The 129,175-nt window shown below is 36.8% G+C and overlaps 6 protein-coding genes across 8 annotated transcripts in view; 2 read left to right on the top strand and 4 right to left on the bottom strand.

Moving 5' to 3' along the window:
- LOC129433933 (uncharacterized) overlaps positions 1-4,581 on the bottom strand; it is a 6,213-nt gene extending 1,632 nt beyond the window's left edge. The window contains exons 1-3 of the mRNA XM_055192666.2: positions 4,263-4,581; positions 2,738-2,872; positions 1-2,596 (exon numbers count right to left, since the gene is read on the bottom strand). The exon at positions 1-2,596 is cut by the window's left edge and continues 1,632 nt beyond it. Of these exons, the coding sequence (XP_055048641.2) occupies positions 1,368-2,596; positions 2,738-2,872; positions 4,263-4,488 (1,590 nt within the window). The 5' untranslated portion in view covers positions 4,489-4,581 and the 3' untranslated portion in view covers positions 1-1,367. The remainder of the gene's footprint in view (positions 2,597-2,737; positions 2,873-4,262) is intronic.
- A 2,979-nt stretch (positions 4,582-7,560) lies between these two features.
- Positions 7,561-40,062, bottom strand: LOC129434115 (transcriptional enhancer factor TEF-3). The gene is made up of 11 exons (XM_055192980.2): positions 39,927-40,062; positions 24,940-25,004; positions 22,029-22,091; positions 19,163-19,297; positions 19,016-19,059; positions 18,756-18,817; positions 17,549-17,679; positions 17,303-17,476; positions 11,041-11,181; positions 10,682-10,834; positions 7,561-8,398 (listed from the first exon to the last, which is right to left on the bottom strand). The coding sequence occupies exons 1-11, from the start codon at positions 39,931-39,933 to the stop codon at positions 8,285-8,287; spliced, it is 1,089 nt and encodes a 362-aa protein (XP_055048955.2). The 5' UTR covers positions 39,934-40,062; the 3' UTR covers positions 7,561-8,284.
- Positions 40,063-47,982: 7,920 nt separating this feature from the next.
- Positions 47,983-99,771, bottom strand: LOC129433876 (DENN domain-containing protein 2A). Of its 2 annotated transcripts, none has more exons than XM_073869026.1 (20): positions 99,453-99,771; positions 78,023-78,109; positions 73,283-74,200; positions 72,997-73,124; positions 69,837-69,952; positions 69,141-69,338; positions 65,634-65,727; positions 64,518-64,568; positions 64,217-64,404; positions 64,030-64,139; positions 63,847-63,916; positions 57,443-57,520; positions 57,153-57,293; positions 56,756-56,904; positions 53,435-53,612; positions 52,314-52,355; positions 52,066-52,171; positions 51,692-51,967; positions 51,468-51,554; positions 47,983-49,269 (listed from the first exon to the last, which is right to left on the bottom strand). In XM_073869026.1, exons 2-20 carry the CDS (start codon positions 78,106-78,108, stop codon positions 49,238-49,240), a joined length of 3,048 nt encoding a protein of 1,015 aa, XP_073725127.1. In that variant the 5' UTR covers position 78,109; positions 99,453-99,771; the 3' UTR covers positions 47,983-49,237. The 2 variants fall into 2 exon arrangements, with proteins under 2 accessions (XP_073725127.1, XP_055048562.2); XM_055192587.2 differs by lacking the exon at positions 99,453-99,771 and adding an exon at positions 78,233-78,383.
- A 3,179-nt stretch (positions 99,772-102,950) lies between these two features.
- On the top strand, positions 102,951-106,655 carry adck2 (aarF domain containing kinase 2). Its single transcript, XM_055193171.2, has 8 exons — positions 102,951-104,305; positions 104,522-104,668; positions 104,754-104,882; positions 104,965-105,060; positions 105,148-105,393; positions 105,542-105,670; positions 106,007-106,060; positions 106,234-106,655. Exons 1-8 carry the CDS (start codon positions 103,442-103,444, stop codon positions 106,372-106,374), a joined length of 1,806 nt encoding a protein of 601 aa, XP_055049146.2. The 5' UTR covers positions 102,951-103,441; the 3' UTR covers positions 106,375-106,655.
- Positions 106,656-107,400: 745 nt separating this feature from the next.
- Positions 107,401-120,343, top strand: bbs4 (Bardet-Biedl syndrome 4). The gene is made up of 15 exons (XM_055193058.2): positions 107,401-107,504; positions 107,770-107,821; positions 109,112-109,191; positions 109,343-109,406; positions 109,742-109,853; positions 110,103-110,175; positions 110,374-110,427; positions 110,535-110,662; positions 116,532-116,586; positions 118,794-118,862; positions 118,953-119,105; positions 119,184-119,425; positions 119,499-119,643; positions 119,757-119,964; positions 120,040-120,343. The coding sequence occupies exons 1-15, from the start codon at positions 107,481-107,483 to the stop codon at positions 120,174-120,176; spliced, it is 1,596 nt and encodes a 531-aa protein (XP_055049033.2). The 5' UTR covers positions 107,401-107,480; the 3' UTR covers positions 120,177-120,343.
- Positions 120,344-120,674: 331 nt separating this feature from the next.
- adpgk (ADP-dependent glucokinase) lies at positions 120,675-128,826 on the bottom strand. 2 transcript variants are annotated; one of them, XM_055192723.2, is made up of 8 exons: positions 128,577-128,826; positions 127,640-127,892; positions 127,292-127,517; positions 125,389-125,451; positions 125,164-125,284; positions 124,521-124,717; positions 123,562-123,660; positions 120,675-123,406 (listed from the first exon to the last, which is right to left on the bottom strand). In XM_055192723.2, the coding sequence occupies exons 2-8, from the start codon at positions 127,870-127,872 to the stop codon at positions 122,849-122,851; spliced, it is 1,497 nt and encodes a 498-aa protein (XP_055048698.2). In that variant the 5' UTR covers positions 127,873-127,892; positions 128,577-128,826; the 3' UTR covers positions 120,675-122,848. The 2 variants fall into 2 exon arrangements, with proteins under 2 accessions (XP_055048698.2, XP_055048699.2); XM_055192724.2 differs by having other exon boundaries at positions 120,675-123,403; positions 128,577-128,825.
- Positions 128,827-129,175: the final 349 nt, after the last annotated feature.

The raw sequence follows: 129,175 nt of genomic DNA, 5'->3' as shown, positions 1-129,175 counted from the left end.
ATCATGCAGTTGTTGCTTTCGTGAACCATCCATGTGTTTTAAATTTCAGGCATAGATATATATCTATACATAGATGCCCCATTAACAACTGTTTGGCAGATGCATTTATGGAGCAGTCAAATAACATATGTCTATTGCACGATGCCAGGGTTCAAGGCATGCATTTGTTGCTTTTGTGAACCATTCATGTGTCTTAAATGTCAACAATAGATATATATCTGTGCATAGATGCCCTATTAATGACTGTTTGTCGGGTGCATCTATGGAGCAGTGAAAAACATATATGTCTTATGCATGATGCCAGGGTTTAAGCCATGCATTTGTTGTTTTTGTGAACCATCCATGTGTTTTAAATGTCAACAATAGATATATATCTGTGCATAGATGCCCTATTAATGACTGTTTGGCGGATACATCTATGGAGCAGTCGAATAACATATATGTCTATTGCACAATGCCAGGGTTTAAGCCATGCATTTGTTGTTTTCGTGAACCATCCATGTGTTTTAAATGTCAGCCATAGATATATATCTGTACATAGATGCCCCATTAACAACTGTTTGGTGGATGCATCTATGGAGCAGTCAATAACATATGTCTTTTGCACGATGCCAGGGTTCAAGGCATGCATTTGTTGCTTTCGTGAACCATCCATGTGTTTTAAATTTCAGGCATAGATATACATCTATACATAGATGCCCCATTAACAACTGTTTGGCGGATGCATCTATGGAGCAGTCGAATAATATAATAAACAGTGCTTAAGCCTTTTATGAATATATGTTGGAGACTGACTTTATGAGCACCAAAGTATTCTTGTCGTATCATGAAATGAAGATTGATCGACTGTAGTCACGTGGACTATGTCTTTACTGACATTCGGGGCCTTGAAATTTTATCAAAAATATCTTCATTTGTGTACCGAAGATGATCAAAGCTGTTATGAGTGTGGATCAACATGAGGCTGAGCAATAAATGACAACATTTTCATTCTGGGGTGAACTAGCGCTTTAAAGACTGTCCAAGAAAGAGTTTACTAATACGTCTGTTTTATGCATACATTCATATTCACTTATAAAACAAGATTTTAAAATTTTTTTAAAAATGTCACAAAAAATGATTCATTCTGTTCAAAACCTAAAGAGCAACCTACGTAGGGGACATTATTCACACTCCAATACGGGGGCTGTTCCAAAAAATAAGCAGCATAAATATATTGCTTTATAAGATACCTACTTACCAGGGTATTTTACAGTTTCTTCTTCTAATCCATACATGGCACTGAATTGTATACATAGCAGATAAAGTCTAACCACATAAAACAAGTCACAAGGTAGCAGCATCTAAGAAACACGAGCAGGCACACCTTACGAGCTCTCTCGTACGATGACATACTTGATGAGTTTCATGGATCCTCCTTTGGCCCTCAGGTCGGTGTGGTATCTTCCTTTTCTTCTTCTGCGTCCTCTCCAGCTCAGAGCAACAAACACAGAACAACAACATCCAAATGTTATGGTTGCACAGGTCGCTAAAACCACCAGCACGGTGTTGGCCGCCAAATGCCACACCGTTGTCAAACTTCCATCTGCGTCAGGATGAGGAGCATCATCTGTGGTGATGTTTCGACTGATGTAACCCTTGGTGTCGTTCGGGTACGGCTGACTGTCCACCGTACTGCTAGTAGAGGCAGTAAGAGAAGAACCCGGCGTGCTGGTAGTAGTCGTTGAATCGCTCGTACGGTTGTTGGTGTGGTTTAGGGTCTCGTGTCTTGTGAGGATGGAAGTTGTTTTATCTTCTGGTTGTAAACCATCTTGTGACAAAACTGTAGTGATTTGAGTTATAGTTTGTTTAGGTGCGTTTGTCTGGGTCACAGCTGTCAGGGGCTTCATGGTTGTTAAGGATTTGGAGGGGGACGGTACATTGTGGGTGACAGTTTGTGCTGTCTCCTCTAATTTGGTAGCTGTGGTCTTGAATAGCGTTTGAGGACGGTGGTTAGTTGTGGAGAGCTCAGTGATGGGTTGTGTAGTGCTTTGAGAAGGTGTTGTATTAGTGACAGTGATGCTTTGAGTTGTAGTTTGTAAATCCAAAACCTGTTGGGTATTTAAAGTCCCGGATACGAAGATAGTTTGAGCAGCTTCAGTGATTACGATGGGTTTGTAAGTGGAGCTTGGCTGGGCTGTAGTGGTGGAAAAGAGATAAGAGCAACTGGGAGTACTGGTAAAGGTGTCACTGGTTGTATCGAGCTGATGAGTTGGTTTTGTCGTATGAAGCAGCTGTGTCATAGGTTGAGGCTGTGATGTAGTCAATACAACCCGTTCTGGTGTATTCTCATCAGCCGTCGATGCAGGTTTGGTAGTACAACAGATAAAGTGATTCTGGGATTCGTCTGAAGTGGAAACAGCTTGGATCGTAGGTTTTGTCGTGCTGGTGGATGGGGAGCTGATGGAGCGGACAGGAGGGTTGGGTGGATGGTTGAAATGACGCTTGTCTGATGTCAGAGGTTCTGAAACGTTGAGTCGTGAGGAGGACATGTGAGGAAGAACACGGACGTTGGTGGTGAAGTGTTTGCCGAACACCAGCAGATCAGGATCTACACCTGAATGGCAAACACCAACATTTAGATGATTAAAACCGGATTTCAAATGCCATTCTGTGCAGATGAGATGACATTCAGTTATCTGGTCTGGCTTTATACAACATAAAGTTTATGATCATACACTATAGTTTAGGTTTGTACCTTTAGTCACATTATAAAGAATGACGTTTCTTCTGTGGTGCAGACTGCAGCTGTCAGGATTCAAACATTGAAGGTGAAAGCAGTTCACGCTGTCTTGAGTTGTGTTGTAATGAAACACAGCCAAACTACAGGAGACTGCAGGATTAAATGATGAAATAATAAACATTGTAGAACTAACCATACTTTATTAAATGTTTTTAATCAACATTTTACCAGTTTACACGTACATGAAATCAAAAATAAATTAAAGTGTATATTAATGTATGCATATTTGGTGTGCTATCCATGGAGGGCTCCAAACTTGGAATTATCCTGAACCCAGAGTAACCCCCCCACTGGGAAAAGACTCAGCCGAGAGGATGGTGTGAAACTTGTTGCGGGATAGATGTGAGAGACGGCTTTATATACCGGCTTCCTCTTGCACTGATTGGTTGATTTTACTGAACGTGCACCTCACGAATTTTGTTTAATAAACCTTAATTTGGATTTACATTAATGCATTGGGCAGAAGTTTTATTCAAAGCAACTTAGGCATTGTTTACAGCAGGTATTTTGGTCGATTGGATCACAAGTGGGATCACGTTTACACCTGGTATTTTAAGCTATACCTTTAGTCCACTTTTAACCGCTTCTGTCCTGATAATGTCAAAGGGATGGTTTATGGGCGAGTCATTCAAACGCGAGCGGGAGAAATGCGGTGATTAAATTGACCTGAACTAATTTTATGTCAGAGTACCGCTGCTTCTGTTGAAAGTCAACAAGCTGCACAACGTTTTGTAGATGTATATTTAAGAGCTTTATTTGGTATTTCAGACCAATTGATAACTTTAACACGCTTGCAAAATTTTTAATGCAGGCATTAGAGGTCATTGTGACGACATCAAGCCCCATATATGGTAAAGAGACAGTCGTGTGAGTTTAATGTTCGCTACATCAAAATGTATTTGGCAAATACGTTTTTGTCTCCCATTATTCGCATTTCCTCTTTTTTGCATAAACCACCTCGACCAAGCGTAAAAAAAGGGATTTTTATTCAAAATGTTTATTATTTGGTACTTGAAAAATAGTTCAACTTAAAATTTAAATTAAGGATGCCATTTATATAAAAACAAGCACACTTTTAATTAAATTGTGAAATAATGCTAAATGTATAAATAAATATATATTGTTCAAATTATTTAGACTTTTATTAAATTACACTTATAAATGTCTGAATATTATTAGACAAATTAACAAACATAACTTTTTCTCTAGACTTTTATACAATTTTTATTTTTTAAATAAGTTCCCACGGGTGTCGATCATCATATTTAAACTTTTAAGCTCTGACCTTTAGAACGTGACAAAATACTTGATCTTTGATCACAAACCTTTAAAGAAATGTGATCTGTAAAGTTATAGCTACTTTACGTGGCTTTATTGAATAGTTAACTAATCAATGCAGTTCATTTGAATAGTCAGTACATTTGCAAAGCGTTTGAATTCAATGCAAAACTTTGTCAGATTGTTTCTCGTGTAAACTCACAGTTTTGTGTCGTACAGCAGGATCTGCTGCATTTGATAGCGGATTCCTCCCGATAAACCTTCAGGATCTGAGCTCCTTTGCGCTGAGATTCCTCCACATCCACATAAAGTCCGGGATACCTGCGGATCCAGCAGCTCTTATAGAAAGATGTCGGAGAGCACGTGCAGTCCGAGGAACAGATCAGACCCACAATCCACAGACTCATCAGACTCCATGCGACGATCATTGCGCGATTAATGCGGCGTATCTGACAGCATCAAGTCATTTTTCTAGGAGCACGAGCTCAGGTGTGCGCGCAGGTGAGCTGAACTGTTCTCAAAGGTGCGTAATGAGCGCGCGTGAAGGCGAGTGCGCGCCAGAGCTTGGATCATTTTTTAACTGATACATTAATACATTTTTCTTAGTTTAGGTAAAGACTTCCAAAAGAGATATTTAATATTACTGTTCAAAAACTATTTTATTTTATTTGTTTAACTAGTTTATTTTACTTGTTTATACATATTACTCCTCAATCTCTTTTTTTTAATGACAACATAAGCAAAACACATAACTGCAGCCCAGTTGCTCTCCCTTACGAAAAAACATAATTTTACTACAGTACCACAAAATAACCATGGTTTTGCTAATAATATTCAATACACCAAAAAACATGGTTACTATGGTGTACTTTTTTTTTTAAATTATGGTTATTTTTTGTAAGGGAGAGCAACCTACTCTAACAGCCATACAGAATGATAAATCTTGCAATTATGGAAAATATTAAAATATGTGTGAATTTTGTGTGAATTACACAATAACTTGTAAAGGGAAGATCAGGTACTCTTAAAAATCAATGATCCTAAATGGTCTTTGTATGAAAACAACATCGGCTTTTTATTCCTCGGATGAGAAGTCTTGGATTCATTGTACAGAAATAAGAGAGGATTACTCATTTGTAGGACCCGATACCGTTTTCCCAGTTTCGTGATTCATTTCCAGTATTTGTGTTTAACAGCCCTTTATACTTTGCCAAAAGAGACTTCACAAAGCCAAACAGCTTTCACACTCCATTTTCTAAAATACAGCATATCTATGAACACTGGGATTACTGGCTGGAAAATGCTCAGTACATGCCAGGGTGAAGTTGAAACACTGGGATCAATTTTAAGTTTGCCAGACCAGGTCAGGTATTTAACACTGAAAACACAACAAAATGTCACATTCTGTGATAACTACACAGAGATCAAAGATATATTTAACCGGTTTCAACAAAGGTTTGCAGAATTTATAGGAACAGTATGTACGAAATTTATATCAATTAATCATAAAATGGCCCTGATATGTCACTAGACAAGAAATCATTTTCATTTCTAATGCTTGTATCACTGACAACAGTGGTCTGGTCAGGATATTGTCATTTAAAAAGTGGAGTTGCAGCCCTCAACTGATGTTTATGTTGTCATTTTGTGTAAGGTTTCCACAACCAGTTGTATGATTGCAGTACCAGTTTTGGCCACAATCCTACATACCGTTCCTTTAACACAACTATTGGACCAAAAAATGCAGCATGAAGTTAAAACGCTTTTGCAAGTCAATTTAAGTTTTGGCTTGTGAAATTGACAAGTTAAAATTGTTTAACTTAATTTTTTTAAGTTAACATAAAATGTTGATTTGACAAAAAATTTTCATATTTTTTTCAGTGGGGAAACACAGATTTAATTTATACAGTAAATAAATATAATATAGCAAAATTAATCTATTTTTAAACTGGTAACACTTTACAATAAGGTTGTATTTGTTAACATTAGTCAATGCATTAGCTAACATAAACTAACAATGAACAAATACGTCTACAGCATCACTGTAAAAACTAGCTGCCATTAACTTACTGTAGATTTTACATTTATGTTATTTACTGGCAACAGTTTGTTCAAGTTAAATGAACATAAACAATTTTCAGTCTTTATCTTCTACAGTAAGTTACTGGCAACCAGCTGCATAATTCCAGCAAATTTTTTACAGTGTATGTTATTTTCAGCATTTAGTACATTATTTAAAAAAAAGTTGTAATTGTTAATGTTAGTTAATGCACTATAAACTAAAATGAATAATTGTATTTGCAATAACATTAACAAAGATTCATAAATGCTGAAAAACTAGATTGAACATTTTATTTAATGTTAACTAATGCAACCTTATTGTAAAGTGTTACCATTAAACTGATAAAAGTGAGAAAAATATACTTCTTGTAGCTTTTGTTGTTAACATCCAAACACACTAAATGCAAAATAAAATAGTGCTGGGCAAAGATTAATCGTGATTAATCGCATACAAAAATTTTGATTTTTTTTTTTAATAATATATGAGTGTGTGCTGTGTGTAATTATTATGTATATATAAATACACACATTCATGTATGTATTTAAGAAACATTTACATATGTATATTTATTTATATTTTTATAAATTATTTTAAATTATATATAAATAAAATGAATATATGTATGTGTGTGTGTGGTTAAATATACATAATAATTACACACAGCACACACTCATATATTATGCAAAAATACATTTTTACACTATCACAAATATGCATCATTTTTGTGAAATCAACATATAGTTTTATGCAACTTTAACTTAAAAATGAAGTTAACCAATTTCAACTTGGTTTTATAACTTATGTCAACTTTTCACAAGCCAAAACTTAAAATAGTTAAATTGACTTGCAAAACCAAGTTGTTTTGGTAATGCCACTACTAAAAGTACAATATTCAATGTGTGTGTGTGCTGGTAAATCCCGGTGACAATACATTTTACCAGCAGATGACTCCTGGCCGGATCCAGACCGGATTTGCTGACTTCGGCACAGATCCAGTGCAGATCCTGCCAAGAATAAGATAGTAACTGGCAGGTCATAAGCTGATTTGGTCTTTGCAGCTCATATATAAAGTATTTTTTGTGATCTTTGTATTGGCTGTTGTCTGAATAAACCAGAACAAAATGGTTAGTGGTTAGTTTCAAGCATCACTACCCCATTTGGCAACACCATTAACTGGATCTAATTACAGATTTGCAGACTACCCTAAAAACAACATAATTTGCCTTTGTCTTTAGATGTTAAACAGGGCATTTAACTTTATATCTTTTTAAAATGTTATATTGTAATCACATTGATTATTATTTTGTCATAAAACTGAAGTGATGTGTTCTGTAGCTCCACTGGAAGAGCACAATGTTAGCAACACCAACCTCATGGGTTCATTTTCCAGGGAATGCACATAATTATAAAAACGTATAAAACAACAAAAATAACAAGATTGGATGGATAACACACGCTCTTTATTCCATACGTAACATCAAACTGTTATCTGACACGCGGAGTATGAAGAAACCTTAATGCAACAGAGCCAAATCAAAAGATGGAGTCTGTTGTCAGGTTTGTGTTTTTTAAGCCCTTGTTGAGTTTTTCCAGTATAATCCTTCACCACAGGCTTCCTCTGGTCAGTAATAATCTCTTTACTGGTTAGACTTTTTCAAATCGAATGTTTTTCAACTTTCAAAAATATGGCTGATAAATACATTGTGGTACATCTATAAAATAAAACATCACTACACATTCAGTGCTCGAGTCAAAAGCTCACATTTGTCTCGATACTTCAAGAAATGACCAGAATAAAAGTCTGATTTGTTTGTCTCACTGGGTTCTTCAAAAAAAATTCAAACTAATACAAACACTTTGGGCTAGAATGAATTGAAATGAAAAAAAAAACTTTGCATGCATCGTCCTATAGCTTCCATTATATAAAATTTTTTTTCGACGGTGACATCCCAAACATTGTGATGCTCAGGGTTCAGATACCAGAATGTTCCAGTAGCGCAGACTTTTCTCCTTGTGAACAGTAGTACTACACTAGAAAGTCATGTGCCCTCTGTAGTGGACACTGAAGAACCACAGTCAGTCAGTAGAGGGCGCTGTGTCATTGGTTATAATGGCATCTGTAGTGTTGATCAGGTGTTGACCTCACAGTCTCAATCTGAATCTCAGTCTTTCACTAATCTGTAGATATGATGTTGTGCTCCGTGTTCACTAGTCGAGACTTCAAATACGTAAGCGATGCATAGCAAGGTTTCTAATGTGTCTCTGTTGGTTACCACCTGAAAGAAGAGCGAGAGAGAGATTAAAGTCAACAATCACAATATAATAGATGCTTTCATCTAATGTGACTAAAGTACTTTACTTTTTATAATATATATAAATACAACATATAAAAGAGTCTAGTCTGATTTCATGTTTCCTTTAAGCTTGGAAACAGCATGCTGTGGTTTATGAAGCATATCTAAGGCGGTCACAGTAAGGCACAGGTTTGTTTTAGGTTAATATTTTAATTTTAATGGTTGTTGAACATTTAAAGAACACAACATGTTGGCTTACATTTACATCAGGTGGAGTACTCTGAAAAAAATGCTTCTGACCCCATATAAATGTAACATATTTTAAAATGTAATTCATTACAATATAGTTTTTGGTTTTAATGAAAATATTTAAGTGGTTTCTAGCCTTATCACATGTGTATGAAATCAACCTATGTGAACTTGACTTATTTAAATTGGGACTGCATGAATAATTTGTGTTGTATTAAAGCAATTTAAACTGGGCGTGGATTTCCAGTTCCCAGCATGCTTTGGATGAAACTAAATGACAGGTTATTTTATGCATTTTTAATTACAAAAATGATGTTGTTTTAGTATTTGAAAGGGTTTGTTTTATTGTTGGGTTTTTAAATGGTTACCATTGTGCAGACGAGTTGAGCAGTTTTGTTTTGATCAGAAAGCATTAGATTGTGTTGATTTGAAAGCATTTACATTAAAGTTTATGCCATAATCAACTTTTGTTTTAAATTTATTGTTAGTTATTATGGTTAGCCTGCTAATGTGTGCTGTTGCTGTATAATAACTTTATATTTTGAAATTTAGGTAGAACTAACTTGATTAGATAATAGTACCTGCTCATTTTAACTCAGATCAACTTAATTTAATTGTGCTAAGGTAACTAAAAACACTTGAGTAGGCTAAGTTCAACTAAATACATAAATCTAAATTTAGATCATTTAATTGTGCATCTTAAAAAATTTAGCAAATTGAATGAGTCATTTTTTCACTGTATGGCAAGTTAAAGAGACATGCAAAATAATGTGAAACAACTAAATATTAAAAGCTTTATATACATTTATGCATTTGGCGGACAAGTGACATATGGTGCATAACACGTTATATTTTTTTAATCAATATTGGGAATCAAACCCATGACCTTTGCATTGCTAAAGCACATTTTTACCAGTTGCCCTACAGGAACACAAAGTATACATCTAGGATTCAAAATGCAAAATAAGATAAACAAAAAGCGTTTATAGTTTTTTCTAGTTATTTTTTAATTTTAAGGGAGCATTTCACAATACTTTTTTTAAGTGTCCCCAGAGTACATATGTGAGGTTTAAGCTTAAAATTATTTATTAAAAAATGTTAAAATTGCCACTTTGTAGGTGTGAGCAACAATGTGCCGTTTTTGGGTGTGTCCTTTAAAATGCAAATGAGCTGATGATAATGCAAACACCGATCACCATAATGGTGGTTTGTAAAATTGAAACTCAATTATTTTCTCTCTCTTTCTGCACTAAATGTCAGTGCCGTGGTTGGATAGTGCAAATTAAGGCGCGGTATTATTATAATCAGATCCCCTTCTGACATCACAAGGGGAACCACATTTCAATGACCCAATTTTTCACATGCTTGCAGAGAATTGTTTACCAAAACTAAATTACTAGGTTGATCTTTTTCACATTTTTAGGTTAATAAAAACACTGAGGCACTTAAACATGGAAAAAAGTTTTTATGATATGTCCCCTTTAAGCTTTTACTCAAACTGATTTGTATTGAATTAGAAACACAAATCAGAAATATTTGTATTTAGTGGTATCAAACTTTCTTTCCACTGTGGGTGAAGTATTAAGTGACTTTAGTTTATTTATAGATATTATATTCAGTCTGTTTGTCTATTTGCGTCATTCACAGTCAACACGATCTCAATCGGTCCATTGACAGTCCGGTTCTGTCTTGTATCGGGTGAGAGTGACCATTGTCTCGGGGTCTCGGCACGAGGGCGTCGGCCCACACAGTGGACATTTGTGTTCGGGAACTGTTATCACGGACACACCGTTTCCATGACTACAGCCTCATTTTGACTTGAGTGGTTAACGACTGTGGACTATTACACATTATAGTGAATGAAGTTAGAGTAATTGAGTAAGAGCAGGAATCCATTTACAACCAAATTCTACAACATCAGCAACCATTTCTGCATTATTCTTTCATTTTGTGATGATTTTGTGGTATAACATCATCCGTGGATATCATCTGATGGTCATGTTAACCCAGATTTACCTGCAGAATGGTGAAGTTTTCGAGTACGCTGTTCATCATGTATTTCTCTGGCAGATGTTTGAGTTTATGAATAAAGTTGATCATGTATTCACACAGCGGTGAACGATGAATTCTGAAGACATATCTGCCGTTCTCGAAGCGTGCGTATTCCGTCTGCATGAGAGAGACACGGACGAATCAAATGTGACTGAACACAAAACAATACAATTACGATGACATAATATCATGATTTATTTGCATAGCACATGTAAATGTGCAGGAGACCACAAATTCAGTATGACATTCATGAGACAATCATGTAGGAGAATAAGATGTTTATAATATAAACAAGTTGTGACATTAAACAATGCATGTCATACCTCAACCTTTTCCACCACCTGTTTCCCGAATGAGCAGACTTTAGTCGAGGAGGTAATAATCATATTTTCTGTGCTCTCGTATTGACTCGATACACCGTAGAAGAAACTGCTGTCGTCCTGGAGGTTTATAGAAAGATCTGCCTGCAAAACACAAAACTGAGTCAGGACACCAAATTAAACATTTAGGTTTTCCAGACAGGGTTTAGATTAATCCAGGACTAGGCCTTAGTTATATTAACCCTCGGTTTCACAGACAAGGCTTAAAACGAGCTGTCTCAAACGTGCACGTAAAGATATAAAAATATGCCAGTGCCATTGATTTGTCTTAAGATACACACCAGTAACATATTTTTCTAAGGAATGTTTATGAAAAACTTGTTTTTTATTGAAGTGTCTGGAGGTGAAAACAATTTTGTAGTCAAATGACATATGGTGCATATTTTTTAAATTAATATCTGGGAATCAAACCCATGACCTTTGCATTGCTAAAGCCATTTTTTACCCGTTGAGGTACAGGAACAAAGAGTATACATCTAGGATTCAAAATGCAAACTAAGATAAACAAAAAACATGCTGTTAAATGAAAAAATAAAGAAATATATAGTTTCTTCTAGTTATTTTTTAATTTAAAGGACACAAGCCTTTTTTTAAGATGTCAAATAAATCTTTGGTGTCCCTAGAGTACATATCTAAAGTTTTAGCGAGAGATAATTTATTAAAACATGTTAAAATTGCCACTTCGTAGGTGTGAGCAATGCAAAAACAATGTGCCGTTTTTGGGTGTGTGCTTTAAAATGCAAATGAGCTGATGAAATGCAAACACTGATCACCATAATAGTTGTTTGTTGAAATTGAAACTCAATTGTGCTGTCAATTATAGGTGAAAATAATAATATTTTTTATAGCGATTTACATTTATTGTAATAAATAAAAATAATGCAATAAAGTATATATTGTATACATAAAATGATCACAAAAAATGTTACACTTTTAGTGGCTTTACCAACATCGGCCACTAGGTGTCAATGATTTGCTGCATGCGCTTGTCACAACTTAATAAATTACTGTCACTGCATTTTTATTACAATACTACTAAAAGGTTTTGAAATATGAAAAGTACATTCTTCGACCTTTCCAACAATATATAGTTTGTTGTGATAGGTAAAAATTTACATGCCAAACATTGAAGTAAACTTCCACGAGACAGCGCCAGTTTTAAATGTTTTAACTGAACTAAAGCCCAGTCCTGGCTTTAGCTAAGCCTTGTCAGGGCAACTTGTTTTCATTTAAGACAGCTCAAACATGCATTTTATTCTGGGACTAGACTGCAAAACCAGGACATAATGTTTAATTATATTATGATTATGACAATTTAAGCATCCTTCACATTAAAATCACATAAATTAAATACTGTAAGTGTATAATTTAGTATATACTGTAATAAGTAAAGTATATACTTTAGCAAACTATATAAAATTGTAGTAAAGTTTAGTGTATTAAAGTAATTAATACACTTTGTTAATCTATACTACTGTATTCTGTAGTATTAGTATTGAATTTATAAACTAGAAACCAGACCTGCATAAAAAACACTGTAGTATACTATTGTATTTACTATAGTAAAATAAATTGTAGTATACCATAGTGTATTGTAAGTACTACATTTTGTCAAATCATGCTACGTTTTGTAGTATCAACTATAGTACATTGAAAAGCTGTAGTGTATACCAAAGCATACTTTAATATTTACTATGGTAAAGTTTTACTACAGTTTAATATTAGTAAATAATATAGTATACCACAGTATATTATCATGTGGGGAATACACTGACTACCAATCACTGAGTTTTTAAAGGCAATCTCTCCTATACGGATTTGTAAAAGATGAAACATTTGCTTAAGAATGTATTGACTAAATAATCATGTGACCAAACAGCAGCTTGTGAATGTTTCCTTTATGCGCCCGAGCTGATGAAGGTTTAAGTGCATGAATGCATCCCACAATTCATTGCACGGCCGACGTAAAACCCGTTTGCCTTTTCCCCCATTGCTCTCATTCTCATAAAGCGACACCACGGCCCCGCACCTCACCTTTATCTCCGACCCCTCTTCTTTTTTATTCCCTCGTTTATCTTCATTTCTCCTCTGAATCGACACTCTCTCGCTTTCTCTCTCTCTCTGCGAGGGAATTCATCTAATTACAATCAACTACCCGCGACGCCCTAAATCGCATTACCGCGTCCGGCTGCCTGTGTAACAATTTAGCACGGCCGGCTCAAATCCGATTGCGAGCGCACTTCAAAAGCGCGGGCCAATCCGTCAGGACAGGGCCGCGAGCGCGGTATGAGACGGCGGCCGTGGCCAGGGTGGAAATTTAATCTAGAATGCCATAGCTTTGCAGAACACCCTAGCGGGCCTGTCAACGTCTCCATGACGACCTGCGCCTGAGGTCGATAAAGTCAAGACCTATACTTATGAGAAGAGGAAACAGCAGCCTATTGATGTTCATGTTGTTTTTTATAGCCACGTTCTTAATGGACGTAATATATCTAATCTTTCTCCTGTATGGGCTCCAGACACACCAAACGCTCGGGGCTCTGGATGAACGCTCAGATGTTCTTCTTTGTGGGGTTTGGGATTGTCACCATACCAATGTAAGCTGTAAAATTGGTCAATTCTCGCTTCCAATAATACGCTACTCACCACAATCCTTTCATCAGATTTTTTAACATTTACAGTTAGTTGAATGTTCCCGTAGCTCACTGCACAAAAGGTTGAAGGTTCAATGCATTGTAAGTGGCTTTGGATAAAAGTGTCTGTCAAATGCATAAATGTAAATATGAATGCATAAGCTAAATATTTATATGATGATTGTATTTATGGGCTGGTCATGTTATATTTATACATCTACATGCAGTAGAACAAAAAGTGAATTTAGCAAAAGAACACAGGTGAAGACAGACGACAGCACCTGTCATCAATCATCATATAAATATTTGCGCAAATTTATCCTATGCATTTAAATTTACATGCATGCATTCAGCAGATGCTTTTCTCCAAAGTGACTTTTACAAGATACACATTTTTATCAGTATGTGTGTTTTCTGGGTTCACACCAGTGACCTTTAACGTACTGCTACCACTGAGCTATACAGGAGCATTTTTTGTCTTGTTTATTCGGTATGAATAAGCAAAACATTGCAATAATCCGGCTTACACAAAAAAGGCAACAAACAAGCTCTTGAACAATACTTAAGTGGCTCACTGTAGACCCTATAAATAGATGAATGCGTGAGGGGTGGAACAGCACGAGGGACAGGTGCCAAAGCTCAGATTTCTCCAATGAAAGAGTAGAGCTCGTCATTCCTCCCAATGAGACCACTAACATCCTTCACTCCTTCCTCTGAAACCTTTTATTGAAGGGTCAACGTGACCCCGTGTTCAGCTATATAGATTTACTACTGCCAATAAACATTCAGTGCAAAACAAATAAACAGTTGTTTTGGTCGTACAGCAGTGTTTTAAGCATCGATATAATAACAGAACAACCAATTAAAAAAGTTAAATTGCACAGGTAAACAACTACGGTTACAAAACAATTAAACTAATGTTTATGTTTTTATTTTTTTATTTTACATATGCGACCCTGGACCACAAAACCTTATAAGTTGCATGGATATATTTGTAGCAAAAGCAAAAAAAAATTGGCTTTTAAATATCAGCACTTGTGAGCATTTTCTAGATTAATTTAAACTATAGCTAGCTTTGATTTATCTATATTTTGCCATGGCACAAGACTTTTTTAAGATGTCAAATAAATCTTTGGTGTCCACATATGTGAAGTTTTAGCTCAAAATACCATATAAATAATTTATTAAAACATGTTCAAATTGCCACTTTGTTGGTGTTTGCAAAAATGTGTTTTGGGTGTGTCCTTTAAAATGCAAATGAGCTGAGAAATTCAAACACTGATCACAATGATGGTGGTTTGTTGCAATTAAAACTCAATTGTGCTTTTCTCTGCACTAAATGGCAGTGCTGGTTGGATAGTGCAGATTACGGGATGGTATTATTATAATAAGATCCCCTTCTGACATCACATGGGGAGCCAAATTTCAACGATCTATTTCTTCATGTGCTTGTAGAGAATGGTTTACCAAAACTACCCAGATAGCAAGCACATGTGGGCCACTTCAGGCAAAGATGCGGCACTGCTGGTCTTCTTATGGCCCGAATTAAAGGGATGTGAACCTAAAGTGGCTCACATGTAAAATAGCAAAAATGGGCCACATATATCAAATTACATGTGGGCCTTTTAAGGCAAAGATGCGGTGCCCACGGCAACATGTCACCTGAATATGAACCAAAAGTGGCCCATCTGACAAATAGTGAATATGGCCCAAATATCAAACAACAAATATGGGCCACCTTTGGCAAAAATGCTGCACAACAGACACGGCCTAATCTTGGAATAAACCAAATGTGGCCCTCACATGTTGCAGCAAATGTGGCCCAGCTCTTTACAAACGTGTCTGGGCCAGTTTTGGCAAAGATATGGCACGGTAAGCACCGGCTCATGTGGGTTTGTGTCTAAAGTGGCCCACATATGTTGCAGCAAATGTCCTGTTTTAATGTCCACACAATGTTTAAAACAACAACTTTTTTAAAATTGACTTGTTTGCTTGTTATGTAAATGATAGCGAAACATTGCATTTTATTATATTAATATATATATTTAATATTTTGTTGAAAGCAATTGCAGTTTAACATTGCAAGAGTCAAATGTTAAAGGAATAGTCTACTCATTTTCAATATTAAAATATGTTATTACCTTAACTAAGAATTGTTGATACATAAAACGTAGCGCTTTTCTAAGCGGATTTAAAAGAGGAACTATATTTTATGGCGTAATAGCACTTTTGGGAGTACTTCGACTCGGCGCAGTAACACCCTCCCTCTCCCATTATGAGAGTGAGAAGGGGAGCGGAATTTTCAGGCGAGTCGAAGTACTCCCAAAAGTGCTATTACGCCATAAAATATAGTCCCTCTTTTAAATCCGCTTAGAAAAGCGCTACGTTTTATTTTGTACAACCAAACTTGCTCGTGTAACTACTCGTCTTAAATAGAAAAAACGTTGATGTGTTTGGTCACTTCTAACTTTATCTCTAAATGGTACCATTGAATGAATGGGGCTAAGCTAAATGCTATCGAAGCGTCGCAGCACGCTCCAGCGCTTACGTGCACGCACACAGATGATAGAGGGATGTATCAACAATTCTTAGTTAAGGTAATAACATATTTTAATATTGAAAATGAGTAGACTTTTCCTTTAATAGTTCAACTATGAACATTGCAAAAAAAGTGAAAGTGTAAATAATCAACACATGTATTTTTGTATAGCACTAACTCTTAAACTTCTTTTGTTTATTAGTTTATAAATTGTTACATTTTTAAGTATTCACAACATAAAGTCAGTCTTCTTCTAATGACTAAAATTGCAGTTTATGTTTTCTTTTTTAATATTTTAAAGATATATAAAATCACCTTTCCATTGTACACTACATTCGGATGCGACTGTCGGAGTTCGCCCCCTAGTGGCAGTCGTAATGAAATTTCAGTTTAATTGTAAATCAGTGTCAACATGGGAGAAAAGCTCATTCCAGTGCAAATTTACAAATTTATAGTTCATTATTTACTTATCAGTAATCGCTCATTTCTAAAGCATTCACGTGTAATTGATAAAGTATACAAAAAAGGATTAATAATTTTTACCTTGCACACAGTGTTTTGATTGAAACACACTGAAATACATCACTTCCGGCGTGTCACATGCGGTGTAATCACACAAGTTTTTTATGCAACCAAAGCTCAAATTGGATCTGAAAATTATTCATCGCAGATGGTTGGAACCCCATGCAGCCCCTTTCGACTCTCCTTTCGGTTTATCAGCCATCATTTGTCATGTACAGTCAAAAGGTGGCTTTGAAGTAACCACGCTGATTTTAAATCAGCCAAAGATGACTGGTGGGCCAGATAAAGATGATTGAAGGGATGCATTTGGCCTGCGGGCTGCAGGTTGACTAGCCCTGACATAGGCTGTGTCTAAAATAGCCCCCTATACCCTTAAATAGTGCACAGCATCCATTTTTAGTGGTGTCCGAAATCATTATTGAGTGCAGTCATTCAACCTCTCAATGCACTGCAATAATAAATGCACAACGGATGTCATTACTGGTTTGGCGTGTATTTGTGAGACTCTTACCCAGAATTTCACAAGAAAGAAAGCGTTAACAGGTCCTTTCTCAAACAGCTCCTTCAGTCCGCCTTTCTTCTCTGGAAATTTGTCGTAGATTTGTCGAATGTCCACGGCTTCTAGATACGGGTCACTGTATGTGGGGTTGCACTGACCGATGTGTACAAACAGATGTTTGTTAACCTGCAAAACACAGCGTGAGCATGAAATATGAGCAGGTTTGGTCAAAATATAACCATCAGATCAGTGACGTACAGTCTCTGGATCCTGAGGTTGCTCCAGAAACGCTGAGAACTCCAGCATGCGGAGTTTGGAGCCGGCGATGCTGCGACCCTGCCAGGGCGGTGTGTTCGAGGACATGGACAGACCTGTAGTGCTTTCATAACCTGAACAATACAACAAATCATGCTTTCATTATGTGCATTCACTCCAACATAGTACGTATTGAATATATTTAAATATTTCTCAATGAGGTTGTATTTGTTAACATTAGTTTATGGACATTAACTAACAGTGAGCAAAACTTATACACAGAGTTCCCACACCTTAGTTAACTTCAAGGACCTTTCAAGGACTTTCCAGGTCCAATACCCTCAAATTCAAGGAGTAAATGTGGGGACACATTTTAATGAGAGCAAGGGTACATTGTGTTACCTTTGAAGATACATTGTTACAGTTCCCTTTCGAGGGAACTTGCGCTGCGTCACTGCGGTGACACTTTGGGGACGCCTCCGGGGGTAAGTGCGTCTGAATATGTATATCAAATTCAACCAATGGTGAGGCTTAACGACAAAGACAGGGTGACGCGGGAGTCAGGAAGTATATCGCTATCTGAAATATTGCCAAAGACGGCAAAGACAGGGACGGAGGAAGTATGGCAAGGGTGACGCATCGTCTCGTTCCCTTCTCAGAGAACAACAGTTACATACGTAACCAGAGACGTTTTCGATTATGCAACTATGCAAAAAAGCATTTTGGTATGAATCAACATTTGCATACAGAAGATAAAAGCATTTAAAGCAAACAGTTTAGTATGTGTGCTTAAAAAGTCTAGAATTTTTATGATATTATCCTACACTACACAGGGAATAATATGGATTTTTTTTTCAGAAAACTTCTCGCATAAAATGATTCAAGCACTTTCAATGACCTGTATCTATGTATGTATATTTTCAAAAACTTCCCAGGGCCTTGAACTTTTTTCCCCCAGATTCACAAACTTTCAAGGACCCCTGGGAACCCTGTATACAACATTTATTAAACTTTATAAAATCAAAAGTAACATTAATGTTAGCTAATGCACAATAAACTAACATAAACAATGCTGAAAAACTTTACTGCTCATTGTTAGTTCATGTAAGCTAATGCATTTACTAATGCTAATAAATACAACCTTATTGTAAAGTGTTACCTATATTTTAAACATTTTAATTATTTAAAAATATTTTTTAATGCCGCAAACCTGTAATAGATGGAGGGCCGGAAGCCTGCATGACGAAATTTGGTTGGGAAAATGGCTTGATGCTGTGTGGAACAAAGAATCAGTAACATCAGCAATCATCTGTTTTTTCTCTTTACCAAAGTACAAAAATGATTGACAAACTGAAGAATAATCATGCCTTTTTCATTGTATAAACATTTAGTAATAACCAGTGTTGGACAAAGGTTGTGGATGTTAGATGAATAAAGATGTAAAAACCTCAAGAAGCACCCAAAACTTACTCTTCTGGACCTGTGGGTTGTCCCGCGAGAGCTCCATGCCAAAACTGCAAAAGCAAACACATGAAATAAAGTCAGCAGTTCATAAGTGATCACAGACAGACAGAGCGTCAGACAGACAGACAGACGGATGTAATTGGGTTCACTCACCCCAGCAGCTGTCGGGTAGGCCGGCCGTGAGAGACCCTGCAGGGCCATCTTATTCTGAAACGCCGTAGCTGAGATGATCTGGGCTGAAGACATGCTGGACATACTATGGAGAGCTTTATCTTTGGCTGCTTGATCCTTTCAGAAGAAAAGATTCATGAGAAATCTTTAAGGTCTGTGTAAAGTCAGTAACATTATAAATATTAGAAATGTATCGCGTTACATTGTGGAGTTACACCGTTAAACAGTTTTTACACATTTCTGTGTTCAGGATTATTTGGGCGGGGCTAAACGGTGGCTCGATGACACACTGGAGTTACCAAGCATGGCCCCGCCCCTTACACAATCACGAACATCAATTCGGGTTGCAGCGGTATTTGAAAGTTAAAAGAGACGACAGCTTTCCCGCGTGTGGGCGTGGTTTCAGCGCTGACAGTGGACACGCCCCCAGAGTTTGAAAGGAAAGAATCCTGCCTTATTTACTTGCTGGTTTTTAATCATTCATTTTTGTCTAGGTGGTTATTAACACAAAAAAAAACACAACAATTTTTCTGTGATGTGACAAATTGAGAACACATTTATTATCGGACACTGTACGGTGATTCTCGTGAAATTAGACTTATGAGGTGTAAGAGTATCAAAATAAGAAACATACACTTACAAACATCTCTTCACGTACTATTTTGCACATGATTTCAAATGCAAAAAATGATTTTCAAGAAAAAAAAGTTTTTTTGTCTTTTAAGATGCTTTTTCTTGATGAGCAAAACACCCCAAGAAAAGAAGTCTAGTTTTTATACCAAAATATCAAATTTAAGTGATTTTGTGCATAAAACATGCAAACAAATCTGCCAATGGGGTAAGCAAAAAAATCTTGAACAATTTTCTTAAACACTAAATTCAAGAAAAATTAATTGGCAGATTTTTTGGCTTGTTTTATGCACAAAATCACTTAAATTTGATATTTTTGGTTTTAAAACTAGACTTATTTTCTTGGGTCGTTTTGCTCATCAAGAAAAAGCATCTTCATTTAAGAATTTTTTGATATTGTTTGTTACTGAAAAAAGACAAAAATACTAAGATTTTTTTCTTGAAAATAATTTTTTGCAGTGTACAAACCAATTTTTTCCACATTTAAGGGGAACATTTTCATTACCGCAACGTGTCCATGACTGGATTTGGGTTCTTTGACATGGAAATATTTATAATTAAAAAATCTAAAAAATAAAAAGCTTCAGTGCATGTTATACTATAAACATTTACAGTAAAGAAACGTGGTATTTGGTATCATTGGTAAATGTAGAGACAATAATAAGGAATATAAATGTGTTCAAGAAAATTTTTCTCATCCTCCGCAACAATTTCAAAAAAAAATTTAAGCGGTTCTTATTTTTTCTCTTAAGATAAAAGTTTAAATTTTGTTTGTCATATTACCTAGACAACTTTTTAGTTCTCATTACCGAAACATGAGTTTGTAAATGCATATATTTAATGTAATATCATGTTGCGGTAATGATAATTTTTTATAATGATAATCTAAAAAAATTAAATAATTTTATAGGAAATATGTTTTAAATCCTCTAAAAATAATGGTTATAGTAAGCTCAGAACTTAATCTTGTATGTGCAAAAAAAAATTGGCTTCAAGTTTTTTTTTATGCTGATGATGGACACGGATTTCGTGAGAATCACCCTGTATGGTCAAGCAAAAGCAGCCTTAAGACAATGATGTTTGTGGTGTCTAATGTCTATGAATATTTATATGAGCCTTATTTAAATACAGGATTAGCCAAAGGGAAGTCCTCATTTAGATAATCGAGTAAACGTGTGTGTGTGTGTGTGTGTGTGTGTGTGTGTTGGTAGGGATTTAAATAAGTTTTATAGCTTTGGCAGCGATGGACTGGTGTTGACATGTTTGGCTGCTTCTCCTAGAGGTCAAATGAAGAACGAACGATGCTCTCCTTATGAAACAGGAGTAGCTTTAAAAAACAACAAGTGTGGATCCAGACCTCATCCATCTGCTGTATGTGTTTACCACACTTTAAACTCACAAATGTATCACATGTATCACACTTAAATCCTTACCGACTCAACTAAACCTGCAAAGCTGCATGCAGTGTTGGGGACGCCTCTTTACTGTCAGGTTACACTACAAACTAGCAAAAAGTAGATGTTCAAAAAGTTTTAAATATCACTTGTGTAGCTCAATCAAAAAGATCATGCGTTCAGTCCTAGGAAACACACATTACTGATAAAAAGTGCTGTCAGATGCAATATATTGCAAGAAAAGATGCGTGTAGTTACGGGCAAGCTACTTAAATTGGTAGCATTGGCACTTTCATTGAATGGAAAATTTGTATCATATATACGCTTATGGCGAGGTGACGGCAGGCCAAGCAACTGCTGTGTCCTTGAAGCATGCCCGACCAGTGCATTCTTCAGACCTGAAGCGAAATATGGGCGTGTGTGCGCCCCTCACAGTTTTCAGTTACACACCCGTATTTAAAAGGGCTGTCAGTGTTAACCGTGTGACCTGCGCTCGGACAGCTGGGCCAAGATGGCCGCCGGCCAACGGGTGAACTATCCCGTACGATGAAAGATGGGTGCCCGCAAGGAGAGGGCTTGATATTACAGAGCCCTCGGCTAATCTCTTACACAGCCAGAGGTCACACGCTTTTTGAAAATTAGCAAAGTGCTGAAATTGATTTATAGTATGCCGGGCGATTAAATTCTTATTTTAACTGCTTGAGGCTATATTCACTCCCGGATGAATTAAACAGCGCAGAATGTGAACCTCGCTCTCTCGATGGCGCTTCCGTGTCAATGGTGATAATTTGTTAACAGGTGAGCGGATTTAGCAGAGCGGCTACCTTGAGTTTCACCTGAATTTCCCGAGCCTTTCGACGCGCCAGCACCTGAATGTGACTTGACACCTGCGGAAAACAAGAAGAGATGTTAGCCGAATTCAATTAAATTTATTTACATGCCCTTTTTTACAATGGGAAATTGTATTTTAAATATTAAAGGGGCCATGGCACAAGACTTTTTAAAGATGTCAAATAAATCTTTGGTGTCCCCAGAGCACAAAACGTGAAGTTTTAGCTCAAAATACCATATAAATAATTGATTATAGCATGTTAAAATTGCCACTTTGTAGGTGTGTGCAAAATTGTGCAGTTTTGGGTGTGTCCTTTAAAATGCAAATTAGCTGATGAAATTCAAACACTGATCACAATGATGGTGGTTTGTTGCTATTAAAACTCAATCGTGCTTTTCTCTGCACTAAATGGCAGTGCTGTGGTTGGATAGTGCAGATTAAGGGGCGGTATTGTAACAATAAGAGCTCCTTCTGACATCATAATGAGAGCAAAATTTCAACAACCTTTTTTTTCATGTGCTTGTAGAGAATGGTTTACCAAAACTAAGTTACTGGGTTGATCTTTTTCACATTTTCTAGGTTGATAGAAGCACTGGGGACCTAATCATAGCACTTAAACATGGAAAAAGTCAGATTTTCATCCCATGGCCCCTTTAAATTAAATACTAAACGGAATGGGCAGTAAATGTTTGTTTGGATGCAAAGAATGGCTTATACAGTAGTGACATTTTGGAAAATGTTATAATAAAGTACAGTGGCTCAGTGGGTAGCACTGCTGCCTCACAGCAAAAAGTTTCCCGGTTCAAGCCACAGGCCAAAAATATGCTGGATAGGTGAATTGGAGATGGATTGTGTATGGATTAACTTGCCTGGGTCAACTTGTGTATGGATTAACTCCCTGGGGTCTAAAAATATGGCGCCGCGTTTTATGTGTTTTCTCCTTATCACTGCAGAATCAACTTAAAATGCTCCATCATTAATAATCATACACTTACGTGTTTGACATCATTTGAAACTGTAAAGGGTCTTCTTTAATTTGTGTGCATTCACAATAACAACAAATCTTTGTGTTTTTGTCAAATAAAGAAAATAAACAGGGTGCACATTCAGGCATTTCTGTCTCCGCCAGCTGTCTCTCAAAACACGTTACAAAAAACAATTGAAAGTCAGCGAATACTCGTCACACAAACATGATACACATATCCAAACAAAGCCTTAAATGTCTACTTTTAAATGAACTAATTATAATCGAAAACAAATATTACCTGTTTATGAAATCCGCATTCAAGTAAAGAGAGTACAGTTTTTCCTGGCTAAACTCATTATCTCTAATGTGGTCACGCCCACAAGCGGTACCGGCTGTTGACATGGTAATGAAGAGACGAACAGTTCAAACAATAACAAACAAAACATACAGTTTTACCAGATTTAAAGACTTTAACGCATGTTTGGATTATAAACATTATACAAACACGTGAGGAAGATCTTCAGTTATGTCTGGACAGTGAGGAACAGCAAAGAAGCGGTCATCTTTAACGTCCCATACAGCAAAAAATATATTTCTCTTGGCAAAAATATGTTTTAATTATATGATCTTTGCATATCTTGTTTATCAAAAACTTTGACTTATCAGGTGAGTTTTTTTCTATAGAAGTATTTAAACAGTAACATTTTGCCCTCCTCGTGTCTCTGTGTCTTCTCAACTCTCTCTGAAGGCTTAAGATTCAATATGTGACAAGTACTGAATGGCATCACGCGATATCGAATGGAGAAGGGAATGCTATCAAATTCCAAATCCCCCGACCGTTTGTGATCTGGCCCTGATGGTAAGGGGGCGACCCGAGAGGAAAGCAGTTGTTTATGGGTCTAATGAGCGCGTATGAGAGAGGTGCCGAAGACACACACCGATATCTGATCCACCTGCGACTGCGTGATGCTCCACAGACGATAAATCTCACTGCTGAAGTTCAATGCATCACGGAGGCCCTCAGGGGCCAAACATTTACACTCACTGAAAGTCTGAGTCTCAACAAGACAATTTCATCTCAGTCTCTGTCTGATATTTGTGGCACAGCCTGATGCTGTTCATGTAGGCAGTGTTTCATTTGCTTAGTGTAAGTGCAGGGTTCCCACACCTGGGTTTTTTTCAACCCAGCACTGGGTCAAAAATATTGCTCATTGAAATGTGGCTCCACTTGTGATGTCAGAAGGGGATCTTTTTATAATAATACCACCTCTTAATCTGAATTATCCAAACACGGCACTGCCGTTTAGTGCAAAGAGAGAGAAAAAATAATTGAAAGCACAATTGAGTTACAGTTTCAACAAACCACCATTATGGCGATCAGTGTTTGCATTATCAAATCATTTGCATTTAAAGGACACACCCACAAACGGCACATGTTTGCTCAAACCTACAAAGTGGTCATTTTAACATGTTATAATAAATTATCTGTATGGTATTTTAAGCTAAAATGTCACATATGTACTCTGGGGATGCCAAAGAAAGTCTTGTGAAATGCCATTTTTAAATTAACCCAGAAAATATTTATATTTGACCCGACAATGAGTTAAAACAACCCAGCATAGGTTAAATTACAACCCAACGGCTGTGCTCCGTTGATAATAACCCAGCATTTTTGGGGGATGAATTATTGCATATCAATTTAATTAAAATATCTTTATTATTTTAATAGTTTCATAGGACTGGAGTTTCTAAAATAAAGTAATTCGCAGCTAATTATATATTTAGATATATTTTAAAGTCTATCATAGATGATATTAAAACTTAAATGAATAGTTTTTATTAGTTTTCATGACTTTTAAGGTTTATTCATGGTGATGGAAACCCTGTCGGTACAGGACACAGACTGAAATGAGTGTTGGGATAAAAATTTCTTCACCTGCTTTCTGGTCCGTGTCTTTCCGGTCCGGAGTTTGATGTATCGTGCAATCAGCTCATTCCGTCCTAAAAGATAAAAACAGTAAACACAAAACATAAACCACTTGAAGACCTTTGTACAAAATGTAGATTGAACTTGAATAATACATGTATAAAGTATATGCTAAATTATATGAATGTATATTGTAAACACAAACACATTTCATTTCATCAACAAAAGTGGGTCTGCACTGTATGAAAGAGTTGTGCGTGTGTGAGAGATGTTGATGGTGTGTGTTTGTTGACAGACGGGTCACGATGGACGAGCAGGTGAAAGAAAACTGACACACCATTAGCAGATCCCACATCAGTAAGTGACGGTGTAGCAGCTGCTCTATGCGTCAATGTTTATAAAATAAATCTTTACTTCAACCGTAAATCTCAGGAGCTCATTGATCTAAGATGGCACCATACATTCACCATATAGCTTTACAGAAACACATCCACTGTGTTTAAATGAGGCATGAGAGGAACAGACAAACCAAAATTACAAAAATTGCGTTTTTGCATTTACATAGGTCAACAGATTACAGTTACAAGAATCTGAAAATGTCACAAATGAACAATTAAAGGAAAACACCACAGTTTCTCAGTATTTTACTATGTTTTTACCTCAACTTAGATGAATTAATTAGTGCTGGGCAAAGATTAATCGCGATTAATCGCATACAAAATAAAAGTGATTTTTTGCATAATATATGTACTGTGCCTAATTATTGTGTATATTTAACCACACACACATTCATATATTCATTTCAGAATTGTTTTACTTATATATAATTTTTTTTCATTTATTTTTAATATAGAATATATAAAAATATAAATAAATATATATAAAAATGTAAATGTTTCTTAAATACATACATGAATGTGTGTGTATTTATTTTATACATAATAATTAAACACAGCACATACTTTTATTTTGTATGCGATTAATCGCGATTAATCTTTGCCCAGCACTAGAATTAATACTTTCCTATCATTTTTTGATGCATGCACTTAATCTTTGTACAGCGCGTCGTGAATGTGTTAGCATTTAGCCTAGCCCCATTCATTCCTTAGGATCCAAACAGGGATGAATTTAGTAGCCACCAAACACTTCCATGTTTTCTCTATGTAAAAATTGGTACATGAGTATTCACACGAGTATATGGTGGCACAAAATAAAACATTGTGATTTTTTAAGCAGATAAAAAATGAGAACTATATTGTATGGCGGAAGAGCACGCATTGAAAAAAGATAGGTAGGTATTAATTTGTTTTAAGTTGATGTAAGAACATAGTAAAATTTTAAAAAAGGGTGGTGTTTTCCTTTAAAGTGGCAATGAAATTGAAATGAAAAACTGTAATTTGTTTTGGAATATTGTGGTATTTTTTACAAATGGCTTATCTGTGAGCTTCATTATTTTTAAAAAATTCATGTGCCCTTATAATTTTTAACTAAAACGCAAATCTTCTACCCTCCTTCAAACGATCTCTCTTTCCGGTCATATGGTATGGCAGGTGGGAGCGGTCCAGGAAAAGATGGCAGCGATTAGCAAATAGCAACACAACCCAAATTCAATTATTGATAGAAGAATACAATTCCAGCCCTGCCTTTATTTAAAGGTGCAGTGTGTAAATTTTGGTGGCATGTAGTGGTGAGGATGCGAATTATAACCAACGGCGTAGTCCAATGCTCACCCCTCACTTTTGAAACACATAGAGAAGCTACAGTAGCTGCCACTGGACACACATGTCATCGTCAGAGACAACTTCGTAAAAAAATTGTCCGTTAAGGGCTTCTGTAGGAAAATGGCGGCACAAAATGGCGACTTCCATGTAAGGGGACCCTCTTTGTATGTAGATAGAAATGTCTCGTTCTAAGGTAATAAACACATAACGGTTTATTATAAAAGGTCTTTATACACCCCTGATAATATAGTTTTATATATTATTTTGCATTTCTTAAAAGAGATCCTTCTAAAAATTACACACTGCACCTTTAATATCAGAAACTGTTTCACTCGGATATACGTCATACCACGGGGAAAATAAGACAATCGCTACCTCACTTTCATGGCGACTTTAAATAAGACATTTCTGATGCTGGAGCACAAAACTAGTCATAACCCAGACAGCAGATGACTCCGGGCCGGATCCACACCAGAACCAATACGAATCCAGCCCGAAGTCGTCTGCTATCTGGAAAGGATCATTTTTTATTGAGATCATCTAGAAGCTGAAAACAGGACAAAATTGATAGGACAATATTTGGCCGAGATACAACTATTTAAAAATCTGGAATCTAACCGTTGGTTCACACCAGCCGCTTTTGAGGTGTCAAACTTGCGTCTACAGTGTCTATTTTGCCGCTTAAAATTTTTGAGTTTACTTGCTTCATTTGCGCGTGAAATTTTAGTCATTCGAGACATTCACGAGGAAATTTGCATCATGGGAGGGGCTTCTGCGACTGCTTTCTGTAATCACGTCACTACTAGAGCAAGCTCCTGATTGGTTAACCAGGCGCGTTTTTCCGCTAAAGTTCACATTTTTCGGTAACACTTTAGTATGGGGAACACTTATTAATTATTAATTATGACTTTTGTCTCAGTAAACTCCCAATTTACTGCTAATTAATAGCTAATAAGGTAGTTGTTGTAGACGTTAGGTTTAGGTATTGGATTGGGTTAAGGGATGTAAAATATGGTCATGCAGAACAAGCCATTAATATGTCCTTTATAAGCACTATTAAACAGCTAATATGTAACCTAATAAGACACTAGTTAAAAGTGAGAATTGGTCCCTATACTAAAGTGTTACCAATTTTTCAACTTGCACATTTCCCGCGGCAACGCTCAATTCGTGTCATTCGCGCAACCTAAACGCGCGAATGAGGCGGAATCACGTCTACCGTGCCGCACTAAACGCCTCTTTCGCGCCGCGAGACCTCCAGACGCACGTCGACGCATCCTAACATTGACTTAACATTAAAATGACTCGCGCATTACGCCTCTACCGTGGCTGGTCTGAACGCAACATAAGGATGCAAATTTTATATTTGCATAGATGTATTTGTAATGTATATTTAGGACATGTACAAAATATCTTCATGATCTTTATGATTCTAATGATTTTGGGCATAAAAATTATAATTTTGACCCATACAATGTATTTTTGGCTACTGCTACAGATATACCCATGCGACTTATAGTTTTGTGGTCCAGAGTCACATTTCTTAAAATACAGTAAAAGTACAGTGCTACAAAATGAAATAGTTAAGATAAATTGTGACCCATTCTCTAAAAACTCAGTTTTTTGTAATTTTTTTTCTTAAAATCATACATTTTGTAATACTTTTGGTAACACAAATGTACAGTTTTTGTCATGGCAGTAAAGACACTGCAGCGTACATTCTCTCTCTCTCTTCTTTCTTTTATTCTCAAAGATCGACGTATTTATTTGATTTCTTAATCTGTTTGGATTCATTTAGTATTCCTACCTGTATGTTATCTGATACTGTAGTCATGAAAACAGAGGGGTGGAGGTCACAGTGTCTGATGAGATTGGGAGCGGAGGAGGGAGGGCAACTCCCGAAGGTATATTTGTCAGCCAATAAAAGTGGATGGATTCAGCTGAAAGATGCCAGACGTCCCAATAGCATAGTGTGAGACGCAGTATATGCGCGTACAGACTTTCCACAAATAAATGTTTGATAAATTATGATAATGACAGTGTAACTCACATCCTTTATGCATTATAATCATACTCAAGGTTACCGATCTGAACAATCTCACGCTATTTGTGAGGAGTAAATGTTTTCAATCATACCTTGTATGTTTAATACTTTTCCTGTATTTTTCTGTTCTTCATGTACAATATTACTGCTTTGAAAAATGCAACATTGTAAATAAATAATATATAAGTATTAGCTTAAAAAAGACATTATATGCACTATCAATATTATAATTATTATATACAATTATATAGACCAGGGACAAAGTTATGTGGAGTCTTATAGTTTTTGTAAAAATGTAAATATCTAGTTATTTTAGTAATATTAGTAAATGTAAATAAGTTTCACTTAAAGTGTAAAAGATGAAGATCATTTCATTGTGTGAATTGCATTTTTAATTCATTTACTGCCTGCTGCACCTGCTGTATGCGAGTACTGAATGTTTCCATAATCCTGTAATCCTCACAGAAGTACAAACATTTCTGAATGGATTCTTGTGTTTCCTGCTCTGTGAAAACTGGACTTCAGCTTCACCACAAGTTTGACTGATATATAGTATGTACTGTATGATCACTAAAGAGCATTTAAAAGACAAAAAAGCACAGTTTGTCAATATAGTACAGTAGAATAGAGCGAGAGCGAGAGAGAGTTTTGGACCAGTGTGAGGGGTCATTGTGTTCACAGGGGCGGAGCTACAGATGGGTCATTCATATCAACTTCACATGAGTGAAAACTGAGCAGAACGGACAGCCGTCGTCACCTGAGACCCTTACACACACGCGAAACATACACACACACATAGATGCATTCACACACACACAGACACACACACACACAGAGACACATGCACACACACACATAGATGCATGCACACACAAACACACACATGTTGGCATAATGTGTGTGCGCATGCATTTTATAGTGTACAAACTGTATTCCCTATTCCCCTATCCTACCCCAGTCCTTAACCCCAACCATCATAAAAACCTGTTGGCACTCTTGAATCTATAAAAAAGTACCATTTAGTATGTTTTTAGCTGTTCAATTTACAGTTTTTAGTAAACCATGTTTATAGCATAATAAACATGTCATTTTACACTATTCATGTCCCTGTAAACCACATATATCAACATACAGAGACACACACATACGGATGCATACACACACGAAACATACAAACACATACTGAGGCCGAATCAAACTTGGAGTCATTCAGAAGTACAGCAGCTCTCACGTTGACCTCATAAATCTATAACCTCCCACACAACCTCTCTTTCTCTCTCTCTCTCTCTAACTCTCTCCTTCTCTTTCTCTCTCCTCCTCTTCACATTCCTCTCATTCCTGTAAGCCCTTTAGCATCTGCTCAGCTTAAATAAACACACAAACACACAAACAAGCACATGAGGATGCTTCCTCAGCTATGAGCATTTGATGTCCCAGGGTTGATTTTTTTATTAAACCTTTTTTTTGTTATATGAAGGTCACAAAAGTCTACAGAGCTGATAAAACAACAACAGTACACACAGGGAATCAAACACACACATTCTTCAAACGACTGTAACAATCATTTACCTCTCGCTTCAGATTCCCAAACATGTGCAAGAGAGACAGAGGAAAGACACAAAACAAAAGAGAGATTGAAGAGAGACAGAACAGAGACATAAGATAGACAAAAGCGAGACCGACAAGAAACACAAAAGAGAAAGACAAGAGACACAAGTGAAACAGAACAGAGACATGAGAGACAGAACAGAGACGAAATAGAGACAGAACAGAGACACAAGAGAGACTGACGAGAGATAGACAAGAGACAGCAGAAAGACAAAAGAGAGACAGAACAGAGACACAAGGGAGACAGAACAGAGACACAAGAGAGACTGACGAGAGATAGATGAGAGACAGCAGAAAGACGAAAGAGAGACAGAACAGAGACAAAATAGAGACAGAACAGAGACACAAGAGAGACACAAGAAAGACACAAGCGAGACAGAGAGAGACAGAAGAAAAAAAAAGACAGAACAGAGACACAAGAGATATAGTACAGAGACAGAAAAGAGACGCAAGAGAAACAGAACAGTAACAGACGAGAGACACAAGAGAGACAGACGAGAGACAGAACTGAGAAACAAGAGAGACGAACAAGAGAAAGATGAGAGACAGAAGAAAGACAGAACAGAGACAAAAGAGAGACAGAACAGAGACACAAGAGAGGTGGATGAGAGTTAGACGAAAGACAGAAGAAAGACAGAACAGAGACACAAGAGAGACGGACAAGAGAAAGATGAGAGACAAAAGAAAGACAAAAGAGAGACAGAACAGAGACACAAGAGAGACAGAACAGAGACAAAAGAGAGACAGAACAGAGACACAAGAGAGACACAGGCGAGACAGAAGAGAGAAAGAGGAGAGACACAAGAAAGACAAAAGAGAGACAAAACAGAGACACAAGAGATACAGAATAGAGACACAAGAGAGACAGAACAGAGACAAAAGAGAGACAGAACAGAGACACAAAAGAGACACAGGTGAGACAGAAGAGACACAGAGGAGAGACACAAGAGAGACAAAACAGAGACAAAAGAGGGAAAGAATAGAGAGAAAATGGGGACAGAACAAAGACACAAGAGAGATGGACGAGAGACAGAAAAAAGAGAAAAGAGAGACAGACGAGAGACAGGACAGAGACAAAAGAGACACAGAACAGAGACACAAGAGAGACACAAGAAAGACACAAGCGAGACAGAGGAGAGACACAAGAGAACACAAACACAATCTGTCCATAGAGATGAGCTGACACAGGCAAAACTGTTAAGAGCTCTTGACTCAATTCAGCGAGAGAACTGATAGAAAAGACACACACACAGACACACACAGACACACACACACACACACACACAGACACACACAGACACACACACACAAAGAGAGTGAGAGAGAGAGAGAGCACATCTGGGCAACATATGGCGTCCTTTAAAGTCATGGTAACAAAGAGCACATTTAGAGTCACAGTGAGATTTCCTCACTATGTGTGTGTGCGTGTGTGTGTGTGCGTGCGTGTGTGGGTGCTTGCCTGTTTAGCTACACAACTACTGCTGTGCGTCTCAGTGACTGTACTCACAACAGAATATTATTGTCAATCCTGTTGATACACAATTCAGTTTTTGTTTTAATAGTGACACTGCTTGGAAATTAAGAATTTTGCTACACATGACAGGTAACAATCATCATCTGAATGTTTCTATAAATTCTGACAAAACCACATAGGAAAAGTTTAAGGTAACAAGTGTACTTTAAATTTGCATAATTCTAGGTACTAGACACTAGTGTGCAAAAATGTATTTCAGATGTTTTATGGAATATATGAAGAGTTTGGTTCCAAAACGCAATAAATCCATTTTGACAAATTTTGGTAAAAACGTGTTTTCTATACCAAGAAAGTGACAAGATGAAAACAACTATTTTCTGTTACAAACTTTCACATAGCATCTTTAGGTTATAAAAACATAAAAAATTCAAATCCATAAGTTGATTTTCAAAGATTTATTATAAAAACGGATTATTTTTTCCACAAAATGCAATAAATCTATTGAATCAATAGCCTATATAAATGTGCATTCATCTTTGCCATGTTATATTCATTTAGTTGACTAGTTGTACACACTAATTAAAAATATAAACATTAATGTCATTAATCAAAACACTTACTTTGTCATATTAAGATCACTGTCATTGCGGTTACGTCGTCGCTTAACGTCTTTCACAGCGATCAGCTGTAAAATGTTTTGGTCCTGCTCGATTTTTGTTGACTTTGAGTAAAATTATGTAAAGTTTTTCATAAGATCCTCTGGGGTCAATGTGTTAGCATGAGAAGCTTGCTGTCGGGAGAACAAGCACCCGTCTCCCGAGTGCCTCTCAGGGAAATTATTAGATGTTGATGGCTTACGTTTCTTTCCCATCACAGAAAACCATCACAGGTTTAGCGATGCAATTAAAGTATTATTTTGTTTTGTTTGTTGATCACGAAGTACAAAGTAGATGAGGAAATCTAGGACTCCGTGTACTCAGCGCGTCCGCCATTGTTTGTTTACATTGCGTGAACGGTGGGCTGTAATATCAGAAATGGAGTTATTGCGTTCTGTAAAAAAGGGGGAGTGGCGTTTATCGCATTTTGGGAAAAAAGGGAGAAAAGATGACAGAATAACACGGCGGATATTGGATTTTGCGTAAAATTAAGAATTTACTTTTAACTACTGACCTGATATAATACTGATTTTGGCAGTAACTCATTTTTTTCAAAAATGGCGTTTATCGCGTTTTGGAACCAAACTCTTCATATACATGCGTTTGCAATGAAATACGGCACACAAATCATTGAGAAAGTATTAATTCGAAAATTAAAAATGCAGAAAGATTTGTGTAAGGGTTAGGTTTACGGGTTGGGTTAGGGGATGGGACAAAATATAAACATTATAAAACGGCCAGTTCTGGTTCTTCATTCTGATTGGTTGAAACGCGTTCTAAGCCGTGATAAAATACCCCGGTAACCCCACGGTTCAGACCTACATAAGTATCACTGCGCCACTGTTGCTGCGTACTGATTTATGAAAATAAACACCACAGTCTTTAATCATATTTTTAATTTTTCTACAATTGCACAATTAATGGCAATATCCAGATAAATGTCAATACATATTGTTGAGTCATCTCATCAATAAAGAGAAAACGTTTTCTGAGGAGTTTCTAACTCAAGTTCACTATTATCCGCTCGATCTTACCCAACTTAAACACTGACGCATTCACTCAACACTGAAAACACAGCGTGTAAGTTTTGATGGCTCTGAATCTGATCTCTTACAAAAGTTCTTCACAAAAATGGAATTATCTTTTTTTATAAAAATAAACACCACAGTCTTTAATCATATTTTCATTGTGTCTTTGCTGCGTCTGTGTTTTTTTTTTGAGAATTGCGCTCTGTTGCAGCTACACTTGATTCTGAGGAACTACTTTGTTTGGCGGAATATTTGTACTAATATAATTACAACTTATTTGTGTTTTATTTTATGAAATCCTGCTATGCACATGAAGTAACCGTTTTATAAAAGCAATAAACCCCGCGAAGCAGTGGGGTTACAGTGCATTTTATAACAGCTTTGCGTTGTGCCTAACAACGCCCCTTAGCTGTTATAAAATGCACTGGTAACCTACTGCTTCTTGGGGCTTATTGCTTATTGTACAATATAACAACCATTACATTTATGTAAAGTTCCCACAATGTATAGAAACCAACATGATTGTGTGTGTGCATAAAAAAGAGAGCAAGAGAGACAGAGAGAGACCTTGAACAAACAACAAGCCGCAACAAACATGCCCAAATGCCCAGAAGGAGTGAGCACCGAGGGGTCATGACCTGACTGTGCCCTTAAAGAGATTGAGAGAGAGAGAAAGCGAAAGAGAGATAGAGAGACTCATTATTAGAGGTCTCAGTAATCTCAGACACAAGTAAAACTCTAACATGGTTGTGAAAGTTCAAGCCTATGTGATGGATGGGGTTCATTTTCCATCTCTCTCTCTCTCTCTTTCAGTCTGTGTTTGACATAAGACATCTAATGAAGGACTCAAACTTAACATCAGTCCATCTGAATACAATGACTCACGCATTTCCCATGATGCACTGCAGTTACAAAATGTCATTCAACTAGATGCTCAATGTGACAACATCAAGACAGAGATGTTTTTAAAAGTGTCTTTAATTATAACTTAAAAAGCATAAATGCTGTTAAGAGTAAAAAGTTATAACACAGGATATAAAATAATTGCTACCCGGTTATGCATCCATTTTTGGATATGGAGTAAATAAATTCGAAGTATTCAGTTTTACTCTTAATGCAAAAAATGCATTTCAAAATGCAAAGATTTCTCAGCCTCGTATACCCAGAGGAAAAAAATCCGATTTTTTAGCAGGTTTTCAACAGGTGGAGATCTCTTCCATTATGTAAGTGCTTATCTCACGACAGGATGCTTGGGAATTATTCAACCGTGGCGAATGTATTTCCTTTCAGCGTCTGTGTGTGATTTTACGGGTCGAGAAAGTGCAGCAGGCGAACGCATTACGGCACATTGACAACAAAAGCCAAGCAATGTTTTCTACGGCCAAGCCTGTTGAATTTCAGCCCCCTGCTGCAGAAAGCAAACACTGGCACGGTTTGCTGAATAATAACTCAAAAGTTGAACAAGCCAAAGTAATAACATAATAATAGTTTGCATTAAAAATATATGCCATTGCTACAAATATCTGAAGTGAGAAGATGGGACTTATTATTATTATAAGAATATTACAGGACTTACATGCATTTGCAGTTTATAAGACGTCCGTTTGACCAGGGTCAGCAGTGCATTGTGGGAATTTTAGTCATTCTTGAGGCATTCAGCGCAATAGATTTGCATTATTGTATGAAACTGCTGGCCAAACACATCTGCTATGAATGAAGCTCTATTTACTTTTGCTAAACACTGATGGTTAGTGCTGTACAATAAATTATTAAAGGGGCCGTGGCATGAAAATCAGACTTTTCCATGTTTAAGTGCTATGATTGGGTCCCCAGTGCTTCTATCAACCTAGAAAATGTGAAAAAGATCAACCCAGTAACTTAGTTTTGGTAAACCATTCTCTACAAGCACATGAAAAAATAGGTCGTTGAAATATGGCACTACTTATGATGTCATAAGGAGCTCTTATTATAATAATACCGCCCCTTGATCTGCACTATCCAACCACAGCACTGCCATTTAATTGCAACAAACCACCATCATTAGTCCCTTTCACACATACAGTCTTTACTGGTAATTTACTGGTAAATTGCAGTTAACATCTCATGTGTGAACAGAACCTTTCCGGTAAATCAGTGCTCCCAATTTACCAGTAAGACAGGTTGTAAGATTAACGGTAATTTACCGGTAAGCGCTGTGTGTGAACGAAAAATATAGCATTACCGGCATTTAGAACGGATGACGTCATACCGCGCTGACAGATCGGGCGGGCCAATCAGAAAGTTTTTTATACAGGTGACGCGGTTTCCCCCAGACTGTTTACGGACGTTTCCACACACATGTTGATTAAATGTCGAGCACACCTGAAGTTAACATCCACATTTCTTCACCAAAGTTGTTTAAAACAGCTTACCATCTAATTGCCAAATTGCCGACGTCCTTAGCACACCATCTGTGAAGCCTAATGTGCAAACGCGCAGGTTCCGTTTGACGCCGCCTAACGCAATGTTGTTTGGTCACGAGCAACTTCGCGACCGTTTGCCACAGATCTGAAAACAACAAAATACGGACCGTGGATATTAAGTCATAATCCGCCGTTTAGAAACGACACGGACGGAGCTCGCCGGCCGCGCGCCACAGGCAACTTCCGCTTTCTCTCCGAGTTTACCTGTATTTTGATACTGATGTGTGAATGATGTCTTACTGGTAAAAAGACGGAACGTCACTGCATGTGTGAACAGCACATTTTTGTATTTACTGGTAAATTCATTCTGGTAAATTGATGGTAATTTACCAGAATTACTGTGTGAAAGAGGCTATTGTGATCAGTGTTTGAATTTCTCAGCTCATTTGCATTTTAAATGACACACCCAAAACGGCATATTTTTGCATACACCTACAAAGTGGCGATTTTAACATGCTATAATAAATTATTTATGTGGTATTTTGAGCTAAAACTTCACATAAGTGCACTGGGGACACCAAAGATTTATTTGACATCTTAAAAAAGTCTTGTGCCACGGCCCCTTTAAAATATCACAAATGTGCATATCGCAATAACCGGATAATTTTAATACTTTGAAACGTTATATATACTATAGTCAATGTTTTAGGTTGATGGAGACTGGTGAGATGGAAAGAGTGATGCTTTCATTTCCCCAAAAGAATATGAAACATGTTGGTTATATAATTGTCAGAGATTAAATGTATTTTATTTTATTATATTTTAATTGATTTTACAAACTTTTACAAAAAAGAAATAATAAAGTTTCTGCTCTGATTCAAGAACTTATTGATTCAAGATATTGGTTATAACAAGATTTCCTATTTCTATGTATAGGGGACAATGCAACGGTCAATATGGCCGTTCTGGCAATAAAAGCCCCGCCTTCTAATTAAAAGAACCAATCATCAATAGATAAAGACTGATGCTTTTCTAGGGGCCGATGTCTGTCAGGTGTGGCGCTTGACAACCTGTGCGCATGTGCAGCTAAAACGACATCGAAAAAAAGTATTTTAATGCAATTTGAGGTTAACTCTTTCCCAGCCATTGACGAGTTATCTCGGCAGTTAAGAAAAAAACATTTCGATAAAAAAAAGTGTTTCTGAAGAATCTTTAAGTTACTCTGCAATGACTTATTATCCACTTTACCCAATTTATTAAAAAAACTGAAGCCAAAACGTTATTTACTCATTTTAAACTCTGTCGTTCTGAATCTGATCTCTAGCAAAAGTCCTTCACAAAAATGCAATTATTTCAGCTTTTTGCTAAAAAAATTTTTTTTAAAATAAAAATGCCCATATTTAAGAGTTTATAAGCAGAGAAAAAATATAGGATGACATTTTTTTCTCGTTTCATTTGTTTATTTATTGTATGTTTTATTTGATATATATGTATGTTTAAATTTTTTTAGAAGAAAATTTTCCTGGAAGGCATTTTGTAAAACTTTTGTGAAAATCACAAAAAATGAAAAAATGCTGGCGGGCAACTGTTCAAAAAATGGCTGTCGGGGAATGAGTTAAAGGGGTCATATTATGAGATTTTTTTAAAGATGTAAAATAATTCTTTGGTGTCCCCAGAGTACATATGTGAAGTTTTAGCTCAAAATACCCCACAGATAATTTATTATAGAATGTTAAAATGACCACTTTGTAGGTGTGAGCAAAAATTTGCCGTTTTTGGGTGTGTCCTGTAAAATGCAAATGAGCGGATTAAATGCAAACACTGATCACCATAATTGTGGTTTATTGAAATTGAAAATCAACTGTGCTGTCAATTTTTTTTTCACGTTTTCACGGTTGATAGAAGCACAGGGGACCCAATTATAGCACTTAAACATGGAAAAATCTGAATTTCACTCTATGACCCCTTTAAGAAACAAATGTTGTGGTTCAGTTGATGTCAGGTGTAAGTTTTGGTCAGAAATATGTTGTGTGGTTTTGGAGATATCTGACTTTCCATTTTCAAGTAGATAGGACTTTAGTCTTGCATGACTAAAATAATTGGCGGGAGGCGTTGCAAACATGGCCTCCTAGTGGCGCGACTTCCCTAAATGACAAAAGATCAACTCAGTCATAGTTGTTGACAACTCAACAACTAGTTATTATTAAAACTCTAGGTCTACAAATTTTTCATTACTAGCCTAACTGTTAATTGATGGATATCAGCGATAAGCGATTTTGTCTGAGTTGATAGCAGGTGATAGCTCTCTCTCTCTCTCTCTCCCTCTCTCTCTCTCTCTCTCTCTCTCTCTCATTTGGACTGTTGGAGGTGAGCTGAAAGGCAACACACAGACTGCACTCCAGGGTGGTAAGCGGGGGCCATAGAAACAGGTGCAAACCGCACAACTCCGTCACCCCCCCTTTGTGTTTATTTGTCCCTCTTCATCGCACATGCTCAAAAGGGTAAACGTCCATTCTCGCGTCGGGTTACGGCGGCTTTGCCTTGAACCCTCACGACGTGCCATTCCAGTCGCACTCTGCCTCTCCCGAACCATCACTCACCCCCGTCCTGGCCGATAGACCCGCCCTAAATGCCCCCCTTTTGCCCCTTACGACCCCCCTTCCACCTGCTTTACAGCGATATTGAGACGGGCTTCATGCAGTTTATCACAGCTGATCGAGACGCAGCCGAACGATGACAGACGCAACACATGTGCTCTCATCTTATTCGCCCGCCATCCGCCCAGCCCGTATCAAACTGCACCTGCTGATCATTACATCATCTTATTCTCCTTCCACTGCCATCAACATAGACGGACATTTATACTTTGTGCACATAGTCTATGTACAATAAAAACTGAAACGATATAATAATATAAATGATTTAAAGGTCAGTGTTGTGTTTTGATTAGATGTTATATTAGTGTATAAATCATTGTAATTCTCTAAATTCTAACATTGCATGAGCAAAACCTTTCATCTTTATTTCTTACGAGGCCCATTTTAAACTTTAGAAATGCTTTAAAAAGAAAAATGCAATGGTGTTCCTATAGCTCATTGGTGGATCATTGCAAAAGCAACACAAAAGGTCATGGGTTTGATCCCAGGAACACACATATTGATCAAATATAGAGCTAATGCACTGTGAGTCGCTTTGGATAAATGTAAATGAAATGTTATATTTGCATTTAGAGAGTGTATTTAATCTAAACCGGTGACAAATGATGCCCTCTCTTCTGGAGAAAGATTCAAGAAACCGGCTTTACTTTACCAGGTCAAAACCAGGTCCACCGCCCAGTAGAGTCTAATAACCCACCTACACCAGCTTGGACCAGATAATACCCATAATTTTTCTTCTCTAAACAATGCAATATCATTTCTAATTTTAGTTTTGCATTGGCAATGGTTATTTATCCAAACAAAGGGAACGCCTGGAAAACTGTCTGAATATAATCAGTTTTTGCATTTAATGTATTTAACTCTTTCCCCGCCAGCGTTTAAAAAAAAGTTGCCAGCCAGCGCCATCAATTTTTTTAAGTTGAATGCCTTCCAGAAAATGTTGTTCTGTAAATATATAAACATAAAAAAATCAAATGAAAGAACAGACCATCTACTTTCAAACAAACTAACTAACAAAAACAAAAAGTTTTAATCTATCTTCATTTGTTCTCTTTTTATCACCTCTCAAAAAGCTGAGATAATTGCATTTTTATAAATGACCTTTGTTAGAGATCAGATTCAGAATGATGTTCAAAACATACACCAAGTTTTAACTGTTTTTGAATCAGTTGATGCTTCAGTGTTTTATAAGTTGGGTAAAATCGCCACCTAGTGGATAATAGTGGACAAATAGATTACCGTGAAAACTCGTCAGGGAAGCGATTACTCCTAATTGACGAGATAACTGGCCGGGAAAGAGTTAAATGGCACACATCACTTCTACATCTATCCACCCTGTTGCTTTTTAAACTCACCTGCAGGCTACAAATAAGCGGCAGAGAGGGAATAAAATGGGAGGGGCTTACCGTACATCTTGCCCTCGTCTGAGAGGATAATTTTACGACGGCCGCATGGCGGATAGATGGCCAGCGCTTCCTGAAAGCTCTGCTCGATGTCTGGACTCCACACGCCCTCCGCATCGTTCTCCAGAGGTTTGTCCAATCCTTCGCTCAGCTCCTCACTAGCACCCCCTGGTGAGGGTGCTGATGCCCAATCGGACGACAGGGTGGTGGTCAGAGATCCAAGATGGCCTGTACTGTAGGTATGGGTGAGGGTGTGGGACTGACCAGGGGGGCGACCTGCAGAAAACATCAAGAGTTAGCGCAAAAAATTCATGCTAAAAGGTCACAGGTTAGATTCTGTGTCAAATGCATGAAATGTAATCAGCAGAATATTTTCAGCAGACATTGTGACCTGACTAAGACGAAGAGTCAACCTAGTTACAAAAAACAACAACCCAATATGTGATGTGATTGTCACCCACTATATTGAGTTTTAGCACAATGATGTCGCCCAGCATGCTTCCACACGAGGTAACATCATCATGTGAATGAAACAGCCTTCAGACGAAAGCAAAAGATCATGGGAGCAGTCCCTAGACTTCATAATCCTACTTGGAAAAAGCGTCGTGGTTGTGAAATCACATTAGGGGGGGACACACGACGAAACCTCGTCTGCAAGCGCGTAAACAGAACGAGAGCTGAGCTATTTTAAGATCTGTCTCAAACCAAACCTCGAGGTCCCTCAAAACAATCTCTTATGGTACATTTACTCTTCTGAATCCTGATAGTCTTGCTCAAGGTCACAATGGCAGTGAGTCAGGAGGTTATGTCAGGATCAAACCTACAACATTGAGTTTATACTGACGTAGGTGACTGAATGGCACAATAATGACACACAAGTACATATAGTGGAGTGAAAGTTGATGGGAATTCTGGTGCAAGTGAACGTTCAGAAAGTTAAGAGCTGCTGAGCAACGGTGCGTCACAGTAACGTCTGATTCAATCAAACCGTTTTCCTTTGACTTCACCGACTTCCTGTACCAAACACACACACACACACACACACAGACACACACACACACACACACACAAGAACAAATGTCCTTCTGTTTCTTCAGACGCTGAAATATGTAACTCTTGTTGGTACAAAAGCTTCCCAAAAAGAAACAATATATCACAAACTGTCCAAATATCTCCGAGCTTTCACACATTTTGCGATAAGACACGGTTGTCTGCCAAATAGCTTAAATGTGAACCTAAATGACACACAAACACTAATAAAACAAGCTTCTGTTTTATATACAAACAATTGTTACAAAGTTGCTACTGTTGCTCTATTAAGAAAAGCATTGCCATTAAAGGAACACTCCAACATTTTGGCTATTTAGCTTATTCACTGTATCCCCCAGAGTTAGATAAGTCCATACATACCCTTTTCATTTCTGTGCGTGCTGTAACTCTGTCTGACGCAGCCCCACTAGCTTAGCTTAGCACAAAGACTGGAAGTGAATGGCTCCAGCTAGCATACTGCTCCCAATAAGTGACAAAATAACGCGAACGTTTTCCTATTTATGTGTTGTGATTTCTATACTCACGCTGTGTACAAATAACAAGTTCATATGAGACACAGCCATCTTTTAACAGTATACAAACTGGGAACTATATTCTCAGAAGACGAAGCACTGCTACGTGGGCGGAGTGATTTGCTCGCAGCACCCAAGAAGTGAGGAGCAGAGAGTTCGGTCAGAGTTGTACAAATCACTCCGCCCAAGTTTCTACACAGTGTGACCACACAAATCACAACACACAAATAGGAAAATGTTGGCACCACTTTGTCACTTACTGAGAGCAGCACGCTAGCTGGAGCCATTCACCCCCAGTCCCCGTACCAAGCCAAGCCAGCGGGGGCTGCGTCAGACAGAGCCACAGCACACACGGAGATGAGAAAGGTATGCATGGACTTATCTTACTCTGGGGAATACGGTGAATACTCTAAATTCCCAAAATGTGGGCATGTTCCTTTAAGGTTCGATTCAAAGTCACATACTGATAAAAAAAACGTATAACCTGAATGCACTGTAAATCACAATGGATCAAAGCATATGCCAATAAAAGTGTAAATGTAAATAAATAGACAGCATATTTAATGCAAACAGTTTAGCAAATCAATAAAGTATATTGTAATTAGGGCTGTGCAAAAATATAGATACAGCTAACTATCGCAATAAATTTTTCCACGATAGTGTATCGACGTTTTAATCTCTACTATCGATAATTTAAAACCCATCAAATCCCTCTGTGTGCATCAAACGACCTCCTCCGCCACTGCTGTAGTTGTCGCTGATGTCTCAAAAGTTAGCGGGAGTGAGAAAATGGCAAAAAAAATTATAACACCCGCAGCTTTCAAAGCCGACGTGTGGAAGCACTTTGGCTTAAAAAAAGTTAAAAAAAAAATTTTTTATCAAAAAAAATTTGATAAAAAGGAAAAAGTATTGCAATGTATCGCAGCATGCAAAGCATTGTATCGTATCGTATCGTGATACATTGCATCATGGCACGTACCGTGTTATATATCGTATCACGAGGCCCTCGCCAATACCCAGCCCTAATTGTAATAGTATAAATTCATGTTGAATTTCTCTCGACGTCTCGATGCACACAAGCATGAACATACAGAATGAAAACACAATCCCACAACACACAGATATGCATGTAGACACAAACACAGTTGTGTGACTTCAGGCAAAATCCACATTAATCAGGTTGGGAATGTAAAGCTATAGAGCTACAGGACTGCTGTCATATTACACACACACACACGTTCAGGATATTTGGTAGCTATGGTCTGCATTCATTGAAAGCTCATATTCTTTGAGAGAGCCGGAGGGCCGTGAGCTCTGATAAAGAGTTTGTGACACGCGGCGAGCGTCTCGTCTGGAGCGTCTCTAATCACAACGTGTTAATGTGATAATAGCAGTAAAACAACATCACCCCCTTCAAGGTTATAAACATCACTAACCATGTAAAGATGCACTAACCCTTATACGACATGATGGTTTTAATGAGCCAAATGCAGAACTTGATTTATTAAAAATACTAGAATAAAATAATTGTTTTTAGGTATAAAATGTCATTGTGATGGCATGACATTAAATATTCCACATTTAAAATGCCTTAAGGATATTACAGTAAGTTATACGTCTTATTGAGGTCTTGAGGTTGAGGTATGTTGGTGTGCGTGTGTGTGTTCAGGAAGCAAATTCTCAGATAAATGTTAAACAGTAACAACTTAATACAATATTATCATCGGGAGGTGGTTACAGGATGTGCAATGATGTCATATCGTTTACAAAAGTACAATATATAATCTGAGTTGTTTTTACATTGAACTGTACTTGAAAAAGACTTGCTACTGTATTAGGAGAAACATGCCAATGCTATGCTATGGTACACCCCCCTCCCAAAAAAAAAAAACATGGTAGCACCAAAGTAATTTTTGCAGGGGAAAGTTTCCTACTTTTTGTCATTAGCTTTCACATTATTAAAACTTGTGTGTCTTGTGCACTCGTATATAAAGTTAATCCAGGATTAATCTGAAGAAACTTGCTGTGTGTGTGTGTGTGTGTGTGTGTGTGTGTGTGTGTGTGTGTGTGTGTGTGTGTGTGTGTGTGTGTGTGTGTGTGTGTGTGTGTGTGTGTGTGTGTGTGTGTGTGTGTGTGTGTGTGTGTTTTAAATCCGTCACAACACTGTAAAACATTTGTTGTAGTTATGCAGCTGTTTCCCAGTAACTTACTGTAGATTTAAATGCATGTTATTTAGTTTGCTCTAAGTTAAATTAAAATTAAACATTAACAAATCTTTGTCTTTACAGAATAAAACTATAAAATAACAGCCTCATGCAAAGCATTATGGGAACCAGAAATCCTCATCAACCTTTTCTGTTTTTTTCCTTCAAATTTTTAAGTTATTTTATAGTTTTATTCTGTAAGATAAAAACTTCTTAATGTTTTCATTTAAATAAATTGTTGCCAGTAAATAACATCCATTTAAATCTACAGTAAGTTACTGTACAGACATTTATTACAGTGAACTCTCATTCCGATAACTTTGAGACACGTATTGTCACACATTTACATGAACATAAACACACATCACATCACAAACAGCTGGTCTGTGAGATTCACTTTTGATTTTAGTTTAGCAAGCATGATGTCATTGGAAAAAAACGAATAAATCAGTTACCCAGCATTTGTTTGCATTACTTGAATTACTTGCATTTTACGGTCTTTCCTTCTCCTAAGTTAACTGTGTCACTCAATCATCGAGTTAAAAATATACTAGAAAAACATAACTGACAGCGAGCACGTAAAAGATCCTGAATGTGTTTCTGTGCTTAGTATTTTATTTAACATGGAATAAATTTGTGAAGAATCAGACAGAGATGAACAGGTGCACATCAGATTCATTCCACCTGTTATGCCTATAGCACAAAGTTGTGTCCCAGTTTTTACCCCTGGTAAAAAATCTCAAACTATCTTTAAAACTTTCTTTCTTTTCGATGTCTAAGAAAATCATCTGCTAATAAATGACAACTGGGAAACACCCGTTCATCAATAAAAATAATATCTTAAATGTACCGTGGGACAAACAATGCATTATTTGACAGAAAACTTCATGACATACAACTCAAAAACACAAAGTAAAACATTTTTAGCCTTTTTCAGGAATGCTAAGGGGTTAAAATACTTTTAACTACAATCTCCATCTCCAATCGAAATCTTTTTTACTTACAATATGTTACGATTCATGTAACTTTGTGATACATTTAATTTTGCTGAAATAGGCTTAATATAAGCATGGATATTAATATAATAATATGCTATAAATGTATAATAAAACATATGTTAATTTAAGAAATAATTCGTTGTCTACAACATGGGAAAACACATAGATATACTGTACATGATTTATTTATTATAAAGGGTCAATTGCATTATCTATCTATCTATTTATTATTATTACGTCACTTTATATTCAATAAACAATACAGTAATTACATATATATCAAAATGTAATAACACAATTTGTTGTTATTTGTATATAATGAATATATTTAAACGCGCGTCAGTGACGCAATTAAACTCCTTCAGAAAGTTTCCTGTCGTTACGCGGGAATAAACGATGCCGGAATTCGTGAAAAATTCCAACAATTCCAAATATTCCATTGTTACATCACATTTCGTCATAATGGGTCCTCGTGATCCTTTAAATGCGCACGTTTAAGCTCTTCTATAATCTCACAAAGTAAAGAACAGAAACCTGTAGGAGTTTCTGACTCCATGAACATTTGCTTTGAAAACACTTAAATAATTTGACACAACAGATAACGTGAAGATAAATGAAACTCTTACCTGTTTAAGTGAGCGGTGAGGTAACCGAAGGCTGTTTTGGGGGTAAAATCTTTGCCCGGGTGACTGGAAGCGTGGGGAAAGCTGGAATTTCAGGAATTGGTTGCAGTATAACATGAGGAGGAGTGACACGAGAGAAAAGAGGAGAGGAGAGGGAGGGAGGGAGGTGCGAGGGGAGGTGCCGGGTTTGAAAAGGAAAAAGAAGCATGTTGGTGTGGAGGGAAAAGGAAATAAGCCACATCCACATCCAGAGGGATTCACATGGACAATATCACACACACAGCTGACAAAGTGTTATCCATAAAAACAACGCATACTTCTCTAAACTTAAAGGTTTATGTTGTTATAAAGTAATAGTTCATAAAATAGATAAAGCGTTAATAAAAATAATTGATTTTCACTTACAGTAAAGTAGTATGCTTGGTTTACTAGGCCTATTTACACGTTAAGCTCATTTAAAAATGAAACCATTGTATCTTTCAGATATGACTCAATAAAATTTCCAATCAATTCTAAGAATTTTTCAGAAATTTTTATTTTAAAGTCATAAATAATTTTCTTTTGAAGTTAAATTCAAAGACGTCAGAAAAGTGCAATGAACTTTAATACACTTTGCTTAGCCATCAAGTTTAAGGCATCAATAATGTTAAACTAATTTAAAGAAAATAGATAATTCAACTCATTATATGATTCAAAAAGCATTACTGTTACCATTTAAGAAATAGTTGTAATAGACAATTTTCTGTCAAAACACAGAACCACCAAATCCTTAATCCTAAAATAATCCCATCCACTCGTACTGTCTGTGCATGTACAAATTAAAATTATTCAAAAATAATTTATGTCCAAAAGCCAAATTTCATTTCATGATATCAAACAACAACAGGTTTGTGTGTGTTATTAATGTTCAATACGTCACCATTCAACAGGTTTGTGTGTTCAGAAGGTTTGGTGCCCTCTACAGGACACTAACATAACTGCACGTGAAACATACTGACTGTGTTAAAGGGGCCATGGCATGAAAATCTGACTTTTTTCATGTTTAAGTGCTATTATTGGGTCCCCAGTGCTTCTATCAACCTATAAAATGTGAAAAAGATCAACCCAGTAACTTAGTTTTGGTAAACCATTCTCTGCAAGCATGTAAAAAAAAATTTGAAAGTTGAAATTTGGCTCCCCATTTGATGTTAGAAGGGGATCTTATTATAATTATACCACCCCTTAATCTGCACTATCCAAACACGGCACTGACATTCAGTGCAGAGATCAGCTCATTTGCATTTTAAAGGTCACACCCATTTTTGCTCACACCTACAAATTATCAATTTTAAGTAAGGAATAATTGACGACGGGCCATTGAATTATAAGAAAATAATGCACACGACGCGAATTTCAAATTCAAAGGACGGGAGTCAATTATTCCGCTTATACCACGGTTACCACAAACATTGCTCTGGTGCCTATTTTTAAGACATTTGACCAGTTAGGTGTGCGGTTTACAGAAAAATAATCAACACCCATGGAACATTTCTCAGCCAATCAGAATGCAGCATTAAACAGACCAGTGGTATAACATGTTATAATGAATTATCAACACTGCAATAAGTGATTTTCAAGAAAAAAATCTTAGTATTTTTGTCTTGTTTTCAGTAAAAATATCTAAAAATTCTTAAATTAAGATGCTTTTTCTTGATGAGCAAAACAGCCCAAGAAAATAAGTCTAGTTTTTAGACCAAAAATATAACATTTAAGTGATTTTGTGCATAAAACAATTTGTCAATGGGGTAAGCACATTTTTCTTGAATTTAGTGTTTAAAAAAATGTTCAAGAAAATTTTGCTTACCACATTGGCAGATTTTTTTGCTTGTTTTATGAATTTTTTTTCTTGAAAATCATTTTTGCAGCGTATGGTATTTTGAGCTCTTTAAAAAGTCTTGTGATATGTCCCCTTTAATATGATCTCCGTCAGACCTTAATATTCATTAATATTAAGAATTAAGCTCTTTACACAGTTATGTGATTTGATGACTAGATCCTGCTGCTAATTTGCATAATAATTGTGGTTTATACACGATGACTAAATCCAAATTTGTTATATAGTGTGAACAGATTTAGTAGTAATATTTTTTTGATTATAATGGATCAATATTTGTACCTGTATTTCTGCTGAAGCACAACAGCAGCTTAACACAATGAACATGCGCATTATGTGCAAGATTTATTTTACTACCAGTACCATTAAAACCAACACAAACTAATACTACTGAATATTTTCTTTACAGTATGTAGTGTGTTCCAATACATATTCGATTTAAGACGATTATACGCTCTATTAAAACCAATACATTTCCCATTATAACCAATAAATCTACTAGAAATAGATATTGTTTTAGCTCAGTGGTAGAGCAGCGCAAAAGGTCAGGGTTCGAACCCAGAGAACACACATACTGATAAAAAATGTATAGCTTGTAATGCACTGTAAGTCGCTTTGGATGAAAGCCTCTGCCAAATGAATAATATAAATATAGAAATGTTGTGATGGTTTCTGTTGTTTTTTCTGAAGGAGACCACAGCTGCAACTAAACCCGGTTTCACCCAGCTTTCGATTGCTTAATCCGGATCTGTTCACGGAGTTGTTATTTACAGCAGTGAGAATGCACAACACGGACGAGTTTGATCTTATAGAAAAGTCTTTATTAAGCACTTTTAAAAAAGATCAAGTCCGTTGTAACTTTAGTGGTGTTGCTGAAATGTCATTCGATAGAGAACATCTCCAATCTCCAGATTTGTTTTGGTTTAGCTCAAGAATCTTTTTAAAGGGCACATATTATGCAAAATCCTCGTTTACAAGGTGTTTGGGCATAAATGTGTGCTTCAACCACCCTACAATGAAAAAAATCACACGCTCTTTTCTTTTTAAAATCCCCATCAAAGCAGCCTCAGTAGACATGCAGCTTTGTTTCTCTTATCAATATGATGTCACACTGATAAAGCCCCGCCCACTGCACTGACTGACAGTCCTGCATAACAATAAATTCCGCCCTCAGCGAGTTATATGCTGTCCTTCATATCTCAATAAAGATATATACTATTGTCTCAGACTGTATTCATCAGATCTATTTTTACCGAAAGCGCTCACTGTCTGTTTGTAAGGGAGTGAGGAGCTGTAGCTCATTTGCATTTAAAGGTACACACACTTTTTTGCTATTACCCAAATAGGGTAATTTTGGACATGATATACTAAATGATCTCAGGGGTATTTTGAGCTGAAACATTACAGACACATTCTGGGCACACTTGAGACTTATATTACACCTTGTAAAAATGCACATAATAGGTGCCCTTTAACACTGTAACATTGTCCATTATGATCCGATCCTGGAGTTCAGCGATTCTAGATTTTTCTCTTTTTCTAATCCAAAACAAAACTTCATTCATTCATCAGTAAATCACAGTGGCATGTTTCACGGAAACCCAAAGTGGTCATCAACCTCAAATCTGTCACATGCTACGATAAATAGTCTATATAACAAACTAACAACATTTTGATTTTGCATTGATTTAATTTTAAAAGAAACATATAGTTTTACAGAAGAAATCATAAGATTTTATTATTTCTAGACAGTATATAAATTAATATATAGCCTCCTGCTGCAGAAGAAGTTGTACTTATCTCATACAATGTCTGAAAACAAGAGAAATTACTATACACACAAAGTGAAGACACAACTGTCGGTCTCCTTTGTAGGGTTTTATATGAACAAATGTTTTTTTTCTGGACACTTGTTTCTGTTGTGTTTGGTCCGTGTTTTTCTACTTGGTCCTCATGTACTCTCACGTCTCTGAAGCCCGTCCCGTAAGGCTGTTTTGGGTCATTCATAACAGTGAGAGCGAACATTCACACGCTACACAGCTGGTCTGCGCTTTTCACTTTTTGGACAAGAATTTCATCTTGTGTCCTAAGAGACAAAGAGAAAAGATGTTGCACAAAATTTCACCTACACATGACAAGTCAACTTTATTTCTGGCACAGATATGAACCTAGTGCGATGTTCAAACAGGACATCTGCTTACTGCACAGTACTCTGTGTGCTGCATACTACAGCAGTATGCATGCTACTTCTTAACAACCATGTCAAACAGTATGCATCACTTAAACTTTTCTAATGCTTACCTGAATAAATAAATAAATAATTTAAATAAATAAATAATATACTTTCTATTTTGATGAAAAATGTTTAGGGAATCCAATCGAATTGACATCCCTGCTGAAAAAAAAACAACTAAAACCAGCCAAAAAATGACTTTCTTACTTCGTATTTGTGTCTCACTTTCAGTAAAAATATTAAAAATTCTTAAATTAAGATGCTTTGAAAACTGACCTAGAAAAATAAGTCTAGTTTTTAGACAAAAAATGTACAATTTAAATAAATTTGTGCTTAAAACAAGCAAAAAAAAAAAAAAACTGCTAATGGGGTAAGCAAAAAAATCTTGAAAATTTTTCTTAAACACTAAATTCAACAAAAATTCCAGAAAGATTTGCTTAGCACATTGGCAGATTTTTTTGCTTGTTTTATGCACAAAATCACTTAAATTTGATACTTTTGGTCTAAAAACTAAACTTATTTTCTTGGGTTGTTTTACTCATAAAGAAAAAGCATCTAAATTAAAAAATTTTTAGAGATGTTTACTGAAAACAAGACATAAATACTAAGAATTTTTTTCTTGAAAATCATTTTTTGCAGTGTAAAACCAGCCTTGCACTGCAAAAAATGACTTTCCAGTATTTATTTCTTGTTTTCAGTAAAAATATCTAAAAATTCTTAGGATGCATTTTCGTAATGAGCAAAATTATTAAAAAAAAAAAATTAATTAGTTTTTAGACAAAAAAATATACAATTTAAGTGACTTTGTGCTTAAAACAAGTAACAAAATCTGCCAATGGGGTAAGAATTTTTTTTTCCTTAAACACTTATTTCATAAAATTCAAGAAAATTTTGCTATATATTTTTGTCTAAAAACTAGATTTATTTTGCTCGTTAAGATTTCTTGATTTAGGAATTTTTAGATATTTGTAATGAAAACAAGTCAAGTAAGAAATCATTTTTTGCAGGCTCCCACACTGCAAAAAATTATTTTCAAGAAAAATTTTCTTAGTATTTTTGTCTTGTTTTCAGTAAAAATATAAAAAAATTCTTAGATTAAGATGCTTTTTCTTGATTAGCAAAATGACCCAAGAAAATAAGTCTAGTTTTTGGACCAAAAATATAGAATTTGGGTGATTTTGTGCATAAAACAAGCAAAAAAAATATGCCAATGGGGTAAACAAATTTAGTGTTTAAGAAAAATTTTAAAGATTTTTTGCTTACCCCATTGGCAGATTCCTTTGCCTTTCTATGCACAAAATCACTCAAACTTGACATGTTTGGTCCAAAAACCAGACTTTTTTTTCCTGGGTTGTTTTTTCTCATTAAGAAAAAGCATCTTAATTTAAGAATTTTTTGATATTTTTACTGAAAACAAGACAAAAAGACTAAATTTTTCGCTGGAGTTGAATATTTTCAACTTGGGTGAAGACGCGTTTGAGGCGAATAGCGCGTGTTTTCGCGGCAAACGCGCCGCCTATATCACGTCATTCACATCGCCCCACGCGAGGACGCATCTAATCGTGTCTTTGCATTGACTTTGTATTAGGGCTGTCAAAAGATTAATCGCGATTAATCGCATCCAACATAAAAGTTTGTGTTTACATAGCATATGTGTGTGTACTGTGTATAAATATTATGTATATATAAATACACACACATTCATGTATATATTTAAGAAATATTTGCATTTAAATACTGTATATACATTTCTATAATTTTTATTATATATAAATATAAATATTTTATATATAAATATAACAATTTTTTCTTACATATATACATGATTAGGTGTGTTTTTATATATAAATAATAATTATACACAGTACACACACATATGTTATGTAAACACAAACTTTTATTTTGGATGCGATTAATCGCGATTAATCTTTTGACAGCCCTACTTTGTATATAATCTACTCGTATTGCATACTGCACAATAAACATGTTCACTATGGTCCCAATCTAAATACACACTGAAACTAATGTTAGATTAAGAGATTCAGTGTTACCTAAACCTTTGAGGAACTTGTTGACGCCCCTGTGCTCACTGCCTGGTAGAGAATCCAGATAGTCCTGTGCTCGGATCTCAAATAAACCTGTTTTATAAAAGAGAGAAAGATGATTTACTGCACCAATCTAAACTCACAACACATTAATATTGGTTTCATTACAGCATAAGATCAAAAACAAATGAGTGATGATGCACTAAAGGATGAAAACGCCACGTTCGCACCTTTCAGGCCCTGTCTGCGAAATTCCCTCTCCTGCACAAACCCTGCAAACATCTGCGTTTCCATAAACACCTCCAGGAATCTCCGCAGACTCTTAGAGGACACAGCCTTACGAAAAGCATCGCGCTGGAACGCCAAAGGAGTCGGGGACGAGGAAGACGAGGCGGAGGATTCTTCATCACGGTCGCTGCCGCCCATAAAGAGCGGATAATGGCCGACGATCTCCACGAAGAACCGCACGAATGCCTCCGACACCACGGTGCTCAATGAACAAGGTTCTGTTGAGAACAGCAGAAGACAAACATGATCTGTATCTGGTGTTCATAACCTGAAACCAGCTTAAATATACTAGTCAACTAGTTAAGCAGTAACTCACCATTTGGAACATTTGCTACGTCACAGGCGAGTTCCTTCCTTCGTTCTAGAATCTGTTCTAGAGCCGCCTGGAGTTTACGAGGCAGAATGGAGTCTTCATCATCCATCTGAAACACGGACGTGGAAAAACAGATAAGAAAAGCATGCATTTGTTTATACACATTACTAAAAGTTAACGATAACTAGTCTAAACCTCCTGGCAACCCACCTACAGGCCCCGTCTGATACAACATTAGTGAAGTGTCATACCTGTCTCAGGAAACGACTGTTGCCCAGGTCAACCACCAGGACCTGAAAGAGAACAGAGGACATAATGATGTCATTTCCTCCTGGAGCAAGGATCCCTATTGTGGCTATTGTGCGGAGATCAGAGGTCACGGGCCGCCCATCTGACAGGAAGTGCTCATGGATAAATATTAGAGATGTGGTCGGCCTCTGATCTTTTCTTAAAGAGTTTGATCCTGTTCTTTCAGTATCTGTTTTTTAAACACTTCCTAAACATCATTGCCTCATTTCCTTCCCAGATGAGATATAATGAAGTCTTATATTGACCAAACCACTGAAAACTATTTGAGATGGTTATTATAGTACTTCAGTTGATGCAATATTTTTGTATATGGGACAGGTCTAACCAAAATTATTTATATAAAGATTAGGACTGTCAAAAGATTTATCGCAATTAATCGCATACAAAATAAAAGTAATATATTTGTGTGTGTATTGTGTGTAAAAAATATGTATATATAAATACACATACATTTATACATTTAAGAAACAATTTATTTTTGTTTCTTTTTTGTTATATTTTTGTTATATTTATATATATATATTTTTTAATATAAAATATAAATATATAAAAATATAAATAGTAAATAAATATATAAAAATATAATAAATAAATATATAAAAACTACTAATAAAAAATATATTTAAAAATGTATTTCTTAAAAACATACATGCATGTGTGTGTATTTATGTATAGAAAAAAATTACACACATATATAATGCAAAAACAACCTTTTATTTTGCATGTAATTAATCGCGATTAATCTTTTAACGGCCCTGATAAAGATATTTTTTACAATGCTGCATGGTTTCAAAGCACCTTTACTGTACATAAAATAAGAAGAACCGAAAAATAATATTTTGAGACAACATTTTAGTTTTTTAACTACTAGTTAGGCCTATATTTAATTTATTTTTAATTAAAGGCATGTTTTTAATACATTTTTGTTTTATTTAGCGATAATAACCTTGCCCACTGGAAACAGGGGGTCAAAGTTAATGCATTGCATTCTGGGAAACAGTGCCCAGTATTTTATGGAGCAGACAGATATTTTGTTAAATATGTCAATGTATAAATATGTCACCTCTTCTAAAGGAAGCTCTTTAAGACGGGTCAGAGAGTTTGACAGCAGGCCGACGATGAAGGGGGTCGGCGTACAGACGATGTCCATCATGGAGGGAGGAAGAACTGGAATGTAGGTATGCTGCCAGGTGAACGGGTACAGCAAAGCCACCATCGCATGACAACACTTAGATAGTGTGCTACAGAGAGAGAGAGTCAATGTGTCAATCTGTGTCAATGAAAAAGAAATAGTTTACCAAAAATAAAAAAACATGACCTATCTTGGTTTAGAATCGATAATCGGCTTATCTACCAATATGATGCACGGAGCCCAGGGTTCCCACACCTTAGTTAACTTCAAATTCAAGGACCTTTCAAGGACTTTCCAGGTCCAATACCCTCAAATTCAAGGACTCAATTTGGGGACACATTTCAAGTGAGAGCAAGTTACATCGTGTCACTTTTTAAGATACATTGTTACAGCTCCCTTTCAAGGGAACTCGCCCTGGTCACTGCTGTGACACTTTGGGGACGCCTCCAGGGGTAAGTGCGTCTGAATGTGTATATCAAATTCAACCAATGGTGAGGCTTAACAACAAAGACAGGGTGACGCGGGAGTCAGGAAGTATATCGCTATCTAAAATATTGCCAAAGACGGCGTTACAGGGACACAGGAAGTATGGCAAGGGAGACGCAGCGTCTCGTTCCCTTCTCAGTGAACAACAGTTACTTACGTAACCCGAGACGTTTTCATATGTCAAACACAACTATGCAAAAAAATTTTTGGTTTGAATCAACATTCGCATACAGAGATATAAGTGTGCTTAAAAAGTCTAGAATTTTTATGATATTATCCTACACTACACAGGGAATAATATGGATATTTTCCCCCAGAAAACTTCTTGAATAAAATTCAAGCACTTTCAATGACCTGTATCTATGTATGTATATTTAAAAAAACTTCCCAGGGCCTTGAATCCCCCCCACTGCAAAAAATGATTTTCAATAAAAAAAAATGTCTTCGAATTTTTGTCTTGTTTTCAGCAAAAATATCTAAAAATTCTTAAATTAAGATGCTTTTTCTTGATGAGCAAAACGACCAAAGAAAATAAGTCTAGTGTTTAGACCAAAAATATCAAATTTACCGTAAGTAAATTTGTGCATAAAACAAGCAAAATTATCTGCCTATGGGGTGAAAGAAAAAAAATCTTAAAATAAGTTTTCTTTTTTCTAAATACTTAATTCAAGCAAAATTTTCTCACCCCATTGGCAAATTTACTTAATTTGTATATTTATTGTTAAAAAACTAGACCAATTTTCTTAGGTCATTTTGCTCATCAAGAAAATACATTAATTTAAAATTTTTTAGATATTTGTACCGAAAACAAGACAAAAATACTAAGTAAGAAAGTCATTTTTCTGCAATGGAGCTGCACTGCAAACAATTATTTTCAAGAAAAAAAATTATTTGTATTTTTGTCTTGTTTTCAGTAAAAATATCTAAAAATTCTTAAATTAAGATGCTTTTTCTTGATGAGCAAAACGACCAAAGAAAATAAGTCTAGTGTTTAGACCAAATGGGGGTGAAAGAAAAAAATCTTAAAATAAGTTTTCTTTTTTCTTAAATACTTAATTCCAGCTAAATTTTCTCACCCCATTGGCAAATTTACTTAATTTGTATATTTTTTGTCAAAAAAATAGACCAATTTTCTTAGGTCATTTTGCTCATCAAGAAAATACATTAATTTAAGAATTTTTAGATATTTGTACCGAAAACAAGACAAAAATACTAAGTAAGAAAGTCATTTTTCTGCAATGGAGCTGCACTGCAAAAAATTATTTTCAAGAAAAAAAATTCTTTGTATTTTTGTCTTGTTTTCAGTAAAAATATCTAAAAATTCTTAGATTAAGATGCCAAAAAAAATCTTGAACATTTTTCTTAAACACTAAATTACCACATTGGCAGATTTTTTTGCTTGTTTTATGCACAAAATCACTTAAATTTGATATTTTTGGTCTATAAAGTACTTATTTTCTTGAGTGGTTTTGCTCATCAAGAAAAAGCATCTTAATTTAAGAATTTTTAGATATTTTTACTGAAAACAAGACAAAAATTCTAAGAATTTTTTTTTTCTTGAAAATAATTTTTTGCAGTGTAGATTCACAAACTTTCAAAGATTTCAAGGACCCGTGGGACCCCTGGGAGCCGACGTGCTGGCATTTTTAAATGTGTTTACATGCCAATACGACGCATGAATCGCTAAATACACTCAAAATACAAAATGTTTCTCTCAAAAACAAATTGTTTAGCTTCAGAAAACATATTGATGTATGGATTCTTTTTCTGGTGATGGATGGGCTTCAAACACACGTCCGCAATTTACAAAGCTAGAAAGAGCCAGGATTTTATTTCATGTGTTAAAGATATGAAGTCATATAACTAAGATGTCATTAAGGTGAATAAATTATGGGCTCCATTCATTCTGTATGATAGCAGTTCTGTGCTTACACATTTTCGCCAGACGGTGGCAGTAGAGAAGAATCATTTATTAATGGTGTTTGTAAAGCATAACTATTGATGATACTTTAAGGTTTGGTCATGTGACTAATCTTAAGTGTTAAACATATAACTCGCATGCACCATTTGTGATTGATCCTCAAATTACATGTCTTCTTCATGAAAAATGTGCAGTTACTTTGCACAGCAAGTTTTCTCCATATCATTTTAAAATACATACTTTTGTGTCATATTCAATAGCATTATTGTTTTGCTATGTAATTTTATTGTCTCGACTCTAATCTACTTAAAATATTTCAATTCATAAAAGTGAAACATGATAGATTTAATTTTGGATTTGCAGGATGACACATCATCGGTGATGTCACTTAATGTGCATATATTGACACAGCAGGATTTATTTCGGCAGGTCATATTGCTCAACATGCTCTGTTCAGACTCAGAGATGATGCTATTCTTCATGTGAAGACTCTACAAATGTAAAAAAAAAATGGGTTTGACTTTTCTTTCCATTTTTCCATATCTGTCTTGATCTGTGAAAAACATCCTTGCGCTGAGCTTTTCCTCTCTTGACGTGTCACATATCTTCTGTTCACGCTTCAACACGTGTGCGGTGAGAACGTTTATCTAACGCGGCACTGTCAAACAACTCAAATCATTTACAGTCATCTGGCACAAATGCTTTTCGTCTTCTTGCATGCATGCACACATGAGAACAGATATTTAGGCCACTTTCAGTTGTGATTATAAACCTGATCTGTATATAATAACTGTTTACTTAGGCTTATGTGTTTAGTTTGTGACGTGTAAGCTGTGAGGTCACACCTGAGTTTGTCAGCGGTGAAGATGACCCGTCGCTCCAGCAGAAGGGAAGCAAACACCCGGAGAAGTAAACGCAGACTGAGAGAGGAAAATAAACACTCGAAATCCACGTGCTCCAAACGGGAATCTGAGGGACGACATAATTCAATCACCTGCAGAAAGTACGAGAGAAATTCGATGAGTTGTGTCAATCAAACGTATATTTAGCACTGTAAGAGTTGCAGGTATACGATAAATATCTCTGTATTTTCTACAAAGTAGAATAAATGTTTACATGCAAGTCAAAGTCTCATGTGCGATTTGTCTCATCTCGTATCCCCAATGATAATTTAAAACAGATAAATGTGTCTTTAGTTATGCCATTGGATCCTTTTCTAATTATTCCCGCATGTAATCTCACCTCCGTTCCTGATCCCGGCAGGAAGTTCTTGATGCTGATGGTTCTGCCCGGCGCTGGGAAAGGAGCCTCCATGATTCCTCTCATGAACGGTTGGACCAGCGCTGGGGAGATGGCTCGCCGCTTCTCCACCTCATCCAGGATCTAAATCCACATGCATATCACACATTGATCATGCATTCAAATGGTGAAGGCAATTGTCTGTTTTTTTAACATCTAACATTTGATGTTGTATTGTTTATATCAGGCCTATATAATGATGAGTTATATAATTATGTGCACGCATAGAATACCTTAGAGAAGAGGTCAAAACAGCCCAGTCTGCTCACAATACAGTAGACTTCAGGTAGACGCCTCCCTTTACCACTTGGCTGTTACAACGCACACAAAGACACACACACACGGACGTTTGATTGGTCAAATCTGACTGTGGGATCATAATGCAGTCTGTTACAGTTTTCCCAACACATCTTAAATCTGGTCAACATGAAACATACATACTGTACACAAGAAACATGCATTGCATTCTAACATACTCTAAATATTACTGTTTCTGAAGTATATAGTACACCGTGCATAGTATGCAAACATTTTGTATGTCTGAAGTATACAGTACACCGTACATAGTATGCAAACCTTTTGCATATAGTACACTGTGCATAGTATACAAACATTTTGTAAATAGTAGTACACTGTGCATAGTATGCAAACATTTTGTATATAGTACACCACGCATAGTAAGCAAATATTTTGTATATAGTACACCACGCATAGTGAGCAAACATTTTGTATGTGTACTATATTCTTCTACATATTTTGTATATCTGATGTATATATTTTGTATGTCTGAAGTATATAGTATACTTTCTATAGTATGCAAACATTTTGGTCTGAAGTATTTAGTACACTGTGCATAGTATGCAAACAGTTTGTATGTCTGAAGTATACAGTACAGCGTGCATAGTATGCAAACATTTTGTATATAGTACACTGTCAATACTATGCAAACATTTTGTATATAGTACACCACGCATAGTAAGCAAACATTTTGTATGCGTACTATATACTTCTACATATTTTGTATATCTAAAGTATATATTTTGTATGTCTGAAGTATATAGTATACTGTGCATAGTATGCAAACATTTTGTATATAGTACACCACGCATAGTAAGCAAACATTTTGTATGTGTACTATATACTTCTACATATTTTGTATATCTAAAGTATATATTTTGTATGTCTGAAGTATATAGTATACTGTGCATAGTATGCAAACATTTTGTATATAGTACACCACGCATAGTAAGCAAACATTTTGTATGCGTACTATATACTTCTACATATTTTGTATATCTAAAGTATATATTTTGTATGTCTGAAGTATATAGTATACTGTGCATAGTATGCAAACATTTTGTATATAGTACACCACGCATAGTAAGCAAACATTTTGTATATAGTACACCACGCATAGTAAGCAAACATTTTGTATGCGTACTATATACTTCTACATATTTTGTATATCTAAAGTATATATTTTGTATGTCTGAAGTATATAGTATACTGTGCATAGTATGCAAACATTTTGTATATAGTACACCACGCATAGTAAGCAAACATTTTGTATGCGTACTATATACTTCTACATATTTTGTATATCTAAAGTATATATTTTGTATGTCTGAAGTATATAGTATACTGTGCATAGTATGCAAACATTTTGTATATAGTACACCACGCATAGTAAGCAAACATTTTGTATGTGTACTATATACTTCTACATATTTTGTATATCTAAAGTATATATTTTGTATGTCTGAAGTATATAGTATACTGTGCATAGTATGCAAACATTTTGTATATAGTACACCACGCATAGTAAGCAAACATTTTGTATGCGTACTATATACTTCTACATATTTTGTATATCTAAAGTATATATTTTGTATGTCTGAAGTATATAGTATACTGTGCATAGTATGCAAACATTTTGTATATAGTACACCACGCATAGTAAGCAAACATTTTGTATGCGTACTATATACTTCTACATATTTTGTATATCTAAAGTATATATTTTGTATGTCTGAAGTATATAGTATACTGTGCATAGTATGCAAACATTTTGTATATAGTACACCACGCATAGTAAGCAAACATTTTGTATGTGTACTATATACTTCTACATATTTTGTATATCTAAAGTATATATTTTGTATGTCTGAAGTATACTGTGCATAGTATGCAAACATTTTGTATATAGTACACCATGCATAGTAAGCAAACATTTTGTATGTGTAGTATATTCTTCTACATATTTTGTATATCTGATGTATATATTTTGTATGTCTGAAGTATATAGTATACTGTCTATAGTATGCAAACATTTTGGTCTGAAGTATTTAGTACACTGTGCATAGTATGCAAACATTTTGTATTTCTGAAGTATACAGTACAGCGTGCATAGTATGCAAACATTTTGTATATAGTACACTGTGCATACTATGCAAACATTTTGTACATGGTACACTGTGCATAGTATGCAAACATTTTGTATATAGTACACCACGCATAGTAAGCAAACATTTTGTATGTGTACTATATACTTCTACATATTTTGTATATCTAAAGTATATATTTTGTATGTCTGAAGTATATAGTATACTGTGCATAGTATGCAAACATTTTGTATATAGTACACCACGCATAGTAAGCAAACATTTTGTATGTGTACTATATACTTCTACATATTTTGTATATCTAAAGTATATATTTTGTATGTCTGAAGTATATAGTATACTGTGCATAGTATGCAAACATTTTGTAAATAGTAGTACACTGTGCATAGTATGCAAACATTTTGTATATAGTACACCACGCATAGTAAGCAAACATTTTGTATGTGTACTATATTCTTCTACATATTTTGTATATCTGATGTATATATTTTGTATGTCTGAAGTATATAGTATACTGTCTATAGTATGCAAACATTTTGGTCTGAAGTATTTAGTACACTGTGCATAGTATGCAAACATTTTGTATGTCTGAAGTATACAGTACAGCGTGCATAGTATGCAAACATTTTGTATATAGTACACTGTGCATACTATGCAAACATTTTGTACATGGTACACTGTGCATAGTATGCAAACATTTTGTATATAGTACACCACGCATAGTAAGCAAACATTTTGTATGTGTACTATATACTTCTACATATTTTGTATATCTAAAGTATATATTTTGTATGTCTGAAGTATACTGTGCATAGTATGCAAACATTTTGTATATAGTACACCACGCATAGTAAGCAAACATTTTGTATGTGTACTATATACTTCTACATATTTTGTATATCTAAAGTATATATTTTGTATGTCTGAAGTATACTGTGCATAGTATGCAAACATTTTGTATATAGTACACCACGCATAGTAAGCAAACATTTTGTATGTGTACTATATACTTCTACATATTTTGTATATCTAAAGTATATATTTTGTATGTCTGAAGTATATAGTATACTGTGCATAGTATGCAAACATTTTGTATATAGTACACCACGCATAGTAAGCAAACATTTTGTATGTGTACTATATACTTCTACATATTTTGTATATCTAAAGTATATATTTTGTATGTCTGAAGTATATAGTATACTGTGCATAGTATGCAAACATTTTGTATATAGTACACCACGCATAGTAAGCAAACATTTTGTATGCGCACTATATACTTCTACATATTTTGTATATCTAAAGTATATATTTTGTATGTCTGAAGTATATAGTATACTGTGCATAGTATGCAAACATTTTGTATATAGTACACCACGCATAGTAAGCAAACATTTTGTATGTGTACTATATACTTCTACATATTTTGTATATCTAAAGTATATATTTTGTATGTCTGAAGTATATAGTATACTGTTTAAAGTATGCAAACATTTTGGTATGTCTGAAGTATATAGTACACTGTGCATAGTATGCGAACATTTTGTATGTCTGAAGTATATAGTACACCGTGCATAGTATGCAAACATTTTGTATATAGTACACCACCTATAGTCAGCAAACATTTTGTATGTGTACTATATACTTCTACATATTTGGTATATCTAAAGTATATAGTTTGTATGTCTGAAGTATATAGTATACTGTTTAAAGTATGCAAACATTTTGGTATGTCTGAAGTATATAGTACACTGTGCATAGTATGCAAACATTTTGTATATAGTACACGGCGCATAGTATGCAAACATTTTGTATATAGTACACCACGCATAGTAAGCAAACATTTTGTATGTGTACTATATACTTCTACATATTTTGTATATCTAAAGTATATATTTTGTATGTCTGAAGTATACTGTGCATAGTATGCAAACATTTTGGTATGTTTGAAGTATATAGTACACTGTGCACAGTATGCAAATATTCTGAATGTCTGAAGTATATAGTACACTGTGCATAATATGCAAATATTCTGTATGTCTGAAGTATATAGTAAACTATGCATACTAGTATGCAAACATTTAGTATGTCTAAAGTATATAGTACACCGTGCATAGTATGCAAATATTCTGTATGTCTGTAGTATATAGTACACCGTGCATAGTATGCAAATATTCTGTATGTCTGAAGTATATAGTACAGCGTGCATAGTATACAAATATTCTGTTTGTCTGAAGTATATAGTACACCGTGCATACTAGTATGCAAACATTTTGTATGTCTGAAGTATATAGTAAACTATGCATACTAGTAGGCAAACATTTTGTATGTCTGAAGTATATAGTAAACTGTGCACAGTATGCAAACATTTTGTATGCATGAAGTATACAGTACACTGTGCATAGTATGCAAACCTTTTATATGTCTGAAGTATATAGTACACCTGGGATAGTATGCAAACATTTTGTATATAGTACACCGTGCATAGTATGCATTGCAAACATTTGTATGTCTGAAGTATATAGTACACTGTGCATAGTATGCAAACATTTTGTATGTCTAAAGTATATATTTTGGTATGTCTGAAGTATATTTTACACTGTGCATAGTATGCAAACATTTTGTATATAGTACACTGTGTATAGTATGCAAACATTTTGTATGTCTGAAGTATACAGTACACGGTGCATAGTATGCAAATATTCTGTACGTCTGAAGTATATAGTACACCATGCATCGTATGCAAACATTTTGTATGTCTGAAGAATATAGTACACTGTGCATAGTATGCAAACATTTGTATGTCTGAAGTATATACTGTAGAACACCGACCATAGTATGCAAACATTTTGTATATAGCACATTGCGCATAGTATGCAAACATTTTGTACATCTGAAGTATATAGTACACTGTGCATAGGAGGCAAATATTCTGTATGTCTGTAGTATATAGTACACTGTGCACAGTATGCAAATATTCTGTATGTCTAAAGTATATAGTAAACTATTCACAGTATGCAAATATTTTGTATGTCTGTAGTATATAGTACACCATGTATCGTATGCAAACATTTTGTATGTCCGAAGAATATAGTACACTGTGCATAGTATGCAAACATTTGTATGTCTGAAGTAAATACTGTAGTACACCGACCATAGTATGCAAACTTTTTGTATATAGCACATTGCGCATAGTATGCAAACATTTTGTACATCTGAAGTATATAGTACACTGTGCATAGGAGGCAAATATTCTGTATGTCTGAAGTATATAGTAAACTATTCACAGTATGCAAATATTTTGTATGTCTGTAGTATATAGTACACTGTGCATAGTATGCAAATATTCTGTATGTCTGAAGTATATAGTAAACTATTCACAGTATGCAAATATTTTGTATGTCTGTAGTATATAGTACAGCGTGCATAGTATGCAAATATTCTGTATGTCTGAAGTATATAATAAACTGTGCACAGTATGCAAATATTCTGTATGTCTGTAGTATATAGTACACTGTGCATAGTATGCAAATATTCTGTATGTCTGAAGTATATAGTAAACTATTCACAGTATGCAAATATTTTGTATGTCTGTAGTTTATAGTACACCATGCACAGTATGCAAATATTCTGTATGTCTGAAGTATATAGTAAACTATTCACAGTATGCAAATATTTTGTATGTCTGTAGTTTATAGTACACCATGCACAGTATGCAAATATTCTGTATGTCTGAAGTATATAGTACACCGTGCACAGTATGCAAATATTCTGTATGTCTGAAGTATATAGTACACTGTGCATAGTATGCAAACATTTTGTATGTCTGAAGTATATAGTAAACTATGCATACTAGTATGCAAACATATTGTGTGTCTAAAGTATATATTTTGGTATGTCTAAAGTATATAGTACACTGTGCATAGTATGCAATATTCTGTATATATGGAAAAGCCAGACATACTGTATGAGACAAAAATGTGTTGCGTACATTTTTCCCAAAATGCAATGCATTCGACTTGACCTTGCGGTTTGAGTGTGACATACTATTAACAAAAATAGCCAGTATACAATATTGAGTAAATACCAAATCAGTACTTGAACTGCTTTTAAAAACCCTATAAATATCTCATTCATGTTGATCCTGTTATAAATCCATTCTGTTTATTTTCATAAATACATAAATGCTTTCTGACAAATGACAGTGAAAGTGACACTAATATCAAATATCTCACCAGTAAACGTCGACAGTAGCCGAACCTCCGACTTCCATCTTCTCCGGTTAAGACAAACGAGAAGGTCTCACTAAACAGAAAATATTGACTTGTTTTACTGCTACAACAAATATCCTATCGACACAAATAATTTGTCACATTGCTTTAGCGTTGTGTGTGGTATAAACGCAGCGTATCAGATACCTGGGAAAACTATCCACGGGTGCCCAGTCTTTAGCATCAGGGAAACAGAACTGAGGAATAACCTTCAGCTGGTCTTCAGCCTCACGTATGAACTTAAAACTCCGCTCCAACTAATAATGACAAAAGATGGATATTTACTACATATGCGGATATTTCAGTTATATGATAAAACGGTCATATAACATACCTTGAGAGGAAACTGCTGCGTAACTTCAGGTAGATACGGCACACCTGCTTTGGTCTTGTGAAGAGCCACGACCAAAAAATACTCAAACAACTTCCTCTCCTGAAGCTCCATCAGATCTTTCTCCAATGTCCGATATCGACCGGTTTGCCTTAACATAGACTGGACGGACACTAATCTCTGACTGTGAGCTAAAACAGAGAATTGAGAAATTTGGGGTGACGTACATGTTAACATTACAACCTGAGAAACTAGAATTATTTCAACTTTGTTTTGAAAGTTGTGTGTTTAATTCTGTCCTCACCCTTCAGTTTCTCCTCCGTGTCACTCTCAGATTCACTGTTTTCGTCCGTCACTGTCCAAAGAAAAGCAAAAAGATGAAGATCATTGGAGAATCAGTGTGCAAGTACTCAGAGATATATTTTATACGAGGGTGCACATGTGTATCTTATAAAGTAACATTACTTGGAAAATAGGTCAAACGCAACTGACCCGAACCTGTAAACGTGTCCATAAAGTTAAGTGGACACACATGTGGCCGGGACACGGGACGTCCCACAATGCACTGTTATGAGCACGCTTTATCCTTAAAAAGTAACAATACTGACATCATCATCATCTTATCTGAGTACTCATCCAAATTTACTTCCTCGCCACATTCTTCAGGTATACAAATTGACAGTCCTGCATCCTGATTGGTCAATAAAAATTCACCAAGTTTCGCTGTACAGCATACACACACCTGATGGTTACTTATGTTGCATATAGTAAGAATGTTATGCTTCTCTTTATATTTCAGTCATTGTAACTTTTAATGAAAGAACAGTGTTTATAGGTTCGCTTAAAGGTGCAGTGTGTAAATTTTAGCGGCATCTAGTGGTGAGGTTGCGAATTGCAACCAACGGCTCAGTCCACTGCCCAACCCTCGCTTTTGAAATGCATAAAGAAGCTACGATAGCCACCACTGGACAAACATTTCATCGTCGGAGACAAAAGGTTTGTCCGTTAAGGGCTTCTGTAGAAACATGGTGGCACAAAATGGTGACTTCCATGTAAGGGGACCCTCGGTGTATGTAGAGAAAAACGTCTCATTCTGAGGTTATAAAAACATAATGGTTAATGGTTTAAAAGGTCTTTATACACCACTGATAATATAGTTTTGTATATTATTTTGCATTTCTTTCAAGAGATCCTTTTAAAAATTACACACTGCACCTTTAAACATTAGAGATGTTTCAAACAGCTTGTCATGAGGGTGAATAAATGAAATACTGAGTATTATAACTTTCTGTTTTAAGATAAATGACACAGCCGTGTAAACGTTGCCTTAAAACTGATGAAAACCAGAGAATAAGTTCCCCTTTGTTATGCTATTATGTTTATTAAATCATAAATTTAGGGAAAACGTAAAGTTTGTAACCTCGTCCTGAACTGGACTCGGTGGACTGCGAGACGCGTTTCATTCTCTTCTTCCCTCGACGGGCTTCAAAGACGCCGTTGATCTTCTGCACCATCTTTGGAATAAAAACATCATCGTCATCATCACTCCTGTCTTTATCACACGCCTCCGCTCCTACATCTCCATACAGGAGTTCTGAAGGAAATGACTTTTCCTTTCATTTATCAGATTATTTTTGGGTGTCTCGTTCGTTCGTCTCGTATTTTTCTATTTTTCTTAGCAATGGATTAGAAGCAATAAATCACTGATAAGTTCAGGATTACATCGTCTGAACCGACTTTGACGGTACCAAGGTCAAAATAAATTACCTTTATTTAATACTATTGTTCAATTTTTTTTATAGATATTGAAGCGGAATCAGCTAAGGACACATAAGGGAATTATTTTAATCTATTTTAATTATTGTAAGAGTATTTACTAAACCTTAAAGAAATATTCAGCTTTCTTTAAAATAATTAACTCACCCCCATGTCATCCAAGATGTTTATGTCTTTCTAAGTTCAGTTGAGAAAAAATTATGGGCCTAACAGCTTGCGCCAGCTCAAACCATCATTTTGGCATTAAATAACGTTTGATGTGATTTATTAAAGACGCTTAGTGGATCATAGCGCTGAAATGGTGTGGTGTAGTTATTTTTGTCGACTGACTTTATTGCATATGCATTTCTAGAAGTTTCTCTTTCAGATGCAAAATTTTGGGGAGGAGCTTATTTAAAAAATCATTAAACAATCATTTTGTGCTTGAAATGGTTGCAATTATTGCTATAAAAAAAAACAGGAATTACAGAGATAAGAAATGCGTGATACAATGCAGAGGATTGTTTAAACATGTATAAGTTTATTTGAAATGCCAGAGGAACATATTATTCGAAACTATTGTTTGCCAAGCTATGTAATTTTTTATTTGCTAAACTAAATAAAAGAGAAGTCACACAATACCAGACGTTTTAAAACTTCTTGTAAACCTTGAGTTTTTGTCCTCCAGTTATTTTCAGTGTACTTTGGTTTCATTAGCTGGGATCACACACCCCAAATTTTCATCTGTGATGTCCGTGGTGCTAAACTCAAGCGCATCAGGTGTAAGTAGATCACCCGCACCTCATCGGCTCTGCTTATTTGCGACCCTGGACTAATTTGCGTTGTTCTTAGTAGATTGTGTTGGTCATTATGGAAATATCCTGTGTTATTTAATTAACACTTTAGTAAAAACCCACAGATATTTTGTGTCATCTGCACTTTTTTGGAATTGCGCTCTCATGCTAATTTTCCTCATTTAGTAAATCTGGCCCTAAATTTTTTTAGTTTCAAAGAGCTCTAAACGAGGCATAATGGTCTTAATTAGCACACATCTCACCACAACTTCTCGTCTTGCACTAGTGGTGTGACACGTCAGTGTGACCGTATTACGTAATCACATTGAAAGGTCAGGCATGACGTATGCAAAACTACCGCTCCAGCGCTTAAAGTGTGGAGAAAGAGGAGCGTTGAGATGTTGTTGTATGTGGAATGATACTAATTAATGTCTTTGTGTCAGTTTATCGTTTAAAATGGTCCGCAAGTGTGCATTTCACATATATATGTGTGACCTTTCCACATGATTACATAATTTTTGTCGAAAATGACGATCGTTTTGTTAGATAAGACCCTTATGTCTCGGTTGCGATTGTTTAAAGCCCTTTGAAGCTGCATTAAAACTGTAAACTCCATTATATGGAGAAAAATCCTGGAATGTTTTCCTCAAAAAACTTGATTTCTTCTCGACTGAACAAGGAAAGACATAGACATCTTGGATGACATGGGAGTGAGTCAGTTATAGGGATTTTTTTTATTAAAGTGGAGTAATCCTTTAAGATACATAATCTAAAACAAGTCTGAGAATCGAAGAGTAAATGTATATAATTTTAAACATTTCATATTTACTATACAAAAAAAAAGATCAAAATACTTTGAAAAACATTTATATAAGAAAACAACTATTTGTGTTGTTTAGTAATTTTTAGTTTTTCATTTACTTTGTGTTTCTTGTTTAATTTTACGAAAATGTTTATGGGTCAATGATGTGACGTTAATTATTTTGTGTCTGTATGGTTCAAATTAAATGTAAAAGGGTTCAAATTTCAAAATAAATTTTGAAAGAATATTTGGGGGATAATTGCAAAAATGTCAATGTGGTGTAACTTTGTGCTTGAATTGGTTGTAATTATTGCTAAAAAAACAGGAATTACAGAGATCAGAGATGCGTGATACAATGCAGAGGATTGTTTAAACATGTATAAGTTTATTGGGTATGCCAGAGGAACATATTATTCAAAACTATTGTTTGCCAAGCTATGTTATTTTTTATTTGCAAAAGTGAATAAAAGAGAAGTCACACAATGCCAGACGTTTCAAAACTGCTTGTAAAAAAGAAAGACATAAACATCTTGGATGACATGGGGGTGAGTCAGTTATCGGGATTTTTTTATGAAAGTGGAGTAATCCTTTAAGATACATAATCTAAAACAAGTCTGAGAATCGAAGAGTTAATGTATATAATTTTAAACATTTCATATTTACTATACAAAAAAAAAGATCAAAAGACTTTGAAAAACATTTATATAAGAAAACAACTATCTGTGTTGTTTAGTAATTTTTAGTTTATCATTTACTTTGTGTTTCTCGTTTAATTTTACGAAAATGTTTATGGGTCAATGACGTGACGTTAATTATTTTGTGTCCGTAGGGTTCAAATTTCAAAATAAATTTGAAAGAATATTTGGGGGATAATTGCAAAAATGTCAATGTGGTGTAACTGGTCTGTGTCAATTGGTGTAACTAGTATTTTTTTAATGAAAATATATATAATATAATATAATATATTCATAAAAAATGTGGAATAAAATATAATTATCTAGTTTAGTGTAATAAGATTTTTTTTACATACAATTTTACATCATTTGTCAAAGATTATTTAGAAAACAGAGCTGTTTTCAGCATATGTCAGGACAAATATTACCAAAAAAACGCATTAAAATTTACATTTAGAAATAACTAATAAAATTATATTTATATATAAATAGATAGATAGATAGATAGATAGATAGATAGATAGATAGATAGATAGATAGATAGATAGATAGATAGATAGATAGATAGATAGATAGATAGATAGATAGATAGATAAATAGATAGATAGATAATTACGCTTACATGCCGTCAAGGTGGATAAAATATTTAATATTTCTCATTCTTTGGTGTAATTGGCGGTTACACCATTTGACATTTTCAGGTCCATTCGGTCTTATCTTTCATAAAATGGTGCAAATGTAATTTTTTTATTGCATAAAACTAACATAAATGCAATATGTGCATTGACAAGCAAACAAGTTTTTTAAAAAGATTTTTGAATTTCTCATCTCGCCAAACCGTTTTTGTCACTGACCCATATACGTATATGCACATGTATTAGCATTCAATCCTCCGGCGGTACCTTTGGAATCTTTCTGCGTCTGCGGTTGTAGGGATCTCCCGACAGGCACGGGGTGTCATCAGGGCTGCTGGGCGTTGACGGAGGGCTGACACGTGATGGAGACGACACACCGCCATCTCTGCCCGTCTTGCGCAGTTCAAGCAATTTAAAGCTCCGTCGCTCAGAACTCTGTCTGAAGAAGCCGGGCTTAGACGCGAGCTGTCAATGAAAAATGTCATTCAGAGATACCCAAAATGTGAAACTTGGAAAGATATCATTGACTGTAAACAGAATTCTGTCATCATTTAAAGACCTGAAATACTGCTTTTATTCCATGGAAAACACAAAGAGATGTTTATCTGAACATTCACAGTACTCTTCCTAAAGAGACAATAAAAGCAGAAAAGGACCAGGCAGGAACTGCCCCATAAAAGACACAGTAAAATTTTATTTTCTTTACTACCATAACTGTGCACTTTAAACACGTCGCCTCAAGATGTTAAACACTGTTAAATTAAACAAAGAAAATTTCCGAGCTATGGCAGAAGAGATGGTTAGTAAAATAAAACCTACAAACTAAATGAACTAATTCTACAATGGAAAACTCATTGACGTGTTTGAAAAAACACGACAGCGAGTATAAAGCTTTATTGCTTCCTCAAAATACTTAAAATGCATTCACATCACTTGTAGAGATGGTATGCAGAACATTAATACCTTAGATGGGGTGTCAGGAATGGGCGAAGAAGGTGCGGAAGGACCGGAATATTTGTTCCCAAGACAGCGACTTTCCAACTCTATGTCTTCATATGGGTTCTCCTTTGATGGAGGGTCTATATGAAAATATGCACCAAAATAATTATGCACATTAGTTGCTAGTTCCAATAATAAAACAACTTTCAATATCTCTACAGTGTGTGTCATCAAGCATAAAATAGTCTGATGGTTGTTTAGCATATTTTGTTAATTCCACCTTGACAACACGAAATGATTTAGGTCCATTTTTCTAAGAAATGATTTTGGACGACGTCATGTGTTTAGCTGATTTTGTTTTCCTTTCCAGATGTTTGAAATTTCCCCAGAGAATCCACGCAAGCTTCAGTTATTAGCTGTGTAGCTGCGTCCCCAGTGGATCTAACAAAAGAAAAAATCTGTCGAGAAGCGAATAAACGCCCTCCGAAAGAGGAATACGGTTAGTCGATTCATCCACCAGACGCTTAAGAGTTTATGATGTGGGGACATCCAGTTCTGGTGCTGTAAGGAACGAACGCTACAGACCTCATTCAAAGCCATAAAAAATGACTCTGCCAGCTCAGATTGAGAAACGTACGACGCTCCGGGTTGGAAACTGCCATTATATGATTAGACACTACATCAATCATTACAAATAAGCAAAGATGAACACATATTTCAAATTCTGTTTGGCCAGTTAGATTACAGGTTTAGATGATGAAAACTTCATAGGAACATTATGTGATTCTGGATCACAGGTTTATTCGAGAAAAAAAGAACGATGAAAATTTAGTCCAAATTCAACAGTCACTTGCTAGGAGCCACGGAGACCAAGATTGACAAGTAGCTTGACAAACCTCCAACATTAAAACCATGACATTTTGCAAGACCAGTTGCAAATCACTGGTCTAGATTGCACATTAGGACCGCACAGACTGCAAATGGGTATATCGCAATATGCACATGAGAAATGAAATAATCAAATGTTTTAATCTTTTCAAAGTTACATCGAAGTTTTCGGTCTATGCCGATAACGCATAAGTTGGCACACAAATGTTAATGTCTGTGTGTGCAAGACGATCAACAATCAAAAGAGTGTGAAACATATGTTGGTTATATAATTGTGTCCCTGGAGAACAAAACCAGCCATAAGTCGCACGGGTATATTCATAGCAAAAGCCAACAATACAATGTATGGGTCAAAATGATACATTTTTCTTTTATGCCAAAAATCATTAGGATATTAAAGGGGACATATCATACAAATCTGACTTTTTTCTATGTTTAAGTGCTATAATTGGGTCCCCAGTGCTTCTATTAAAAGATTAGTCAATTTTCTTTAAAAAATTTACTCACCACCATGTCATCCAAAATATTGATGTCTTTCTTTGTACAGTCGAGAAGAAATTATGTTTTTTGAGGATTTTTCTAATTTGAATGGACTTTAATGGACCCCAACACGTAACAGTTTTAATGTGGTTTAAAATTGCAGTTTCAAAGGACCCTAAATGATATCAAACTAGGCATAAGGGTCTTATATAGCGAAACGAAAATAAATAAATATACCGGTAGTAAATAAATAAATATAGTGAAAATAAAAATATGCACTTTTAAACCACAACTTCTTGTCTTCCTTGTAAACACTGGGGCATAGTTTCGTATACGTCATCTGTGACCTCTTGACGTGATGACGTATTGCGTGAGGTCGCGCTTGTGCGTCACACAGCCAGATGAAGAAGAGAAGTTGTAGGTTAAAAGTGCATATTTTTTATTTTTCTTGCGAAAAATGACAATCGTTTCACTAGATAAGACCCTTATGCCTCGTTTGGGATCCTTTAGAGTCCTTTGAAACTGCAATTTTAAACTGCATTCAAACTGTTAAGTGTTGGGGTCCATTAAAGTCCATTAAAAAGAGAAAAATCCTGGAATGGTTTTCTCAAAAGACATAATTTCTTCTCGACTGAAAAAGAAAGACATCAGCATTTTGGATGACATGGTGGTGTGTAAATTATCTGGATTTTTTTAAGAAAATGGACTAATCTTTTAACCTAGAAAATGTGAAAAAGATCAACCCAGTAAAATATTCTCTGCAAGCATGTGAAAAAATAGGTCATTGAAATTTGGCTCCCCTTGTGATGTCATAAGGGGATAATACTGCATTTTAAAAGAGACACCCAAAAACGGCACAGTTTTGCTTACACCTACAAAGTGGCAATTTTAACATGCCATAATAAATTATCTATATGATATTTTGGCTAAAACTTCACATACATACATACTCGAGGGACACCAAAGATTTATTTGTCATCTTATAAAAGGTCTTGTGAAATGTCCCCTTTAAGTAAAGATCATGTTCCATGAAGGGGACTTTGTAAATGTCCTACCATAAATACATCAACAATATATTATCTTTAGTAATATGTGTTGCTAAGTACTTAATTTGGACAACTTTAAAGGGGATTTTCTCCATATTTAGATTTTTTGCACCCTCAGATTCAAGATTTTCAAATAGTTGTATCTCAGCCAAATATTGTCCCATACAGCAATGGAAAGCTTATTTATTCAGCTTTCAGATGATGTATAAATCTCAATTTTCAAAAAAATGCCCCTTACAACAGTTTTGTGATCCAGAGTAAAAATTTTCAGTTTGTAAGTATATTTTAATATAGTTTAAATAGATTAGAGTACCAATGTGCGGCATATCAGATATCGCAATATTTTTAGTTATTGCATTTTCTTTGCACATTATGACATTAGTCCCCATACTTTACTTTAAAAGCTATAGTATACTGTAACCCACAAATATACGAAAATTGCAATTAAACCCAATAACACAAGAATATTTCAGGACTTCATATAATGCTGTTAAGCCGACCAATTTCAAAAAGAGTCTAATGTGGGGTTACCCAAACATACAGGGCCACTGGCGAGGGTACGCAAAAAACCAAACATGTTTGTGATGTTCTTGACTTAATTTCATCCTTATTAAATTTTCAAGCTCTCTGGCTTGTCTTTAAATTCCCCTTTCAGTCAAAGATCTAGCCGGTTTTCATTCCCTTAATCTATTAGTGAGTACCGAAGCTGAATACAAACATTGGAGCATGAGATTGGTACGCTACTATTGTGGTGCAGTGTATTGCATTACCTAAAATATCCTCATAAACGTTCTCCTCTGATAAAGTGCGAGTAAGGCCTAGCTTTGACAGCTCGTACGCATCCGCTCGACAACCTTCTGCCGTCAACTGTAGAAGATCTTCAAACTCATACGACTTCCTGAAGATTCAACCAACACAAACAAAATGTGTCGTTAGGCGATAAACCAAGAGGGAACCAATCATATCCACAGGAAATTGAAGAACCCGTGGGTCGACTAGAATAACATGACACGGGACTAAAGTTGGTATTAATCCATCAATAATAAGTCTTCTCACCTGTTATTACAATCTCGATTTCGTCCCGTCGGCCTTCGACAGACTCCTGCGGGTGGAGGACAGGATGGAAGAGGTGGAGGAGGAATGGAGGGTAAAGGGGGAAGATTCCTCCGACCCTTGATGCTACTTAGCTTGGCTGTGATGCTGAGTGTCTGTGTGTGATGTTGGAAGGTCCTTTGAGGTTTGGGAAGAGGGTTAATCGAAGGAGCTCCAGGTTCACTGTAGACGTTGTCAGGGTCGTGACCTCGACGGCTACCGGATCTTACAGCATCCAAAGTCCCAAAGATCGGTTCCACCGACCTTCTCTCCGCCTCCTCCTGCTCCTCTTTGGAAGCTGGGCAAAAATAATTACCCGGCATAGCCAAGGATGACTTGGAAGGCGTCTCCTTCATTGCTTGCTCAAGTTTTTTGATGTGTGTCAATACGGATTTCTTATCCTGTCCCGTTTCAGTCACTTTTCCCAGTGGGGGTTTATCTAAAATCAACTGTTTTTCCTTTGAATGTCCATCAGAAGTATGCTGAGATTCCCCAAACCTGTTCCCGTTCTCTTTTCCGGAATTCTGTCTCTCCCAGGTAAAAACTCTCGTATTGTCTTTACTTTGCACCTCTGGCTTTTTCTTTACAACTTCAGTGTCTTTGAGTGCTGACGTTTGTGGGTTCGCCCCAACGGTCTCCGTTTTACCTTCCCATTGGGAAATCTTGTCCCGAATGCTGGCAGCACGAGACTTGGTACAGTTTGCCAGGCCGTTCTCGACAGGCCGAGGATTGGAGGGCACCTTGCGGGCAAGCATGATGGAGTCACCTTGGTTTTGGTTGAGGTTTCTCAGAGATGTGAGACGGTCCTCAACCCCACACAAGTTTGGCCTTTGAAGCACCACGGATTGGGCCTGGTCAAGCTTCAACCCGCAGCAGTGGAGCCTGAAAAACCAAAAGAAAAGGCGTTAAAGGAATCAGGGCTTATAATGTTGATCATGTTAAGTAGATATGAAACTCGAGTGTCTCTAAATTTGAAAGTGAAATCACAAAAAACATTATTCATGGAAATTACAGTATCAAGAATTACTAGTTTCTCACAACCACAACATGACATATGAACAAGCCAAGATGTGTACCAAGTTTCTACTTTGGTATTAACACTTTTGGTGTTCTAAAATGTTTGTCTAGACTTTTAATAGCGAAAGTAAATTAAAATTACTTTTTTAAAGTATAAATGAGATGCAGATGGGCTTTAAGATGGACAATGTGTCTTTTTTCTTTGTGGACGAAAAGCACAAGGTTTTTAAAAGTGAAAGCGATTATGATGGAAAGTTTTAGGAAGGTTACAGATCAAACTTCTTCACAAATGGGCCAAAGTTCAGGGAACAGACGTCCATCTTTCTCTTTCTTTAACCTTTAATAAACACACATTTGGATTCCATCCGATTTGGACATTGTGCCCACAAACTTAAAATGTGAACCTAGCAACTTTGTGTGCATGTTTCAACTCTTCTCAAGCACGCCTTCGAAAAGCTGGTCCTCAGAAAATTCAAATAAACTTTCAACAACTTTATTTTGCCATGTTGTTTTTCTCTCTGGCTAACGTATCTCATTTCACTGAGCCTGAGGCTGCCAAGAAGAAAAACTAGGTCAAACTCCACAACCCCAAAGAAGAGAAGTGAATGAGAGAGAACAATGAGAGACAGAGGTTAGAATAGTTAAGGACAATATATGGACATTACAAAAAAGACAAACTTTCAGCAAAATGCAAGACTGGAAACCAAGTCTCATGGGCTAAAAGAGTTTAAATAAGCTAAATGAAGACATTAGGAGAAAGTTAAACTCTAAAGATGGGTTTCTTCTACTTTCACCTCATTTGCACAAAATCTGGATGTGGAGATCTTAAACAAAGTCTGTGACATAACTGAACAGAATGGACTTTATTAAAATGAGCTCATGCTAGTACAAGTTTTAACACACTGTGCCATTCCAAACCATTTTGGGTTGGCAGTGCCAAAGGGGTTTAATTAGTTCATGGTAAAAATAACTCACAGTTAAGCTTGTCCTGAAATCACCCAAATAGCCCACCTTGAGATGTTTATGAAGTGTATGAGAAATAATGAAGAGACTGTGAAAGGAATAGGAGATGCTGAAAATAGGCAAAGACACCGCCACATGTTTTAATTCTAGATTTAGTGGCAAATCAGTTGAATTTTATTATGCAAATGCCGTCAGGTTATTTTGGTTGTTTCTGTTGAAGTAGATAGGAGATGTTCCTGCAAGTGAACCGACTGTCATGTCTGCCTTGTTTCTCTAGGCCAGTGGTTCTCAAACTGGGGTCCGGGGCCCTCAGGGGGTTCGCGAGATGGTGCCAGGGGAGCCCCAGTTTTATGACATTTTATAAAATACATTCATTTATCATAAAAAATGTGTAATTAAACCTAAAAAAAAAATAAGGCTACTAATCAACAGCACTACTTTGTATAACTTAATATGTTTTGTTTAATTAAAATGTAAAATTTTAGAACAGTTTCTGTGATACATTTTCTTTGGTGGGGCCGCAAAGGAATGCACCGTACACAAGGGGGGTAGCACGTGGAAAAAGTTTGAGAACCACTGCTCTATGCGACATGTCAGCCGTCTTATGCTACGTACACACCAAACGCGGGGCATTGCGTTACTCGGTCTAGATTACTCGCAAGATTTAACTTCGTGTCGTGCAAATTTTTCGCTCGAGTTGAATATTTTTCAACGCGTTTGAGGCGAATAGCGTGTGTTTTTGCGGCAAACGCACCGCTATATTGCGTCAATCGCATCGCCCCACACAAGAACGTGTCTGAGCGCGTCTTTGCATTGACTTTGTATGTAATCTACTTGCGCAAATCGTTGAACTCCCATCTGGTGTAAACCCACAGTTAGACTTATGGGGCCCTATTTTAACGATCTAAGCGCATTGTCTAGAGCGCACAACGCAACGTCTAAATGGGCATGTCCGAATTCACTTTTGCTAATTTAATGACGGGAAAAATGGTTTGTGCGCCGAGCGCATGGTCAAAAAGGGTTGGTCCTATTTTTTTTAATGAGTAATGGGAGTATTTTGGGCGTAACGTGCAATAAACCAATGAGAGTCTCAGCTCTCATTCCCTTTAAAAGCCAGTTGCGCTGGCGCTATGTCTAATCCCTATTTAGATGACGGACTTTGTAAACTAAAAAACTAAGCGGAGGAAGAAGATCCCCAGTTTAAGATTAATTTTGTTTTACACTTGTATTGAAATTGTTATTTTTTCATTAAAACCTTTAAAACCTGTTTTCATTTAGTCATGGAAGTAAAAAAGCAGGCTTTTAATTTCTTTAAATGTATGGCTATCCAATATCATCAAAAAATTATTTACAGGTATGTAAGAAAAGGTTTGTACTCTAAAAATACTTTATTTGTAACAAACAGGAGATAGAGAATGTACAAACGGCTCTCATCACGTTTCAGCACTTGGGCAGCGTCAGGTTTTTTTTTAAGCATTACTTAAAAATGTTTCTCATCTCACCATATCCACAGGTAGCATTTTAAAAAACATTTAAAAACAGATGCATTTGTTTAAAGCAAAGCATTTATTTACTTACCAGGCTACAGGTGAAGCAGCTCTTTGCCCCTTCTAACGTCTCATAATTAGTTGTCATTTATGTCCAAGAGACTCAATAATAATCTTTTACATTCAATCCTTTAATCTTTCATATTTAAAAGCGTTTTTGTGCTGCTGCGCATTCATGTATGTGATGAGCAAACCCGCATTGTCGTCCCGTTTAGGCGCATATTACTAATGCGCTCTTTAAATAACAAAAAAACATATTGCACCATTGACTTTAGACTTTAGAGCAGGTTTTTGTTGGTCAATGGCGTAGTCTATTTTAGTTGCCTTAAAATAGCAACGCGCCAACAAAGCACCTGAACACACCTCGTTTTCAGACCAGAATGCCCATGGGCGCAAAAGGCGGCGCAAATGCATTTGCTATTAAAACAATGCGGCGCTAAACGTGAAAATTATATTTGCGCAGGGTGGAAACTAGCAAATGACACTTGCGCCAGCATTGCGCCCGGTGTAAGATAGAGCCCATGGTGGGTTCACACCAGATGCGAATGAAGCGTTAAGCGCAAGTGATTTACATGTTAAGTCAATGCAAAGATTCGATAGACATCCGGCGCCGCGAATGACGCGATTTGCGTGAATGACAACACGCGAATCTAAACTTCGCCGGATATTCGTTACGAGTTAAACAATCAGGAGCTTGCTCTAGTAGTGACGTGGTTACGACGTAGCAAATGGAGGCAGAAATACGAAACAACAATGGAGGACAAAATCCTCGTTGTTGTATGTGTACACCCGTAGCTGTACGACACATATTCATACTTTTAAAGAAACAGGAATAACTAATAATCAAAATAATAATAAATAAAAACAGGAATAAATAATTGCTTGGAAGAAAGTGAGTGAGGAGATCGGACAATCTGGTAAGTTATTAAAAAACTCTTTACTCAATTTGAGCTATATACAGTATAAACATATTGAGACTACAAGCTAGCTAAAGCCGGCAAATATTCACATCTGAATTTCACACGCGAGTGAAGCGAGTTAACTCCAAATGATTAAGCGTCCAACAGATTTATTCCCTTCATTCGTGCCTGGTGTGAACGTGCAGTTACAGTACACCATGACATCAGTCATGTTTTATGGAGTCATAAATTTTAAGAAAAAGATGAGCTGTACGTACTCGTTTGCAGATTGGTAGACGTAGTCCTCTGTGTTCGTACAGAGCAGCAGAACTCTCCCGCCGGTCATGGTGCTAGCAGACGGCATTCTGGACAAAAACACAGACACTAATATTTAATCACACGTGTATTCATAAACTGAGAAACATAAAAAAGACAAAACAGAGGAAAAAAACACATCATCCAGTTCAGCTTAAGTAAAAAACAAGTACTCTTGACTCAAAGTGACCTCCGACCCTTCACTTCTATCTGCTCTTTATTTTTAAGAGTCCATAATCATCAGGCAAGCAATAAAGAGCTCGCCAAGCAGTCGGGTCTGTTTTCGAGCTATCCGGACCCTCTGTACAGGTGTTACCAATTAAACAGCACATTTGGAGAGGATTGTCAAATGTGTGCGTGTGTGTATGCGTTCTGCTTTGCCAAACGGAAGTATGACGATGTCCGTAAGAGACGTGCGGGGGGGACGGCTTAACCGAGTCCATCTGTTTTCACATTCGGCAAGCGCCAGTCCACATGTGTAAGACATCGATGATTAGTCCACATTCCCAGCATTCTCCCAACGCTGGAGCTGACCGTAAAACTGGCTCAGATGACGTAAGGCTCACTAAATTGTGCTATTCTGATCTGTACACACACTGTGATTAGCCCTCTGGGTTGTGTAGCTGGATACTTTGAGTTGATCTATCTGTGTAAGAGTAATCTATGGCTTTACATCCAGCAAAAAATGCTGTTTTTGCTATGGTCTTTAATGGTTTGCTGTTTCTATTTGTCTCTCTTGCATTCCTGGATTTTCTCCTCCTTTCTCTCTCTCTCGCTCTGCAGCCCTAAATAATTTTCAGTTGTTTGTTTATGTGTGTCTGGATGCATATGTGTGTGGAGCAACATTAAGATTCCTCACCCCTTCTTCTCTCTGATGATGCGTTCACACCAGACACGAGTAAAGCATTAAGCACGAGTGACTTACATGTTAAGTCAATGCAAAGACGCGATAGACATCATGCAAATGATGCGGTTGAAATTCAGTAGCGCGAAACGAGCATTTTGGGCATGTCATCACTATATAAATATACATATTGAGACTACAAGCTAGCTAAAGGTTGCAAATTATGCGTATTCGTGTCTGAATTTCACGCGCAAATGAAGCAAATTTCACATACAAACAAGCGTGCCGCACAAGCCCTGAAAAGTGAAGCCAAAACCTCTTGATCGCCCCCCAGTGACTGGTCCCAGTATAGGTCATAAACTCCGCCTCCCCATGTTATTCAATGGGACTTGAGACCAACTAATTACACTTCAATTATCTTTTTTCCGAAGCCGTTTTTTGTCATTTACTGTAGTTTTTTATCATGTAAATTCAAATGTTTGTTTTTAAAATAAGTTTGTTTTTAGTTACTTATTTAATGCTATAAAAACAGTGGTGTGACGTCATGATTGACAGCTGTAATATGCGCATTCTGCGAGAGCGGGGCCTTGATTTCGCAGCTTTACTTCCTGCTCACTACTGCGCAGGACTGTTCCCCAAATCGCTACTGCGCAAACTCAAGAATCAAGATGTCAGCACCGTATCAGGACACTGGCGGCTTTACTTTTCACCAATAGAAGAGAGCGAATGGGCATCGTCCATCTTATTTTACAGTGTATGCATGCAAATGACACAAATTTTCGTGAGTTAATACAAAATGTTCAAACGTTCAACTACGTGCGAAAAGCGCAACTTATTTGTTTCATTCGCATATGGTGCGAACGCACAGTAAGGCTATATTTACACTACAATCATGTTGTAAAAAACTAAAAATGTTCTCCTTTGTATTTTTGAAAAATGTTATGTACACATAATAACGTTATCAAAATGATCTGGGTTTACACAGGTCTGCCAAAATGACAAAACGCTGCATTATACGTGCCAGACCAGTAGATGGCGATGTTAAAGAATACTTTGTGTTTGCGCACAAATGCATTGTTCTACAGAAATATAAACAGTCAAGATGGTGAAAGCATCGACCAATCTAGTTTGGACGCATAATGAGGTAAGTTTTTACTACAAGTGACCAGGGACTACAAAGTGACATAATTTTGTAAATTTGTTGGAAAAGCGTTAATAAAATGAATAGGGGTGTAAAAAATATCGTTATGTATATCATGATTTTTTGGTATCGATTCTTTTTTGTAATTGTTTTGTTTGAAGTTTACATACTGACCACTAGATGGCATTCTTCTTATCTCTGTGACAGGAAGTACTTGCATAGGGGCGTGCCCCAAATTTTTACAGCCTGGCTATACAGTATTGCAAAGTTTCACAACATATTGCATCCCAACCCATAATCGTAATACGTATTATATCGCGAGATGTTTTCCGATACACAGATGAACACGTAATATGTATGCGCATGATGTCACCATTTTCACAGACACATGGAAACAACAACGCAGTCATTTTCATAAAGTTGAAACCCGTTTTTAAAAGTTTGCATTTTCAGGACCCCAAAACACCATTGTTGTGTAAACAAAATGCATCAAAAAGTTTCCCATTTTTGCTTAAAAATGTTGTCATGTAAACGAGCCTTCAAGAAAAGAGAGAAAGAAGAAACTGAGAGAGGGGAAGAAACGATTATAGGAAGAGACAAAGTTCTTGGAAGCAACTGTCAAAGAATAAAAATATAATGTGATGGGGAAAATATCTCAGAAGTTGTTTGGGTCAAACCTACTTGATCTGTGATTCACAGACTGTTAACTCACCCTTGTTGAAAAATTTGTACATTTTTCGAAGGAAATGTAAGCAGTGTTTCACCATCCAAAAAATGGCGGGTGAACATCTACATACCTACAAAAGTACCAGTACACATCTTCTATGATTTAAGGGGATCATTCATGTCTGTGCATTGTTACCTGCTGAGATCTAAACTTAAATATGAGCAATAAATGCTTACAATCATCTGATCTTCTAATCTCTAATCTAGTCTAGTCATCCCTTAGGCAAAAATCCCTTTAAATCTTTCTGTAAATGTGCCCGGCAGGGAAACCAATACTTGTAAGACAGTAAATTTGGAAGCGTTCGTGTTTATAACCTACATTTTAGTGACTCTTTTCAGCGTCTGTAAGGCTTTAGGCATCTTTGTTCTATTCACTATTGTTAAACGTGACCCCTGTGAGATAAGACGACTTCCCAGATGACACAGAGAGAGTGAGCCATCTGTTCCGGCCAATAAAAAGACTCCACATGACCTGAGGCACCTGCCCCGCCCCCTGACCTGATGCCCATCAGCTGATTGGTTCACAGGAAGTTCATTGTTATGAACCAAAAGTTTTGACTCAAACCATGAGATTATATGGGAAAGCCAGTTACCGCTGTCCAATAATGCTTGAGAAAAATGTGATCGCTCTGGGGAAATCAAGAGTATAGAGCATATTTCAGATCATTTTGGTTGGTTGTAGGCGAATTTGATAAGAAAAGTTTGAGTCTCCGTCTGATTGCAAAGTTTGGTTTCATAGCAAATCTGAGCACAACACGTAACACAGCTGAGATCTTTTAAACTCTCCAAAAGGCTTCGATTCAGATAACTGATGTCTTTCAGGCATCAGAAAAATGAAGACAGCCACTGCTGAAACTATTTTTCCTGCGATACTAAATTTACATACTGCCAATAACAAAAACAAAGCTATTACATAAAACTGAGATGATATGAGCCACAGCCATCAGAACCCATCAGTAATGTTGCGTAACCTACTAAAACTGTACCAAACAGCAGATCTATATCTCACAGAGGAAGACAGGACACAATCTGCTGAACACAAATGCTTATTAAGCTAAAGAATGCAGAAAAAGCTTTTTTCCGGTGGACCAGAAAAGCTTTTAGTGTGGTAAGTACTATAGTATAAACATGGGAGTTTGTGTATAGTTTCAGCTACACGTGTGTGTGTGTGTACTTGTTTTTATTTACTTGAAAGGGTCCAGTTCATGAAAATGTCACAAATATTATAAACCCTTTTACTCTTGCCTGGTTTCCATTACAAATTTGCCCAAAACTTTTGTGATATTTTCTAAATGCCTTTAAGAATGATTGCAGAATATCTGTGTTTTTATTACCCAAATGTTATGAAACATTTTCCTCTCACGATAACTCATTCCAAATATCGTGGCTACGGATGTTGGTAGGTTTATGTATCATAGTCACTGCACTAGCCATTATTTTTAATCGAAGGAGATGCAGGCATGTTACAAGCATTAGTCGCCATGAAAATAAAATGAAAAACTTGGAATATTATGGGGAGAAGATTGCAGCGATTAGCAATTAGCAACACGACCCAACTTCAAATTATTCAATCAGATCTCAATGGACAAATTCAAATCCAGCCCTGCCTTATTTCATTTCAGAAGCCGGTTTCACTCGGATATACGTCACCACGTGGAAAATAAGACAATCGCTACTTCCGTTTCATGGTGACTTTAATAGCTAATAATACTTCGTATGTTAGAAAATATGTTTGCAATATTCTCTAAATGTCGTTAAGAATTATTGCGAAAGAACGGTTTCCATAATGTTATGAAAAAATTCCTCTCACGATAAGTCATTCCAAAAATCATAATTTTTTTAATACATTCCTTTTTCGAATTGCCCAAAAAGCCACCTCACACGAGCAAAAAATGTTGTTTGCGATTTATGGGAGATTTTTCAAAATTAACATGTGGATGCATTTTCAATTCGCAATATCAATCTGAAGCGTCATGTAAAAGCGACTGATTTGCTTAATTTAAGAACAAGAGAAGCTAATGCGAGGTAAGCGTGTGCAGCATCCCGATATTACTTTCTCGCTCTGCAAACATCTTTAAAGGGGGGTTCAACGTTATTTCATGCATTCTGACTAATTAACACAGTTTGTTAAACGTGACTTGTTTCCTCAGGCTGAACAAATGCAAAATGTCAAAAAAGCAGTTGGACGTGTTACCGAGTATTTCTATGCCGAATGCACTTCACCAGGTTTCGTTCAAATTTCTAGGGCTGGACCAGAATATTCGAAAATTCGTTCCGTGGGTTGACATTCGATTTTTAGTTTTGAGAATCGAATATATATATAAATATTTTACAGCGTTAATGCAGAGCTTTTGCCAAGCAGGAAGTGCGCTTCACGCTCCCGCTCTATAGGTGGCGCAGAGAGACCAACATCCATAGCCAACAGCCACCAAACGTCACCAGTGGAAGAGATCGCCTCGAACGTAAAGCGCGCTTCCTGCTTTGGCATTCACGCTAATAGTGTTGTAAATAACGTTCAGTTTCTTGCAAAAACTGATTGATTTGCTTCACAAGACATCAGTATGTCACACGGAGTTATGGGGGATTACTTTTGTATTGGATATATATGCTTTAGCTCTTAAAGTGTGCTGATCGATTGACTTGCATAACGGAGCACTGGGGTTTCTGCAAAATATCTTCTTTATTGTTCTGCTGGTGAAAAAAACATTGGATGGTGTAAGTGTTATAAATAAACTTGATTTTGAAAGTATGCTACCGTTTTATTATAGTTTGTTGAACTTTGTTCATTTATTTTCGTTGTTTTATTTAAATAGCGTACCCTTTACGATGTCAATAATTACTGCGCTGTTAATTTCTGATACGGGAATGTTTGTTTGTTCGAAAAATGTTAGACTACTTTATTAAAAGTATTGCTCTTGTGTTTTGTTTCACAAATGCTGTTCTCGCAGGACACGTGACAGGCACGCCGCTTCCGGCTTGCGCTGTTCTGTAGTATTTTTAAAGTTTATTAATTCTAAACGTGTCACATGTCCATATTGCACGAAAGAAAGGCACTACACTGCCTTGGGTCCGCAGCAACACATCCGCCACATAATAAAACTGTAGACAGCCAGACACACACGCGCACACACACACACACACACACACACAGAGATTCCTGTCTTTATTAAAGAGAAAAATATGTTTAGCCCCTCCTTCCGAAGCTTCGAATATTCGATTTGATTTCTACTAGAGCTTCGAAGCTCAAAAAATTGTATTCGGAACAGCCCTACAAATTTCAGGACGTTTTTTTCGAAAACAGATCCAGTTGACGTTTCAGGGGTTTCTATACGTATCACTTCTTTTTATGGGCACTTCCCCGGGAAAACCCCGCCCACCTGTCAATCAGCAGGAGAGCGAGAACCGACGACGCGAAGTCACAGGCATCACTTCACACGACAGCTTTTTTTCAAAACTCAACAATGGCACAAAAGAAGAAGTGTGTTTTTTATGTAAGGAGAAGAAAACCACCCTTATGGAAACAATGAATATAGTTTGTTTATCCGGGGTAGCAGCTGAGTTTTGCATGTGTGTGTGTGTTTGTTTAACGCTGGATTTTATTTAAAAGTCCCAACCGGGTTATGAATTGCATGCGGTAAGTAAGACTTATGTGTTATGTTGGAAATCGGTGTGTACGTGCATTTTATATAAACGACACAAACATGTAGTGAATAATAAGTAATCCAGTCAGTGTTGTACACAGTGTTGACTCGTGACTCGCTCCTCCCGCAGCTCATAACTCCTCCTTCCCAATTTTTTCGTACGTTATCAGAAAGAAACTGTAAAGCTGATCTTTCTTTTATAAATCTGATAAAACTAAAGACTCTTAGGGTATATGAAGGATATACTACTCTATAGGTACTCCATGACATATGCAGAAATGGCTTGTGTTATGGGAGCTTTAAAATAAGCAGCAATGTACATTCATTACACTTATTATATTTAACAGCATTTTGGGAGGAATGCATAAGGAATGATGGATCAATTTAAACGTGTGTGTATCTAAAGATGTGATGAAATGGAGGACCGTCTGCCTTTGCAAATTATATATTTGTTTTCATCATCTCCGCTCTCTCTCTCTCAGATCAAATCCTGCTGTGGATCTGGACCGTAGGAGGGATTCACACAGGACATGCAGCACGTATTCATGAACACACACATGCAAACAAAGGGTCAGACACACAAAGGCCAGGTCAGAGCTGCGGTTTTCCTAATTGACGTCACAGGTCACCAAGAAAATAGTCCAGAATCTTACACCCTTTGTGAGAAGCTTTTTCACTCCACCTACAACCCCAATACTGAAGCGTGCTACATCAATTTTTACTATGTGGCTCAACACGATCTCATCCATTTCAGAAACTTCTAGCGTTGAGAATTGGTTGAGAATTGGTTGTCTTATGCATCGCAGGCGTGCATTCTTATGCACACTCAACAAGCATTTTTACGTTGCGATAAACATGTCAACAGGCATGGTCAACATGCATTTGTATTCATTTGACTGTTGCTCCAATGTGGCCATAGAAGTTTAACTGTGCAACATCGAATGCATGATGTACTAGCACTGTGTGTGAAATGTAATATATTGCAATATATTTTAAAAAGCAATAATGTTATCTTAATCAATAAATGCAGATTTTTTGCAGGCATTTCGCAAACCACTCACAATCACAATGCAATGCAAGTATGAGTTTCAGTCAAAGCATTGCAGGCAGGGGCTACAGCAGACAGTAGTGTAAACCATTTGAAGTTCACATCAGTTGAAGTTAGACTTGTTTATAGATTACTAATTATGAAATGATTACATTTACTTTAATGGCACAGACGTACAACAAGGCCCATCCAGAACAAGACTGCAGGCTTGGAATTCATCAGCCGAGTATCACATACCTAAAGTGTGTTTCTGACCCTAATTGCTGAAATGTTTTTCACCGATCTGTGACTGTTTTTGTGCTCAACGCTGGCATTCAACACTTCAGCAAGCGAGATGTTGAGAAGATCCTCCTCCTCACAGCTGCTTCTCATCGAACCTTCACTCGGCTGTGGCCTTCAGGGCTTTGCTAACAGATGACATCATGCTCTTTCTCTCCACCACAGAGAGCGATAGATCAATGATTTCCACAGAGACAGACCATATAGGCCGTCATGAAGTCCAAAGCCAAAGTACATTCTCTGACTTCCACTGACACAAACAGGAACGATCGGAGAATCAAAGGACACCTCTAGGAACCGAACGAGATGAATAAATAAAAAGTAAACAACGGCTTGTTGCAGAGTCGTTCAAGCACAGATGCAATGTGGATTTGCTTATGAGCCATAAACTTGTTTATCAAAGAGTATTTCAGTATTTCATCAGATCAGATCTGTTGCTTTTCCGTAGAGAGCAAGAACCTGTTTTTAATATCTTTTTATAAAGGCCTTCTTATAATGTTTGAGTTTTTGCTATGCTATGTGTAGTGATTTACGTTTATTTTGTATTTGTGCTTGCCTGTAAGGTGACCTTGGGTGTTTTGAAAGACGCTTTTAAATAAAATGCAATATTATTAATAATAATAATAATAATAATAATAATCTCTTTTCGGTTACTTTTCTCCGAAATCAGAATTTAAAAGTATATATATTTGTGTGTGTGTGTGTGTTTATATATACATAATAATTACACACATACACATGCAAATATATTATGCAAACACAAACTTTTATTTTGTATGCGATTAATCGCGATTAATCTTTTGACAGCCCTCCTATTATTATGAATAGGGGACAGTGCAACGCTTAATAGATTGCCGCAGGGATGACGTATTTTTGAAGGCCAACCAAAAGTTGGCGGGACACTGGTTCCCTAGAAGCCCATACGTTTATCCCATAGACTTGAGGTACACAACTTTTATTCATTTTGAATTTTAATTTTCTTGTAAACACATTTAGACTTTTACGTTAAATACAGAGTTTATTTTTGCGATAATCTAAAAGTCTATGGGAATAAATGAATGTGTTTTTAATTCAATTCAATTCAATGAGGGAAAAAGTGTCCCGCTAATTTTCGGGTTTGGTCTACAAAAAGATGTCATCGCTGCGCCGCTTTATCCACTTGTAAATCATGACGTAAGGAATAGTGGTCAACCGATATGGGGTTTCTTTTTATGGTCGATGCCGTTACCAATTTTAAGAAAGCTGTATGTGCGATTGGCCGATATAAAGCCGATATAACAGAAATGTAATTACAGTAAATAAGAGTCAAACAGAAAATTGGTAAAACTACATACAAATTTGTTATGCATAACATTGATAAATATGCCCTTTTAAATTACTTAAAACATATTTACATAATTAATAATTTACATAATAAGACATAATTAATGTGCATCTGACATCTCACGGTACTGTGTGACACAACATAACGTCATGTTAAAAAGTGAATAATGATTGTCATTTTACTATCTGTCAGACTTTGGCTTTACATTGAGTGACACAGAGTCATTACAAACAACTTTAAGTAATAGAGAAATTTACTGGCCGATTGAAGAGATTCATCGGCCGATGCCGATAATAAAAAAATCTAAATATCGGCCTCTGCAATGTAACGGTCACTAGTAGTGCTGGGCAAAGATTAATCGCGATTAATCGCATACAAAATAAAAGTGATTTTTTGCATAATATATGTGCGTGTACTGTGTCTAATTATTATGTATATTTAACCACACACACATTCATATATTCATTTCAGAATTGTTTTATTTATATATCATTTTTTAAAATGTATATTTAATATAGATTATATAAAAATATAAATAAATATATATAAACATGTAAATGTTTCTTAAATACATACATGAATGTGTGTGTATGTATTTATACATAATAATTAGACACAGCACACACTCATATATTATACCAATAATCACTTTTATTTTGTATGCGATTAATCGCGATTAATCTTTGCCCAGCACTAGTCACTAGTAAGGAATACTATTTCCGGGTCCAAGCCTTCACTCATTTCAATAGATGATATTATTTTAAAAGCCGTTTATGAGCACTATTTATTCATATTACACATTTAAGCAAACATTTTATAAACTCAATGTGTACACAGCAGTCTTCAGGCTCACGGAATTACAGACAGCAATATATTAATAATTCGTAAAAAGTGGTCATCTCGGATTTTGTTATGGAGAAAAAAATTACAATCTGATGTTTTTGGTAGTTCGCATTATGATACAAGTGTATATTAGCGTGATTTTTTGTTATTTTCCTATGACATTCGAGATTGGTTGGACACGGTAGCGCAGCAGACTTGTAGATATAGACGGTTTCATCAGATGCACGTGCGGTGACACGTCTTGCCGGAACTTTACTTCCGATTTCTGTTTGTTTAATGGTCTGACTAGTTGCTAAACTAGAACAAATACCTCTTGGAAAATAACAAATATTTTGGTTTCCTAGGTAATCTACATGTTATTTATTTAGCTTGTTAGATAAATAAACTACTTTAAAAGGACTTTGTTGTCATTTATTCTTAACAGAGTTTACCGGAAGTTGCGTGTGTTCCACAAAAGCCGCTTGTTTATGTTGTTACTGCTGAAACTGTCTATAGCTGCTCTAGCGAAAGAAGTCCCGCCTTCCAGTTAAAAGAACCAATCAGCAATCGCTAAAGACTGACGATTCTCTGGGGGCGGAGCTCTGTGCAGAGTCACGTGAGGCGCTTGCCAACATGTGCAGTAGCTGAAACGACCTCGAAACGCCTAACCCTAAGGTGTTTTAGCGCAATTGGAGCTTAAGAAACTAAAATTATGGGACAGGTTTAATTGTTGGTCAGAAATATATTGTTTAATTGTGATTTTAAAGATATCCGACTTTCCCCATTCAAGTAGATAGGACTTGCATGACTGAAATAACTCCCCGGAGGCGTTGCAAACATGGCCGCCTAGTGGCGCGACTTTTACATGGTAGATGATAAAAGCGGTGAGGGAATAACATAGATGAACATTGAAGGAGAGAGTTACTACCCATAAACCACCAAGCAACCATTAATCCTGTGGTAAGAAACTCAGAACACCATTAAACCGCATGAAAAATCAATGGTGTCTACAACGTCCTAGCATTGTGGTGCCAACGTTAGTTTGGGAATAAAAAATATAGCACTATTCCTGACCTCTTAAACTCAAACATTCATCTTGTTACAAACCTTGGGGTGCTATACGTTCATCGGTCTGCAATTATTAAACTTCAGACAGGAAGAATAAGACAGGAAGCAAAGAGGATATGGTAAACAATTCATTTGTGTTTGTGTCCCTCCATCAGCGCCGTCTAAATATAATATCACTGTGAAATGTTGGCATTGAATCTGAGCTTAAGTCCGCTGTAGTTGCGGTGTCTGGAGTGTAAAACATCACAATGACATTAAAATAGCTGTTTGCTAATTATATCAGCCAAGGAAATGATGGATGATGAGGACAAATGGTCAAATGTGCTTGGGTTGTCTGAGAACAACAAAACCAGAAGTTGTAATTATGGTTTTGAGACCGAACCACATGACCAACCACTCGACACTTCAGACTTCGGAAACCTCGAGGGAAAAAACAGTACAACAAATTGTTATGTTCTTGTTTACGAAAGCGTAAGCTTCGGGACGACATCGTGGTAGTCGGTCACAAAGGAAGAGAGATAACAGGATGTGAAAGACCAAAAAATGTGTCTCCTTAAGAGTAAGCAACAACAAATCTCAACTATGTCTCACGCTGTGCCCAGATTGTCTGAGATATAAACGTCTGCTAGCAAATACCTAAAATAGATTTTCTCACAACATCTTAAAAAGCACACTGCATGCAAAATCCCAATTTGTTTTCTATTTAATCTCACAACAGTCTGGAAGAAACAATTACAGGAAACTATTAAAGATCTCAATAAATATCCACTGATAGCCTCATGGTTTACAAAGTCACAAATGACGGAAGAGATCATCTGATGAGATCTAAATAAGTAAACCAATGTATGTGTTTCTACAGTTTCCTATTGTTACTGAAGGTCGTGAAAACTTTCAGACCCTTCTTTAAACTCCATCCCTCCGGCGGTTTGGTTTACATTCACTGCAGAAATGTTGATTTTGAGAGCGAGCTGAACAAGAGAACGAGATAAAAAAAGGGAGAAACAAGAGCTTCTGTCGCTCAGTGGATCGCCGACTCCGGAAGAGGACTTTCCCAAGCTCTCGCAACGCTGGTCCCCAATGGGAATAGCGCAGGGAATTGTAGGAATCTGTCTGCGCTAAGGCGCGCAGGGCCGGTGGGAATGCTCGGACAGAACCGCAGAAGCGTGAGGAAAAACAGGAAGTGTAACTGGAGATGTGGCTTTGAGTCAAATCAAATGTAAAGAAGAAAGTCATCAAGCTCAATGCTGTCCGTGAACACGAGGACCACAGCAAGATGCGCAGATGTAATAACGGGACACCAGGGAAACGTTTCATCAAATATCCATCAGACCTTTACATTTCTGCACAGAGACGTCATCATCACAGAAGTTTTTCCATTGTGCATCCCCAAGATAATAAACAAAAGTCAAATTTGGATGTACACAATGTGACCCCCACTCCATTGTGCTCTTGCACGATGTGAATGTCCAATGTGCAAGTTTAACGGTTATGAGTTTTTCATCTACAGAACAAAAACCGTCACATGGAAAAAAGTGTTTTCTGGAAATAATGTGGTTTTCGCTTCATGAAAGGCAGTAATATAAGAACTCCAAAAGCTACGGGGAAGACGGAAGCTACATCTTTCTTCACAAACACAAGGTTCAGTACATTACGGGATGTTACAGCACACATATTTCCATGGTTTTCTGGTAGGATTGTTCCCTGGCGTTGCACATTTCATAAAATGTCCTGTAAGAGCCAAGTTGGTTGGTCCTGTCGATCAGTTACCCAAACCACTGCTGCCAGAGTTTTCCTCCACAGATATAATTTGCTAATGTTCAACTGCAGCATTCCCAACACACATCTGACCTCTTCAAGGTCCCGAAATGGAAACCTACAAATTAAGGGATTGCAATTGATGAAACAGTGATGTTGTTATATGCTGGTAAAATTTCCAGTTGTTACTTATTGGTAGAATTTTGGTTACAATAACCCTTTACAATGTCGAATGTGCAATACTTTAAAGCCTGGACTATTGTTCGTTTTTTAATGTCATTAGAGAGTTCAATAGACACGTACGTGTCCACAGATGTTTAATGCATGTGCACTGCAACAAATTGCAATACCTGGCCTACATAATACATGCATGCATGACTGGTTACAAAAGTCCAGCATACTTTTCTGATGACGAAATCTGCGTCGTGCACTGTAAGCTGTATACGTGTAAAAACTGAACTGTACAAAACAATGCCTTTTAAACAATACTGAATGTGCAATACTGTGCTAAACTATTTATAATTTACATTAATACTTAACTATTCAATGTGCTACACTTAAAAAAATTGGTGCAAAACTTTTTAATTGTGCAGTGAATGTTTGTCAATGTGTAGAATGTTATGCCATTGTGTTAAGCGTTTGTACTAGGGATGCATTGATATGATTTTTGGGGGGGCGATATCGATTTAAACTGACAACTATTGGACGATACCGACGCCAATATTAAACACTTTTATATCTATTAGCTAGTTTATTTCTGCATCAAATTATTTTTACTGAACTTGGATTGGATCTATTTAACATTCATCTGACCAACATAATAATAAGAGAGGCACAAAGTAAGATAAAATTTTGATGATTTTTGGTCTTTTTCCAAGTTTTTTTTAGAAGGCCCAGAATGCAAACATTTTCCGAAATAACGTTACTCTCTGGCGGCATGGCTCATGTGAATAAGTAATCTCTCACATGATTAACTACATGATTTACTCTTTTTCCCCACCGCACGTCTGAAAAACTACAATTTCTACAGATTTTATCTGATTTTTTTATAATTATTTTATTATATTTATTATGTTATATTTTGTAATTATTTAATTACATTATTTTGATGATTATTTTTTTTTAAATGCTGGATTATGCAACAGACATGCAACTTATTGCCTTCCCACACTTAATTAATAAAAAATTATTATTGGCCTTTCTTGTGCTATTGCAGATATGCCGATGGTTCCAAATTCATAAGAAATCGGCGGCCGATACATTGGTGCATCACTAGTTTGTACAGCACCTTAGGTTTACCAATTTCTTTGTACTGTGTACAATTAACGCCAGTAACTAGCAACGGCGGAGCGGCACAATAATGTTCATTTCAACAGAAGCTTGCCGACTTCTGGTGGCACAAACAACAGTGACGGTTGGCGACAGGAAGTGGGCGTGTCCAGCTACACTCAAAAAAATGATTCATTGGATTAACTCAATAAAATTGTGGGCAGGATTTCCATCCAATATGAATGTGTACCCCTAACTCATAAAAAACTGCTTCACACAACAAAAATATATTGAGTTAGTCCAACTCAATTTAAAGTAAATGGCAATACTCAATTAGTTGCCTCAACTCAATTTAGTGTAGTCTGAATAACTCAATTTAGCATAGTTTGAGTAACACAATGTAGTGTAGTCTGAATAACTAAATTCTTTTATTTTATATAAAACGTTTTTGTATCATACTAATTAACATAAGCACATGTTAGCATGCTAATAATAATAACATATGATACTTTGGATGAGCATGTGAGAAGAGACTGATCTTCAAACAGGCATTAACACAGTTAGTGCTCATTGAGAGATATACGGCACATCCACAACCTAACCACAAGCGCCACTCTTCTGCACGATGGTAACCAAACAATTAAAAAAAATATAACATAAATGCTTCTAAATCAATAAGATAAACGGACATTAAACAATATTAAGTCTTTCTCTTTACCTAAAAATGCATAAAATAACACTAAATTAACAAAATTACTCTCCAAAAGCAGTTGCATGCAAAGCATGCTGGGAAATTCTTTTTCCAGAACCCAAACTCAAACTAATTGTGTTAACGCAATTAAAAAGAAATCAATAAATTATAGTACATATTCTTTTTGTGTTAGACTAATTAAATATATATACTTTTTGCTCTTAATGAGGTATTTTTAATTCATTGAACATAATTTTAATGTGTCATCTCTAAGAAGGGCTTGAATCATTTTTTTGAGTGTACACAACAAAGTTGTGAACGTTTAACTTTAGGCAAATGAAGAGCGACTTTCGCGAGCGACTACAAATGAAAGTGATGCAGTTAAGTTCAGGTAATTCATCTTTCAACAGTCAGAGTTGACTAAAAAGTTGCCTGAAAAGTCCGCTCCCCTTCTCACTCTCATAATGGGAGAGGGAGGGTGTTACTGCGCCGAGTCGAAGTACTCCCAAAAGTGCTATTACGCCATAAAATATACTTCCTCTTTTAAATCCGCTTAGAAAAGCGCTACGTTTTATTTTGTACCACCAAACTTGCTCGTATAACTACTCGTCTTAAATAGGAAAAACGTTGATGTGTTTGGTCACTTCTAACTTTATCTCTAAATGGTACCATTGAATGAATGGGGCTAAGCTAAATGTTATCGAAGCGTCGCAGCGCGCTCCAGCGCTTACGTGCACGCACACAGATGATAGAGGGATGTATCAACAATTCTTAGTTAAGGTAATAACATATTTTAATATTGAAAATGAGTAGACTATTCCTTTAATCTGCACTATCCAAGCCATTTAGTGCAGAGATCAGCTCATTTGCATTTTAAAGGACACACCCAAAAACGGCACAATTTTGCTCACACCTACAAAGTGTCAATTTTAATATATTATAATAAATTATCTATGGGGTATTTTGAGCTAAACCTTCACATATGTACTCTGGGGACACCAAAGATTTATTTGACATCTTAAAAAAGTCTTGTGAAATGTCCCATTTAACACATAACCTTAATATTTACAACCATGACTAAATAATCTGATACTCCCCCATTTAAAATCTTTTTTTCCAACCAATAGATTCATGCATTTATCAAAAGCCTTCTTTAAATACTTCAACCTCTGCAGCAGTTGATTGAAATGTAAAGACGCCTAATGCTCTTCATTGGCTTTGGTTTGGAAGGTCGGTGTCACACAGGATCTAGCTTGACTTCATGAAGTTCAATGCACTGAGGAGCGCTGACATGAGTCATGTGAAAAGGCCTTCAGGCAACACATCTTGGACGCTCTGCTAGTTCCAGCTGTAATTGGTTACAGATTTAATGTGTGCAAAGCAGAGAGAAGAAGGCAGTATCAAAGTTTTTAAGAAGGTGATGGGGTATTTCAAACCACCCACACTAGAAGAGGAAGATGAAACATCTCTTGTTCCAGATGGAGAAGAAGAATGGACTGTTTGACTCAGCCTCACCCACATTCTTCCTTTTCTTTATTCACTCCATCTCACATCCTTTCCTAACATCAAGATTGCATTAGTAAAATAACCTCAAAATTAGACCAATGATAGTCAACTTAAGCCTAAGCACTCTTTGTCTTAACAATTCCCACTTTATTTTCCTTTCTACAAGTGTGAGATGGAACAGCACTACAAAACCCACTGAACCCTGACAGAGACGGCATCAAGCCGACAGCTTGCAGGCCCGGGTCCATCAGCAGTGGGGGCTGGAAACTCTTAGAGTTATAAAAGAAGAAGGGGGAGTCAGTAATCACAGCATCTGTGATCCGTTCCCTTCCACTCGGACACAAAGCCCCGGAGCTCACAGAATCCCGAGCGGTCGGAATTCCCTCACATGCACCGTGGGGCGCATTCTGCACCTGTTGCCATGGAGACGGACTGCGCGACTCTGCCCGACGGTGCGATGAGCTCAGGACGGGAATGTCAGTAGGGAAACACAGCAGGTGGTTTGAAAGTCCTGTCTATCGTACGGTGGCGGAGCGGGACTCCACGGTCAGAGCGACACCGAAGCATGTGGACTGAAGCGAAATACATTTACATGTGTATGACGCCTCTACAAACCCAACACAATAGAGACAGATGTCACAGGATATCAAACACAAACACTGGCAGAAAGTCACACGCAACGTATAAGGAAAGCATTGGGTATTACTATGGGTAATGACTTTGAACAAACCTCTTTAAAGACAAAAAAAGCAAAAAACTCCCTCAGATTAACAGTAATTGAATGACATTTTTACCTTGCAGTAAGTACAGTAAGCAACACAGATCATCCTAGAAAACCACTGAGAACCCCTTAGCACTTTAACATACGGACAACCTACTACTAACTCTATAACAACACATTACATCCCATAGAATAGTTTGTTTTTACATGTACACAAACGTACGGGCTCAGTCGAATGCACAGCCTAGCGATTAGCGAAGCATAGTTTATTTGACTTGTACGTATGCAGACAGTTCGACGCGTGCACATTGCGACAAAACGCAATGCATCTCCTCTTGGGCTACATACTACATTTTCCTATGTGCACATGCTCGTACTATTTTGATGACAAAATTATGCATCAAAAGAGGACTATGCTTCTAGCTTAACAGCCACTCAAAACCCCTTAGCAGTTGCATAGCAACAAACTACTAACCTCTTACTAAATAGATAGCAACACACTAACAACAGCTCAAAACCTCTTAACAACTGCATAGCAAAAAACTAACAGGTCAAAACCCCTTAGCAACTGCATAGCAACGCACTAACAACCACTGAAAATCCCTTGACGACTGGATAGCAACACATTAGCAGTCATTTAGAACCTCTTAGCAACTGCATAGCAACACATTGACAGACATTTAGAACCCCATGGCAACTGCATAGCAACACACTAACGAGTCAACCCCTCAGTTAGTGCATAGCAACGCACTAACAACCACTCAAAACCCCTTAACTCCATAGCAACACTTTTACAGCCATTTAGAACCCCTTAGCAACTGCATAGCAACACATTGATAGACTTTAAAACCTATTAACAACTGCATAGCAACACACTAATGAGTCAAAACTCTCAGATAGTGCATTTCAACGCACTTACAACCACTCAAAACCCCTTAGCAATTGTATAGCAACACACTGAGTCAAAAAACCATTAGCAACTGCAGAGCACGACCTAACAACCACTCAAAACCCCTTAACAACTCTATAGCAACACATTGACACCCATTTAGAACCGCTTAGCAACTCCATAGCAACACATTGACAGCCATTTAGAACCCCTTAGCAACTGCTCAGCAACGCACTAACCACTCAAAACTACTTAGCAAAAGCATAGCAACATATTGACAGCCATTTGGAACCCCTTAGCAACTGCAAAACATTGACAGACTTTTAGAACCCCTTAGCAACTGCATAGCAACGTACTAACGAGTCAAAAACCATCAGTTAGTGCATAGCAACGCACCAACAACCACTTAAACCCCCTTCGCAACTGCATAACAATGCACTAACAACTACTCAAAACCCTTTAACCATTGTATGGCAACACACAGTCAAAAAACCCTTAGCAACTGCATAGCAACGCACTAACAACCACTCAAAACCCCTTAACAACTGCATAGCAACGCACTAACAACCACTTAAACCCCTTCCCAACTGCATAACAACGCACTAACAACTACTCAATACCCCTTAACCATTGTATAGCAATACAGAGTCAAAAAACCCAATAGCAACACTTTTACAGCCATTTAGAACCCCTTAGCAACTGCATAGCAACACATTGATAGACTTTTAGAACCCCTTAGCAACTGCATAGCAACGCACTAACAACCACTCAAACCCCCTTAAAGGAATATTCTATTTTCTTAAAAGAAAAATCCAGATAATTTACTCACCACCATGTCATCCAAAATGTTGATGTCTTTCTTTGTTCAGTCAAGAAGAAATTATGTTTTTTGAGGAAAACATTGCAGGATTTTTCTCATTTTAATGGACTTTAATAGAGCCCAACATTTAATACTTAACTCAACACTTAACAGTTTTTTTCAACGGAGTTTCAAAGGACTATAAACAATCCCAAACGAGGCATAAGGGTCTTGTCTAGCGAAGCGATTGTCATTTTTGACAAGAAAAATAAAAGATATGCTCTTTTGAACCACAACTTTTCGTATAGGTCCGGTCCAGCGCGACCTAACGTAAATGCATAGTGACGTAGGGAGGTCACGTGTTACATATATAAAACGCACATTTGCGGACCATTGTAAACAATAAACTGACACAAAGACATTAATAGGGTGGCCATTCGTGCCAGTTCCGCCGGACACGTCCCGAACATGTTTTCGGGTTCGTTCTCTAGAAGTCGCGTTGGTCGACCGCATACGTCATCAAGGTTTAATATTTCGGGTTTAATTTCACAAAAGCAACCGTTACATTTCAAGGTAAGAATGAAACTACAATGATTGTATGTCTTAAAAGAAATAAATCTTAATTTTCTAATGTATTTTAACTGAAATGTGAGAACCTCGATGACGTATGCGGTCGAGCAACGCGACTTCCGGAGAACGAACCCGAAAACATGTTCGGGACGTGTCCGGCGGAACTGGCACGAATGGCCACCCTAGACATTAATTACTATTAGTTGACATACAACAACGTAGGAACAGTCCGCTTTCTCAACACTTGTAAACACTGGGGCGGAGTTTCGCATTCGTCCTCTGTGACCTCTTGACGTGATGACGTAATGCGTCGGGTCACGCTAGCGCATCACGACCGGATCTAGACGAGAAGTTGTGCTTTAAAAGTGTATATTTGTTATTTTTATTGTCAAAAATGACAATCTTTTCGCTAGATGGGACCCTTGTGCCTCGTTTGGGATCGTTTATAGTCCTTTGATACTCCGTTGAAAAAACTGTTGATTGTTGAGTTAAGTATTGATTGTTGGTGTCCATTAAAGTCAATTAAAATGAGAAAAATCCTGCAACGTTTTCTTCAAAAAACATAATTTCTTCTCGACTGAACAAAGAAAGACATCAACATTTTGGATGACATGGTGGTGAGTAAATTATCTGGATTTTTCTTTTAAGAAAATTGAATATTTCTTTAACAACTGCATAGCAATGCACTAACAACCTTGTAACAATGTAAAAATCCAGTTCTGCATACAGTTCCAGTTACAAACAACTCATCAAAAGAAATAAAAGTAATAATATTCAACTGCTGGCTGTAGGTTCCTTTCTTTCAGTTTCATCCTCTGACCTCATGAATACTGCTTACAGTTATTTAGAGTAAAGCCATTAGTCACAGAGCAAAGCATGATGGACAATATAAACAACTCAGTGTATTAAACAGGCCTGCAGTCAAAGCTTTTACCCAGAAACCATCGCTATGCAGTATGCACACACACATTCAATGCATGAAGTTAAAGGGGTAGTTTACCCAAAAATGAAAATTCTCTCATCATTTACTCTCCCTCATGTTGTTACAAACCTGTATAAATGTCTTTGTTCTGATAAACACAAAGGAAGATATTTTGAGGAATGTCTGTAACCGATCAGAGGCCCCATTGACTTCCATTGTATTCTTTTATCCTACAATGAGTCATTTTTGATTTACTATCCATTTACATAAATGTGTAAAAGTGTTCCTGTAGCTTAATAGTCAGAGTGTTGCATTAGCAACACAAAGGTCATGGGGTCAAGCCCCAGGGAAAACAAATACTGATAAAAACATAGATTAAACGCAAATGCTATCAAATGCGTACATGTAAACTGTGTTAAATTTAGGTAAGTATAGTTTTGCAAACAATTTAAACCAATATTTGTTTTGCTCATCTTACAGAAATGATGCCCACTATGAATGAAGCTCACTTCATGTTTAATAATAAAGTATTTAGGTGAATTTCATTATGCTTTTAAATGAAAAAAAATCTTACTTCTGTTTTACATTTGGTCTGGATTTACTAGTTTTCATTCTTGGAATTTAACCAAATTGCTAAACTGGAAGTTTAAAGTTGCATCATATTGGAAAAACCATGGGATTATTTTTGTGTCTTGCTACAAAAATATTTTAATCCATAAATTACAAATAAAAGCATGAGAGTGAGTCACAGTATTAGCTAACAGAATTAGGAATGTCCCACTCATAAATTCAATTATAGAAAATAAAATAATACTTTAACTAAATATAACTACAAAAATATGACTGATTCAATGCAAGTTTAAACACTTGGTTCTTTTGGCCTTATTTGGGATTATTATGGATGGAATGGGATATTATTGATGTTATGACTTCATGCTGACCACTTTGGTAGTTTAAGTACAGACAGGTTTCTATCTCATCTGAATCTTGATTAAAGTGTTTTTTGTAATAAATCTCTCTCTTGTTTTCTCTCCGTTCAGATGTCTAAAGAAGTCGAACCGTTCTGCATTTATTCAATTACACACTATCTATTTGCATCAGTTCAAACTAGTTTCTCAAACTTGTTAACTTTTATGACTTGTGTACAAGTAACCGGCACAAACTACAATCACTTCTAAAAAGTAAATTCAAAGTTGTCACTCACTTTTATTTGTTTAGGGTTGTTTAATGGGCAATAATAATCCCTGACTAACCCTAAAAGAAAACATTACTTCTTTTCACTTTGTTCAAATAAACATCTTTATCTTTGAGCACATCTCTAAAAAAGTTAAATTTTGGTAAAATTAAAGTATAACACTAAATAAACACACACACACACCTCGCTCTGTTGCTTGAGCTCTGCAGAACTGCAGTGGTTTCTCATTTTGTGAAATCCGATCCCAGGAAAGACGGCATCCACTCTCATGATCCGAGCAGCTATATCCCTCTTTCTTCCTTCTTTCAAACACTCTCTTTTCCGATTAAATCCTTATTTTCCTCCGAGCCTGCCGTGGTTTATTCCACAAACCGGCTGTGAGCTCAGGAACAGCAGCACGGTCGCTCTGTTAGACTTCAAATCCAGCTGCAGGCAACTTTATCTTTCTCCAGTGTTTCTGCCTTCCTGCCGCCCCATTCCCACCCCCCTGCTCCTCATCTTTCCCATCGGAGTCTTTCCCCACCTCCAAACCCCCCACTGCTGAACTACTCTGCAGCTGGCCAAGCGATTGGATGCCTGGTTGCCGTAGAGACGGAGTGTCCTGCTTTACGGAGCCAGAAAAATTCCATCCATCCGTCTGAGTTTCCCTGGAAAGTTACTTGAAAAATCTTCCTGTGGAAAAAAACAATGAGATCTCATTGATGTCTTAATTGATGAAATGAAAATAAAATGTTTTCTACTCATGTTTACTCTGAGAATAAAACTTCAGTAATCTCACGAGACCTTCGCAAATCATTTAATAATAATAATAATTCATAAAAAAGAAACAACTGGGATTCTCTGGATATGAATGCATTACACAACAAAATAAAGAAGCAAGCAGCAACAAATAAAGCTAAAGCTCTTCTCAAAACTTTTTACATTTTCTAAAACATTTTTACAATGATTTTTGATCTCAAACTCATTTTTCGTGGATGTATGTCACTAAAGACATTAAAAGTCGGACATAAAGACAATTAAAAAAGAAATTTTGTGAGATGTACTGATATATCGGCCAATATTTGGCAGGGTTTCCCGCAGCACTTTGCAGTTTGGGCGGCCCGCCTAAGCTCAGAAACCCTACCGCCTTAACTAGGTCATCAAAAAAATTATAAATTCTTCAAAAGTTTCTTCAAAATTAAGTTTTATTTGAGTGTTTAAAAAAAATATTTTCATCATGATGACGCACCACCCCTTTGAATGCCTCGCCCCCAGCCCACCCGCCAAACCCTACCACCTTAACTAACACATTTTCTGCGGGCAACCCTGAATCGGTATCGGATGATAAAAGCATTTTTTCACACTATTGGATGATAGCCATAAGTCATCATGGCCGATATATCCTGTCAATCAAAAGAAAACAGGAAAATGCAATAAATTTAGCTTTGTGTATAGAAAATGTAAAGAAACATCAATAGTTTAATGTTCAATATTAATGGTCATTAAATAAATGAATAACATTCAGAAAATGTTATCTACAGAATTTAGTTAATCCGAGTTAATATAACCACCAAACTATCAGTATCGGTAATGTCAGATATTAGTCTGAACAATTGGCAATCTGTATCGGTGGAAAAATGTAATATCGGTGCATCTCTAATAAAAATAGACCCAGATGAGCTATAAAATGTGAACATATCAGACGTCTTGATAGAAATAGATGAAACACTTTCTTTTCTTTTTTAGTATTTTCTAAGTTCTTTTGTATTGTGGTAAATCTGACAGCACACTTTGAGACTCTTTTTATCCAAAATGATCTACAAATGTGTAATATAACGCGTAATACAACTCAAGACTGAGTGAAATGCAATGCTCCATAATGGTTTAGAAACACATTATTGACCTTTTTTCTCAAAAGCCAAACTTGAGGAAAACTGAACAAATAAAAAATAAACTAAAAGTGATTTGAATAACTTGTTTTGGCAATGTTTTAACCTCCAAAGACCACCAACTGAGCTCAAGGACTCTAGATAGCAAAAGACTTTTCTAGATAAGAAGAGGATCTGTGGTGAACCGAAGAACCGTATCAAAACCCTTATTTTAACTATTTCACTGTGTGTTTTTCCTGCCCGCAGTGTGCTGAACATTTGTGGATGGTTTTAACATTACATTGAGGGTCTTTAGGACAGTTTTGGCTCAAATTCAGAAGAGGAGGAGGAAGATCTTAGTGAGATCGAGTTACATGCCGATTTAACCGGAGAGTCTGCAGACTTCATATAATCTATGTGTTTTGTTCCTGTTTTAATCTTTTGTGCAAGGCTGCAAAGCTATATTGTGTTAGAGCAAAGTCAAATCTCATCTAACCTAAACTTTACTCACACTTAAATGTAAAATGCATAACGTAAATGCATGCATATATATCCCAGAAATAAATGGAAAAAAAACTTCACACACAATAACACCAGACATCAGCAGAGACTGAAGGTCATCAGGATGATAACACGACCCTAATGAAAAGAAAACAATATGCACTTAATGATTATATGAACAAATACAACCAGAACACATAGAAAATGAATTAATGTTATTGTAAAATGACTGTAATGTAGTGTTTCCCAAACTTTTTGTAATAATGTAGCCCTAAACATTTACCTGTACTCACACACACACATTACAGTCTACAAACATATCTACCCCTACACATCTATATTATATATTATACATAAAAAATATTACCATTCAACACATTTAACTACAGCCTTAGGTTATATCAAACAGGTTATTTCACAGTAAATGACAGAGACCCGAAGGGCAAACTATAAACAAATATTCACAAACTTCTTTCAACATTTTACTTTTCAGACGTTATTTTGGAAAAGCACAACCTTGACCTGTATTCTCGTCCTTTAGTGCATCCGACTGAACAACTGTGTGCGCTTTTTGGATAAACACACAACCATGTGCCGCGCTCCTTTCCCAGAGCTCCCAGTCATTCGCGTAGCATTGTGTTGTTTGAACGCTAGAGGGCGCAAAGCCGAACAGACGCACAAATGACATTTTATGCGATAAATTTGACACATTTTTGTATTTAATTATTACAATTTCAAGGAGTACATACACCAACCAATCGTTACCTCACGTAACCCTAAAAAATGCACGTGCCTAGATTTGGGGTCCACTGGAAATTGCATACACAGTATTTAACTAGAAAATTTTATGGGCAACAAATACATTATTTATATATAGTGAAAAATACATTTGTGTAAACATATTTAAATATATATTTTATTACGTATTTTTGTTGGCCATTTTTGTACATTTTGAAATATATTTAAAATTACATTTGAGAAAAAAATATTTATTTTTTGCAGTATGGCAGCTGATATAATCTTAAAAGCAAACAAACTAGTACATTATTTACTGTTAAACTTTATTTTTATACTTTTAATAAAGAGTTTTTACTTACGTTTTCTTTTCGAATGCTTAGGATTACTGAATTTACATCTAAATATCAGTTACTCTTTAACTTACCGTTTACTACTTTACTTACTTTTCATTTTAATAATAATAATTATAATTATAAAAATACAATAATTTGCTGCAACTGTAGGTAACGATAATAAATTACAAATAAAATGACAGAAAGCTTTTTTGTTATTTACAAATTTCTAGCACTTGCATAATATCCCGGAACTGATGTTAGCTTTCATAATCAACACGGAGCGATTTATTAGCCGGACCAGCGGTGAAGAGCAACATTTCATAACAAATATTTGAATGAATTTTATTTAATTCGTGGTGAAAGCATGTGATAAACAGCAAAGGGAAGTTAAACAGCATGGGTGTGGATATATGGGACAAAGAATGCAATAATATACATTTAATATAAAGAGTTTAATTGCGTGTTTACACCATCAACTGTGTTTGCCAAAGTAATCGCTGTAATATCAACACGTGCATGGTTTTATAACATCTCATCAGTGACGTAAATGTTACATTATTGTTTTTCTTCTGTCTTAGTTGTATGTATTTGTGGCATACTCGATAATGCACGTGCATTTTGCAATAATTCAGAGTCTTATAAAGTGAAGGGTCTGTAAGTTGTTATTCTGCATGTGCATGGAAAAGGGCATTGAATAGAAAATAACTAATATAAACTGGCTGCAGACACAGTTTAATTGTTTAATGTCAAAATGTCTGCGTTCTGCACAAAGCATCTTTTGCAGGGCATTAGGTGCACAGTCCACAGGGTATCGGTGTCGATTCGACTCCCAGCCAGAAGAACATTTTTTGTCAGAAGTGCTCTTCTATGTAAAGTCCCCAAAGTGGGGCTCTTCTGTTGGACTGTAGGTGGCATTGCATTTGCCTCCACCCCAGAAGTGGTGTGTCAGCAGAGGATTTTGGAGAGAAAGTCTGTGGCCCGAGTGCAGGTTCACAGGTTGGTGTTTATTTTGCGCCTGGGGCTTCGTGCCTTGGTGCTTCTTCTGAAGTTCAGCCCCCTTCTGCTTTTGTATCCCCTGACTGTGATTTCTCAGCGCTGGGCGTCTCATTGGTTGGATGCCCTGCTTTGGGTCACAGAGACCTCTGGACCTACATTCATAAAGCTGGGCCAGTGGGCCAGCACCAGACGGGACATCTTCTCGCAGGACTTCTGCGACCGGTTCTCCCGGCTTCATGTACGGGTGAAGCCTCATCCGTGGTCCCACACTAAGCAATGTCTGCAGATGGCGTTTGGAAAAGGTTGGAGGCAGATGTTTGTATTTGACTGTAAGGAGCCTGTTGGATCGGGCTGTGTGGCACAGGTGTATCGGGCCAAGGCCAGGGTGGGAAATGTGGATGATCCAGCATTCCAGAAACTGGTAGAGGAACTGAATAAGAACAATCTCATGGAGGCTTGGGAGATTCCTGGTCTTGGAGGAACGTTGAGCAACTTTTGGGAAACGTACAAAGATGATGAAGAAGCCATAGACACCAGAGAAAGAGATTTTGCAGATCGACCAATCATTCAGAGAGAATGTTCAGAAGAGGAGGAGCATCTGGTACCTGTGGCAATTAAGGTCATTTAGATAAAGATTATTACTTGAATGATAAACTTAACATGGTAGCTAGTTTTACATGGTTTATAAGTGGGCTAAGTCTGTTTAGGTAATTGGCCTAACTGATTGATCTGGTTTAGTTAATAACAAAAGCCAGCATGACCAGCATAATACAACCATTATTTGTTGCGGACATGACGATTTTTCAGTTCTTGAAGCTGTTTGTTCTTACACCAGGTTCTTCATCCTGGAATCAGAAGACAGGTGGAAATAGATTTGATTCTAATGAAAGCTGGAAGTTTATTCCTCAACTGTTTACCAGGCATCAAGTGGCTCAGTTTGCCCGAGATCGTTCAAGAGTTTGAGAAGCTTATGACCAAACAGGTACCAATGCATGCATTTATAACATAACCTCCATGAATGGTGACAACGTATGTACTATATCCTTTACTGTGTGTCTTTGGTGCAGATTGATCTTCGGTTTGAGGCCCAGAACATTGAAAAGTTTCAAAAGAACTTTAGAGATCTGGAATATGTGAAATTTCCGACACCGCTCCGGCCGTTTGTCACAAGGACCGTCTTGGTAGAAACATACGAGGTGACCGTAGTTAAGAGGTTGTTAACACTTTTCATAACTCATTTCATATTTCTTAAAAAAGCTTAAACTTTTATTCTTGTAGGAAAGTGAACCCATCTCTAAGTACCTGAGCTCTGAAGTCCCAGCAGATGTGAAGCAGAGAATCGCTAGGATGGGTGTTAATCTGCTTCTGAAAATGGTTGGTGGTATTTTTATAAAATATTGACATATAATCATAAAAAATAGTGTTATGAGTAAAATCATGAGTTTGTGTATCTGCTCACAGGTGTTTGTAGATAACTTTGTCCATGGTGACCTCCATCCTGGGAACATCCTGGTCCAGGGTGGCAAAGGAGAGGAACCGCGTGACAGGGCCACTCTGACTGATCTATGGGACACGGTGGTGGTCAGCATGAGGCCGAACCCTCCACCCCTTCAGCTGGTGCTGTTGGACGCTGGCATCATCGCGCAGCTCAGCGAAGAAGACAAGCACAACTTTAGAGCTGTGTTCACTGCTGTTGTTCTCAAACAGGTGAGAGCAAAAAATCTGCAACAAAATAGAAGTGTTGTACTGAATGTAGAGGTGCTTTTATAATATTAATATTAAAATTTCTTAATGTATGGGTTCTGTTTGTTACTGTATGTACTTTTGGTCAACCCCGTTGTATCTTGTCCTGTAGGGTGAAAGGGTGGCAGAGTTAATTCTTCATCACGCTCGTGCCAATGACTGCCAGGATGTGACACGCTTCAAGAAGGAGATGGCTGAATTGGTGGATCATGCGCTCAGCGATACTCTTTCTCTGGGAAAGGTTGGGAGTTACACACACTTCACCTGTTTCTTTCCAAAAACGTATATGTTACAGTTTGGAAACATAATTTAATTTCAATATAGCTGAATATATATTTCAAAGCACACTTGATACACACATAAATGAATTTGATGCCCAGGTGTCACACGACAAGTTTTTAGCTCTATTTTTTTAATTTTAGATTAAAAATTGCATATGCATTGTTGTGCAATTTATTGCGACCCATTTATCGTACCATATACCGTCAGGCTCTTGGCAATACACAGCCCTACTTTAGAAACATACCAGTTTGTGCTTTTTCCAGTGGTGCTCAAAACTGACTAAACTCTTTTGTAGATTCAGGTAGCTGAGCTGCTGTCTCGGGTTTTTGGTTTACTGATCCATCACAAGGTGAGTGTTTTAGATCTTACCTGGCCAAGGTCACTCCGCTAAGTAAATAAAGGACCATACACAATAGTGGCTAATGTAATTTAATATGCACTTTTGAGGTTTATGTATCATATCACGTCTGTTTCTTGATCATGTCCTCTTATCTTGAATGTATGCCCTCTTTTCTGTGATAGGTGAAGTTGGAAAGTAATTTTGTATCCATGGTGTTTGCCATCATGGTCCTGGAAGGTTTGGGCAGATCACTGGACCCAAACCTGGACATCCTGGAGATCGCCAAACCCATTCTGCTGAAGAACTGCACGTCTCTCCTCTGATATTACTCTTTTAAACCATCAACGTTTACCTCATTATTCCAGACACTAATAACAGCCTGGTACAATAAATGAAACATCTTAAATAAAGACAATCAGGGCATTCAGCTTCATTCAAAGAGAAAAAGCATATCTAGGATCTCAATGTACATGTCAGTATATCTGTTTAAGATTTCTTGGGACAATAATATATCCAGTGATGCTGAGATTGGATTGTATCCATGGGGCCAGATTTGTTATTTACTTTTCACATTTGCATTACTCGTGGTATGTGAATTAAATGAGAGACTATAGATCTGAAAATATTTTTGTCTTATGATGATGCACCATGACGTAAAGTTGTCCACACACTTTCCTGGTATGTTTAAATGTTTTAACTGAACCATTTTATCAAATGTAGTATGTAGTAGTCCATAAAACCCTAATTAAATACATTCAAGAAAAATGTAATATGTGAATTAGAGCCTTTGTTTATCATCTGTGATGTTGCATTTAGAAAGCAGATATCAATTTTTGATGGCGTTTATTAAAATGTGTTAATAACAGTCCATATCCAATTTAAAAGTAGACAATTGCATCCTATAATAGCTTTTTAGCCCATTTAAACTAATGATTATATTTAAGTTTCCTATCAAATTTAATCAAGTGCAATAATCAGGTGATATGAAAAGTGTCACTATGTGTCTAGATTATATTTTGTTATTTAACATATTTTTTTATCTGGAAACATAATTTTTGTTTATCTGGAAAAAACTTTGTTTAAAATAAACTTGTCGTCAATCAAATTTACTTTCTGTTGTAATAATCTGCATGCAGGTACACCTCACGTCACGTCTTAAAGTATGAAATTACAGTTATGCCCGTAAGCAGTGACAACAGATTCGACTTCATGACGTCAAATTCCCGCGAGAGCGATGCGAAATTAGACTTTTCCGTATGACTTCTCGACTCGTTCGCGCGGTATCTCGACGTCATCCACTTCTCGTTTTATGCAGCGGCTATTATGAGCTGCAGTGGTTGTTTACAGTTGGAAAAAATTTAGTCACGTGGCCACAGTGGTTGCCCTGGTGACGGACGCGTCCGCCGGAAGTGTGAAGAAGAGGCGAGCGATGGCGGACGATACGATAAAAACAGTAAGAAACGATGTTTATATTATTAAAAGAGAAAGTATGTGAAATGTCATACTAGGATATGAACAATCTAAGAAGTAGATATGAAGAAGGGTATGAATAAATGCACGTGACTTAATATGCTACGTGCATATAAGTATGTGACAGACATCGCCTTGAAAATGCTTATGTTACTGTCTGTTGTTTATATCGTTATTGTGCATAATATACTGTATATGCATTTTCAAATAAGGTATTTTTGCATGAATAATTCCTTTTGTTTTTCCAGGATGTACAGATGCCTGTGGCCACAGATGTCAAAAAACCCCGTCCAAAAAAAGGTCAGAATCACGAGAACTAAAAGAGAAATTTAAAATAGATGTGTATATGTATTTAAATAAATGTAGAGACAGATAGCCACAAGCAGAACATGTTTACAGTAATGTTCGAGTTTTGGACCCCATTGTCTGTATATGTTTATCCTGTGGATGGCGCTGTTTGGTTTGATTTTCCTTTAGGTCCCTATGTGTGAAGAGGATTATGGCTCAGAGGAAACACTCAGTCCAGGAATAGAAAGGATTGAGATGAGATTTTGCCTAGGGGTTTATAAGCATAAAGGAAAAGATGCTTTGTGTTGCAGTGGAGGTTTTTGTTTCGGGGCCCTCTGGATTTGGGGACGAGATTTTTGAGCGGCCCCCCACTGCGATGAGAGACTTCAGGGGATTTACTGCAAACCAGTCTGCCCTCTATACCCGGAATAGAAGATGTGTTCATCCCTGATTTCCAGCACTGCCTTTGATATTTGCATTTTTTATGATTAGACGGGATAATGTCTTACACAAGATGAAAGTACTATTTGTCCAAACTCATCTTAATTTCGGTTTAATTTACTTCATCTTTAGCTTTTAAAAGGAAAATGAAAAGTTTCTGAAATGAAATTATGCTAACAGGGGTCCCAGAAGGTGTTTGGGCACTGAAGCCACACTTGAAAATGCATAAAAAATATTTGCATTATATAACAAATACTAAAGCAATAGGCTTTTATTTAAAAGAAAGATTGCACATTAAATAGGTTTGTTAGGTTTAAAATGCATAACAGTGTTAAAAGAAAGAGCAAAGTATTTGAACTACGGTTGCACCGATACAAAATATTTGTGCCGATACCAATAATCGATAACTCAGACTGACATCTGCCAATACTTTAATATGTTGTAAAATCTGACATTATTGTTACCCAATACAAAATAACCATGAGTTCTGATGCGCCCCTTTTAATTGTCAGGATATAATCTGCCCTAATCATAGTCTGTTTTTAAACAATCAGCCGATGTCTGATAGTGGGGAATATGTGTTTTTATCTGCCGATACTGATTATAGGCCGATACATCGGTGCATCCCTTTATTACTGCCAAATATTAGTAAATCATGTATAGTTCATTTAACAAACCTGGCTCAGAAAAGTAAAGTCAGTTAGAATATATTGAGCATTATTTGTTTGCATATGCCACTTGATTTTATGACATGCAAATGACATCTTTTAATTGTGCCTCTGATGTCCAGACACTTTTCATGGCCATTGTATGTTGTTGTGTTCATATTAACATGTACGGTATGTTTTGCTCGGCCTGTAGCTCCTGAACTTCCCATCCTAGAGAGAAGAAACTGGCTCATCCATCTGCATTATATCCGCAAAGATTATGAGACCTGCAAGGTAAAACACACACATAGCTATTTGAGAAGAGATGTGCTGGTTCTTTTATAAGTCAAACTTATGATTTCAGTCAGTATCAGAGGTTTAATTTTTTATTTTTATTTGTTGGTTGGACATTTATGATGTTAATTTGTGTTTCTTTTGATCTCAGGCCATTATTAAAGAACAACTGCATGAAACTCGAGGCATGTGTGAATACGCTGTGTATGTGCAAGGTAGTGAAACTTTATTTTTCACTCATTGTAATGCAGGATACTTTTGCAGTATGTATACTGTGCATAGATATATTGTAAGTATGCATGAATGCGACAATTGTCAACATTTCCTATTAAGAGCACATTTTATGAAGTACTAAATCCCACAATGCAGTTTGCTTTGATCCACCACATATAACAGCAGCCACGATTTTCCCACTATTTTAAAGCAATAGTACACAGTATACCCTATCTTACTGTAAGCAGTATGCTAATGTCCTATTCCAGATCCAGAAGTATCCTGTGTGTCCAAGTTTAAGCCGGATAAATAACTCGAGGTGTGTGTGTTTGTTTAGCTCTGATCATGCGGTTAGAAGGGAAGATCCAGGAGTCTCTGGAGTTGTTTCAAAGCTGTGCCATCCTGAATCCTAAAAGCTCGGACAACCTCAAGCAAGTGGCACGATCCCTGTGAGCAGAAAATCCAAACACGCACAGCTAGTGATGCACCAATAGACAATTTTTGTAGCGATACGATATTCGATTGCTTATTCAATAGTTTTGCTTTCTTCTTCTTGTTTTAAATATTTATGGTGTAAAATCCGACATTCTGTGGCATTGCTATTTACACCAGTTTATCCGGTTAATCTAAATGTCAATATATAAAGAAAAATGTTATGAATGCTATGATGTGAATGCTGTTGTTTGCATCGTGTAAAGTTTTCTTTTAGGGAAACACAAAGCAGCTATACAGGTTTATAACGAAGCAGGCCGTCTCAATCAGCAGGATTGGGTAAATGCACATCTACTGATCTGAGATCAGTCTCATATGTGATATTACTGTGACAGATTCATATGCTTAAAGAAACAGTTAATCAAAAAATAAACATTCTGTCATCATTCACTTGATATATTTAAGAATGACACAATGTTTGATTTTTAATATATGCTTGTGAAATATTAAGTTGATGTTTCAATATTTTACCTGCAGGAGATCAATCACAATCTGGGTGTTTGTTACATCTACATCAAAGACTTCAAGAGTGTGAGTTCAGTTTGTATTTAACCAAAGCTGATATAGACTTTATTTATGTAAGCTGGTATATATATGATTGACATTTCATCTCTTGATGTTCTTCTGTGTGTCTAAAGGCAGAAGAACGGTTAAACTTGGCATTACAGCTAAACAAGCACGACATGACCTTCGTGATGCTGGGTAAAATCCATCTGATGCAGGGCAACAAAGAGAAAGCCATTGAAGTCTACAAGAGCGCTGTGGAGTACGTCTCAATACACACCGTACACTTTTACCACTTTATCTTTCCATAAAAGTAGGGGAGCGGGGCATAAACTTACGCTTTTTGGCTTTGGCTCTATCATTTAAAATATATTTAAGTTAGATTATATTTTTTTTTACACAGTCAACACACACATTTCTGCTACAAATGAACACTTAAAGTTTGTTTATGGGCCCTACCGTTATCATACAATTATATCGAAAGTGACAGGAGTGCAAACGTTACACCATAGGTGGGGTTCATTGTAACAAATAGAGAGTTTGTTGTAAAAACCTGCTAAATTTAGTTTAAACACAAATAATCCAATCAAATTCTGTCTATATACTAAAGGTGAATATTGTTGATATATCTGCCTATAATAGATAGATAGCCACACATTCATCCATCCATAATCCTTCATCTAATCATCCGTCTGTTATGCATCAATGCATAGAAATATATTTTTTGAAAGGGCTGCACAATTAAGACAAAAAAAATCATAATTGTGAGTAGTAGGGCTGTCACGATTATGGTTTTGGCTGACGGTCATTTGCCTAATAAATTGCGGCGGTTATGATGATTAATTGCCTGTTTCGGGACTTTTACGATTATTATACGATTAATTGACTGTTTTAGCACTTTTGCGGTTATTGTGATGATTAATTGTCTGTTTAAGGACTTTTGCAATTATTATGATGATTAATTGCCTGTTTTAGGACTTTTGCGATTATTATACCGATTAATTGACTGTTTTAGCACTTTTGCGATTATTGTGATGATGACTAATTGTCTGTTTTAGGACTTTTGCGATTATTATGATGATTAATTGCCTGTTTTAGGACTTTTGCGATTATTATGGTGATTAATTGACTGTTTTAGGACTTTGCGATTATTATGACGATTAATTGTCTGTTTTGTGACTTTTGCGATTATTATGACGATTAATTGCCTGTTTTGTGACTTTTGCGATTATTATGGCAATTAATTGCCTGTTTTGTGCCTTTTGCGATTATTATGGCGATTAATTGCCTGTTTTGTGACTTTTGCGATTATTATGACGATTAATTGGCTGTTTTGGGACTTTTGTGATTATTATGACGATTAATTGGCTGTTTTGGGACTTCTGCGATTACTGTTTTGGGACTTTTGCGATTATTATGACTAGGCCTGTCGCGATAAACGATAAATCGATTAATCGCATGGTAAATAAAATGAGCTCGATCATTTTTTTTAGGCCGCGATAATTCACATTTGCATGCTTGTTTGTTTTCCTTGTCTCTCTCTCTCTACCAAAGAGACTAGATGACCGCTCCGTGCAACGAGTGACAAGGAGTGAACCCTCGTCAGTCATTTGTCAGTCGCATGATCTGTGTGGGGAGGGGGGACTCCTGGCATAGCCTATCACAGTAGGTGTACTGAGGAGGATGAGCGCCGCGTGAGGAGTGTAGCAGGAGAAAACACTAGTTGAGACGAGAGTTGGAGAAAATGATGGATTTACTAGAGGCTGTTTACACTTGTCATTAACATGCGTTTTCATCGATCGGATCACAATGTTTTACGTCTTTTCTGACTTTTCTGACACAAGGTGAACAGTGCTATTTTTAGCCTTTCATTGATAAACTAAAGCGGGTGATCTCTGCAGTTTCATTTTGCAAGCGTGTGAAAGTTGCGCGATCTTATTTCATCAATTGTGCTGAAAATTCAGAGAAAGCTCTAACATATACATGTAGAAAATACTGTGCAGGTGTAAACGTGATATGTCTCTCTCGTCCACTTATACCACGTGTAAACAGCCAAGTTTCAAAACCAAACGCTACAGCTGCAGTGTGGGAGTACTTTGGATTTAAACCTAATGACCGAGGTGAACAACTAAACCTGAACGAGCCGTTATGTCGCATTTGTTGTAAAAACGTAGCACTTAAAAGTGGCAACACGACAAACATGCATATGCACCTAAAACGCAATCATCCTGTTATTTTGTTCATTTCTTGTGGATATTTAAAATGTCTTCCAGTTCCAGTATTACGTATTGTTTAGAAATAAAAGTTTATAGATCTTTGAAAAGGTGTATCTGCATTATTATAATGGTCCCGGAGCATCAATGTTATTGTCTATCGCGATAAATTCTGAGGCAATTTATCGTCTAGCAAAATTTGTTATTGTGACAGGCCTAATTATGACGATTAATTTGCTGTTTTGGGACTTTTGCGATGATTATGACGATTAATTGGCTGTTTTGGGACTTTTACGATTATTATGACGATTAATTGCCTGTTTTGGGACTTTTGCGATTATTATGACGATTAATTGCCTGTTTTGGGACTTTTGCGATTATTATTATGATGATTAATTGCCTGTTTTATTGCTTTGATATTTAATTCTCATACATTTTTTGTTTGTTCATGAAATAATTTTCACACATTGTTGTGAATCTTTTGCAAGGTTTATCTGGCAGTAAGTTTTAATACACACTGCACATATTTAAAAGTAATCTGATACTGTCTGATATACAGGCGCTGCAGCTCCTTGCTTTGATATTTAATTCTCATACATTTTTTGTTTGTTCATGAAATAATTTTCACACATTGTTGTGATTATTTAAATTAAATCTTTTGCAAGGTTTATCTGGCAGTAAGTTTTAATACACACTGCACATATTTAAAAGTAATCTGATACTGTCTGATATACAGGCGCTGCAGCTCCCCCTTGTGTTTTTAGGGAGATGTGCAATCATTGCGGTGATCTGAAATCATCGCAGTGAGGTCAAACAATCGCAATGAGATGATTATTTAATAATTTTGACCGCCCTAATTGTGAGTTTTTTCCCCTGATATTGTATTAACAGTTATTATTATGATGAATAGTATTTACATTTACTTCCATGTCTCCAAAACACTCTTGGTTCAATATCTTTATGAAAACACATCAAAACTTTTCACAAATTCACAGGAGATCTTCTGATGGTAATAAAAAGACCAAAAGCACAGATTGCTCGGGCCCTGTAGAAATATGTAAAGTAGGCGGGTTACAATTAACCCCGCGTTAGTTTGTGCCCCGCTCACCCCTACATTTATAATGTAAGATTTTTTAACCAGATCTGTCAAAAAGTTATTCATTATCATTTTAAATCATCTGAGCATGTTATTTCAGAGAAACAGATCTAATCTCTGTGATGCTGTTGTTCATCAAAAAGGTTTCAAGTTGCTGAATACTAAAGAGGTATTGATATGTAAATGTGGTCAATTAAAGATTAATGAGCTCTGGTAATGATTTCAGAATGACCTCTTTTTGGAGTTTAGTTTGAGTAAAGGGTTTTGAATTGTGACCATTAAGAGTTTGTCTGCATAATACATCAAACTCTTATTTCTTAAAATAAAAAGCTGAAACGCTACCAGAAAGTAACTCAAAAGTTTTTAAAGTTTTGTTTGTATTGCTTCAGTCACGTATGACTTGAAGACTTCAAACGCACTTTATTTTGCTCCCACCAGACTTCTGAAGTCTTTTCTTACCCAGAATGCATTGCAGCAGAGAGAGCATCTCTTTTTCACACGATGTCATGTTTAGCACACTGTGAGTAAAGATGTATCTAACACAAGACAGAGTTTTGTTTCCAGAGACAAACTTTAGATGCCTGGAGACGCTCTCAGCGTGTCGCTCTGTATGCCACGGCACAGATAAGACGCCCAAGGAAGCGAAGCATGCTGGGATCAGTGAAGCGCTCACAGCTGTAATTAATCACATTTACTGTCTCACTGTGACCAGACGAACTCCTCGCTCCATTCTTTTGTTCTCTCTACCTTGTCGTTTTCATTTCTCTTTGTTGTTTTCTTTCAGGTCCTCTCAGACGCCAGTGCTCGTTCCTCAAACTGAAGTGATGATATGGATTGTGTGTGTTTTTCTTAAAGGGCCAGTTCACACGAAATGAGAATTTTGATTGTTTGAAGAGCTCAGATGCAAAACCCTCTAAGTGCGTTAAGACTCTTAATGGATTCTGTCAACAAACCGGTATTTCTGAGTGGATTAAGTGAATTTGAAGTAAACATGTAATACGTCTCATTCAGTTAATATCATTATCTTATTTTTGACGGAGGTGCATCTGAGCTCCTCATGTACTCATCCTGTCATTTTCAATCCGTGTGATTTTGTTCCTTCATGAAACACAAAAGGACTAAAAAAACAATCCCATTTAAATCTTTCCGCATGCATTTAATGAATATGCACCAAGATAGATCAAACATATTTTACACCAAGAAGAAACACACACAGTTGAGTTATAGTAAATAATATACTGACACTTTATAATGTATACTAATAATAATATACTCCGCTTTGTGATGGGATTGGATAGTGCCCCATTTATAAATCAAAAAAGCTCATCCATCCATCAAAAACTAATCCATATGATTATTAAATGTCTTCTGAAGTGAAGCAATGGATTAGTTTTTGATGAATGGATGAGCATAAAAGGATTACTCCACTTTCATAGAAAAATTACGATAATTTACTCGCATGTCATCCAAGATGTTGATGTCTTTCTTTCCTCAGTCAAAAATTATGTTGTTGTTTTTTTTAAGGGAAAACGTTCAAGGATTTTTCTCCATAAAGTGGACTCAACCGCTCTAGGTGATCCCACTCGAGGTATAAGGGTCTTATCTAGCAAAAAAAAATTCATTTTTGCCAAAATAATTTAAAGTATGTATTTTAAACCACAACTTGTCGTCTTCCACTAGCTGTGTAATCCCTAGTTTTAAGTTTAAATATAAAACGCATACTTGCCGACTGTTTTAAAAAATAATCTGATACATAGACATTAGTATCAGTCTACATACAACAACGTCTGAATGCTCCTCTTTCTCCACACTTGTAAACACTGGAACTTTGCATACGTCACATGTGACCTTTCCACGTGATTACGTAATACGCAAGGTCACGCTGGTACATCACAAGGCTACTGCAAGACAATAAGTTGTGGTTTAAAGTACTTTTTAATGAAAATGACAATTTGAAGCTCTAAATTATCAGATTGTTTATGAAAGTGGAGTAATCCTTTAAAAATGGGGCACTATCCAATGCCATTATAAAGCTGAAAAAAGTCAGAATATTTAATAAAACTCATTATTTGTGTAGCATGTCTTAAAAAGTCCCACAGGTTTGAAATGACATTAAGGTGAATTACGACAGAAATCTCATTCAGTGTTGAATTATTGATTCAAAGTGACTTTACTTTCAACAAATGGGAACGTTAAAGGAATCACTAATCTTCTTTTCTCAGTGGGAACGGCAGGATTTGATGACTCTTGATTACAGCTGTTGACTTTTAATGTACCCGGAGAGCAGGAATAACTCCAAAAACTTTACTTACACATACACACTCAGTATTGTGCATCTGTGGTTCAGATATCAGAGAACTGAGGGAGTGTATATGTGTGTATATGTGTGAAAGAGATGCGCTCATTACCGCAAGCCACCCGCTGTGTAGATGAATAAGTAACGCACACAGTATAAGACGAAGCAGTGAAGAGAGAAACTTTCAGGACCTGCAGCGGAGTGAGAGCATCTTCAACCTGTGATGTCTTACAGTCGGCATGAATTAATAACACACATATACACATCACACACAGATAATGAAGTTTAGATCGGAGGAAAACAGGGATTCTTATCAAAATGAGAGTTTGATTAAGAGTTTGATGTATTATGGACATCCTTGGCTAACATTATACGTGGATCTCAGAGAAAATCAAATGCTTTTGTTATGAATGTGTGTGTGTGTGACGATGAGAGATCCTCTCTGAGTCTGATGAGACTTTAGATTTAGTCAGCTTCCTTACAAGAAAATTGAGATTTGAACTATAACTTGTATTTATCGTTTCAGATTTTCTCCTGAGAATACCGAGTTGTTGACCACACTGGGGCTGCTTTACCTGCAGGTGTGTAAAATGTGACTTTCATGAATTTCTAGTTAGTTGTAAGTTTGATAAAAGGACTGCTGTTCTGTTATCATACACAGCTTCCTTCTTAAAGTCCACCTGTAGTCGATCATTTTATCACTTAAAGCACATCTTTGAGCATCATAATAGCTCATAAATAACAGGTTTTCTTGTGACAGTAATTTCTTCATGCTTTAAAACAGCTTAAATGTAACTCTACACCCTTGCCTCATTTAGTATACGCAGAACGTGTATAATATGAATATGCAAATTAGTCCCCGCCTCTAGTTAATCACACAACTCAGAAAATATATATGAATATGAAATTAGTCCCCACCTCTACTCAATCGCACAACTCAGATAATGTATATGAATATGCAAATTAGTCCCCGCCTCTACTCAATCTCACAGCAAAGACAATATATATGAATATGAAATTAGTCCCCGCCTCTACTCAATCACACAGCAAAGACAATATATATGAATATGAAATTAGCCTCCGCTTCTACTCAATCGCACAGCTTGAACAATAAATATGAATATGCAAATTAGTCCCCGCCTCTTCTCAATCGACCAGCTCAAACACTAGATATGAATATGCAAATTAGTCCCCGTCTCTTCTCAATCGCACAGGTCAGATAATGTATATGAATATGCAAATTAGTCCCCGCCTCTACTCAATCCCACAGCAAAGACAATATATATGAATATGAAATTAGTCCCCGCCTCTACTCAATCGCACAGCAAAGACAATATATATGAATATGAAATTAGTCCCCGCCTCTACTCAATCGCACAGCAAAGACAATATATATGAATATGAAATTAGTCCCCGCCTCTACTCAATCGCACAGCAAAGACAATATATATGAATATGAAATTAGTCTCCGCTTCTACTCAATCGCACAGCTTGAACAATAAATATGAATATGCAAATTAGTCCCCGCCTCTTCTCAATCGACCAGCTCAAACACTAGATATGAATATGCAAATTATTCCCCGCCTCTACTCAATCGGACAGCAAAGACAATATATATGAATATGAAATTAGTCCCCGCCTCTACTCAATCGCACAGCAAAGACAATATATATGAATATGAAATTAGTCCCCGCCTCTACTCAATCGTACAGCAAAGACAATATATATGAATATGAAATTAGTCTCCGCTTCTACTCAATCGCACAGCTTGAACAATAAATATGAATATGCAAATTAGTCCCCGCCTCTTCTCAATCGACCAGCTCAACTTTAGATATGAATATGCAAATTATTCCCCGTCTCTTCTCAATCGCAGAGTTTAAGCCACAGTTACACTAGACTTTAAGCATGTGAGCATTTGTCGGACGTTGCTGCGGGTAATGCTTCGTCAGATAGCGTCTACTTCAAAATGCAAAATATATATGTTAGCAGCCAATGTTAATCGTTAATGATTTGGGACAAATATGATGTTATTTAAAGGGGACATATCATGAAAATCTGACTTTTTCCATGTTTAAGTGCTATATTTGTGTCCCCAGTGCTTCTATCAACCTAGAAAATGTGAAAAAGATCAACCCAGTAACTTAGTTTTGGTAAACCATTCTCTGCAAGCATGTGAAAAAATAGCTCATTGAAATTTGGCTCCTATTGTGATATCAGAATAGGATAATACCGCCTCCTTTATCTGCACTATCCTGCAACTTCCTGAGTCGTAGCTGGGCGCCGCGAACAGGCGCCACCTGTCGGCGCCGGTGTGCGTATAATCATAGAAAACAATCGCTCAGCTACTACCACAGATATGAATATGCAAGTTAGCCCCGCCTCCCCTCAACGACAACAGTTTCGACCATAGATATAAATGTACATAGATGCTACATTCAGCAATTTAGAACACATAACTGATTGTTTCCTAACGTGTGAGCATCACAGAAGTAGTCTTATTGAGTCTGTGCGGCATGCCGGCATCCATACCTAATATCAATGGCCCAGACTGTTCAACTGTGATGATGTGATTGGGGATTTCAAACAGTGGTCTTTGGAAAACTCAAATTTCATTGTGCTAAATAATGAATTTGCACATGGTTTGCATATTAAAAATGCACATAAACAACAATAAAAACTTGATTATTCTTGAATCAATGCAAGTAAAGACAACGTAAGCACAGTGCTAATGTAAGTGTTTCTAAATATAACTTACGTTTTAAAGACTTCTGTGTGTCTGTTTTAGCTCGGCAAATATCAGAAAGCCTTTGAGCACCTCGGGAAAGCTCTGACATACGACCCCAGTAACTTCAAGGTTGGATACTGTAAAAAAAAAATTCAAACTCTAAAGCTTAATTTGCACAATTGAGTGTCGGTAAGATTGAGAGAGCGTTTTTGTTCGCAGGCCATCCTCGCAGCCGGGAGTATGATGCAGACGCATGGAGATTATGACGTGGCCATGAATAAATATCGTGTGGCGGCACACGCGGTCCCAGAGAGCCCACCGCTCTGGAATAACATCGGGATGTGCTTCTTCGGCAAAAAGAAATACGTCGCTGTGAGTCATAAAACATCATTAAAGATTGGCTTTTTCATGTTTCAGTGTCATATACATCCCTCTCTCTCTCTTTCATAGGCCATCAGCTGTCTGAAGAGGGCAAACTATCTCTCTCCTTTCGACTGGAAGATCCTGTATAATCTGGGTTTGGTTCATCTGACCATGCAGCAGTACGCATCAGCGTTTCACTTCCTGAGCGCAGCTATCAACCTGCGGCCTCGCATGAGCGAGCTCTATATGCTACTGGCAGTTGCTCTGACCAACCTGGATGATGCCGACAACGCCAGACGGTCCTACGAGCAGGCGGTTCAGATAGATGAGTATGTTGCTTGACGCCCAATTATCTGTGCTTGTATCTGCAAACGTACAATGAGTGAATCTCATCATTGACAGCTCAAACCCGCTGGTGAGTCTGAACTTCGCCGTGTTCCTCTATAATCAAGCTGATAAGAAAGAAGCACTCTTGCAGTACCAAGAGATGGAGAGGAAAGTCATCGCACAGGTCGAAAATAACAGCAGTGTCGAATTTGACCCGGAGGTATTCTCACACAGAACCTTGTTTGGAGGGGTATTGCTATTCAGCTAATTATACTGTAGGGCTGGACGTCTCACACTGAATTAACGGAGATCTCTTTTATTTTTAATACACAGCTGGTTGAAACGGCTCAGAAGTTGGGGACGGCTCTACAGGCCGGAGAGAACCTGTACTGGAGCAAACCTGCTAAAGACAGCAAGACCAGTCAACGATCCTCATCCAGCAAACCCAGCAGCTCCCAGCAACCCCTGGGTACCAACCAGGCCCTGGGTCAGGCCATGTCTTCAGCCGCAGGATATGGCAAGAGCATGCAGATGATGGCAGGTAGAGAACCAGATGTTTTTTTTACATTCACACATTAAACAAGGTTCACTTGAAAAACTCGGTTTTCACATCCAGAGCCTGAGCTGGGTGTGGACAGCGCCTCCTCTCCCCCCAAAGATCATCCTGGAGACCCTGAGGGTGATGTGGAGGAGACCCCTGAACCAGCCAGAGTCAAAGAGAAGAAGAGCAAACGTAAAGCAGCAGCTGAATAAAGCTGTTAGTGTAGTACCTGTAGATTTATATCAAGCGTAAGATTTATGATGTGTATTTATAACTTATTCATGTACAGAGTTGCAAGTACCGTTGACAATCACAGATGTGTTATATAGGGACTTTTTTACATATTAGATGGTTGTTAATAAAAACGTTATTAAAAACATTAATGTAAAAGGGTATTATTACTAGAGACAGACCGATAAAGGATTTTGAAGGCCGATACCGATACAAATGTTTGTTGGTTTTAAAATCCGATATTCCGATATATCGGCCAATTTTTTTTAATCGGCAACACTGATGACAAGGTTGAAGGCTGTTTCGTCCGGGTTTTTTTTTATTCATTTATCGGCCATTACGAATGCCGATACCGATAGTTTGGAAAATGCCTAATATCGGCCTGCCAATATATCGGTTGGGCTCTAATTATTACACAATTATGTTTTTTTTAACATTATTGCACGTTAATATAAAGAAAAACACTAACAGTGCCATAATTGGATCAACAGAAATATTTTATTGATATAAAAATATTCCATACTCAAGTTAAACATTTCTAGTCTTAACATTATGATTAAAGATCTTTGTTTTAACCCAGTAACAGTTAAAGACTTTGCATAATCACTACAGTATAACTCTAGTGTTGAACATGAATATATGAACATACAGCTATACTTCCCAAACCAAAATAATGAACAGGAAAACATTCACAACTGCACCAAATCTCGCTCTTTTGATGACCACGTTAGGTCATGGCATCACACTTTATAATACCGTTCAATTGAAATCCTGATTCTAAACACAGAGATTCAAGACTTTTTGTTAAAGTGTGGGGTGAAAGTTCAAGGTCTCAAAGTCTTGTTTGTTGGTCGTGTTTAGGAACTACGAACAGTGCATTGTGTGGAGTGTTACAGAAATACAGTACAAAATAAGACCGATATTAATGTTATTCTTGATTAAGACTTTTCTGCTGATGATCTGAAGACATCATTTAACTAATTAGAAATTAAAATTAGAGATGCACCGATATGACATTTTTCCACCAATACCAATTATTCAGACTGATATCTGCCGATACAGATAGTTTGGTTGTATTAACTAAATTCTGAAAATGACAATTTTATTTATTTATATAATGCCATTAATATTTAACATTAAACTAGTGCATATTCCTGTTCTCTTTTGATTGACAGGATATACCGGCCGATAGTGTATCGGTACCGATTATTGACCGATATATCGGTGCATCTCTAATTAAAATGTGAATCAAAATAATTATTGCATTTGAAGAAACTGACTTATTCTTGAATGAAAAGATTATGTATGACATGCTTAAAATCCACTCTATTAAGACTTATGTGAATTCGGGATGATTAAAAAGTAAAAGAGCCAAAATATAGTCTAAAAACAACTTTCAAGTGTAAGTACAAACAGTCACCATACACCAGCAGTCCAACATAAAGAAATATATATAAGAGATTTAAAATGTACATGTGATGCTGGTACTTCAGTACACAAACTACAGCTATATCAACACCCACACCTTTAAAACGTATTAAAAAGAGAAGTATAATTCATGATAGTGTGCATTACGTGATGTCACAATACGTGTAGGTGAGCTATCCAATGAGATCATCTTTAAGATAACTATTAACTAGAAATGTTCCAGGTTCAATACAAGTTTAATTTTGACTTATAAACCAAATTTCATACACGTTCACAGCTTAATGTGATCTAACGAGTCTTTTTAACAAACAGGTCATGTGTTAACAAGTCTTTGTTTCTACAGATTAGACAACTCACACCGTATGGCTCAGGTATTTAATTTATATTGAACCTGAAACATGTCTTTCATAACATGACACAAGATAACAAGGTTAAACCTCACACATTTACTCAACGTTACTACACAAATAAACCTCCATCACCACTGGATAAACCTGAAGTGTATCAGTTAAGACAAATAACTCATTAACTTTTGTGTATCAAATAAAGGAGTGGTTTGGGTGTGACTAATCTCAGGACTGTGGGTAAGTATTTGTACTTTGGAGATAATATTTAAGACTAAAGGCTTCAAGTCTTTCACGTCTCTTTCTCAATAGCAGCCATATTTACGGAGTGTAATCTCATGTCATCAAATGTTAAAATGAATTAAAGTTGTCATCATTCACTCTTATGATACTTGAACCCAAATAATTTCCGTGAAACAAAAAGGTTAAAAACTGGGAATGGATGTTGTCCAGTCAAATAAAGCACCACCTGATTCCTACTTTCTTGTTACCAGTATGGACCAAAATAATTTCCTTAATTTCCTTTTTTTTACTAAAATTAGATCTATGAACTTATTTTATGGTGCTTTTATGAAAAAAAAAACACTGGACATTTTGCAATATAAATCCTTTTGTGTTTCACTAAAGAAATAAAATATGCCTTTAAAAAAACAGCCATGGCTGGCTTACGTGGTTGCGTTCAGCACAGTCTTTCACAATAAGAGAAAAGTCATGACAACAAAGTCTCTTGGATGAGAGAGAGGCGTTGTTCCTGAAACTCTTTGAAAACATTCCCTCTTATTTTCACCTGCTATTGAAGTCCATTTGCTCCAGTCAAGATGAAGATCTCAGCAAAGTAAGTTTCTTCAAAAAGATCTGAGCACGACCTCAGACGTCTACTCCTAATGTTCAGATGTGACCTCGGAAAACAGAAGCCCTTCTGCTGATATGGCGTCTCCCAATCCCACGGTCCTTAGCGGCTGTTTGCACACCAGGACTGGCGTAAGATGGAAGGACACGTTCCCTCTGCGCCACACCGTAACCGGGTTCATCACATCGACCGTTAGACTTTCTCTGGGTTCTGTGAACGAACTGTAGAAGTTCAAAGGAGCTTTGAGGGCCACCTTAGTAACATCCACCGTCTGCAAACCGCACGCTTGACTGCTGGCCACGCGGGCGCCGGCGGCCACCGCCGAAACCTGATTCCCCCAGTGGCCGTCGACCGTAGCCAGGATGTGATACGCCAGCGTGTGGAAGTGGATCCTGGTCAGATCGGACTCAGATTCTGGGTCTGCACGACCGTGTTGCTCCAGTACCCACAGGAGGATGTCACTGACGCGGCCAACATCAGGGATGCCGTCCCAGGAAGCGAGATCGGCGTGTGGACCTCCTCCGGACTGGGTCAAAAACAGCAGCTCCTGTTCGTTTAAACCGACGGAGCTCACAATAGGCATGACCTGCTAACAGAAGAGGGACAAAATAAACTGAATGTTACGTTAAACATGAAATACATTGCACAGTATAGCAATATACAGCATCTTATAATAATGACAAAGGAACGTTATCTGGGTATCTGGGGACTATACTTTAGTATCTGTTAAACCTACACATTTACCTCCTGTAGGATTCGGTTCATATAGTCTTTGTCCGTCATACTGGCCAGCTCCAGATGGATGGGCACCTCATTGTTGACATCTGAGATCACATCCACTGCCTGGACATGAACATCTCAAAATAAATAAAGTGATACTTACAGAAACACTTGAGATCTAATATACATAAGCAAATGGTAGATTTATTAAACAAGTCACCAACAAACCGAAAAAAAAAAACTTAATTTGTAGATCTGTATATTTAGATTAACACCATAACCCATGACACCCTGCGTTTACACTGATGGCGCAAATACGCGCGGCAATGAAATGGCGCAAATACGCGCGGCAATGAAATGGCGCAAATACGCGCGGCAATGAAATGGCGCAAATACGCGCGGCAATGAAATGGCGCAAATACGCGCGGCAATGAAATGGCGCAAATACGCGCGGCAATGAAATGGCGCAAATACGCGCGGCAATGAAATGGCGCAAATACTCTTGAGTTAACTCAAAATGTTCAAGCGTCAAACTATGTGCGAATAGTTTATTCACAATTTATTCGCTTCATTCGTGTCTTGTGTAAACGCATAGTAACAGTGGTAAAATCCAAGATTTAGACTTTAACAGTCTAACCTAAAATAGCATCATGAACATTAAATATAAGATGATGTGTCGTATTTGCACGTGCTTGTGACGCAAATTCATGTGCCTATGACGCAAATTCACGCGTCATGAGTGTTCAAGCGTCCAACTACACGCAAATAGCACAATTTATTCGCTTCAGTCATGTCTGGTGTGAACGCATAGTAACAGTGGTAAAATCCAAAATTTACACTTTGACAGCCTAACCTAAAATAGCATCCGGCACATTTAATATAAAATGTGTTGTCACTGATGTGTGAACATTGGCTATTATACAACAGCTTTACAATCATTTTAAAGCATATCAATATTAAGAAATTGGTTCTGGTTTTAGAACCTCTTTCAGTCGGTTTTCCCAGAGGTCCCGACCCATTCCTTCCATCATATGCAAGCCGGACAGAACCACCAGGTCTGGATTAAACTCCTCCAGACTGGCTATGAATGTCTCCAGAGCGCTCATCCTTCCATTAGACACATCGTGAGATAGGATGAAGCGGTTCGCTTGAGGAGCTCGCGACGTACCCCACTGCTCACCTGTAGGGGGCGAAAAGTGGCAAAAAACAAAAACAGATTGTTAATAATTAGCTCTGCTTCGCAACCAAGCGTGACACCATACTGTCTACATAAGTCTTTTTAGTGTCAAAGGAAATGGACTTTACTAAACACATCCTTTTACTAAGCTTATCACAAAAATCCTGAGACTTCCTTCTTTAGGGGCAGTTCACATTTCATGTCTAAAACCGCTTTCCTCTTTCTTTTCAACAAAATAACGTACTTGTGCACCCAAAAGACGCGAAATGTGAACCGCCCCTCATAAACAATACTAGCATCATTAGAATTAAGAGGAAAACTGAAGCAGTGCATTTTAGAAAGAGGTATGATGTTGCTACCAATCTTTCAGTATAATAATGCATTGGGAGTGCATGTATACCCCAACACAATGACCTGGTTTGTGTTATTACAGGATGGGCGTCTCTCACCTGACTTGTACTCCAGGATGAGGTGGTACTCGTCCGTCTCCTGTAGAGATTCTGGTGGGACCACAATCTGCTCATCCAGCATTTCATGAAGTTTTGGCCCTACAGGACCACACAACAGGACCTAAGGGACGACAACCAATGGCATTTGAGCTCAGGGTGGAAACACTTGGGCACTTTAATTCAGATGCTTGTACGCATCAATGCATCTGTGTCTGGTGTACTCACCACTAGCTGAGGGTTTGATGCCAGTTTCTGTCCAATAAGAGCAGCGTTCCCACCTACATAAACCTGTATGAAAGAACCAGTTAGTTATAGCAAAACAATGCAAATCTCAGAGGACTGCTTTTATTAAATTCACACGATCAATTACAACTGTAATCTGCAGCAAGTGTTTTGTAATGAGACGTGTCTAACTAACAACAAATCACTTTAATATTCATTAACATCACGTACGAAATCAAAAATGCTTTAACCACAACAAATGACCGAGTCTCGTTCTGAACGCACCGCTGTACTTAATAATTACTGTTGATTATGCAGAATTAAATTTGACACGAAAACTCAATTCCCTCCTGGATCCTCAGCAGCATTCCAATTAAATCTGTCGGATCTCGAGGGCCGAACCCTTCTCAGACACGAGTCAAAATTAAACTGAATTGTTCTGATATTACAGATTACGTACAGCTTTCATGTCCTCAAACTTCACACCTCTAAACATTTGATATCTGCTCTGAATTTAAAAAAACAAAACTCAACAGGGTTGCCAAGTCCATAGTTTTCCAACAAAATTGGGATACTTTAAAACGTTTGTTGCAAGAGGAATTTTGTTTGTCAGGTGTCCAACTTAAAGACTAGCAACGGCAATGCAATGCGATCTATTTTTTTAAATGAAAGCTTGCCTACTTCCAGCGACACGAGCGACAGTGGTCATTGGTGACAGGAAGTGGGCGTGTCCATTTATGCGAGAAAGTTGAGAAACGTTCAAATTTGATGATGCTTTCCGTGGCGACTACCAATGGGAGTGAAGCAGTGGAGTTCACGTCATTCATCAACTTTTCTCAACTTTGTCACGTCGCTGGACACGCCCACTTTCTGTCACCAACGGTCAATAGATGATGGTTGTTTTACAACAGCTTCAAATACGGCTCAACCAATCAGGATATAAAGTTTAATTATATTTATTTTAGGTACGGAACGGAAGTGATATATTGTGAGTATTGGTGTTTGGGTTGCAGTCTCGGGCCAATTTTTGATTGGCCATTGGGCTGGTTGTATTATGCAGACTTGGCAACCTTCGCAAAAAAATTTCAACTATTTATCCAGATGGAGCGACAGTTTCTCGCCAAGCAATGCAAACGTATTAATAGCTAGTAACCACACGAGCGACAGTGTCCGTTGGCGACAGGAAGTGGGCATGTCCAGTTATGTGACAACGTTGAGAAACATTCAACTTTGATGATGCTTTCGGGAGAGACTACCAATGGAAGTGAAGCAGTGGAGTTCACGTCATTCATCTTTTGCTGAACTTTTTTCAACTTTGTTGTGTCTCTGGACACGCCCACATTCTGTCGCAAGTGTTTTACATCAGCTTCCAATACGGCTCAACCAATCAGAATAAACAGTTTTATTACATGTGTTTTAGGTACGGTACAGAAGTGATATATTTTGAGTTTTGGTGTATGGGTTGTGGTCATTGGGCCAATTTTTTATTGGCCATTGGGCTGGTTGTATTATGCAGACCAGTGGCGGCCGGTGACTTCTTTTTTTGAGGGCACACGATGCGAAGTTCGCCTTAACATGTATGTAGCTTGTCATGTGTGTGGTTCGTAATTTCAAAATATGTGTTCTGCGCTTTGGCAGATGGAGCGACAGTTTCTCGCCAAGCAATGCAAACATATTAATAGCTAGTAACCACAATAATAACCCATGCCGTTTAGTGGCACAGACCTTTAATAGTAACTCCCTTGAGTGCTGAGGTTTACTATCACCGCAGCATTTGTTAATTCTGTAATGGATCCAAGACTCTTGCAATGCACTGATCAAACATTCAAGTCTTTATTATACGACCATATCTTCCAGAAGTGAACCTACTGAAAACCTTGATAAGATCCACCACTATATCATAAACCTGAGCACCAGGATATTCTGCAGCCGCCCGTGCGATCCTTTGAAAAACCTCCTTATCTGAGAAGAACCGCTCTGCTGCTGCGCCTTTTTCCATGTAGTGGATGAAGGCCTCTTTCAGGTCCTCTTTGCCGTGCAGAACCTCGTGGTCATTGCCGGAACCCGGTTCTAAAGCTAAAGCTTGGAGTAGACCCACTCCAGACACCACAACATCTACACAAGCATTAACCCTACAAATAAAGGTGTTGAACATAACAAGCTGTTATTGCCCAGACCTGCGGGCACACGTTCTCACATGCGCTGTGTGAACCAAACATATTTGTTTTATGACTCAAGATTTTAAGAAACTTACCCAACAGCCACTTTGCCCCAGCGGCGGGCAGGAGCTGTGATCAGGATCTGCCAGGCGCGCGAGATGGCTTCCTCCAAGGTTGGTGGGCGGACTTCGGACCCGCCACTCGGCTGCATCAGTGGCAGGGATTCCCTGAGGTAGTTCAGCACCTGGGTCGGTAGTTCTGGGTCATTTTGGTACAGATACCCCATCCCCAACGCCAATAACGCCACCACAACGGCGCTCTTCCACATGACTTCAATGCACACACCACCTGTAATACACACACATATTTAAACATTGCTGGGTTTACAATAATAATATCTTGGAGTACATGAAGCAAATTTGGTAATACCATGGTGTGTATCAAGGTACTATGGTATAATCATATTATATTGAAGGATCTGTTATATTAACATGGCCAAGCCTTATATATATATATATAGATGTTTACGTTTTATATCCATCACATTCAGTCCAAATAAAGACTATTAGCACGTAGCTTAAAGTTACAGGAAGTAGATCCACCAATAATACCTAAGCATGTCTAAGCTATTAATAATCCTAACTTCAGCTGTAAATAACGTGTGCACGGATCTCTCTTACACGATCACATCTCTGATCTGCTATGAAAGGTTAACTAGTTTAAAAGATGCTAACTATGTAACTTAAACACATAATGGTGCTAACACAGCCCATTTTTGCTCATGCATGGGCTTAAAATGTACACGATTACTAAAATAACAAAGCTGACTGTGAACTTGATAGATATCTGAATTGTTTAAAGATATATTTTAATTCCAATTATATTGAAGATCATTTAGAGACATATTAATGTACAATCAATGGGCTAACACGAGGTAGCTAAGTTATATAGCAAATAAAGCATCAGTTTACTAAACAACTCCAAATGATCCTTATCCAGACACTGGTAGATTAAAATCACAAATGCACTAACCTGACAGATGCTTAGCGCAGAGACGTACAGTGTGTGTGTGTTAGTGTATGGGTTAAAGTTGACTTGTCACCCTTGTTGGTTAAAGAACGGTTCCTTTGTAAGTGATTAGCCGCTCCACTCTCTCTACATCCCAACTAGTACGTAAATATTCAATCAATGCATCTAATATAGAATAGCTCATTTCACTGAATCTATGTTATATCGGTTGTGATTATATTTACCAATGTATGGAATGTTTATTTTTTTAATCCTTGATGTTTATGAATAGTTTTATCGACTCGCTAGCATCAAAGCTAAATGTAACGGAAGCGAGCGCTGGTAGCCAATAAGAAGCTTCACCGCGCGCGAGTGACGTAAGCGGAAGATATTAGAGAGTGGATGTTCTGATCCGCAGTGAAAATGTCTTTGTCCGGCGCCACGTCTGAATGAAAGTTCAGGAAGTTTTTGTATGAAAGGCCACACAAAAGACTGAATAGATTTATATAAAGACGCATCAGTGCGAATAAAAGTAATACTTGATATAAACAATTTTACATTTTTAGTATTTTCATAAAACGTCCAAGAATATTGAAAGATGGGCACCTAAAATATTTTTAACT

The sequence above is a fragment of the Misgurnus anguillicaudatus genome, chromosome 6 (assembly GCF_027580225.2).
Source record: "Misgurnus anguillicaudatus chromosome 6, ASM2758022v2, whole genome shotgun sequence".
Classification (NCBI taxonomy): domain Eukaryota; kingdom Metazoa; phylum Chordata; class Actinopteri; order Cypriniformes; family Cobitidae; genus Misgurnus; species Misgurnus anguillicaudatus.
This window is presented reverse-complemented; position numbering and strand designations above follow the sequence as displayed.

Bases quoted from the DNA above. Each gene is read 5' to 3' on its own strand.
- bbs4 (XM_055193058.2), top strand. From the start codon at position 107,481: ATGGCGGACGATACGATAAAAACA. The intron at 109,854-110,102 runs GTGAGCAGAAAA...CATCGTGTAAAG, and splicing joins AAGCAAGTGGCACGATCCCT to TTTTCTTTTAGGGAAACACA. The intron at 119,965-120,039 runs GTAGAGAACCAG...TTTCACATCCAG, and splicing joins GAGCATGCAGATGATGGCAG to AGCCTGAGCTGGGTGTGGAC.
- adck2 (XM_055193171.2), top strand. From the start codon at position 103,442: ATGTCTGCGTTCTGCACAAAGCATCTTTTGCAGGGCATTAGGTGCACA. The intron at 105,061-105,147 runs GTTGGTGGTATT...ATCTGCTCACAG, and splicing joins TTAATCTGCTTCTGAAAATG to GTGTTTGTAGATAACTTTGT. The intron at 105,394-105,541 runs GTGAGAGCAAAA...CTTGTCCTGTAG, and splicing joins CTGCTGTTGTTCTCAAACAG to GGTGAAAGGGTGGCAGAGTT.
- LOC129434115 (XM_055192980.2), bottom strand. The intron at 19,060-19,162 runs GTGAGTGAACCC...TTGCTTTTGCAG, and splicing joins CCTACCCGACAGCTGCTGGG to TTTTGGCATGGAGCTCTCGC. The intron at 8,399-10,681 runs GTAAATCTGGGT...CTCTTCTTTCAG, and splicing joins AAAACTTCACCATTCTGCAG to GTGGTAACCAACAGAGACAC.
- LOC129433876 (XM_073869026.1), bottom strand. From the start codon at position 78,108: ATGCCGTCTGCTAGCACCATGACCGGCGGGAGAGTTCTGCTGCTCTGT. The intron at 56,905-57,152 runs GTGAGATTACAT...TACTTTCTGCAG, and splicing joins TGCCGGGATCAGGAACGGAG to GTGATTGAATTATGTCGTCC. The intron at 49,270-51,467 runs GTAACACTGAAT...TTTGTCTCTTAG, and splicing joins CAAGTTCCTCAAAGGTTTAG to GACACAAGATGAAATTCTTG.
- adpgk (XM_055192723.2), bottom strand. From the start codon at position 127,872: ATGTGGAAGAGCGCCGTTGTGGTGGCGTTATTGGCGTTGGGGATGGGG. The intron at 125,452-127,291 runs GTTTATGATATA...TCTTTCATACAG, and splicing joins CAGAATATCCTGGTGCTCAG to GTTTATGTAGGTGGGAACGC. The intron at 123,661-124,520 runs GTTCTAAAACCA...GTTCATGTCCAG, and splicing joins GGGAAAACCGACTGAAAGAG to GCAGTGGATGTGATCTCAGA.